This window comes from Schistocerca piceifrons, chromosome 1 (genome assembly GCF_021461385.2).
Source record: "Schistocerca piceifrons isolate TAMUIC-IGC-003096 chromosome 1, iqSchPice1.1, whole genome shotgun sequence".
Taxonomy (NCBI): domain Eukaryota; kingdom Metazoa; phylum Arthropoda; class Insecta; order Orthoptera; family Acrididae; genus Schistocerca; species Schistocerca piceifrons.
The window spans coordinates 1,048,555,369-1,048,699,547 of NC_060138.1; positions in this window are offsets into that span (position 1 = coordinate 1,048,555,369).

The window sequence follows — 144,179 nt, forward strand, 5'->3', positions numbered from 1 at the left end:
GCTGTACCATCTTTGGTGTGACCACTAAATTTCTGTGGTGGAGTTTGTGGCAGTTGGTTGCAGCAAGGAAGTTTCCAGGGCACGAGGTCAGGCCGGCCCCGCTGGCGGCGTGCGGGTGCAATCGGATTTGTGAGGTGCTAGCTGTGAGAGCTACAAAGTTCGTCGCCTACCGAACATGGACACTGAAGTTGAGTGATCAGTTAACCTGTTATGGAACGTCAACTGCTGTGACATCTTTTAGTTCATTACCAGTTGTTGCGTTCTGGGACATTCCTGCAAGCAGCAACATATGGAGGGTTGGAGTCGGCAAAAGGTTGCAGCCATCTTCCTGTATGGTGTTGAACTATTGAATTTGTTGATACTTATTAGTAAAGTGCACCAGCGGTGGCAGTTAACGTTCCAGTTACCTGCGCTGGTCGTTAGCGCAGTTTTATGGCAGTGTGTTTTTCCTCGCCGCGTTGATGCTGTCCAGGACGACGTGTAGTTTGGCAGCCTTTCGTGTTATTCATATTTTTAGTGGTTATTGTGTCTTGATTGTATTTAGACGCCAATTTTCAAGCTGTAGCGCTGCTGGTATCTTCGTCCTCGCTGATTTTCCGTTGTTGTGCAGTTGGTCAGGCGGAAGGGATTTAATTAGGTTGTTGGTCGGTCCTTCAGCTGTCCCTGGGTGTTGTTGTCATCCGATTATTTAGTATTACACTTGGCTGCCTGTCTCATCTAAACGTATGTTAGAGTTACCTCCTCACACCGACCGTAGGAGCGTTTCTGGGCACCACTGTTCTGTTGTTTTAGATTGTGATTTTCTTCTAGTCCCAAGTACTGTGCGTGACCTACAGCCGAACTTTGTTCTTGATTAGGTGGGGAACCGATTTGCGCTCGTTTGCATTCTGGTAGCTCACTTTCACTATTAAGCTTCGAATGTTTTTTTTTTTTTTATTTGGTCATCCTACAAAATTTCAGTCGGTGCTTTCTCTGGTGCAGAGATGTTAGGTGGCCAACGCCCAGGTGTTGCCTCTGAATGGTTGGCTCAGGGGTAGTATATCGGTTGGGAATTTCTCCTGGCCTTTGTCATTAACCTTAGTCAAGAAGCTGCTGGTCGATTTATTTTTGGGCTGCGATTTTCTGGCTGTTGAGGCTGTGCCTAATGAGTTCGATCTCGCCCATCTCTTCCCATTTCAGGCCTCTCAGTTATAGGATTTGCTACAGAGGTTCCCGGAGCTTCTTTTTGATAGGTTGGGCATGGCTAATGTTATTAATTACCTAATTCATTTATCTTACGACATTCCTGTTAGGCAGTCCCCATATCGCCTCTCAGCTCCTAAGGTGAAGATACTGAGAGCTAAAATATCCCAAACGCTTGAGCAAGGGGTTATTAGGCCTTCAACATCTGCTTATGCTTCCCCCATTTTCATTGTCCCTAAGGATCAGGGGCAGGATTCCAGACCTGTTGTTGACTACCGGCACCTGAACGCTAAGGTTGTCCTTGGGTCTGTTCCTCTACCTGACCTTCATAATTCTTTTACTTGGTTTGCCGGTGCTAATTGGTTTACTGTTCTTGAATTGAACCAAGCCTGTTATCAGATTCCATTAGCTGAAGAATGTAAACACGTTACTGCATTTTGTACTGACTGGAATCTGTTTGAGTTTAACAGGCTTCTCTCTGGTTTGGCTACTGGTGCAGCAGTTCTTACTCGTCTGCTGGATAATATTCTTGAGAACTTGAAGTTAGTGTGTTTGTATAATTATTTGGACGACTTAGTTATTTATAGCCGTTCGTTTCAGAACCATTTGGATCATATCCTCCAAGTTGAGATTGCAGGGAGCCGGGTTGACTGTTTAACCTAGTAAACTGACGTTAGCCAGGCAGCAGGTGTCCTTCTTAGGTCACCTAGTGTCATGTCAGAGTATTCTCATCGACCAAGAACGAACTAAGGCCTTACAAGCTCCCCTCCGCCTACTGATAAACATGGAATTGCTTGGTTCATAGGCATGGCGAACTATTTTAGGCGTTTTGCCCCTAATTTTGCTCAGTTGGCGGCGCCCTTAAATGAATTGCCCGGGAAATGAGTGCGTTTTGAATGGGGACCCGCCAAAGAGGCCGCCTTGGAACATATTAATACTGCTACAGCCAACCCCCCCGTTCTCGGAGTACTGGACTTCAATAAAAAGTTTATTGTCCAAACTGACGCATCTAATGCCGGTATTTCGGCTATCCTCCTCCAGGAGTTCGAAGGTCAGAGGCAACCATTAGCGTACGCGTCTCGTCAGTTAACTGGTGCCGAAATTAAATATTCCATCTACGAGTGCGAGGCGTTGGCCGTTTTGTTCGCACTGGATAAGTAACGCTTCTACGTTGAGCATCGGATATTTCAACAATCAGGCATTGAGGTGGGTGTTAGCCAGGCCACGTAAAACTGGCCGTATTGCCAGGTGGGCAGTACGCATTTCTGCAATTAATTTGAAGTTAAACACGTGAAAGGCACTGAAAATGTCCTAGCGGATGTCCTCAGCCGGATGTTCACTGAATCTACACTTAGTGAGGGCCCCCAGGAGACAGATGGAGGCAGTCTTAATTGTATCGTGTTAGGCGAGATTCCTCATGTATTTGATGATGTTGCCCAGCATCAGGATCAGGACCCTACTTGGGCGCCTTTTAAGCAACGCCTTTTGGTTGGGGAACTGTCGGATGAATATGTTGTTAAGAAACGAATTTTGTGTAAAAGGGTGGGGCCTGCTAAGTAATTCTAAATATGTTTACCAGTAGCTTTGGTGCGCCTGGTTTTTGTTACTTTCATGATTCGTTGGTGGGTGGGCACTTAGGAACTTATAAGACCTTGCAAAAACATTAACGAGCATTTGACTTGGCCCTCCATGGACCGTGACGTGAGAGAGATGGTTTCTCGATGTCGGTTGTGTAATGTAGCCAAGCCCAAGAATGCTCTTCAACAGGGTCTGTTGAGTTCTGAGCTTGAATCCTGTCCTATGCACAAACTCTTAATCGATTATGTAGGCCCTTACCTCGTACAAAGAGAGGTCACTGGTACATATCGGTCATTATTGATGTGTTTCGAGAATTACCTGGGTTCTTCCGTGACTGCTACCACAACTATTTCGCATTTAACTAATGTTTCAAATGTATTTTGACCCCCCCAAACTAATTGTTAGTGATAATGAGCCCGCCAGGAGATCAGGTCTATGTCTGTAATTTTCCCGGTAGGCAGGTGAATGTCGGAGATCTTAGAAAATTTGCTTCCCATTTTTTTGGGTCCTTGCTCTGTTGAGCGTATTTTATGCCCAGTGAATCTGCTGGTTAACGATAACCACACCGGTAAGCAGTACCGGGTCCACCTTAGCCAAGTTAAATTTGGTTACGCCTATTGTTAAGTTACCCCCCACCCCTACCCGGGTTGGTGTTTGAGGGGGCGGGTTGAGTCATGTCATGCTCACGTTGAGATGCCCTGTTATTTGGCATTTGTCACAATTGACTGGCGTCTTATTTCTCTCTGAGTTACTGCCATAACGAGTGATTGACGTGCCTCCATCCGTGGCAGCAATAGCGCTTATCGATACTAGTACTGCTGTGCCATATTTAGTGTGACCTCTATATTTCCGTGTGTGGTGTGTGTGGCGTCTGTCGCAGTGAGGAAGTCTCTGCGGCGCGCGGTCAGGCTGGGGGCCATTGGCGGCGTGCACGTGCAGTCGGATGGGTGAGGCACTACCTGCAAAAGCTAAGAAGTTCGTCGCCCACAGAACCTGAATGCTGAAGTTGAGTGATCATTTAACCTGTTGTGAAACGTCAACCGCTGTGACATCTTTTCGTTCATTGCTGGTTGTTGCGTTCTGGGCTGTTCCCGCAAGCAGCAGCATATGGTGTCTTGGAGTAGGCAAAATGTTGCAGCCATCTTCCTGTATGGTGTTTAACAACTGAATTGGTTGATACTTACTAGTAAAGTGCACCAGCGGTATCTTCTGCCTTGTGGCTGTTAACGTTCCAATACCCGCCCTGGTCGTTAGCCTAATTTTCCGGCAGTGTTTCTTTCCTCACCGAATTGATGCTCTCTATCATGGCGTGTAGTTTGACAGAATTTGGTGTTGTTCATATTTTTGAGTGGTTATTGTGCCTCCACTGTATTTAGACGCCAATTTTAAAGACTTAGTGCTGCTGGTACCTTCGTCCTCGCTGATATTTCCATTGTCATGCTGTTGGTCAGTCCTTCTGCCGTCCCTGGGTCGGGTTGCCAACCGATTATTTAATATTGCACTTGGTTGCCTGTCTCACATAAACTTATGTTAGAGTTACCTCCTCAGGCCGAACCCTGGAACAATTTTGAGTGCCACTGTTCTGTTGTTTTAGATTGTGATTTTCATTTAGTCTCAAGTAAGGTGCGAGGCCTTCAGCTGTCTGTTAATTTACTTTGTTTTAATGTTATGATAGAGCCTTCAGCGGTCTTAAATTAAAACTTTGAAGATTCTTGCATAAACTATTTTTTTAAGGAGATTTTTCTCACTGGATTAGTTATTTTATGCAGGCATTAAGCGTTGGGTTGTTTTATGTTCATTATGTGGTCTTTAGCCAAACTTTATGTTAAAAATATTTTAAGATAAGGCCTTCAGCCATCTTAAATTAAAATTTGAAAAGTCACTTGCTTAAAACCTCTTAAAATTTTCTTCTCTATCTGAAATTCTTATTATCCAGGCTTTAAGCACTCAGTTCTTCTATCTCCAATGTGTGGCCTTCAGCCGAGTTTTCATGTAAAATTTTTTATCTAAGGCCTTCAGCCGCGTGTATTCCATAAGGAAATTTTAATAAGTTGTATTTGAGCATTCAACCGTATTGTTTTGAATGCTTTTAAGGGCATGTGTGATAAAGTGTTTTAGGAAAATAAAGTTTATATGTTTTGTGCAACTGACAGTAACTGATTTTGGCACCTTTCCACAACTGTAACCTAATTCACTCTGTCCTGTGAAACGAGTTTTGTCGGACTATCCATTGGACCATTTTACCACTCAATCTGTGTGGGGCGTAGTGGGGAGTTTTCTCCCTTTTGAGTAATTAACTACAGAGAAGAATCTTGCATTGCCTCATGTACAACAAACTTTATTTCTTGACGCACATCAAATGGCCTGTGTATCATACGATACAGCTGCTCAGGGCAACCAGCACTCCGAGTTTCAATGAGCGCTGCGTCAGAGAATCGTATCAGTTTCAAATCGCTTTTGTCCCATTGAACCCTTGCTTCATATATGCGTCTACGTACACCACCAATGTTTGCTCCTTGTGATATTATATTACGAGTCGCATCACGTACCCTATCGCGTATCATACCACCCCAGTGAGAACTGTGGCTAATAGAGACAGTAATACACAAAAACTCCCAGCTAGGTGATTGATGGACTGGTGATTCTATTTTTTTCCGATTTAAATGTACCGTCATTATCTAGTTAAAGTTTCTCTTCGATTTTTCTGCACAGGTTCTGTTGGTTCCAGTCCTCGGATTGTCTTCTAATCGATGAAATAGAATGACTGTGTGGCTTTATCGGGTGAAAGACTTCATTTGGGGTTGTTTGGCATCATGGTTCAAGTCTTTCTGTTTCACGCCATTTTGCCTATTTCATGAGAAGAAATCATTAGGATAACACAAACACCCGATTCTCGAGCAAATAAAATCTTCGACACCACTGGGAACTGAACCCGTGAGCACGCTATGTAGAGGCCGCGATGCTAACAACGATTCTTGGGGAATGTTCTACATGCAGATCAGGCCAATATCATTTCACCTGAGACGCCAGTTTCCTGAGTATCTCCTCCAGTTTCGATAAACAATTTGTTCTGACCTTTCACGCAGATGAAAAAATTTAGGATTATAGCTCAGCTCAACGCAAAGACACTCAGGTGAGTAGTCGCCGAAACCACCGGCCGCTGACTTGATGGTGCGTCCTTGTCATATGGCACTGGTGTTTTCCGTCGCCCAACTTTTTATGCCCTAAGGACATTATTGTTTTAACGATGCAGGCATCCTATATTCTTCGCCACGTTTTAACGTTTAGGTGCAGATGTTTCTCCTCTCCCAGTATTATATTCATTGACTATCACGACAATGGACATTCTGGTTTTACGGTTGGGCTTTTTATATTTTTCAACATGTAGTTCACCATGCTTTAATGATTACGACTATGCGCAGATTTTCCCTCCTCAAACTTTTTATTCATAGACTATTCGACCTAGAGACATTATAATTTAGCTAAGAAGGTTGAATGTTCTATATTCGTCGCCGATGTTGTTTACCATGTTTTAAGGATCATATGCACTTGATGGTGTGGCTAAATGCCACGATACCGGCTCAAATGGCACTAAGCACTATGGGACATAACATCTGAGGTCATCAATTCTTTAGACTTAGAACCAGTAAAACCCAACTAACCTAAGGACATTATACACATCCATGCCCGAGGCAGGATTCGAATCTGCGACCGTAATAGCCGTGCGGCTCAAGACTGAAGCGCTAGAACCGCTCGACCACAGCACGACACCGGTAATGGCTCTATAAAATGGGCTCAAAATACAGCTGTTTCTGGAGATTTTGCTTCGTAATGAACTACCACAGCTGCGGATGGCTCGATCACAAAGTCGCGTGCAAAATATTTCAGTCGTTTCCTCCTCAAAATGTAGGAATACTGATGTTATTCCTGAGATTTCAGTTTCGTCCAAATTCTTCCTATGCAACTATCTTCCATAGAACTATTCTTCTCTATGCCTTCGATTAACGCTCTACCTCCATTTATCAAGATTTCCAAGGCGTATAACACTTATGATTTTATATTTACGATGTAGAGTGCCGAGATATTAAGATTTTGTTATATAAATTCAATATCAATCAAGAAGTTCTTTCCATGTACAGAGTTTTAACATAAGAAGTATGGAGACCAATTTGGGCTACGATTTCGTGAGGTATTTTTATCATGTAACTCGCTTCCATTATGTTGTTGGGGAGACCTGGTAGGTCGCCAGCGAGTTTTAGCAACTACAAATAATTTTTATTTTCACTTGGATTAAAAAAGGGCGTATTATGCACAAAACTGTCCAAAATCGTTGACATTCATTTGCCTTATAATCTCAGAAATTATTCTCAGCTCGAAATTAATGCATTGCCGACGAAAATCATCCTACAGGTCAGCCAGTGTGAATTTCGAAAACATTAGTGATACGAGACTCAGCTGACGCTTTTCTTACATGAAATACTGAAAGAAATGGCTCAAGGAATTCAGATGGATGCAGTATCTGTCGACTTCTAAAAAGAATTTGACTGAGCGCCATAACAATGTCTATTATCGGCAATACGGTCGTATGAGACATCAAACGAAACTTTTGTTTGGACTGGGAATTTCTTTGTTATGGGGGTGCAGCGTATAATCTTTTCTTCAGTTAGTCGTACTGCTCAGTTTCTGTGTTTTTGTAGAGATCTGTATGCTAACCTATTTTGTACAACTTCATCTCCGCTTAAGTCTTTTAGTCTTCATCCACTTGAATTTGCTTTCTGCACTGAAGCCCGGGTCTGTCTCCTTAGTTTTTACCGCCGTCACTTCATACTGAAGATTGCTTGGTACCTGAGGAAGCGCAGTGTCAGCCTAACCAATTTTTTCAACTTTTGCCACAAATTTCTCTTTCGCAACTTGCGATTTAGTTGGGTATAGTAAGTAACCTGATGCGCTTTCGACAGTTTAAATCATGGTTGCAGTGCGCCATCCGCAATGGGTATAATCAATCTTTTTTTAAAAAGTTTTGTAGAGTATCTCTTTGTTAGTTATCGAAGTACCGTCAGATCTGTAGCGTTCTTCAGCAGCAGCAGACTTAACGACTTATATTCTCTTCATGCCTGAAGAGTCCATCGCACTCGTTACACCTTTCCACAAAGACAGTATCTACAACCCAATGCACAGCTTTTGTAAAAGAGGTATATTGTAAGAACACCACATAAAAATGTCGAGTATATTATATTTCAAGGAGAATCATCGACAGAATATAAGTAAAATGAAGGGAACCCGATAGAACTGCACTGAGACCTTTTATATTCATGTTGTATATTAATGATGTGGCACACACTATATGTATAACTTTTACCTGGTGCAAGAATCTGTAATGAAGTAATACCTGCCACTAAATCGCAAAAATATCGAGAGAGATCTTGACAGGTTTTCATATTGAATTATTGGTAACTAACTTTAAACGTACAGAAATATAAAATGCTGCACATCACCAGAAACAGGGAAACAGTGACCTATACAACAACAGCAATGAGTTATATTTGGAGTCTACCAATTTCTGAAAATATCTGAGTCTAAAAATTTATTTAGGATATGAAAGACATTGTCGTGAGTTAAACATGTGGCATACATTGGTCTGGCAGACAGAGAGAAAAAGTGCTTACAGAGCGTTCGTGCCACTCTGAATATTGTTTGATTCAAACAATCATTGGAACAGTCGTATCTATTAAATATCTGTGACTATGAGTGAGGAGCAATTTAAAGTGGAACGACCGCTTGACTACTCGTAGGAAAGGTAAAAGCCAGACGGATTCACTGGATGAATCCTCAGAAAGGGAAGCCTATCGACTGCAGAGATAGATTAAGGAACCCTCGTTCATCCGATACTTGAGTAATGCTTGTCAGTCTGCTATCCTTAGCAGACAGGACTGATAGCGAACATATACAATTTCCAAAGAAGAGCAGTGCATTTAATCACAGTTTTGACTAGTATGCACAAGAGCATCACGGAGATGCCTTCCCAACTCCAGTGGCGATGTGCACACCTCTACTTACTTTCCTGGAAGTGTCAATCAATATTTTGCATCCGCCTACTTACATTTTACGAAAAGACTACGAAGGAAAAATTCGAGATATTCAGGCTTGCATAACGGATAACGGACCATCGTTGTTCCGAGACTGCAACAGAAAAGACAGGAAGTAACAATGACACACATCGTCATAAACCATAAGATGGTTTGCAGAGTACACACGAAGTTGGAGAAGTGTGTAGGGCCCATAGTAAATAGGATTTAAGAGATACTGAGCGTATACACAAAGGGCAGCATGAATTGTCACAGGGAATGCCTCTCGAAATAAATGAAGAACCTTAACTTACAGTCAAGATTATCTGGCGAAAGAGTGCTTAAATGTTTGAAGATCTAGTATTAAGTGTGGAGCCTATGAATTATCGTGAAGAAGACGGAATACCACGGCGCAGACAGAGGTTGAATCAGGCAAGTGGCCGCAAAGACACGCGACAGACGACTAATCTGACTTGTTAAATACCCCGACGTTATGGCAAAGTGTGGCAAGAACCCTTTAACTGCCACTGACACAGAATTACATTAGGCTCCGGTGGATGTCTTCGCCGGCAGACATCAAAACAGTTCAGCGCATGTACACTTAAATGGCAGAGTGAGAAGCACTGTTGAACGACTTAGTACACCAAATCCATATTTCGGGCCAGACAGCCAGCGTCCACGCTGTTTGCAGTTCGAAGTTCGACACTGCCGTGCTGTCGTAGGAGTTCTGTGATCCCGGCTGGTCTTCCCCAAGTCGCAACTACCCTCCTGTCCGTAAGAGCACTGTGCTCGCCGCCATCGCAGAGCATCGTAAGTACGAGGATTGATCAATACATAATGCAATACATTTTTTCTCGATCAATTTCGGTTGAAAATCTGAGGAATTTGTTGTGGGACGTTGCGGAAGATTCCAGCTTCAGCCCCTACAGTTTCAGGAAGTTCCGATAGGTGGCAGCACTGTAGGTAGCCTTCGAAATGGCGTTTGTAACCGAGGTGGATTCCAAGGAGAGAGCAGTCATTACTTCTCTTGTGGCAGGAAACCACAGCGTCGCAGTTATTCATAGTCACTCTCAGACTGTCTACAGGGATCGGACAGTGAACAAAAGCGCGTTGAGTCGTCAAATCAGGCGTCTGTCACAATTGCAACAAGGTCGCGCAAACCTGTCCCATCTCCAGCGCGCCGGCCTGACGTATACAGCTGTGAGTCCTGCAATCCCGCAACTAGTGGCCACTCTCGAGGTGATTGGCGGATCGCAAACACCTCACTGCAAAACTGGACCTCTTTATTGGTAGTGCTGACACACTCGTCCGTCAGTTGAAGTATTCAGAGGTGCGTGTCCGCTGGGTTCCTCACCGCCTAACAGAAGACGATGAAGAATGTACTGTGGGGGCCGTTACTGAATGGGTTTAATATTTTAAAAATTTGATTTTTTATTTTTCACTTGATGTTCGCCAGCGCCTTCTGCCTGTCGGCTAGTTTCAGTGTGTAAGTCACGTTCCATGAAACCGGACAGAACCATTTTGAAAATCACATGTTGAACCATCAGCAGCTAAACTCACGTGTCGCTGACGAGGTTAAGCTACCGACCGGCACGTCTACAATTTTGCTGTCCAATAGGGAGGGTAGGAGGAACTCACGTGGTGGTGGAGCCGCTCTCTTCTGCTTGCAGCCTCCGACCCGGCTAGATGCTCTCGTCTCCTGCTCTCTTGGGCAGCAGCCCATTCAGTTTCGGCGGCTTCTCCAGGCCTGCCTTTTTTTCCTGCATTAAATCACCACGCCCTTACAAAATGTTCAACTTCTTCACCTCAACGAGTGCCTACTGCTTTCCCTTCCTCGCCAGTCCTGACACTTTAACAAGAGCAACGAAAGACCATTTGTGCTGAATTGCTCGCGCGTTACGAGGTTGATCATGAGAATTTTTGTCGAATATCGTGGGTTTATCATTTCGAACCGGAAACAAAACAGCAATCTTTGCTGTGGCGCCACACCACCTGTCCCCCAAAGAACAAACTCAAAGCCGCCGATTGTCTTCCGGGACTCGCTCTCCAAGACAACGCAAGGCCTAACACAAGTTTGCGCCCTCGATAAGAGCTCACAAAGCTTCTTTGGACTGTTCTTCCTTATCCACCCTACAGACTAGATACTGTACCATCCATCTTCAGTCTGTTTGGCCCAATGAAGGAAGCATTCTGCGTTGTTGTTGTTGTGGTCTTCAGTCCTGAGACTGGTTTGATGCAGCTCTCCATGCTACTCTATCCTGTGCAAGCTTCTTCATCTCCCAGTACTTACTGCAACCTACGTCTTTCTGAATCTGCTTAGCGTATTCATCACATAGTCTCCCTCTACGATTTTTACCCTCCACACTGCCCTCCAATGCCAAATTTGCGATCCCTTGATGCCTCAGAACATGTCCTACCAACCGGTCCCTTCTTCTTGTCAAGTTGTGCCAGAAACTCCTGCGGGAAGCAGTGTTTCGATGATTGTGGAGAGCAAGACGCTGGTTCCGACGTCGACCAGTAGAGTGGTACCATACATCTGTACCTGCCCTTGCTGCCTTCATAAAAATATGTTGCATTTCGTATTGAACGGTATGGTATGCCGTCTGCTAGCAACGTGTTTGTTCCTCAGACACACCCGCCTCTGCTACGGCAGGTTCGAATACACCGTCGGGTGACACCAGGTTACACCCACCAGGAATACGTTGAGAATGTGGGTTTCGCGGGAGGCGTGCCAGAGATAAATCCCTGCAGTCGCGCTATCCTCTGTGTCCTTGGTGGCTCAGATGGACACATCGTCGATGCGAGCGGCTGGCGCTGTGTGGTGGGTGCGCGCTTTCTGCGTTAGTCATATGCTTATGCCGACGTTCCCGATGGTAAGGTAGCCATGGATACCAGGAGCACAGAAGCTACAGGCCAGCACACTCACAAGACCAGGAAACTGACAGGCGTGCAGAACCAGACCAGGCTAAGACGGCAGAAGAAGGCATGTGTAAACCACTCGAAGAAGTCGGGCAACACAAAGAGGACACGGTTGCAACGTCGGAGGATAATGACCAGCAGCCTACAACTGTTTCGCCGAAGAAACAGAAGAAACGTCGAATAGCCCGTCAAGGAACAGAAGAAATCGCGCCAATCCTGCGTGATAAGGCGAAACAGATAGGCCAAGAAATGAGGGAGACGACACAGGCACCTCCTCTGGAAGATCGAACAACAAAACAGACGACCCGAAATAAGGACACTGAACTCGACCGTGGAATCCACATTCCAGACGGTACAGCTAGTCCGAAGCAATGACAATAACCTCGGCACAGCGATTATGACTAAAGAGGGGATCCTACTTACAGACGTGGAGAAACTGCCGAACAGTAGAGGTCTCGCTGTCACGATAAACAATACCAGATTTATCAACCTATGTGCCCCGTCAGGAACCGGAAACAAGCGCCGCAGGGCCGAATTTTTCAAGGAGGACATCGCCTCACTTTCCGCGGTGCGATTTGAACAGACAATATTTGCGGGTGACTTTAATTGCGTATTGAGTCCCAAAGATCGGACGCCAAATTTTAACAAATCTCTGGAGCTGGAGAACATCGTCAGAGCCTTCCATCTGCTTGATACTTGGGAACTAAAACACGGTGATAAGCTAGATTACATCTATATCACCAGCCATTCTGCCAGTCGTATCGACAGGATTTACGCGACATCCAACTTAAAGGGACAAGTTTTACAGTCCGAGCTATGGTCCACTATTTTCTCTCATCACATCGCTTACACATGTACGATAAATTTAGAGAAACAAGGAACTTACAGGGCGAGAGGTCAGTGGAAGCTAAACGTCGCTCATCTTTCGGATCCTGGATGTCACGCAGCCTTCCACACCATTTGGGCAGAATGTGAAAGGAAGTTCCACATGTACGGTACGGCACTGAATTGGTGGCTAAACTGCGCGAAGTCCGCAATAATAAAGGAAATGAAAACTTACTCCCGTGAAAAAGTCGCCTGGCGGAAGCGGACATTAGACTTTTACTTCAGCTGTCTGAGAGACTTGTGCGTTCGGGATGCTACAGTCATAACAAATCATGGCCAGATCAACAGAATAAAAGCAAAATTGCTCACCCTACAGAGACAACATCTCGAAGGCTGTAAAATACGAACGCGTTTGCCGAACGGTACACGAGAAGAGACAACATCGATGTACCACATCCTCCAAGAGAATAAAAGGCAAAAACGGAAAATTCTGACGGAACTGAAAACTTCAGAGGGGAGACTCTTGACAGATCAAGCTGCGATACGAGACGAGATCCATCGACACTTTAGTGAATTGCTGGCCAATACACAGACAGATGAAACAGTGCAGCGAGCGCTTACTGCTAGGACGACAGAGTGACTCACTCCAGAAGAAGCTGATGTGCTCGCAGCAAGGATAAGGGATGAAGACGTCGAAGATGCCATCTCGAGGAGCCCTAAGAATAAATCACCTGGACCAGATGGGCTACCCGCTGAATTTTATCAAACTTTTCGCGAACAGATAATTGCTAAACTGACACTCGTCTGCAATGAAATAGTGAATGCCGAAACTGACCTTCCGAAGGACTTCTGTGAAGGTACAGTGGTCTTAGTCCCTAAAACACCAGGAGGTAAAACTGTGGAGAATCTTCGACCCATAACACTTCTCAATAGTGATTATAAAATCTTCGCTCGTATCGTGATGCAAAGGTTCAATTAAGTTATTCGTACTACAGTGACAGGAGCTTACGAGACAAGTGTGGGAAAGGATAGAACGATATATTACACCTTATGCGACTGCAGAGACATTATAGCGATATCAGAAGCCTGCAACATTCGCTGTGCTCTGATGTCGCTTGACTTTAAAAAAGCTTTTGATAAAGTTAATCATTCGTACCTGATCCGGTGTATGACATCCATGCACTTCCCACAGAAAATTATAGCCTCCGTGAAAAACATACTGACGAATAGCACGTCAAGAATCAGTGTCAACGGACAACTCAGTCGCCCGGTCAATATTCAGAGTTCGGTAAGACAATGTTGCCCCATGTCCATGACGGTTTTCGCGATTGCGCTTGAACCTCTCTTAGTATCCCTGACTCGGGAACTCCGTGGACTACATATACACGGACAGAAGATCATATGTCAAGCCTACGCGGACGATGTAGGGGTACTTGTGACTGACGAAAGCGAGGTGCACTTTAACTTGTGGCGACCTACGAACTGGCGTCAGGAGCTAAACTCAACCGCAATAAATCTGGTATTATGAATCTTGGGCGAGGTATAGAGATCAGAGCCGCTGGACCTATCAACACTGCGGAAAAAATAAAATACCTTGGAATAGAATTTATGATTAATATCCGCCGCACGGCCGCTCTCAATTATCGTAAATTACTTGCCACATTACGGGCAAGCATACAACAACACAGCTTGCGTAGTTTAAATGCAATACAAGAAGTGCAACTAGCCAATACATATATAACTTCCAAAGTCAACTATGTTGCTCAAGTGCTGCCTCTGCCACGAACGATAGCACACCAAATGCAAGCAGCGCTTGGTTATTTTGTCAACAGAGCTCAGATATTTAAGGTTTCATATGATACCTTGACGCTACCGACACGCAATGGCGGGCTGCATTTGACAGAAATCTACCTTAAAGCGAAAGCGCTATACGTTATCAAAAATTATAAACAGTGGCAACGATCACAGAGGACCTTAGTGGCTCATCTCTTACGTGAAATCACCCCAGGCAGCAGAGATCCACCAATCGATGTGCATCTCATCTTCCACGAGCTGTACCACTACAAACATTTTCTTGTGGAATACAGCTACGTACGACATAGATTACCGGAGAAGGACATATATCAGGTCAAGGAGGTTTAAAATACCTTGCCGGAAGGAAAACTGCGCAATCGAATAGAAAACGAGTTTCGACATTATAATTCGAAAAACATATGGGAAAACATATCTGACCCCCATCTACCAATGTACGATCGACGTGGTACCTCGCCGTCAATAGAAAAATCCCCACCAACTCCAAATTGCACGTGTTACATCAGGCACGTACACCAAACTGTTCCAGCTGCAATGTCATCTACACTGACGAGCACCGCTTCGTCTGTGACGATGTGAAAGACGTGTGGAATCTCTTCAGGCAAAAACTAGCACATGCTCTCCGCACGTCACCTAACATGATTACACCGACACACATCCTTCTGCCTGATGACGTGCCATATCCTAAAACTAAAAGAAGGTCAGCCAACTGTCTCAAAGGGCTGACAGTCCACTACATATCAACGGCTATTACGAAAAGTAAAGCAGATTATTGGATGTACCTGATGACAGAGCATCAAAAGCTCGAACAACAAAAGAAATACAAAGTAAATTACGCGAATATCTTGAACCGAACATTGTCATAGTGACAGAGCTGAAGAACAATCAAACGATATTTTGTTCAATCTTACGATTCCTTTTTTTTCTTTATTAAATTAGATATTGAGTTTTTCATTCATTTTACGCCAACAAGGTGGCTATTTCGTTTCGTCTTTGCCCTCGTGTAGAAGCACAATTAGGTTGCTGACGCAAACATGAGACGCCAGCAGGCTGAAGTACTCCTGGCTCTCCTTTTAGAATCGCTCCCGCGCAATGACGGAAGAATATGGCAGACCTATTTTCTTTCCACAATCCCAAAAGAAGGGATTTTGTTTACTTGTATAAATTTACTTCGTCAGTCAACTACCACTTACGGAACAAACATAGCCCACAAGCTAGCCGAAAAAGACGCAAATGGCGAGTGGAAGGACGGGCTATAGGGGAGGAAGGAGGCCGGAAAAAAAACAAGATGCATAGAGCGTCTGCCATGCAAGCAGGAGATCCCGGGTTCGAGTCCCGGTCGGGGCACACATTTTCATCTGTCCCCGTTGACGTATGTCAACGCCTGTAAGCAGCTAAGGGTGTTCATTTCATTGTAATTTAATTCTAACGAGCTGCATGGTCACCGATAGTATCTGTTCTTTCGGACATGTCCCAAAGAACAGATACCATCTTAGTATATACAGAGTGTTACAAAAAGGTACGGCCAAACTTTCAGGAGACATTTCTCAAACATAAATAAAGAAAAAATGTTATGTGGACATGTGTACGGAAACGCTTAATTTCCATGTTAGAGATCATTTTAGTTTCGTCAGTATGTACTGTACTTCCTCGATTCACCGCCATGATTTCATACGGGATACTCTGCCTGTGCTGCTAGAACATGTGCCTTTACAAGTACGACACAACATGTGGTTCATGCACGATGGAGCTCCGGGACATTTCAGTCGAAGTGTTCGTACGCTTCTCAACATCAGATTCGGTGACCGATGGATTGGTAGAGGCGGACCAATTTCACAGCCACCACGCTCTCCTGACCTCAACCCTCTTGACTTTCATTTATGGGGGCATTTGAAAGCTCTTGTCTACGCAACCCCGGTACCAAATGTAGAGACTCTTCGTGCTCATATTGTGGACGGCCGTGATTTAATACGCCATTCTCCAGGGCTGCATCAGCGCATCCGGGATTCCATGCGACGGAGGGCGGATGGATGTATCTTCGCTAACGGAGGACATTTTGAACATTTCCCGTAACAAAGTGTTTGAAGTCACGCTGGTACCTTCTGTTGCTGTGTGTTTCCATTCCATGATTAATGTGATTTGAAGAGAAGTAATATAACGAGCTCTAACATGGAAAGTAAGCGTTTCCGGACACATGTCCACACAACATATTTTCTTTCTTTGTGTGTGAGGTATGTTTCCTGAAAGTTTGGCCGTACCTTTTTGTAACATCCTGTATATAGTTAAGGCTGACCGGCCACTTGACCATCTTCTTCATCTTTGCGAATGCACAAACAGAGACGAATTCTAACGGGAATCGGCAACGCGCCGCGAGTAATGAGTATAATGGGCGGTGGCACTACGGATGTAGTGCGGGACAATACGTTGAGAATGTGGATTTCGCGGGAGGCGTGTCAGAGATAAATCCCTGCAGTGACGCTGTCCTCTGTATCCTCGGTGGCTCAGATGGATAGAGCGTCTGCCATGTAAGCAGGAGATAGCGGGTTCGAGTCCCGGTCGGGGCACACATTTTCATCTGTCCCCGTTGACGTATGTCGCCGCCTGTAAGCAGCTAAGGGTGTTCATTTCATTGTAATAATTGGATTTACCGTTACCTTTACCAAAGTAGTTTTTCCTCCAAGGAAAATAAAGTTAATGACTAGCCAGCTATGCTGGTGGCGCAATAGCCCAATCAATTAAGACTAAAAAAGATCGAATATCAGCAGCAGTTCGCGTAGTTCGATATTTTTGTACAGTAGTAGGAAGAAGTGCCACGAACAACATGCTAGACATCATGACTGACGAGGTATGAGTCTTGGGGTGTAGAGGTGCGTTTGAAGGTTACCACCAAAATCGCGGCCTTGAGCGGAAACGTATCTTGGTATAAAATACAACTACATTAAAATTCATTCCCACAAAAGGATCGTGTTCCTATTTCTATAGGGCTAACATTTTACCCATAACAAGTGAGAAAATATGAAAATCTCGCGCGTGTTTTATGAATGCCAGATATAACATTGCAGGTTGCATAAAACGATATCGGTAGGCAGATGAATCACCCTATATATTCGAACAGAAAATACCCTTGGACATTCCCTTCACAGAGGTTTGCTGTTAATGAACGCAGATGCAGTCTGCCGACAGTAATTCTTTTTCTACCTTTTCTCGTGTATGCTGATTACTTTGTACTGCTGGACACTTAAATACTTGCAGATCGCGACGGTAATGGCCAGTGTAGTGCGGCTGACGGCACGGGAGCTTCAGGAGGGCTCATTCAGACGACAGCAGACAGGCAGCGAGCCCAGGCGAATGCCGCGGCACGCCAGGTCCTGCAGATAATGCCCGCCGCCATCGCCCACCGGGGCTCCGAGACAATGCGAGGCGGGAGCTTCCGCCGGCCCTTCATTGGGACGCTGAATTTTCTCCGCCACTGGAGGCACCACTGCTGCGCTGGAACTGACAAACTCACTTTACCGTGAAATCAAGTTAACGGGATGAGGAGCACATGAGAGAGAGACAGAGAATGCCGCGCTCTACAACTGAAGCCGGAATACCTCTTCCCTTTGTCTCCCTCTTCAGAGGGGCCTTTCACTGCAGCTCTCTCCAGTAGTACGGATGCCATTCAGAACATATCGAAGGAGTCAAAGTTATCTTTGCAGCGTCAGACCTATACTGTGAAACGATAACGAAGTTTCCTCGTGACAGAATTTTACGTTGGCTGGCTGAGTTGTATCTCGTTCAGTAATGTTTCAGCGGACTTCCCAAAAGTGGATTGTCAACTCCCTATCTTGTTAATAGTCTACCCAGGTCCATCGTTTTAGTATCCTTGTATATATTACAGTAGATGCGTGGGGGATATCACGTATCATCCATAAATATGAGGGATAGGCAAACGAAAACGCCACTACACTATTTCCAGATAATACAAAGTAATCAGCGCACACGAGAAAAGGTAAAAAGAGAATTACTGTCGGCAGACTGCATCTGCTTTCATTAACAGCAAAATCCTGTGAAGTGAATGTCCGAAGTTATTTTGTGATCTGATACATATGGTGCCTACCGATGTCGTTTTATGCAACCCTCAGTGTAATATCTGGCATTCATGGAACACAAGCGAGGTTTTCATATTTTCTCACTTGTTATAGGCAAACTGTTTGCCCTATAGAAACAGGAACACCATCCGTTGGTGGGAACGAATTTTAATGTACTTCTATTTCGTATCAAGATACGTTTTCTCTGAAGGCAACGATTTTCGGGCGGTGAAAGGAAAAGTACAAAAGTAACCTTCAAAGGCACCTCCACCGCTTAAAACTCATGCCTCATCATTCAGGATGTCTAGCATGTTGGTAACCGACAGAATGACCATCTGCCACTCAACGTGTCGAGCAATCTAGATTCCAGCAGCAGATGACCAAAGATATTTAGGTTCGCAAACTTGTTGACATTATTGCGCAGAAAAAAATTCCACCTAAATATCTGCGAATTTATTAAGTAAATTACTAAGTCATTTCTGCTATGGATGGGATTATAACACAATTTCCATCAACCTGCACGCAGTCATATATGAGGTCCATTGAAAAAATAACAGAACTCGATTTTAATATTCGTGTCCAATTTCCGAACGTTCAGTCCGAGCCTTTGTAATTGTCCATTCCTCTAGTCACATGGCTGTCTTTGTGTTGTTCCCTGTTCGCGACGGAATCCTGGTAACCTCCTTTTGTTACTCGTATATACGTAATTTCAGTGCCTGTGTTGTTCAGAAGTTCGATGCAATGCTCCTTCGAACATGGACATTGCATCGTCATTCTGAACAACAGAGGCACTGGAATATTGTGTTTATCAGCCGACATCGGAGAACCGACTTTCAATTACCTTGTCTGCCCTGCATGGGAACATACACAACGGATATACTAGTGCAGCTTGCACACACACGGTTGACAACATACGGAAGTGAGGGTCTGTCCATAATGTGTGTTCAGATAGCATAATGGTAGGGGGACTGCTCGCGATAAGTGGGAAATCCGAATTCGAGCCCCGGTCCGGCACATTTTTTCATTCTCGCCATTTCATTACAGAGATTATGGATGACCGTATTCGCAACTGCGAACACATTTCATGTATTAGTTTGTTGCGTCCAGTACCAAACCGACGTTCTAATTACATCATAGGTGACGTACTGAGGTCTTTACAACGTTTATTTCAATTTCTCGAAACAACAATTCACTTAGAGTGAGATCTGGTGAGTCTTCTGTCTGAAACGGATATTCATCTTACTGGTGGCACAAAATTAGTGAACTGACACATCTGGGTAGTTAGATACATTGTCATGGAGAAAGAACCACGAATGAGGCCACATCGTACACGGTGGGGCAAATAAAAGTGGACTAGAGAACTGAGTTCAAGGGTACAAAGGAAACATAGCAGAGGAAACGAAATACAGTACTCAATTGACTACAGCAGATACTGAATGTGACCACCGTTCATCTCTTGGCACTTTTGGACCCTGGTCAGCAAGTTGCTAAAGGAAGATCAGAGCTGGACTGCTGGAATTGCTGGAATTTCATCCTAAATGTTCTGTTGCAGTTCTTGAAGACTGTGAGGGTTGTTGCGATACACCTTAGACTTGAGAGCTCCCTATACTAACTAACTACGCACTCAGAGATGGGGTGACCTGGGTGACCAGCTGGGGCCGCGACCAGATAGACCTCTGCTAACAACTCTCTCAGGTGTGAAGATCGTGTAAATATATTCCAAGTCTCGGCCAGTTGTAAGGGGAGTCACTCCATCCTGTTGGAAGTAGCTGTAGGACTTTTCCTCATCTGCTAATGCTGCCACAAATGGTTTCGTCTGGGCCACTTTAATTTGCCCCAATCAGTATTTTTTTTATCAAAATTTGTTCCCACAACCGTATGAAAACTGAAGTCAAGACAAAAACTGGAAATTCGCAATACCTTTTCCATGGGATAATATTATAAGTTTCACTTTGACATCGGCTTCAGACTTCTGCTTTCTTTGCCATCTCATTGTAATGACTACACTTTTGTCCCTTGTATTATCCGTACCTAAACACTTGCATCAACATCTACTGTATCAGATTTTTGTCATCGTTAACTTCCAGTAGTTAGTGAGCTGTCCAGTAATCAAACGAGGAACAAATATTTTCTCTTTTCGAGCTCTCTTCTGCTAAAACATCATGACTTGAACGGACAAACGTTCAAACTGCCTCCATAAATGCTCTGACAGTCGCCATTTGATCGTAGCGTACAGATCCTTGAAAAACTCCCGGAATTTCTTCCACCTTGCTACCTCATTCACCGTGATAACTGACATGTCCTCACCTAGTCAACGTCCGAAACAGACAACTCTCTCTGCAAGTCAATGTATTAATATTATGTGGCATTTATCTACAGTAAGTGCTTTCTCTCGTAGCACGCACTTCCATACATACATGTAGCTTTACTGTCTTCTGGATTGTGTTTCTGTGACAAACATGCTAATTTTTAGCGTTTATTTAACTAATACAGATGTTTCATCTGCAGATAAAACCAGTGGGGCATTTATATTAATTGACAGGTCATTAATTTAGAATTTTAATTTTTAGCGTTTATGTAGAAGGGATAAATGTGTCTTACAACGAAGGCGAACTCTAATATGGCGATGACTCAGCCGAATGTTATTATTGAAAATGAGGGAGTTTCCTGTTTGTAAATGGTCTTCTGAGGTTGGTAAAAATTTACGTAGACGTATTACTGTACTGATTTAGGACACATGCTCATCCTGTGCTTGCTGCTACACTCATATTTCTTCAGACTATCGTCCTCTAGCATCCAAGTAGTTATGCAGTAAAATGTTTGTTGGTAACCGATAAAACAAGACGATGTTCGAATGAAGTCACACCCTTGACACATTTCCCGTATAAAAGATTTTACACGTCGTCCCTCATGAAAAACGCAAATACGTTAAAATCTGTTGAATGAGATGCCGGCCAAGTAGCTATTACTTGGGGAATCTCAGAGATACACGCATAATTATTTCGACCATTGATCATTACTAGCGTGGTGACACTGGCCTCATAAGTGTACATAGCTAAGAGAGTGAAAGCCTAAGATTCAGAGCTACAGCACACAATGGCTGATCACGAAGGAAGTTTCGAAATTAGCGTTAGCTACATGGGTCCCGTACACATGAGCATTCACGATCCATCTCGGTCTCATTTCGGCTCTGCGTTGGTGAATGAACTGACATCAAACGCCTTGGTAGTCTACGGGCACTAATACACAACGGTGACAAAAGTCATAACGATATGTACAGTCGTGCTCAAAATTATCCCAGCGACCTGAATTGCATTTCGCCTGATTCGCATGCAACCCGCATAACGCAGCTGTCTAACAGGTCCTCTAATCGCTCCTTGGTACAGTCGTTTGACTATTGAAAATGGTTCCAACAAGTCACCTTGAGAAACACTGCTCTGTATCGCAATAACTCAAGATGTAAAGTAATACCACGGTACTACAAATATCGGGGAACACCTTATCACAGATAAGACTGTCCTTAAGGCTTGTAAGCTCACATTTATTACAATAAATGACATACCTGAAATGTTACCACGCTCATTATTACGTCAGATAGGTAATGCACGTAGTAAGTTCGTCATATTCATGATATCCTCTTCAAAGTAACATAACGAACTTATTATTTAACACAAAATTACATTAAAAATTTAAGTTGTTCACGAGCAGCTTGTTGAGAATATGTATGAAATTCAAATGACACGACGAACCGTCTCGTTCTGCATATGGATTCAAACCCAGGTCATGCAGACAAAGCAAGGATTTCGTGACTGACAGAAACTAACAGTCATTCCTGATTAGGCATACAGAGAGTGATACACCTCGATTTTAAACAGTGTATCAACTTTAAATTACATTACGAAAACATTTTTAACGGACGCGAATTCCTACCCAGCATCTATTGTCCCTGTTAACGAACTACGAGAGACGTTAAATATTGCTTCTTCACAACTAACTTACTTGAAATGCAGTGAGGTAAAGCTTTGTGTTGGACAGGGATTCGAACCCAGAACCTAATCGGATTGATATAGAAGCACAAGCAACTGTGACATATCGGATTTTCTCGGCAGTAGCTAGATGTTTCAACTGAAATGAAGAGACGAAACATTAAGTTTTTCCTTCCCAGGACTCAAACCCGGCACCTATCGCTGTTATATTCTAGAGAAAACGAACGTTAAATATGGGTTTGTTGCACCAGCAGCGACATGTGAGTATGTTTGAACTAAAAATTATATGACAAAGAGTTCAGTGCTGACTGGTAATAGAGCCCCGCACAAGGAGACCTCAGCTACCGAATTTTTCTCCACCAGCAGTTCGGAATAACATCGTGGACTTCCAGTGATCTCGCAAATAGTTCTGTGTCTCACTGGGAGTCAAAAACGTCACATATCGAAAGTGTTGACAACGAATGAAAATACATTAAAAATCAAAATTATTATCCACCAGCAGATAGGTGTTCACATGCTAGAGCTTAATAATACATAATGAAATGTAAGCGTAGGCTTCCGCGGCCGTTGTCTTCTTCAATAAAATTCTTCAGGGTATCAGACCGCATCGTCATAATTTAAAATGCGCCAACGTTTCGGCCAGCGTTGCAGCTAGCCTTCATCAGGGCCTTACGTTAACTGCTAAATGAACACACTTGATTCCTTAAATAGCTGCACGAGAAAACCGTGTCGTTACTTGATTGGCTGTAAAGGGAGGAGGAGGAGGGGTGAAAGGTATGCTTTATTGGTGTTTCCTTTATTATCTGTCATTGGCTGAAATAGCTGTTTTCTATTGGTCTTTATATTAATCCACTCCATTGGAGGAGACGGACGAATAGCGAACAGGTGATGGCTGTTAAAGCCAGTAAAGCATTGCTACGGGAAAGGATCCGCCACATCCGCATAAGTCTCGATGCTCACAACAGGAATTTGTGTGATCTGCACCTATTTCTGGCCGGAAAACTTCAGATGGAAGACTGGGATAAAGTCGACAGGTTAACCTTTCAGCAAGCATCAAGGACCAGCAATAGTATTACTAACCGACAGATGAGAAAGTACGACAAACTACAACAGAAAGCCACGGACGAAATATTGACGCTGGACAGGCGACGGACAGTGGTCAACCTCTCCAGCCACACCTTGAGCGAAGCAACCACAGCAATTCTGGCCAAGGGGATGAATTTCGCAGTCGCACCTAAGCGAGTTCCAAAAGAAGATATCATAGAATCCGTAGAGGCTTCGGTACGTCATCTGCCACAGGCCGAGGCGGAGAAGATCCGGCAGGAAACGGTCAGAGTTCTGAATAAAGCAAAGCCACCGAAGCAAAACATCAACGCTGAGGAATACCGTGCCATCAAGGAACTCAGGGACAACCCCCACTTAGTAGTGGTGCAGGCAGATAAGGGCAACGCCACTGTAGTCCTGGACACAACTGATTACAACAAACGAATGGAAGATATTCTCGCAGAACCTATCTACAAGAAACTTCAGGGAGATCCGACGGCCAAGGTAATCAAAACGACGCAGGCACTGCTCAAGCACTCTAGAATCAACTTCGACAAGGCCAGAAGATTCATCCCGCAAGTGACACAGGCACCAAGGATATATGGTGTACCGAAGGTACACAAAACCGACTTCCCCTTAAGGCCCATAGTAAACAGTATAAATTCGCCGACCTACTACCTAGCGAAAGAACTGGCACCTAGGCTCCGACACCTAGTGCACCAAACCGAGTCCTACGTTAAGGATTCCACTCACTTCGTGTCTCTCCTAAAGGAAATGCGTGTTACGGACCAAGATCTGATGGTTAGTTTCGACGTCAAATCCCTATTCACGAATGTCCCAGTGTCAGATACTGTGAACATCCTAGAAGAACGCGTGGCACCTGATATATGTGAGCTTGTGCGCCACTGTCTGACGACCACCTATTTCAAGTGGAGAGGTCAATTTTATGAACAAACTGACGGTGTAGCTATGGGCTCACCCCTATCGCCTATCGCAGCAGAAATTTTCATGGAGGCATTTGAGGAAACAGCCCTCCAGTCCGCACCATTACGCCCGAATTGTTGGCTTCGCTATGTCGATGATACTTTCGTCATCTGGCCCCACGGAGAAGAGGAGTTACAGAACTTCCACAAGCACCTTAACCAACAGCATAGGAAAATTCAGTTTACAATGGAAACAGAGAAGAATGGGGTGCTGCCTTTTCTCGACGTGGAAGTTTATCGAAAACCTGATGGTAAACTTGGCCACAAAGTGTACAGGAAACCAACCAATACGGACAGGTACCTTCACGCCTCCTCCCACCATCACCCCACGCAGAAGAAGTCCGCCCTGCACACGCTAACGAAGAGAGCGTACAGGATAAGCGACGAAGAACATCTGAAGACAGAACTTGAACGCCTCAGGTCCATCTTCGGAACTAATGGCTATGGGAAGCAGATGATAGACAGCACCATGTCGACAGGGGAGAAGATTAATAGGGAAGAGGAGAAGGAGGCACAGAGCATTGCTGTGTTACCATATGTACAAGGGGTCACCGAACGTATTGGCAAAATTCTACGAAAAGCCGACATCAAACCAATTTTCCGAAGCAGAAACAAAATATCAGACATGCTCGGTTCTACCAAGGACGCAGTTGACAAACTACACACAGCTGGCGTGTATGAAATTGGTTGTGCGTGTGGATTAGTCTACATAGGTGAGACGGGACGTCCGATTAGCACAAGGCTCTCGGAACATGAAAGATATATCCGCCTGAAACAACACACTAAGTCAGCAGTGGCGGAACACCGAGACAAGTGCGGGAAACCAATATTTTTTCAAGAAGCCCGCGTCCTGGCGAAACAGCCTCTCACTTTCAAAAGAAAGATTAGAGAGGCGATAGAAATAGCCAAAAGACCCGCCAACATGAATAGAGAGGACGGGTACAAGCTTCCGAGGTCTTGGCTGCCTGCAATAGCAGGGCTACGGAGCGGCGGCAGAGCCGTGGCGGCCCATGCAGACACGCGGAGAGCCGCAGTGGTCGCGAGCGCACAGAGCAATGGGACGCCGCAGCCGGCTTCTGGACAGCATGGAAACAGTGTGACGTCACAGCCATCACCTGTTCGCTATTCGTCCGTCTCCTCCAATGGGGTGGATTAATATAAAGACCAATAGAAAACAGCTATTTCAGCCAATGACAGATAATAAAGGAAACACCAATAAAGCATACCTTTCACCCCTCCTCCTCCTCCCTTTACAGCCAATCAAGTAACGACACGGTTTTCTCGTGCAGCTATTTAAGGAATCAAGTGTGTTCATTTAGCAGTTAACGTAAGGCCCTGATGAAGGCTAGCTGCAACGCTGGCCGAAACGTTGGCGCATTTTAAATTATGACGATGCGGTCTGATACCCTGAAGAATTTTATTGAACATAATGAAATCTTTAGTGCCGGTCCAGGATTCGAACCCATTCACGCGCAATATGTGGAGATGTTGAGGAATCTGCAGTTTTGAACAAACAAATTGTAGCCGAGATGTATTGTCACGAAGGGATCAATTTCCGCGTTAAGGACGGGGTGAGTGGCATTCCCAGTTCAGAACCAATTTTATCGACATACAGATGCTCGGATAAAAGATGGATTAAGTGTCCTGTGAGCCTGCATAGCGTTTGTTTCGTAACTAGAAAGAAATAACTAGTATAAGAAAGGTTACTGGTGATAGAGTTTCTACATGTCGCCACTCCAGACTTTATTGCGGTTCAACCTAAGGTCTACGTGGTAGAGAAGGAATATCATTTTTAATGTGAATTTCAGACCGATTCACCATGAGCTAGCTGCCTCGGCTACCCAGTGCATACATTCGACTCAATTTTGTAATCACCGAAATAAAATCACGTAACTGCCACCTACACAGAACTGCCAACAACGTAGGATGCAGAAATTTAAATAGGAAGTGTTCCTTTCCACTTGAGCTACTCTATTGCGCTATCTGTTAGTTGAAAACGTCCAGCAGTACAAAATAAAAGGTATAACTGTTTGTCTCTCGTAAGTATAGATCCGACCATATGCAATAAGTCACAGCGCTGTGGAATGCAGAAGTTCTGGAGGAATTGTTTTTGAGTTCTGGAGCTGTAGTAGCTATGTATCAGCTAGTAGCGTAATGGTAAGTGTCGTGACGTGTAGATTCGTTGCTACATTTTTTAAAAAGCAATTCTGTCTGCCGAAGGTATCTACGTAATGGAACTTCACTTCTCAACCCAAATTAGTTGCATGTGGAAAAAGGCCTAACTTCAGCGACATTTTGTTCTTTTCAGATTTAATAGACAACCAGGCATCAGATGCATATCGAAACTTTCGTGTTATGTATTGGCAGAGCGCATCGTGCCAAAATACGTCGGAAAAGTACTTTCTACATTAGCTGTCATCTGGTAGTGGCTTTTTATTCTTCTTCAAACCTTGTTTGACAACTTTAACTCAGAACAAGTTTTCTACATGCATGTAATCAACAAACTGCATGTGCATTGTCAGACTGTTATAGGTTACATCAGAAAATTCGCAAATATCGTTGATGATTAATTTCTCTCTCATGTTTACTATTGTTTTAACAACACTAAAGGAAACCTTACGAAAATTGTGAGCTGTATTATAAGCAATGAAATAAAACTACCCACGATAACCTTACGGCGAAAGTCTGTTTTAATTAAACTGAGTATCTGTACACAAGCGTGCCTCTATCGTCACGAATTAGTAAAATACTACTCACTTAGATTTTGATTGGGTCTGTGTTTAATTGGTATGCTGTGTCATACTCAAGAAGTATGAAAATGTGGCATTTCATAAATAAAGTTATGTATTCCTAGAAACCCAAAATTTGCTTGTCAGCAGCGGAAAGAGGCGTTACCTGTTGTGCAGCATTGTAAGTTTTTCACCATTGCACTATGAGCCGAAAGTATTTTCTTGCGATTTCCTTATCGATGTTTGACCTGGCTGCTTGTAGCTCTTTCACCTAAGGGATAAAAACGCTACAGCCAGTGAGACTGGAACTGCGAACCATGATAGAGGCTTTTTCACAGGTGAGCACGTTACCAAAGAGCTAGCGAAGATGTATGTGTCTTACCTTCCTCTTACGAGACCAATAGTGGCTAGAACTCGTAAACCGCTATTTCAAGGTCGAGATTAGTTGCGATTCCCACGTGCAACGACTTTCCTGGGCTGAAAACCGTAAATTTACAATCTTTTGTTACACTTCAAGCGATAATAACTCGGATTATTCAATGGAAATGACAGGTAAAATCAAGTGAACTTTGAGGCTTAATTCCGTGCACACCAGGAAGTAACTCGTCTATCACAGAGTTGCCAAACATACATTGCCTTGTTGCCAAATCTCAGTTACAGTACCAGCAGGAAGAAGACGAACCGATGTCATCCTACAGCAGGCTGGGAAGTGACCATAGCTGGTGTCTCCAAGATGCGGCAGCTACGGCCTGCCATATGTAATGCACCTGATTCTCATTTCTATAATATAGCACTTTGCAGTTGTCAGTATGATGTTGCACTGCCCAGGGCCTGTAATGATAAAGGGCCCGTTTAAGTCAGGCATATTGTATACAGAAGTGGAAGAGAGAGCACCACTAAATTCTACAATCCGTATGCATTGCATAACCCACAGAAATAACTGTTCCAGTGTACTGATGGAGCCAAATGAGTGAATTGCGAATATTCCGGTGAGAAAGAGCACTGGCAAACAGCCTTAGCTACATTAGGTTACTTAATCTGATGTCACTCTGAGCTAGAATTTATGGTCAGCGACTAAATGTAAGGTCAATGAGTCGGATGCGAGTTTTGCAAGTGTGAAATACTTTCCTAGATTATAGAAGCGAATATTAAGTTTGAACTAATATTGCGAAAATTTTGTACTTGGATAGCTTTGAATGAAAATCTTTCTGTTTATTGCAAAGGAAAACAATTGATTTTCTAACACATTGTCTGTCATACACAGCTTGAAACAGGTCATGACGACCAAATCATATGGAACAACTGACAGCGACGTATATCGGAAGGCAGTAAGATCTCTTGCCTTTTGGTTTGGCAGTACTCGATATACATTTCTAGGCGCAAGTAAATGAGGAAAGGCAGCACGTTTTTGTTATCAAGTAACGTCTTCATCAATTACTTTAGTTTTAATGCACTCTACGAGTAATTCCTGATGTTTGATATTAACATGAAAAGGATTCCGTAGACAGGGAAAGAACCTGTTCTTGGGAAACTACGTCTATGGTGACCAAAAGGCATCAAATGATCTTCAAGTACAGTGTTCCAGCAACGGTATGAAGAAAATGATGGTAATAATGACAGTAATAATCGAATTAACCGGTAACTTCACACTTCCCAGTGGAATTTCTCGAACTAAGAAATTTGCTGAATTTGCGAAAATTTCAAAATGGCATCACATCGAGCCTATGATGGCTAGAAGAATCCTTACATCCTGCTGACATGAGAATAGCATAATCTCCGCGTCAGAAGCTTGCTTCTACTTAACCATTTAATAGACTCCATCGTGACTAATTTTGTAAGCTAAGCACATCATCCGTTACAGCACACTCCTGGGGCTGGGAAATGTGGCCACAATGGTCTGGTGGAACGAACTATCACAGGTGCAATGCATGGGTTCAGGCATTTGCTTTTAAGAGTCACAAATAGATCTACTTTACCTCTAGTAACCTCAAGAGAAGGACATTATAATCCAGAATCCGCATTAAACATCACTTTCCTTCATTACCAACTGGGCAGCGCCGGTTTACGCTGGGAAATGACATGGCGGAAGTCATGGTCAACAGTAATACATCCGCCAGTGAACTTACTTACACTAGAAAATTTTATTTTACTCAATGAACCGATAGCCATTTAAAGGAACAGGGTTCTTATTTTACTTGTACTGGATTGAACTAGAGACGTTGAAAAATTTGGTGCTGGACTGTGAACCGGATTCGTATCTCCTCTTTCGAGGACCTGAGTCTCTCGGAGCAGTATAGTTCAATCATTTCGTTCCTTTTCCCAAGACTGCAATCTTCTCTAGGTCTTCTCCAAAGGTAAGTATGTGGGTCCGAATCCTGATCCAGTGCAAAAATATTCATAATTTCTTTTCAAGCCCTATCACGTGCACACCGGCCTGCTAGTGAAAATTGACGTGCATTTTCAATGTCTGTTCATGTGTTGCCAACAACCGCAACAGGTGTCGTTATTTCTGGCCAAACACGCGCACATCTTGCTGTTGGTGAGTAAGCAACTGATACTTAACCTATATTCGTGGTTTTACGGTAGGTGTGCAGTTCGATTGTCGCTTAGGCACAAAAGTTTGTATCCTTATTTTAGATTCAAACACCTAGCAGCTGGTAAGAAAAACCGATACTTAACATTTGATTTTCCTTAATTAACAATCCGATTACGTGTTGGGTTCGTATCTCCGTCACAGAACGTCACATCATGCACTTCATCTTAAAATGCATGCACACTTCGTTACTTCAAATGGAGGTATATCAGACATCTTTCGTGGTTAGTTAACCGGGACAAAAAGGTCTTGATAGAAGTCCCGGTTTATTACAAAAACAGTCGTCTTTTATTTTAAGGTTTAATTTTGGTTACTGGTATTGGCAAAAATTTCGGCAATTCATGACTCTTCATAGCTAGTCATCAATATGATATGATTAGAGTAGATTAGACTACATTAGATCACTTCATAGATCATAAATACGATATTATGTAATGATGTGTAACGTGTCATTTTAATAAAACATTTCTTTACACACCATGATTCAATTTCCTTACAACAATTTTTTACTCTCTCTCTCTCTCTCTCTTTCTGTTTTTTATCTCTCTCTCTCTGTTTCTTATCTCTCTCTCTGTCTCTCTCTCTCTCTCTCTCTCTCTCTCTCTCTCTCTCTCTCTCTCTCTCTCTCTCTGTCACACACACACACACACTTTTCTTTTCTTACTTTTATTAGTGTGTTGTGCTCGACTATCGGCGAGGCACGGAAACGTCTGCGAATGAGTTTCTTAGTTTTGAGTACACTTACGAAAGAAATATAAAAACAGCTATGAGACTTGCTGATTTATGATGCTTAGTTTGCAGTCAGTTCTGAGTATTATTAGTAACTACGCTCCAGTCCCTAAACCTAGTTATAGAAATGCGAATCAGGCGCATTACATATTCCAGGCCGTAGCAGCCGCATCTTGGAGACACCAGCTGTGGTCACTTCCCAGCCTGCTGTAGGATCACATCGGTTCGTCTTCTTCCTGCTGGTACTGTAACTGAGATTTGGCAACAAGGCAATGTATGTTTGACAACTCTGTGATAGACGAGTTACTTCCTGGTGTGCACGGAATTAAGCCTCAAAGTTCACTTGATTTTACCTGTCATTTCCATTGAATAATCCGTGTTATTATCGCTTGAAGTGTAACAAAAGATTGTAAATTTACGGTTTTCAGCCCAGGAAGGTCGTTGCACGTGGAAATCGCAACTAATCTCGACCTTGAAATAACGGTTTACGAGTTCTAGTCACTATTGGTCTCGTAAGTGGGAAGTAAGACACATACATCTTCGCTAGCTCTGTGGTAACATGCTCACCTGTGAAAAAGCCTCTATCATGGTTCGCAGTTCCAGTCTCACTGACTGTAGCGTTTTTATCCCTTCGGTGAAAGAGCTACAAGCAGCCAGGTCAAACATCGATAAGGAAATCGCAAGTAAATACTTTCGGCTCATAGTGCAATGGTGAAAAACTTACAATGCTGCACAACAGGTAACGCCTCTTTCCGCTGCTGACAAGCAAATTTTGGGTTTCTAGGAATACATAACTTTATTTATGAAATGCTACATTTGCATACCTCTTGAGTGTGACACAGCTTACCAATTAAACACAGACCCAATCAAAATCTAAGTGAGTAGTATTTTACTAATTCGTGACGATAGAGGCACGCTTGTGTACAGATACTCAGTTTAATTAAAACAGACTTTCGTCGTAAGGTTATCGTGGGTAGTTTTATTTCATTGCTTATAATACAGCTCACAATTTTCGTAAGGTTTCCTTTAGTGTTGTTAAAACAATAGAAAACATGAGAGAGAAATTAATCATCAACGATATATGCGAATTCTCTGATGTAACCTATAACAGTCTGACAATGCACATGCAGTTTGTTGATTACATGCATGTAGAAAACTTGTTCTGAGTTAAAGCTGTCATACAAGGTTTGAAGAAGAATAAAAAGCCACTACCAGACGACAACTAATGTAGAAAGTACTTTTCCGACGTATTTTGGCACGATGCGCTCTCCCAATACATAACACAAAAGTTTCGATATGCACCTGATGCCTGGTTGTCTATTAAATCTGAAAAGAACAAAATGTCGCTGAAGTTAGCCCTTTTTCCACAGGCGACTATTTTGGGTTGAGAAATGAAGGGAGTTATGTTACAAGTTCCATTACGTAGATACCTTCGGCAGACAGAATTGCTTTTTAAAAAATATAGCAATGAATGTACTCGGACTCGCGACATCTTATCTACAGGTCACGACACTTACCATTACGCAACTAGTTGACACATAGCCACTACAGCTCAAGAACTCAAAAACAGTTCCTCCAGAACTTCTGCATTCCACAACGCTGTGACTTATTGCATATGGCCGGATCTATACTTTTCTTTTTTTGGTCATCAGTCTACTGCCTGGTTTGATGCGGCCCGCCACGAATTCCTTACCTGTCATAACCTCTTCGTCTCAGAGTAGCACTTGCCATCTACGTCCTCAATTATTTGCTTGACGTATTCCGATCTCTGTCTTCCTCTACAGTTTTTGCCCTCTACAGCTCCCTCTAGTACCATGGAAGTCATTCCCTCATGTCTTCGCAGATGTCCTATCATCCTGTCCCTTCTCCTTATTACTGTTTTCTACATATTCCTTTCCTCTCCGATTCTGCGTAGAACCTCCTTATTCCTTACCTTATCAGGCCACCAAAATTTTAACATTCGTCTATAGCACCACATCTCAAATGCTTCGATTCTCTTCTGATCCGGTTTTCCCACAGTCCATGTTTCACTACCATACAATGCTGTACTCCAGACGTACATCCTCAGAAATTTCTTCCTCAAATTAAGGCCGGTATTTTATATTAGTAGACTCCTCTTGGCCAGAAATGCCTTTTTTGCCATAGCAAGTCTGCTTTTGATGTCCTCCTTGCTCCGTCCGTCATTGGTTATTTTACTGCCTAGGTAGCAGAATTCCATAACTTCATTGACTTCGTGACCATCAATCCTGATGTTAAGTTTCTCGCTGTTATCATTTCTACTACTTCTCATTACCTTCGTCTTTCTCCGATTTACTCCCAAACCATACTGTGTACTCATTAGATTGATCATTCCGTTCAGCAGATCATTTAATTCTTCTTCCCTTTCACTCAGGATAGCAATGTCATCAGCGAATCGTATCATTGATATCCTTCACCTTGTAATTTAATTCCACTCCTGAACCTTTCTTTTATTTCCGTCATTGCTTCCTCGATGTACAGATTGAAGAGTAGGGGCGAAAGGCTACAGCCTTGTCTTACACCATTCTTAATACGAGCACTTCGTTCTTGATCGTCCACTCTTATTATTCCCTCTTGGTTGTAGTACATATTGTATATGACCCGTCTCTCCCTACAGACTCTCGAACAGCTTGCACCATTTTATATTGTCGAACGCTTTTTCCAGGTCGACAAATCGTATGAAAGTGTCTTGATTTTTCTTTAGCCTTGCTTCCATTATTAGCCGTAATGTCAGCATTCCCTCTCTCGTCCCTTTACTTTTCCTAAAGCCAAACTGATCGTCACCTAGCGCATTCTCAATTTTCTTTTCCATTATTCTGTATATTATTCTTGTAAGCAGCGTCGATGCATGAGCTGTTAAGCTGATTGTGCGATAATCCTCGCACTTGTCAGCTCTTGCCATCTTCGGAATTGTGTGGATGATGCTTTTCCGAAAGTCAGATGTTATATCGCCAGACTCATATATTCTACACACCAACGTGAATAGTCGTTTGTTGCCACTTCTCCCAATGATTTTAGAAATTCTGATGGAATGTTATCTATCCCTTCAGCCTTATTTGACCGTAAGTCCTCCAAAGCTCTTTTAAATTCCGATTCTAATACTGGATCCCCTATCTCTTCTAAATCGACTCCTGTTTCTTCTTCTATCACATCCGCCAAATCTTCACCCTCATAGAGGATTTCAATGTATTCTTTCCACCTATCTGCTCTCTCCTCTGCATTTAAGAGTGGAATTCCCGTAGCACTCTTAATGTTACCACCGTTGCTTTTAATGTTACCAAAGGTTGTTTTGACTTTCCTGTATGCTGAGTTTGTCCTTCCGACAATCATATCTTTTTCGATGTCTTCACATTTTTCCTGCAGCTATTTCGTCTTAGCTTCCCTGTACTTCCTATTTATTTCGTTCCTAAGCGACTTGTATTTCTGTGCTACGGTCGCAGGTTCGAATCCTGCCTCGGGCATGGATGTGTGTGATGTCTTTAGGGTAGTTAGGTTTAAGTAGTTCTAAGTTCTAGGGGACTGATGACCACAGAAGTTAAGTCCCATAGTGCTCAGAGCCATTTGAACCATTTTGTTTTGTATTTTTGTATTCCTGATTTTCCCGGAACATGTTTGTACTTTCTCCTTTCATCAATCAACTGAGGTATTTCTTCTGTTACCCATGGTTTCTTCGCAGCTACCTGCTTTGTACCTATGTTTTCCTTCCCAACTTCTGTGATGGCCCTTTTTAGCGATGTCCATTCCTCTTCAACTGTACTGCCTACTGCGCTATTCCTTATTGCTGTATCTATAGCGTTAGAGAACTTCAAACGTATGTCGTCATTCCTTAGTACTTCCGTATCCCACTTCTTTGCGTATTGATTCTTCCTGACTAAAGTCTTGAACTTTAGACTACTCTTTATCACTACTACATTGTGATCTGAGTCTATATCTGCTCCTGGGTACGCCTTACAATCCAGTATCTGATTTCGGAATCTCTGTCTGACCATGATGTAATCTAATTGAAATCTTCCCGTATCTCCCGGCCTTTTCCAAGTATACCTCCACCTCTTGTGATTCTTGAAGAGGGTATTCGCTATTACTAGCTGAAACTTGTTACAGAACTCAATTAGTCTTTCTCCTCTTTCATTCCTTGTCCCAAGCCCATATTCTCCTTTAACCTTTTCTTCTACTCCTTCCCCTACAACTGCATTCAAGTCGCCAATGACTATTAGATTTTCGTCCCTCTTTACATACCGCATCACCCTTTCAATATCCTCATACACTTTCTCTATCTGTTCATCTTCAGCTTGCGACGTCGGCATGTATACCTGAACTATCGTTGTCGGTGTTGGTCTGCTGTCGATTCTGATTAGAACAACCCGGTCACTGAACTGTTCACAGTAACACACCCTCTGCTCTACCTTCCTATTCATAACGAATCCTACACCTGTTATACGATTTTCTGCTGCTGTTGATATTACCCGATACTCATCTGTCCAGAAATCCTTGTCTTCCTTCCACTTCACTTCACTGACCCCTACTATATCTAGATTGAGCCTTTGCATTTCCCTTTTCAGATTTTCTAGTTTCCCTACCTGTTCAAGCTTCTGACATTCCACGCCCCGACTCGTAGAACGTTATCCTTTCGTTGATTATTCAATCTTTTTCTCATGGTAACCTCCCCCTTGGCAGTCCTCTCCCGGAGATCCGAATGGGGGACTATTCCGGAATCTTTTGCCAATGGAGAGATCATCATGACACTTCTTCAATTACAGGCCACATGTCCTGTGGATACACGTTACGTGTCTTTAATGCAGTGGTTTCCATTGCGTTCTGCATCCTCATGTCGTTGATCATTGCTGATTCTTCCGCCTTTAGGGGCAATTTCCCAACCCTAGGACAAGAGAGTGCCCTGAACCTCTTCCGCTCCTCCGCCCTCTTTGACAAGGCCGTAGGCAGAATGAGGCTGACTTCGTATGGTGCACAGAAGATTATCACTTCATAGTTTGAGGAAAGTTGCTCCGCTGCTCTGCGAGAGAAAGGAAATGTGAAAACGAAAATGGGAAAGAAGAAATGCCTTCTGCATTGGTGAGCATCTGAAGAGTATCGTAAAATTCCGACAAGAACTTAAGTCCCGGAAGCAAATAGGATTCATACATACAGGTCACTGGCAACCTCTGCTATCCGAAATATTGTATTTGAAGCATTTAACCGTTAATTATGATTTTCAGCATATTTCCAAATATCCTCCTGTAGTCACAATGTTGGCTCATTTTAAAGTGTTCAATTTCTATGTAAGAATAATAGTCGAGGAAAGTAGCATGCCTATTCTGCATAATAAACGATGCTGTGTGGCCCATGATCCACGTTGCAGCCTTGTTTCTTGCTCGTGGATATCTCAGTTTTTGTGGCTGAATGATCCCTAAATGGTCTATACCACAGGGCGTCGTATGGTCTATCACCGACAATCGTTGACGAAGAAATGTAGTAATGTCTTCTGCATGTCCGCACGTGAACCTATGAATAAGCGTATCGACTCTTCCGCATGCGTCACAGTTGGGCGTTGGATGAAGGCCTATTTTATGTAGCTTTTCATTCGTTGCTACTTTATCGTTGACTGTTAGATACCAGTCGGCTATGACGCGTGACGGTAACTCGGCGCTGTGCGCATTCCGCCATACTATACTCCAATGTGTATGTGGATGTTCTTCTTCGAGACGATTCCTGTGGTTTGTTGTCATGAGAAGGCCATAAAGCTTCCTGTTCGTCAGGCTTCCGTCATCGACGATGTTGTGTCGAATGTAGCTCATTTCCATGTAGTATAGTCGCACATGTCGGTAAGAAAGTGGAATCCCGGCGATATTAACTGGTGGGTCAAGGCTATGAGGCTTCAACCGCTGAATGAGGTTTTTGATGATACTGGTCCTCCGGGTACGAAACTCCTTCCTGATGCGATTTAGGAGCAGGTTGACATATTTTTTGTATACTTTAATGAGGTTAAGGCCATCTTTGAACGAAGGTAAGGGTAAGGTATCGAATTGAACTTTGAAAATGTGCCCCCTAAAAAGAAACCAACGTAACGCTTGTTGTATACTCTTGGCTAGATGGTCGGAGATTGGAAGAATTTGCGCCAAATAATTCATCTTGCTCGTAATGGCGATCTCGATGGTCTTAACTTTTTGTAGTATGTTCAAGTCACGGTCGGAGTGAAGTATCAAAGCAGCACATAATTTATTAAGCATGTGTGACCAGTTCTTCGTCAGGAATTTGTCTGGTTTGGCCTCAAAGATAACACCAAGGGTTGTGTGATAATCCTTGACCTTGCACCAGGTAAAATGGGATATGTCTCCGATACCGCCACCGATCTGCAAAGCTGTGGTTTTAGTTCTATTTAGTACTGCTCCTGAAAGAAATGTGAATGTTTGTAAAAGAGTTTCCGCTGACAGAAGTTGTTGCGATGATGACACAGTTACGCATATATCGTCAGCATACGCAATGCATGGGATAGTGACAGACTCAACAATAATCCCGATCCCGCTATGCGCTAAGTTGTTCAGTAGCGACTCTACTGCAATGGCGTACAAAATCATTGACAGAGGACATCCTTGGCGGATGGATTGCTCAATGGAAACTTCTTTTGTAAAATGGCCATTAATGAGAATCCGTGAAGAGGCGTTTGTAGTAAGTTTGCGAATTAATTCTATGAGATGAGGTCCAAATCCTTGTTTCAACATGCTTTTAAAGAGGAAGTCATGACGTACACGGTCATAAGCCTTCTCAAAATCTAGAAACATCAGAGCACCCTCTCCTTTAGTTTCAGCATATGAACAGATGATGTCCCTCAAATCGCAGACAGCTGAGGCTGCACTTCGGCCTTGCACTGCACTGTACTGGTAACTGCCTAAAACCTTGTACATAACGGTTTGCATCCTTAGCTTAATCGATCTGGTGATGATTATGAAATCGGCATTCAGGAGTGTGATGGGTCGCGTGTTTTCGACCTTCCTGCTGTTCCCTTTTTTCGGTAAGGGCAGGATGATACCTTCCGTGAATGCCTTGGGTATAATTTCCAGGTGCCAGAGTGCATTCGCTATCTCGAGGAGTGTCGGACCGAGGAGGTTCCAGTAACGCTGGTAAAACTCAGCGCTGAGACCGTCGGGTCCCGGTGACTTCCCTTTCTTTGCACTGTGGACCGCCAGTCGGATTTCGTCCTCTGTGAAAAGAGATTTCAGGTTTGCATTATCCTGTTGTGACAAGCGACAGCTCAGGGTCCTAAGAAAATCGTCGCACGAGTGTTCATCAACGAATTGCTTCTAGTAAAGTTGACTATAATAGTCGTAGACGTGCGAGATGATGTCACGTTGCTTCGTGATGGCATTCTCAGCGTCATCAACGACGGCTTCAATCAACATGGCTTTACACCGTTTCGTCGTTCTCAGGATGTGGTACAGAGAGGCCCGTTCTTCGGCGGCAACGTCCTTGGGGTGGGCTCGCACGATGATGCCTTGCATTCGTTGGCGTTGTATCGCCGTGATTTTCGCTTTATATCGTTTGATCTTTACGTTGATATCGCGAGAAGGATTGTTAGTGCGACTGTACAGTTCTCTCAAACAGCGATAATAAAACTCAATAGTCTTGTTTCTGCCAAAAGCTTTTTTGTCGGGCGTAGCTCATGAGGGTGAGGCGTAATTTAGGCTTAGCACACTGAATTCACCACTGGAGAACGCTATCGTAACGACTTCGTTGCCACTGGAGCTGTTGCCACGTTATGTTCACCTCCTCTTCAAGTTGGGCATCCTGCAGAAGGCTGACATTCAATTTCCAGTAGCCTTTCCCGCGGTATATTTGCTGGCGTTGTAGGTTAAGGTAACACTGATATGCACAATGGTCGGAGATGTTGACAGGAGCTATGTCAGTTCACACTGTGTCGCTGGAGGGCATCGGACACATAGATCCTATCCAGCCGACTGGCAGAATGACTGGTTACGAAGGTGTACGCTACCCGTTCACCGTGCAGTTGTTGCCATGTATCGTGAAGACGCATGCCATGAATTAAATGTTCAAGTTCGATACATCTGTTCGTGTTAGGAGTTTGGTCTCTGTCGTGAAGCACACAATTGAAGCCACCACCGAGGATGAGATGGGCACGATAAGCGCTAAGAAGAATGGGAACCTCGTTTTTATAAAATTTTGAACGATGTCTCTTATGAGTGCTACCTGAGGGGGCGTACACGTTAACAATCTGCACACCATTCACTCGAATAGAAATGCCACGACCACTAGGCAGCCGCTGCACATCCGTAAATGGTATACCGTCACGCAGAAGTATGGCAGTGCCTACAGCATCCTGGAGATTGATGTTTTCAATGAGAACGTAACCGGGCACTTATAAGACTGTGACTACCTCCTGTAGGAGGGCAATGTGAACGCCGGTACCACACAAGAAATCAGTTAGCGAACGGAGTTTCACCGCACTTTGAATTCTATTGACGTTAAGTGTGGTAACGTTGTAGGTTTGGTTATCGCACATGATGGTTCAGAGGACAATGAGCTCTGATTGTTGGATCGTCCTTCTCGACGGCTTTGAACCAAACTCGTTGGGAAAGTCTGGAGTACGAAACGAAATGTCAAAACCAATAACGGGTCAGGGAGTGGAAGTGTCACAGCGCGATGGACATGCGCGAGAGCAGCTACTGCTGCATCTCCTCGTTCTGCTGCCACCACGGCTCATTGCTGTCGGGCTGCTTCGCGGTGCGCGCGCCGCCCTGCCCGCCACCGCCGGCTGAGTCTGTCAACTTGGTCGCTTCCACCTGGCCACCACGCGGGGCTGCGACGGACGTCATCGAGTTCCTGCGGGAGCACTGCTGCAGCTGCTCGCTGCTCTGCTCGCTCTTCCTCTTAGCCGTTACGGTGCTCTGTTCCCTCTCAGCGCTCACTAGCGCCTTCAGGTGTTTGGTTTGTTCACGAATGCGTTCTTGCCTCGCGGTGTCCTCGCAGCGCACGGAGCAAGAAGATTGAGGTTCAGCCTCGCTGCCACTTTCTGACATGTGTACGGGTCTCAAATCATACGACTTTTCCTCTTTGCTACTAGTCCCTTTGCTTCTTCTTCGGCGGCCTTTCTTCGTTTCTGCTGCAGTCTCTACCGATAGGGGTGGTTCAGGCAAACTGATCTGCACCCGATGCTGTACCTCACACGGCTTAGTTTCAGAAATGGCTGGCGCATCGTTGCTATCCAGCGGCAACTGCCCCGGTGAGGATGACGCTGCCGAATCGACGTCCGTCCTACCGCGAATGTCTTTGGCACTGCATTCCACCTGAACTGGCATCTCCGCCTCGCTAACACGTTCCGGCTGACGGGGTGGTGGTACAGTCCTCGCGACTACCTCACTCAATAACGGAGCAAACTTGTCACTACCGTCTACAGGACGTTCCCGTGGAAGTTGAAAAGGACGTCGACGTGTACAGTTCATCCGCAGATGTTCTGTTGAATGGCAGATCGAACAGGTAGTGGGTTGTCCAATGTAAGTTACCTGTGCACAACAGCCGACAATGGCAACATACGAAGGTATATGCTTTATTAAGTCTACACGTACACTTCGCACCCCGCTGTTAACTTGGTAGCGATATGCACTCGACCATTTTTCATTTGTAACTGACAAAACAGCGCCGTACATTGACAGAGAACGTGCAATCAGGTCATCAGGGCACTCAGGTGGCACATTAAATACCCTGACGGTTCTCACTCCGTATCCCGAAGGCACGATTTGGACATTACTACTACTGCCATCAGTATGACGAAATGGTCTCACACCAGCATGCTCCTCAATGAATGTCTCATAAGTTTCACTCGAAATAAATTTGATAAATAACGAGTACTGCACAAAGTCCGCCGACCGCGGTGGCCGTGCGGTTCTAGGCGCTCCAGTCCGGAGCCGCGCTGCTGCTACGGTCGCAGGTTCGAATCCTGCCTCGGGCATGGATGTGTGTGATGTCCTTGGGTTCGTTAGGTTTAAGTAGTTCTAAGTTCTAGGGGACTAATGACCACAGCAGTTGAGTCCCATAGTGCTCAGAGCCATTTTTTGCACAAAGCCCAACTGGAACGTGTCGACTATATCGTCAGGCAACTTCAGATCCTCAATGATCCCCTCATGAATTTCAAAAGCCGTCGGTCGCAAGGCAGCGCGATCGAAAACACACTGAATGCTGTTCGCTCTGTTAATTGTCGACGTCTTACTTACAACAGTTATACAGAAACAAATGTTAACAGCGCTCGCACACGCTGCTCAGCTCTCCACCCCAGCACTGCTCGCGACGTAAACACCGGCCCGCGCTACCACCGGTCACCGCGCGATGTGCACTGGCCGAGTGCCTGAACACCACCCCTAGACCACGGTGTCCCAGATTGCTATACTTATGAGTGATAAACAGTTATACGTTTTCTTTTGTACTGCTGGACGTTTTCAACAAACAGATAGCGCAATAGAGTAGCTCAAGTGGAAAAGGAACTCTTCCTATTTAAATTTCTGCATCCTACGCTGTTGGCAGTACTGTGTAGGTGGCAGTTACGTGATTTTATTTCGGTGATTACAAAACAGAGTCGAAAGTATGCACTGGGTAGCCAAGGCAGCTAGGTCATGGTGATTCGGTCAACCAAGTAAATGAATTTACTGAACATGCTGCTAAGTACTACAGGGAGCCTGTGTGTCAGATTTCTCAACCAGTGTCACGCAACGGCGTTACGATAGAAAAATGAGCAACAGAGACGAGTGTTTGGTGGTCTGTTGCACTGATGATAGTTTCAAATATCTGTGGTCTGGGTTCGATTCCAACTTCTATCAATGATTTTAGGTAGGGAGTGACAGATTCCATTCTCTTATGGCTACACCAAATGAAGAAGATATAACGGCATTATGGTCTGAAATTCACATTAAAAATGATATTCCTTCTGTACCACGTAGACGTTAGGTTTAACCACAATAAAGTCTGGAGTGGCGAACTTAGAACTTCTTAAACCTAACTAACCTTAGGACATCACACACATCCAAGCCCGAGGCAGGATTCGAACCTGCGACCGTAGCGGTCTCGCGGTTCCAGACTGAAGCACCTAGAACCGCTCGTCCACAACGGCCGGCTGAATGCTGCAGAAGTAAACCTAAATGAAGGTGTAATTCGCTCAAGGTATAAAGTGGCTGACGTCATAGAACTGTCTGGCAAACGGTTCTCTTTGGGATCCCTCGTAAAATCTTGCAGAAGCAGAAAGCAAAGGTCCAAGATTATTAACATCTTTTGAACGTGTTTGTTTCTCCCAAATGGTTTTCCGTCGAATTATCGACATGGGAGATAATTTACAGTCACAAATTAAGAATAAAGCCAGGTGTTTCTCAGCATTTTCGCTCGATGAAATTCAGATAGATCCGATAGTGGTCAACTTGCTGTTTCTGTATATGCTGTGGACATGCACCAGCGAGGTACAGAGTTGCTGCTAGATACAGTATCACAGAACTATGCAACAACAAGGCTCGATATTTTTGATGCCGTGTGTGTGTCTGTCGATATTATGCATTCTGTGGCCCCAGGCGGTGCGCCACTAATTATTGAGCGTCAGAAAACTTTTCTCTCGAATAAAAAATAATATTAATGGCTGAGTTTCGAAAACACATCTGCAATATACACTATTTCATTTGTAAGTAGGCTGTTTAGGTTTTCATGTTGGTAACGCCACGTAGCGCTCTATATGAAAATCACTGACTGTGCTGTGTGAAGGCTGTGGTTGGTTTGCATTGTTGGAGTATATGCTATTGTAGTGTTGGGCAGTTGGCTGTTAACAGCACGTAGCGTTGCACAGTTGGAGGTGAGCCGCCAGCAGTGGTGGACGTGGGGAGAGAGATGGCAGAGTTTTGAGAGCGGATGATCTGCACAGAGACAGTAAATTTGTAAGACTGGATGTCATGAACTGATATATATATATATAATGACTTTTGAACACTATTAAGATAAATACCTTGTTTGTTCTCTATCAAAATCTTTCATTTGCTAACTATGCCTATCAGTAATTAGTCCCTTCAGTAGTTAAAATCTTTTATTTAGCTGGCAGTATTGGCGCTCGCTATATTGCAGTAGTTTGAGTAACGAAGATTTTTGTGACGTAAGTGATTCATGAAAGGTATAGGTTATTGTTAGTCAGGGCCACTCTTTAGTAGGGACTATTAAAAGTCAGATTGCGTTGCGGCAAAAATATTGTGTGTCAGTTTAAGCACAGTCATCTATAATTTTTCTAAGGGGACGTTTCATTTGTCGACCCCTTGCCGAGGACACTTCACTGGAATCTTCTGATTTTTTCTTGTAGTTTGTGTAATTAGTGTAGCTTTTGTTTATTGCTAGCGCGTAATTGTAGAGAGAATCTCCTTTGTAGTTGCAGTCTTTCATTGTTGTACACTAAAACAGTTGTGGCGTGCATGTACATTTGCACCAATTATTTCGCAGCAGATCTTGCGATTAACTAGATATTATTTTTAGTGCTATGTTAATGTGTTTTCTTATTTTTTCTCTTGAAATTGTGCTTTTCTGTGTTACCGTGTGAACTATTGTGACAATTATGTCGTGTGAAAAACATAATACTAGGCTCCAAAGTAAACTGAGAAGTGACAGTGAAGGCGAAAGTAGTGTGTTAGCGCCATCGTGTAATGAATTAATTAATGTTCAAACTAGTAATTTGGTAATTTTGCATAGAGAAGTGGAGCGGGCGGCAAACAATGGTGTAGACAGTGAAACAATTAGTGAACAGGGAAGCATTATCGACCGATCGGTCGGCAACAGCTCGCCTCAGGAATCGGGAATGACAGGACACAATCTTGCAAATACTGTAGATTCAGGTTTTGGGTCCTCACCGTTTTCTCAAATACGTCCAGACACATTTTCTGCTTGTCAAAATGTGATTGTTGCCGGTGCAAATTCACTGCTGAAAAGCACTGAGGAACATGTTTCAGACACCAGTGCATTGTTATTACAATTAATGCAACAAATGGGACAAAAGCTTCAATAGACACAATGGAACAAAATCTTCAAAAGTTAGACACGTTGGAACATAATCAGAGACAAACATAGCAAAAGCTTCAAAAGTTAGACACAATGGAACAAAATCTTGGAAAGTTAGACACAATGGAACAAAATCTTCAAAAGTTAGACTCAATGGAACAAACGCTTGAACAAACACGTAAAGATTTAACTGCAGAGTTACTTACAATCGAATATAAATGTCTAAAAATTTGTAATGACGTAAAAACACAAATTTGCGAGCATTTTCAACCTGTTTTTTCGTGTCATGAAAATGCATTACTGAATCACGAAGCAGCCATAAAAGAACTACAAACTATTGTTCATGAAAATCACGACACCTTGTAAGCTAAAATTGACTCAGTTGCATCTACCGATTCGGTTACGCAACTTGCAAAAAGTCAGGAAAACATGAAGGACACAGTAGATACGATTTCAACACAAATGGACACTCTGAAACTTGGTTGAGAAAAACGCACTGAGGATATCAGTTCACTATCGGAGAAAGTACCCGAAATTTCGGATCAGTTCACTACCTTATCTACAAACGTAGATGATGATCTGAATGACACAAGACCCTGAGCCTTCACTGACACAGAAGTGTATGAACAAATTAGAAACTTCAAACAAAATCAAAATCAAATCAATACACAGTATAAAAGAGAAATCCGGGAAGTACAAGATCAGTTGACAAAGGTAATACAAGAACTACATATTTCAGAGGAGACTCGCGCTCCAACACGGGAAGAGGGACTTAGAAACACAGAACAGCCATAAAATAATAACACAGGACACTTCGGAAATTATTAAAGAAATGGCAAGGTACACCGAATTTTGAGATGGAACCGCCGAAAAGAAGTAACAATGACCGATGTGCGAATCGCCGTCATGATGATTTTGACTATAAGCTGTTCATTACTACACGTAAATTCAAAACATTTAAGAATTATGGCAATGACATTCATCCACAAGCATGGCTCCATCAATTCTCTCATTGTTTTTCTCCCAAATGTTCATTGGAACACAGGATAGAATTTATGTGTGGCTACTTAGAGAATGAACCAGCTGTAAGAAGGTGATCGGTCATTCACGATTGTCACAGTGAAGGAGAATTTTATCATGCCTTCCTCTCAGCATATTGGTCTCAAGCTACTCAAGACCGATTAAAACATAGCAGCATAATGATGAAACATTTCGAACAATCTGAATTTTTCAGTCTTGTCAAATATTTCGAAGATTGTTACATAAGAATCAGTATCATTCAAACCCATGGAGCCCCTCAGAACTCATCTACATTTGCTTAATCAAATTGCCTGACATATTATTTTGGCAGGACGTTGCAAAGACGACATTGAAGCTTTTCAGGGACTCTTACAAGAATTGGAAATTGATATTGACAATTGAGGGACGCGAAAACAGGAACACAACAATTACAGGTCAAATCCGTCACAACTCCGCGATGAAAGAAATAATAACTGGACACAACAAGGCTATTCTTACAACGCAAATCGTGACCAAAACAGACACCACCCTTATGACAACCGTTGGCAGAGTAGTAATAATTACAGAGAAAGATCGCATTCGCATAGTAATGAATGTGACAGAGACAACCATAGAAACAGACAATATGGGAACAAAAACAATTGTTATCAAGGGAGACAGAATAACTTCAGACACAACAGTCCTCCTCGGAGTTACGACTCAGGGAGAAGTTCTCCACCACGTGACCGTCAAGAAATTAATTACAGAAATTACCGACATGACGACAGACGATATAATCGTAAAGACAGTCCTGAATTGCATCAGAACTGGCGGGATTCAAACAAAGCAGGACCCTCTCGACAAGGTGAATTTGTAGAAGTTAGGTCGCCTAATTTCAATAACGACGTGCGCCAACAAAGAGACAGACAATAACTCGCACCGCAGGCAGCCACGTGCGCCGGCTGGCTCAGCGAAAAATAACATAGACGCTAAACTTGAGAAAACTTTTAGCATTCCTTACCGATGTATACAACATGATAATTGCTTTGTTGACACTCTGCACACTAGAAAGGTAAAAGATTGCATCACATTTCACATGTAAAACCGTTTATTGAGAGATAATCTGTTTTTTTAACATAGACTTTGCTATATAATTTTTCACTTCACGTTACTAGTACTCTTTGTCACACTTAGAAACTGTTAACTTGCAACTATGTTTTAAAATTAACTATCCAGTCTACAACTTAGGGAACTTATTTAGACAAGTAATTACAAATGCATTTTATAGTAAACAGAGAACACAGTGTTATTGTGTGTGTACATTCTTGTTTGTTAGTTGCATGATTACGTAACGAATATATGGCTTACATACTTAGAACATATACCAGTACTGCTAATCAGATATTACTGCAACATTTTGGTTTACTTGAAAATACATTATGGATTTAAAGTGCTTTCTGTGACATACCAGATGACACAGTGGTTAGTTTATTTGACAGCTACACGACTATATCACGACGCTACTAATATGTGACACAAATTACATTGTTGCTTTTGCGGTGTATCTGTTTCATATCTGCACAGTTTTTTCTGTATTCTTCTGGAAGGGAAAACATGTTTTAGTAGTAACCTTTGTGGTATAGGTACAATGAGACAGCCTTTTCTGTAGCACAACAATATGTTACAGTACAGTGCGTACATCATCATGGCAATAAGCGTAACAACTACGATATCTACACGCATAGCAATTCACTTTGTTTATTACGAGGTAAGTACATTGACTTCCACAGAACTTTGTTTACGGACAACGATAATAACGACACTTGGCACATATTTTACCCTTACGTAATGACAGAGATTGTCTTAGAACAAAAACACACAGTTTAGCGCTACAGTACACGTATTTCAGTGATTGATTTTGTACTTAAACATTTATGTTTGAAGATTTTTGAATTACAATGATACAAAGGTTTTCCGTGATACATTTCATTCCATTGCAGTAATCTCTAACACCTGAGGGTATAATTACATTAATCCTCAGGGGGTACACGCTTACTTTGTGTACCATGTGTCTGGGAAGCACAAGGAGCCCTAGCTAATGTGGTATTTGCTTATAGAACTTTACACATCGGTACCATATTTCTCTAACACATAATTACACAGCTATCTGATCATTTAACTGAGAAAGACAAACATTTAGTTTACTACATCAGTGACATGAACCCATAAACCATGGACCTTGCCGCTGGTGGGGAGGCTTGCGTGCCTCGACGATACAGATGGCCGTACCGTAGGTGCAACCACAATGGATGGGTATCTGTTGAGAGGACAGACAAACGTGTAGTTCCTGAAGAGGGGCAGCAGCCTTTTCAGTAGTTGCAGGGCCAACAGTCTGGATGATTAACGGATCTGGCCCTGAAACACTAACCAAAACGGCCCTGCTGTGCTGCTACTGCGAACGGCTGAAAGCAAAGGGAAACTACAGCCATAATTTTTCCCGAGGGTACACAGCTTTACTGTATGGTTAAATGATGATGGCGTCCTCTTGGGTAAAATATTCTGGATGTAAAATAGTCCCCCATTCGGATCTCCAGGCGGGGACTACTCAAGAGGACGTCGTTATCAGGAGAAAGAAAACTGGCGTTCTACGGATCGGAGCGTGGAATGTCAGAAACCTTAACCGGGCAGGTAGGTTAGAAAATTTAAAAAGGGAAATGAGTAGGATAAAGTTAGATATAGTGGGAATTAGTAAAGTTCGGTGGCAGGAGGAACAAGACTTTTGGTCAGGTGAATACCGGGTTATAAATACAAATTCAAATAGGGGTAATGCAGGAGTAGGATTAATAATGAATAAAAGAATAGGAGTGCGGGTAAGTTACTACAAACAGCATAGTGAACGCATTATTGTGGCCAAGATAGACACGAAGCCCATGCCTACTACAGTAGTACAAGTTTATATGCCAACTAGCTCTGCAGATGATGAAGAAATTGATGAAATGTATGATGAGATAAAACAAATTATTCAGATAGTGAGGGGAGATGAAAATTTAATAGTCATGGGTGACTGGAATTCGAGTGTAGGAAAAGGGAGAGAAGGAAACATAGTAGGTGAATATGGATTGGGGGTAAGAAATGAAAGAGGAAGCCGTCTGGTGGAATTTTGCACAGAGCATATCTTAATCATAGATAACACTTGGTTCAAGTATCATAAAAGAAAGCTGTATACATGGAAGAGTCCCAGAGATACTAAAAGGTATCAGATAGATTATATAATGGTAAGACAGAGATTTAGGAACCAGGTTTTAAATTGTAAGACATTTCCAGGGGCAGATGTGGACTCTGACCACAATCTATTGGTTATGAATTGCAGATTAAAATTGAAGAAACTGCAAAAAGGTGGGAGTTTAAGGAGATGGGACCTGGATAAACTGAAAGAACCAGAGGCTGTACAGAGCTTCCGGGAGAGCATAAGGGAACAAATGACAGGAATGGGGAAAAGAAATACATTAGAAAAAGAATGGGCAGTTTTAAGGGATGAAGTAGTGAAGGCAGCGGAGGATCAAGTATGTAAAAAGATGAGGGCTAATAGAACTCCTTGGGTAACTGAAGAAATATTTAATTTAATTGATGAAAGGAGGAAACATAAAAACGCAGTAAATCAAGCAGGCAAAAAGGAATACAAACGTCTCAAAAACGAGATTGACAGGAAGTGCAAAATGGCTAAGCAGGGATGGCTAGAGGACATCACTAGGCTTATCTCACTAGGGGTAAGATAGATACTGCCTACAGGAATATTAAAGAGACCTTTGGAGAAAAGAGAACCACTTGTATGAATATCACGAGCTCAGATGGAAACGCAGTCCTAAGCAAAGCAGGGAAAGCAGAAAGGTGGAAGGAGTATATAGAGGGTCTATACAAGGGTGAAGTACTTGTGGACAATATTGTAGAAATGGAAGAGAATATAGATGAAGATGAAATGGGAGACACGATACTGCATGAAGAGTTTGACAGAGCACTGAAAGAACTGAGCCGAAACTAGGCCCCAGGAGTAGACAATATTCCATTAGAACTACTTATGGCCTTGGGAGAGCCAGTCCTGACAAGACTCTACCATCTGGTGAGCAAGATGTATGAGACAGGCGAAGTACCCTCAGACTTCTAGAAGAATATAATAATACCAATACCAAAGAAAGCAGGTGTTGACAGATGCGAAAATTACCGAACTATCAGTTTAATAAGTGACAGCTGCAAAATGCTAACGCGAATTCTTTACAGACGAATGGAAAAACTGGTAGAAGCCGACCTCGGGGAAGATCAGTTTGGATTCCGTAGAAATATTGGAACACGTGAGGCAATACTGACCTTACGACTTATCTTAGAAGAAAGATTAAGGAAAGACAAACCTACGTTTCTAGCATTTGTAGACTTAGAGAAAGCTTTTGACAATGTTGACTGGAATACTCTCTTTCAAATTCTAAAGGTGGCAGGGGTAGAATACGGGGAGCGAAAGGCTATTTACAATTTGTACAGAAACCAGATGGCAGTTATAAGAGTCGAGGGGCATGAAAGGCAAGCAGTGGTTGGGAAGGGATTGAGACAGGGTTGTAGCCTGTCCCCGATGTTATTCAATCTGTATATTGAGCGAGCAGTAAAGGAAACAAAAGAAAAATTCGAAGTAGATATTAAAATCCATGGAGAAGAAATAAAAACTTTGAGGTTCGCTGATGACATTGTAATTCTATCAGCGACAGCAAAGGACTTGGAAGAGCAGTTGAACGGAATGGACAGTGTCTTGAAAGGAGGATATAAGATGAACATCAACAAAAGCAAAATGAGAATAATGGAATGTTATCAAATTAAATCGGGTGATGCTGCAGGAATTGGATTAGGAAATCAGACGCTTAAAGTAGTAAAGGAGTTTTGCTATTTGAGGAGCAAAAGAACTGATGATGGTCGAAGTAGAGAAGATATAAAATGTAGACTGGCAATGGCAAGGAAAGCGTTTCTGAAGAAGAGAAATTTGTTAACATCGAGTATAGATTTAAGTGTCAGGAAGTCGTTTCTGAAAGTATTTGTATGGAATGTAGCCATGTATGGAAGTGAAACATGGACGATAAATAGTTTGGACAAGAAGAGAATAGAAGCTTTTGAAATGTGGTGCTACAGAAGAATGCTGAAGATTAGATGGGTAGATCACATAACTAATGAGGAGGTATAGAACAGAATTGGGGAGAAGGGGAGTTTGTGGCACAACTTGATGAGAAGAAGGGACCAGTTGGTAGGACATGTTCTGGGGCATCAAGGGATCACAAATTTGGCATTGGAGGGCAGTGTGGAGGGTAAAAATCATAGAGGGAGACCAAGAGATGAATACACTAAGCAGATTCAGAAGGATGTAGGTTGCAGTAGGTGCTGGGAGATGAAGAAAGTGGCACAGGATAGGGTATCATGGAGAGCTGCATCAAACCAGTCTCCGGACTGAAGACCACAACAACAACAAACAACATCAGTGACAGATGTTCACGCAATTACACAGTTGGATAACTTCACACTTATGAAATTATGTTTTGTCTGTACTTTGTGAACTGTTCATACTTTTTTGGAACCATTGTGATCCTATGAGAGCTTTGAATGATGTATTTTGTATGGGATCATGATATTTAAAGTACGTTAGAGGTAGATGACACCATTGAAATGAGCAGAGAATTCATTTTATGTTTTGAAATTATTGCAGAAAGCTACGACGATTTTGAGATTTGACTGAGGTGTTATGATGTTATTATTACGACGATGATATGTATTATGCTGTTGGGGTATGTTTATGATCAATAAGCTGATGTTATATGAGGAATTTGAGTATGCTACATATTTATTATGATGAAATATTGAAGAAGTGTCGACAAATATGTATATCTGTAATAAGGTAAGGAGTAATGAGTAGTGGTTAGGGACTCTGATTTGTGAAAAAGGATGTTGGAAACCAATAATCGTAGTTTAAGACTTATGCAATGTGTGTAAATGCATGAATGTATCACAATGCCGACGAATATTTTTTGGACACTGTTATATTTATAGGATTTTGTTTCTACACATTTGCAACGCAAATTCTCGACCTGTGAAATTTTTATATGATACTGTCACTGTAGTTCAAACTGGTGTCGTAAATATTTCGGTAAAAAAGCTAAGTGACCTTGACATAATGTGCTGTAGGCGCCAAGCTATGTGACAGTTGCCTGGAAAAAAAAGAGCTGTGCCTTTCTGAGGCACAACAAGAAAAAGGCCATTAACCTCGCTATTGACATGCCTTTCTAGAAAGCATCACAAATACGATACGCTCATTACTTGGAAAGATACTTAAATCTGCACATCTGATTATGACAAGCGTGTTTCTATGAGAGTTGAGAGAATTTCTACTAACTTATGAAATGCCACATGACTATTGAATGATATTTTTATGCTTTACTTTGTACATAGTAGCTTATTTCATTTGATATCTGGTTTCCAGCTGTGTTGCAGCATTGGTTTCATAAAGTAAAATTAAATGCATTTGCTAATGTGAACACTTTCTGTAAACAGATCTATTAAATAATAATTTTATGATCCACATTCTTCGAAAAAGGAGCACTTGGAAAGGAGAGAACAACAACAAAGGACTAATAACAGTAACTGCATACGTAATTTTCTTTTCAAGTACTTTGTAATATTTTTTGTAGAATAAGTTGTGGTGCACCACTTTAATTACATAGACATTAAGATGTGAATAGACATTTCCCTTATCTTCATTGTTGACTTTAGTGTACTATTTTTTTTTTTTTTTTTTTTGGTTGTCAGTTTGTCATGATTAGATATAAATCACTGCATTTGCTGCTGCTGTTTGCCAGGCATTGAATTACTGAATTTCACTTTGTATTACTCTGTTAAGCCAGTTTTACTACTGATTTATTTTTCTTGTTCGCTGCACAGTGCCTTATATTAGTTGTAATATTGCAATTGCTTTGCTAATTTAGATTTACTGCTGCTAGCTGTGCCAATTTGTATTTTTTGTCATTGCTGTTTGTGTTAATTTGTTGTGTGTTGCTGCATTGCCTCGTCCCTCAGTATATATATCTGAGCTCAGTAGATTTAACTTAGCTTAAGAGGGGGTAGACTATATAAGAAACTAACTACGAAGAATAGGGAAAGAATGCATTGAGAAGCTATATGAAAAAGATTTGGACAAAAAATGAGTATTGTAGAACGAGAAATATTTGTTTAGTGGGGTTAGATAGGATATTTTTGCAGGAGCAAATGTTGAAATAAGAGGAAAGATCTATGGAATGAAGTTTTGGGTTGGACTGCAGTACCAAATGTTACACTGAAAACAAACCCGCTCTTTCCTTTTGTATTATTCCGCTAGGTGTTTGTGTACCCGTCTGTATTTGTGTTTTTCCTGTCTTTATGTGTTTAGCTCATAAGATTTATGTTGTAGAATTTTTCTAGTACTAAGCTACATTCACTTTGATGAGGATTACTGTTATCCTCAAATATAATTTGCATTAATAACATGTTATTTACTTTGTAAAGATGTTTAGACATTATTAATTCAGTTCTGTTTCAATGCTCATGTGTGAACTTAATGTTTTGAAAACTATTCTCATTATTTTATATATATTCTTATGTCATAATTCCTGTAACACTGATGTGTATGTTTATTTCTATTCTTTTGTAAAGCCTGTGTTACTACACATGTTATATGTACTGTTATGTTCTTTAATGATGTATTTTGTACCTTTGTAATTGTATTCTTATGTGGTAAATTTATAATTGTATAGACACCAGTTCTTCAAATTAAGTATCATTTCACTGCACATGTTTCTGTTGGTCATAATATATGCACAGTATGTGAGAAGTAGGGACTGTTAGTGCTTGCACATGTGTTAATAATTCAGCAAGGGACTGGTTAACAGCTTACTGGTTCTAAGGACATTTAAAAAAAAAAATTTTTTTAGTGCACAAGTGGTGGTTCATGGACTTACTATATTGTCCGTAAGACTCTTCAATGATGATTGTGCACCTGCACAGTCGCAACAGATGGCTGCTGGCCGTCTCTACAAGGACTGCAGTGGGTCTGCACCTCTGGTGGCCCACCACTACCGTAATCTCTACCAGGACTACAGTGGGTCTGCTCTGTGACGACCTACCTACCAATATTCTTCAAAACTTCGACTGACAGTGCGGTGGGTTTGCTCTGTTGTGGCCCATTACTTGTCTTCTTCAAGACTGCATGGATATCCTCAACTTCTGTGTGCATTTTCTTCTACTGCTCAGACTTTGAGTTAAAAATAACTGCAATTTTACTGTGATGGATGACCATGACTGTCTTTATGGACTGTGAGAAAATGCTAGCTTTTGACCAACATCGTATCAATAAGTGTGTGCATTTGGTATCTTTGTTATTGTAATTATGAAAAATTGTTTCAAATCTGTATTGGCCATGGCCCAAAAGCATTTGTAAAATTTTTTGTGGGGAGCATGGGGGCTATGTAAGTAGGCTGTTTAGGTTTTTATGTTGGTAACGCCACATAGCGCTATATATGAAAATCACTGACTGTGCTGTGTGAAGGCTGTGGTTGGTTTGCATTGTTGGAGTATTTGCTATTGTAGTGTTGGGCAGTTGGCTGTTAACAGCGCGTAGTGTTGCGCAGTTGGAGGTGAGCCGCCAGCAGTGGTGGATGTGTAGAGAGAGATGGCGGAGTTTTGAGAGCGGATGCTCTGGACAGAGACAGTAAATTTGTAAAACTGGATGTCATGAACTGATTTTATATATATATATATATATATATATATATATATATATATATATATATATATATATATATATATATAATGACTTTTGAACACTATTGAGATAAATACATTGTTTGTTCTTTATCAAAATCTTTCATTTGCTAACTATGCCTATCAGTAGTTAGTCCCTTCAGTAGTTAGAATCTTTTATTTAGCTGGCAGTATTGGCGCTCGCTATATTGCAATAGTTTGAGTAACGAAGATTTTTGTGACATAAGTGATTCATGACAGGTATAGGTTATTGTTAGTCAGGGCCATTCTTTAGTAGGGAGTATTAAAAGTCAGATTGCGTTGCGGTAAAAATATTGTGAGTCAGTTTAAGCACAGTCATTTATAATTTTTCTAAGGGGACGTTTCACATTCATCAGAAGACCAGGCAACATCTTCAAGTAATGGACATTGTGGTGAAGTGTGCGAACTTTTTACGGAAGCACGGTGTCAAGCGTCTTATAATCAAGGATTTTCTTCGAGACAGCAAAGCTGAGTATGGAGATATACCTTACCAGATTTAATCGTAAACTTTAATTCTCTGCGCCGTTATAGACACACTGTCAGACTTCATTGGAGTCACCAACCTCGCCTTGCTCCACTTGGCACTATCGCTATACCGCAGATAATTTCTCTGTAGCAAAGCAACTGATTTTGAAAGACTCCCAGATCTGATCATCTGATTCGAAAGTGTTCTCTGCAAAACAATCATAATACGAACTGGTCTCTAGGTCTACACGGAGAATGAAACCTGCAGGGTGAATCACGTGCCCCTAAGAATGAAACCTGCAGGGTGAATCACGTGCCCCTACCGCTGTCGTTTTATGCAATCTGGTTTAAAGCAGCTTTCCATGCTACTCTATTCTGTGCAAGCCTCTTCATCTCCAAATAATAACTGAAATATACATCTTTTTGAATCTTCTTATTGCTTGGCCAGTCTATAAGATTTTTACAACCCACACTTCCCACCAATACAAAATTCGTGATCCTTGACATCTCAGAATTTGTCCTATCAACCGATCCCTTCCTCTAGTCAGGTTATGCCAGAAATTTCTTTTCTCATGAGTTATATCCAGCACTCCTCATTAGTTACGTGATCTGGATCGTATTGCTATTAATATTTCCATACGACTTCTTCTGGCTAAAACAGTTCCTCTATTACAATTTCCATTCTGTAGCTTTGATGTTCAGTGAGAGTGTAATTTCAATAATCAATTAATAACTGGGAAAAGATTTACCGAATCTCTACAGAAATTTCTATACATCGACTTGACCCTAAACTATGTATGTTATTAAAATTGTAGCTTCTTTCTTCAGATTTCAGTTGATGTGAAATTTGTTAAAACTTCATTTGTTGTGGATATTATTGAACTTAATGTCCAAACTGAGGATTAATTACGTCTGTATACTTCTGAACCATCTTAATAATAAACAGTTACAGACTTGGAAAGTTTGTTAGGTAACTGCGCAGAAATATGGCGACATGTTCAGAAAGTAGTCCGGTGCTTGGCTTATCAGCGAAGAAAGATGGAAGAGAGGGGTTAGTTCTGCTCTCTCCCAGTATTAATTCGCACCTACCCATACCGGTTACCCGCATTCGCACTCCGAAGATGGGTTTTCGGTGCGTACGCTCACTGGGTTGCTTAAGCTTATCAGACACTCTGACTACAGTTTTGTACGTTAACGTTTACCGTGTCTTAGGTGAAACAGAATTATTTTTCCTAGTGGCAAGCTGAAGTACAAATTTTTGAATGTTCAATCTTTTCATCACGTGCAAGTGCTGCCAACTGTTGGGCATCACTATGAAAATATTTGCAAGTAACTTAATATCAGGAGTAATGGTCACGAAGTAGATGAAGTTAAGAAATTCTGCTACGTAGGCAGCAAAATAACCAAGGAAGGCATTAGAAGCAGACTGGCACTTGCAAAAATGCAAAAAGAGAATTCCTGGTGAAGAGATGTCTACTAATATCAAACATAGGGCTAATTTGAGGAAGAAATTTCTGAGAATATATGTTTGGAGCATAGCATTGCTTGGTAGTGAAACATGGACTGTGGAAAAACTGAAACATAAAAGAATCCAAGCATTTGAGATGTGATGCTACAGAAGAATGTTGAAAATTAGGTGGACTCATAAGGTAAGGAATGAGGAGGTTCTGCGCAGAATCATAGAGGAAAGGAATATGTGAAAAACACTGGCAAGGAGAAAGGACAGGATAATGGGATATCTGTCACAACATCGGGGACTGACTTCCATATTACTAAGGGAGCTGTAGGCGCCAAAAATTGTAGAGGAAGACAGATAATGGAATTCATCCAACAGCTAATTGAGGAAGTAGGCTGCAAGTGATACTCTGAGATGAAGAGATTGGCACAGGAAAGAAATTCGTGGCGAGCCGCATTAAACTAGTCAGAATACTGTTAATTTTATTTTGCATGGTAATTACTGAATGATGATTTTACTAGTTATTACACTGGAGAGTATTTCGTAATTAGTTACTTTAGTCTGTAATATCTCTTTATATTCTACTAATTATACCTGCACAATTCTATGAGTGAATTACGTTTCCTACTTGACCATCTATATACTCGCAGAATCGATGCGCTGAGTAGTACAGTACTATTACTATTCCATGAGCACATAATTACTCTTTGTAATATTCTCTCTGGTGGATTGAGGGGACTTCTAGGGTCTTCTCCGTGCCGAATAGCCACATTGAATAGTCGTAATTTTGCTATCGAGATTTCTGGAAGAAAGAGATAGAAAAGATGTGGTATGCTACTCAAGAAAATATATACTGAGCATTTACATCAAAGGTGTGTAAGGAATTTCATTATACGATGGCTATCCGCAAAGTACAATACGTTTTGGAATTAAAAATAAATAAAGTACTGGAAATTTTTTTTATTATAGACAGATGAAAGCCACACTTAAATACTACTTTTCTACATAATTGCCATTTAAATTATGGCACTTATCGTAGAGGTGGACGAGCTTTGAAATTCCTTCGTCATAAAATTCGGCCGCCTGCGCCTTCAACAACGTAATGACTGTCTTTGGGGACAGAAAAGGTGTGATTTTTGTGGATTTCCTGGAAAGAGGCACTACAATAAACTCTCAAAGGTATTGCCAAACTCTGCACAACCTCAGAAGAGCAATACAAAACAAGCGCAGGGGAAAGTTGGGCTCAAAGATCTTCCTGATTCACGACAACGCCCGGGCCCACACGGCAAATGCTACTCGTGAAGTTCTCGAATCTTTTAAGTGGTAGTTGTTTCCTCATACGCCGTACAGTCCCGATCTGGCACCGAGCGACTTCCACTTATTCCCAGCAATGAAGAAGTGGTTGGCTATGCAGCGTTTTGATGACGACGCACAACTTCAAGAAGAGGTAACCACGTGGTTGAAGGCGCAGGCGGCCGAATTTTACGACGAAGGAATTTCCAAGCTCGTCCATCGCTACGATAAGTGCCTTAATTTAAATGGCAACTATGTAGAAAAGTAGTATTTAAGTGTGGCTTTCATCTGTATATGCCGGCCGCGGTGGCCGTGCGGTTCTGGCGCTGCAGTCCCGAACAGCGGGACTGCTATGGTCGCAGGTTCGAATCCTGCCTCGGGCATGGGTGTGTGTGATGTCCTTAGGTTAGTTAGGTTTAAGTAGTTCTAAGTTCTAGGGGACTTATGACCTAAGATGTTGAGTCCCATAGTGCTCAGAGCAATTTGAGCCATCTGTATATAATAAAAAAAATTTCCAATACTTTATTTATTTTTAATTCCAAAACGTAATGTTCTTTGTGGATAGCCCTCGTATATGTATTCTCTAATCGGAAATTTGCACGGACGTGTCGTTTCGTTGGTAATCAGAAGGGGATTTCCGATGAATTGGAAACGAACCTGCAATTATTAGATCCAAGAGCTCCATTATTTCATCGGATAATTAAACTCTATCAAAACAAACTTTCCGCTTGATCTGAGGTTTCCCGACTGACTACGCAACGCAAGAAAACCATGATATTTTATTTACTCAGGATTGCAGATCGCTTCGAATCATCGAGACTGCGGACAATGAGAGTCATCGTCCGATTCTGAGTAAACAAGTAAAGCTTAATTATGACTTTCTTGAGAGACTGTGAACACTGTGATATGGCTGCTTATGAATGAGATCATTAATAAAATACTAATAACTGACTTTCTTCCTCACCAGCAACCAGTATAAACACAATATTAATTAAAATTATAAGTCCATAAAATGAAGCCAAGTGAACAAAGTATGTTTCCAAAATGCGTAGAAGTTTTTGTATAAGTCTTGCATTTAAAATTATTAAAAAAATCACCTAAGGGCATTACCACATAAACAATAATGTTCTTTCCTGCATGAAAATTCAGGTCTGAAAAGGATAATGAATCATCAATACGGAAAGACCGTATATAAAGTGTATGATGCGGTTACGATACATTTGCTTCACGTTTTGAGAGGCGTTAATTTTCCATCATTGAATGATTCACTTGCCGTCGTCTAGACGAGACGCCGAATGGCAGTCAGCGGTAAGTGTCGCGCCCAAATGGCTTCGCATTCCTCTACGCCTGTCGCTGTGAAGCTCTTGCTTGGCGGGGTGGGAGTGCTGTTCAGCTAGCTCCAGAGCCTCCACCAGCGTCAAGGGACGCAGCAGCGAGTGCCACTACAAAGGCCGTGCTAATCAAAGCCACAGAGTGCAGAGGCCCGCCGACGCGGGCTAGGAACGTGCCTGCCACAGAGGTGGGCAGAGCGGTGCGGTGCGCCGCCGCCACGCACTACCGTCAGGTAGGACGTCGCGGAAGGCACAGCATCGGGGTCTATCGTTATACAGGGTGTTACTAAAAGGTACGGCCAATCTTTCAGGAAACATTCCTCACACACAAAGAAAGAAAATATGTTTTGTGGACATGTGTCCGGAAACGCTTACTGTACATGTTAGAGCTCATTTTATTACTTCTCTTCAGATCACATTAATCATGGAATGGAAACACACAGCAACAGAACGTACCAGCGTGACTTCAAACACTTTGTTACAGGAAATGTTCAAAATGTCCTCCGTTAACGAGGATACAAGCATCCGCCCTCCGTCGCATGGAATCCCGGATGCGCTGATGGAGCCCTGGAGAATGGCGTATTGAATCACAGCCGTCCACAATACGAGCACGAAGGATCTCTAAATTTTGTTACCGGGGTTGCGTAGATTAGAGCTTTCAAATGCCCCCATAAATGAAAGTCAAGAGGGTTGAGGTCAGGAGAGCGTGGAGGCCATGGAATTGGTCCGCCTCTACCAATCCATCGGTCACCGAATATGTTGTTGAGAGGCGTACGAACACTTCGACTGAAATGTGCAGGAGCTCCGTCGTGCATGAACCACATGTTGTGTCGTACTTGTAAAGGCACATGTTCTAGCAGCACAGGTAGAGTATCCCGTATGAAATCATGATAACGTGCTCCATTGAGCGTTGGTGGAAGAAACTAAAATGAGCTCTAACATGGAAATTAAGCGTTTCCGGACACATGTCCACATAACATCTTTTCTTTATTTGTATGTGAGGAATGTTTCCTGAAAGTTTGGCTGTACGTTTTTGTAACATCCTGTATATAGTTAAGGCTGACCCTGTATAGCCGCTTGTCACGATGCTGCTTTAGGGTCCCTCACCCTCCTGCTGGCAGCAACAGGTTTCGTTCACCTGCTTCGATACACTGCGATCTTCTTCTTCTTCTTCTTCTTCTTTTTGATTTGCGTTTGTCTCGCGTGGTCGGCCGGGTTTTTCCGAGCGGTTCTAGGCGCTACAGTCCGGAACCGCGCAACCACTACGGTCGCAGGTTCGAATCTTGCCTCGGGCATGGATGTGTGTGATGTCCTTCGGTTAGTTAGGTTTCAGTAGTTCTAAGTTCTAGGGGACTGAAGACCTTAGAAGTTAAGTCCCATGCAGCTCACAGCCATTTGATTTTGTCCCGCGTGCTGGCGGGGTCCGCTGTTTTGGCTCGTTGTCGCCACTTCTTGCTATCGTGTGCCTGAACAGGATGAAGGCCTCAGATCTTGGATCTTAATCCAGGGTGTCAAGCCACTGCTGCGCTGGTCGTCCTGCAGCCGTTTCCTATTTACATTTAGGCTGAAAGTAGTCATTGCCACTTTTGTCTCGTCTGCGCTAAGGACACGCCCGTAGCAACGTAGGCGGCTTTCTCTCATTTTGTCTACTATTGGTGCAACACCGTATAGTTTGCGAAACTTCATTATTTGTGACGTAGTTCAAAAATGGTTCAAATGGCTCTGAGCACTATGGGTCTTAACTTCTGAGGTCATCAGTCCCGTAGAACTTAGAACTACTTAAACCTAACTAACCCAAGGACATCACACACATCCATGCCCGAGCCAGGATTCGAACCTGCGACCGCAGCGGTCGCGCGGTTCCAGACTGTGGTGCCTAGAACCGTTCGGCCACATCGGCCGGCTGTGACGTGGTCATGCAATGTTAATCCCGATGTCCACCTAAGCATTTTTGTCTCCATATCATCAAGTCTTTGCTATACTTCCTTTGTTGAAGGCCAGTATTCAGCACCATACAGTGCAACTGGAGGGATTACCGATCGGTATACTTTTGATTTGAGCCAGTTTGGAATTTCCTTGTCGTATAGTACTCCAGTAACGGAACGCCATTTGAGCAATGCGCTGCTGAGGTGGTTGGACATTTCTGCACTGAGTTTGTCATCGGCAGCAATTGTCGAGCCCAGTTACTTAAAAGTCCTTGCTTTTGGGAGGTCAACACCATTGATTCTGACGGTTACAAAGTCATTTGAATCTGTGGAAATATAATATGTTTCCAACACGTTGAGCCGTAGTCCTACTTCTGCAAGGCGCTCATTCCAGGCTTGGACTTGAAGTTGTAGATAATTTTTATCTTCACAGACCAGTAGCACATCATCAGCGTACAGTAACTTCCAGGGTCAGGTTTCCTGCGGTATCCATGACAGTGATAAATAGGAGCGGTGAGAGAGCAGGTCCCTGATGAACTCCCATGGAAATAGGGAAGTCGTCAGACAGTCAGGCAGCTGACTGTATCTGGCTCTTCGGGTTCTGGTAGAGCAGTCTGACCCACATAACGATCTCTTCAGGTACCCCATGCTCTCCCATAGCCAGCCAAATTAACTCGTGTGGCACTCGGTCAAAGGCCTTTTCGAGATCAAGAAAGACAAAGTGTAGATGTTTTGACTTCTCACGGTGCTTTTCGAGAGGCAGGCAAGCTGCGTGGATGGCATCTGCCGTTCCACAGCCCTTCATGAATCCACATTGATTGATGGAGAGATTCATAATTTGTCGGATCCTTATATCGATGATACGCTCGAATATTTTCATGGTGTTTGACAGAAGGTGTATTTGGGGGTAGCTGTTACAGTCACCTGTACTTCCCTTCTGCTTTTCAAAATGGAGCTGTTGTGCTACAAGTCCAGTTAGCTGGAATCTGTCCCCCTCAAAGGTCTTATTAAAGTAATCCGTCAACCATTCAGCTGAATCCCAGAGTTTTGATTTTCACAAGTGTGCAGGAATATCATCTGGCCCCGTTGTCTTTCCGTTATTAATTTTCAGTAATACTTCGACAACCTCATCCTTGTTGACTGGTGCAATGGGTCCCTCTACTAGAGCTAACACTGCAATTGGAGCATGTGGAAACTCCTCATTGCAAACTTCCTCAATGCATATCCTCCATCGCTCTGCTACTTTCTTTCTGTTGGTGATAAGTTTGCCTTCTTCATCATCGATTCCACAGAATTTTTCAGTGTCGGCAGTTTGTTTATAACGCTGCTTCGCTAGTCTATAAATTTCTCGTTCTCAAGTAGGTATTTCTAGTTCACCGCAGACTTGCTGAAGTGAGCCTATTCGGCTGCCGCAACTGCGTTCTTTGCTGCATTCCTACCTTCACGATAATCCTCCCAGGTTTCATCTGTCTTAAAGGCGAGGAACTTTTTGTATAGCTGCTTTTTAAAGTGCACGATCTTGGAGCGTGAAGAGTGATGGATGAAATAATCTTCTTTTCTGCTTCTTTGAATCGCCACCATTTAGTACGCGCTGAGCCATTGCATTCTCTCTTCCTTTGATTTGGAGGTTTGATGCGCAATTTGACAACTGGCGGGCGGTGTTGTGTAGAAACTGTTTCGTATGGAATACCTTTTGTATCCAAAACGAAGTTTATGTCGCTTCGCCGTACAGGAATGAAATCTACCTGGCTTATGTTGTTACCACTGCAGTAAGTCCAAAGGTGGGACATCCTCTTCTTGAAGCAGGTGTTCGTGATGACTAGTTCGTATGTTCCTGCAAAGTCCAATATTCTCTCCCCACCTACATTTATATGTCGTGACAGTGAGATCGGGAAGGTGAAACAGTTTTCTCCGTGTAAGGCTGCTTGGAACCTGGCGGCGAGGTGAATAGTTTGCCTGCAGTTGATAGCTAGTACAGTTTAGGCAGTTTATAGGAACAGGCTGTCAGCGTAACAGCGATACCAGGGAGAGACATTCAGGTGCGTTCCTGGATTGCGAACCATTATTACCTCGTCTGCGGCGGGCTCCAAAACCTTTGGACTTGTGGGCCGCGTACAGAGGGATGGTGGGTGTTGTGTGCTTCAGCGACCGACCGGACCTGGAGATGGACGGCAGGCCGCCGCTGTATTGAAGTTGTGTGTCGGCTCCTGGCTGTCATTACTGGATCACTGTACAGATATGACTGGTGAGCTTCCTATTTTGTTTATCGGATGCGAGTGAGCCGAGCATCGGCAGTGAAAACAGCTATAATTGACATTTCCTGTACCTGTATTGCGACTCCTCTCTGTTAGAGGTTCACGTCCGGTTCCATACCAGACCTCTGGCTACTGATCCCGCTTCTGACTCTAGGCGGGAAAGTTGTGTGTGTACTCCTATGAGACCAACAATTTTGTTTCTTTATTTAATGCTTCAATCTGTGTGATATTTGCTGTAAGTCATCGGATTTGTGGCGGCGCGGAAACATGTATTAAGCGGGTTTATTTCATGTATCATGCCCCACGTGTACTACGCTACTGGCCATTAAAGTTGCAACACCACGAAGATGACGTGCTACAGAAGCGAAATTTAACCGACCGGAATAGGATGCTCTGATATGCAAATGATTAGCTTTTCAGAGCTTTCACGCAAGGTTGGCGCCGGTAGCGACGCCTACAACGTGCTGACATGAGGAAACATTCCAACCCATTTCTCATACACAAACAGCAGTTGACCGGCATTGCCTGGTGAAACGTTGTTGTGATGCCTTGTGTAAGGAGGAAAAATGCGTACCATCACGTTTCCGACTTTGACAGAGGTCAGCTTACAGCCTACCGTGATTGCGGTTTGTCGTATCGCAACACTGCTGCTCGCGTTGGTCGAGATCCAATGACTGTTATCGCAATATGGACTCGGTGGGTTCAGGAGGGTAATACGGAACGACGTGCTGGACCCCAACGGCCTCGTATCACTAGCAGTCGAGATGACAGGCATCTTATCCGCATGGTTGTAACGGTTCGTCCAGCCACGCCTCGATTCCAGAGTCAACAGATGGGGACGTTTGCAAGACAACTACCATCTGCACGAACGTTGGACGACGTTTGCAGCAGCATGGACTATCAGCTCGGAGACCATGTCTTCGGTTACCCTTGACGCTGCATCACAGATAGGAGCGCATGCGATGGTGTACTCAACGATGAACCTGGGTTCACGAATGGCAAAACGTAATTTTTTCGGATCAATCCAGGTTGTGTTTACAGCATCATGATGGTCGCATGCGTATTTGGCGACATCGCGGTGAACGCATATTGGAAGCGTGTATTAGTCATCCCCATACTGGCGTACCACCCGGCATGATGGTATGGGGTGCCATTGGTTACACGTCTCGGTCACCTCTTGTTCCCATTGACGGCACTTTGAACAGTGGACGTTACATTTCAGATGTGTTACGACCCGTGGCTCTACCCTTCATTCGATCCCTGCGAAACCCTACGTTTCAGTAGGATAATGCACGACCGCATGTCACAGGTCCTGTACGGTCCTTTTTGGATACAGAAAATGTTCGACTGCTGCCCTGGCCAACACATTCTCCAGAGCTCTCACCAACTGAAAACGTCTGGTCAATGGTGGCCGAGCAACTGGCTCGTCACAATGCGCCAGTCACTACTCTTGATGAACTGTGGTATCGTGTTGAAGCTGCATGGGCAGCTGTACCTGTACGCGCCATCCAGGCTCTGTTTGACTCAATGCCCAGGCGTATCAAGGCCGTTATTATTTCCAGAGGTGGTTTTTCTGGGTACTGATTTCTCAGGATCAATGCACCTAAATTGCGTGAAAATGTAATCACATGTCAGTTCTAGTATAATATATTTGTTCAATGAATACCCGTTTATCGTCTGAATTTCTTCATGTTGTAGCAATTTTAATGGCCAATAGTGTATTATTGGAACGCACTACCTCATCTGTTGCGTTATTGGGTGTTTATACTACCTAGTCCGACTGTGGGTTTTCTTATTGTTTGTAAGGTTAGGGCCTCTTAAACCTTAATTAGGTCTCCCTCAGTGAGAATATTATTTTGCGTTGGTCATGTTTGCCTTACACGTGGCTATAATGTTATTCAAAAATTACGTTGTATACGCCTTTAGTGGGTGTTTCGTTAGCCAATCGAACGCGTTAGCTTTGGACTTAATACTCCGCTCCTCACGGCGGTTACTTGTTTTCCCCTCGCCCACGCGGATCAGGTTTGGTGCAATATGTGGTTGGCAGCAGAACGTGCTGCTCGGTAATTGTATATAGATTTCGGTTGCCTTATAAGTGGAGCTGATTTGACTAAGTTAACTCCCTGAAAAATTATTTACTTGTATTTCTTGTTGTTGTAATTTTGACTATCGTGAGATACGTTTGGTTAATAGCAGGTGCTTGACACAGTTCCTGTACTAAATTGTGTATTGCTTTCTTAATTAGGCTACCATTTGTGTTTCCTTTGGTGGGACTAGGCTGAAATTTGCCTGGCTGAGAGAGCAGGCGCAGCGTCTGAAAGCGGAACCAAATCAGCGGCCGATCGAAAGGCCAGCCGGATGCAGGTGATCCTGCACCACTTAATCTGTCCGAGCCCGCTACGCATTGCCAAGCCCAGGTTGTACACCACGTTGATATATATATATATTTGTGTCTCATTATCGCGACCCTAATGCAGCTCTCCCTTTAATTTTTTACTTTTAGGTTATGTAAATTTTTGAAGTGTTAATGGGATAATTTGCCACTTGAGTAATTACTTGATTTATTTACTTAAATGTGTTTATGCAAGTACGGCTCGGCCAACTGAATGGTTATTAATCGTACCCATTGTATGCACTGTTGATTTTTGAACTGTCCAAACTCTAATAGACTTCAGATCTGCTAGATTCACGATGGTTGTACAGTTCCGAACGCTATATTTAACATCAATTTTGTCTGGCTATTTCTTGCTCACCCCCGTTATCCAGTGGTATAGTAATTTTCTTATATAGTTCGTGTTCGTGGAGTCTACTGCTATTTTGGATTGTAAATCTTAAACTTTCTTCCAGAAATATTTTTTATTTTTATTTTTTAATGTACTGCTAAATTTTTTGTTATTGTAATTAACCTATTTGCTTTGAATCAATCTGGTACTGTTTTTTGTTTGTAAATTATTTCGTTTCTCAGTGGTCAATACCGTTCGAGGTATTTTGCCAACAGATGTTTAATAAATCTACCTCTGCGTGCTCTGTTGAAATAAAGAGAACACAGCTCAAATGACATTCAGTCTCCCTTTGACCCTGTCCACCACACAAAGACTGGCGTGATTTTGACTTCCACCAAGTTAACAGGTTAATGCAAGCGCGAGATAAGCCATTGCAGTTGTGAAATAGTGGTACGATAATTACAGATGTAGCCGCCAGAATGTTGAATGCAAGCTTGCAGACCTTCATGCATTGTTTTGTGACGGCTCCCAAACCCAAAGTTCTCGGCGGTACTTTTGGGGCAACTACCACAAATTGTATAAAGCGTGGGTATTGACCAGGATGTAGTTATGTCTGTTGGCCGAAAAATAATTAATGAAAAGAATTGCGCCAGCTAGAAAGAAGAGATAACTTATCTTTATTTCTGACGAAACGTGCACCAGCAATACAAGTCCAAGTAATATCCAAGAGTAACCCGTGTACTGAGCCTAGTCGAATATAGTAGCAAATATCACACTGGAATGGCTCCGCTATAAACTCCACGAAAGGGTAGCAATAGACAATCGACAATAGACTGTCCGTCACGGGGTCAGCGCTCCTTCTTATATAGAAAAGGCAGAGGGCGCTGCGGTCCCGAGGTCCGCCATGGCGCGACCTCTTCTGTCGGCGGTAACGCCCCGAGACGCAGGAATTGTGGCCAGCGATGTCACGGTCAGGGAGCGCGTGCGCGAGTTGGTTGGTTGGTTGGGTCCGTGGATACAACACATTGTGTTGTAAAAGTTCGGAACGTCAGATTGTAGGACGGAGTTCCACGCCCGTTGCATTTGTCCAGTATAGCGACGGCTGACGCTGGTTGTAGATGACGTGCGAGTTTTTGTTCCATGATGTCCCATATATGTTGGATTGGAGAAGAATTTGGTGACCGAGCGGGCCAAGGCAGCATGTCGACACTCTGCAAAGCACGTTCGGTTACGACAGCGGGATGTAGGCGGGCCTTATCCTGTTGGAAAACAACCCCCTGAATGCTATTCATGAATGGCAGCACAACAGGTCGAATCACCAGCCTGACGTACAGTTTTGCAGTCAGACTGCAGCACGAGCGTGCTCCGGCTGTCATACGAAATCTCACCCCAAACCATAGCTCCAGGTGCAGGTCCAGTTCGTCTAGCACAGATACAGGTTGTTTGCTGGCCCTCAACTGGCCTCCTCCTAGCCAACTCACGGCCGTCACTGGCACCGAGGCAGAACCACTCTGTCCTCCAACGAGCTCTCACTTGACACCACTGATGCTGCAAATAACGGTGGTTTTGTGTCAGGGCATCGAGCAGTCCTTGAAGTAACTGATTTGTAAGAGTTGGTTGTGTCACTGTGGTGTCAAATGCTGCTCAAACTGCTGCTGCAGATGCAGTACGATGCTCCAGAGAACTATTCCGAAAAGGACCAACTCGGTATTGCCACGTGGCCGTCCGGAGCACAGTCTCCTTGTGACCGTACCTTCTCGTGGCCACCGCTGCCAGCAACAGTGTACTGTGGCTACATTTCTTCCGAGTCTTTACGCAATATCGCACAAGTAACAGTCAGTTTCTCGTAGTCCTATTACACGAGCTTGTTAAAACTCATTGAAGTGTTGAGATTGGCGTCTTTGTCGCCTTATAGGCATTCTTGACTAACATCAACTCACTATGTCCAATCTCAAAGGTAATTAACGCTCACGTCCGTTACAGCGTGTACTTAAAGAAACCCGACTTGCATTTTCATAGTGTCACTACTAGCGCCAATCTTGTGTGAGTGGCGTGAAATCGTAACAGACTTCATCTTCCTGATGCAGAAAACGCCTACCAAATTTCGCTTATGTTGCACAACTCCTTCTTGCTGTTGAGAGTGTTTTCCGTCAGTGTATTTTAGCGTCGTCTCCACCTCCTCCTGTATATAAATTTATGAAACGACTATACAGAATGCGGTAACGTGGCAGCTGTTAGATGGCTGCATGTGTGTGTGTGTGTGTGTGTGTGTGTGTGTGTGTGTATGGGTGGGTGGGTCGGTGGGTGGGTGGGTGTGGCTGTGTGTGTGTTTGTGTGTGTGTGTGTGTGTGGAAACATGACTAGGCGGGTACTCATGAGCAACACATTGAAAAATCGAACGAAAGTAGTGAATCATACGTCAGTAGAATGCATTGTTAGTTCGACAATGAAGCTGAGTCGTCTACACTGATCAGCTCGGCGTACTGAACTTCAAGCCGATATACCTTAAATAACATTTGTGCAGCACCAATAATGTATTCACTTACTTGAAGTCCAGGACGAAAAAACACAATAAATAATTCAAACACTGGATGAAATCTGGTTCTGAAGTACCACCGGAGAAAATTGGAAAACGAGATCTCTGGTCGTATTGAAAGACATTTTCCAGCTTATGTGCCACGTATAAAGAAGTAGGATAAACAGCAAAAATGTCAGAACAGGATCACGTGCAAAACCAAAATAGTGACATTAGACTCTTTGTTGTTCTCTGTACGGAAATCTATCACAAACAGAGATAATTATACCTTTCTTCAAAAAATGGCTCTGAGCACTATGGGACTTAACATTTGAGGTCATAAGTCCCCTATAACTTAGACTACTTAAACCCAATTAACCTAAAGACATCACACAAATCCATGCCCGAGGCAGGATTCGAACCTGCCACCATAGCGGTCGCGCGGTCCCAGACTGAAGCGCCTAGAACCGCTCGGCTATACCTTTATGATCAAGTTTTTTGTATTTACGATTTTCTAAAACATCATTTGAATAAACTACAGAACAGCTATCTTGTAAATAAAATGTTAATGTGGTTATCTTTTACTCGAAATCGATTATGTCAAAACAAAATGATACAAAGATGCCGTTTGGACAGTGGGTTGCTTGGATAGGGCTACTTGAATACATTACATTTCTACATCTACATCTACATTTATACTCCGCAAGCCACCGCCAGAGGTTACTTTAACGTCTGTAGACGTCTCTCCATTGAGAACAACATGATGTGTTCTGTTTGCTAAAAACTCTTCAATCCAGCTACACAGCTGGTCTGATATGCCGTAGGATCTTACTTTGTTTATCAGGCGACAGTGCGGAACTGTATCGAACGCCTTCCGGAAGTCAAGGAAAATGGCATCTACCTGGGAGCCTGTATCTAGTATTTTCTAGGTCTCATGAACAAATAAAGCGAGTTGGGTCTCACACGGTCGCTGTTTCCGGAATCCATGTAGATTCCTACAGAGTAGATTCTGGGTTTCCAGAAATGACATGATACGCGGGCAAAAAACATGTCCTAAAATTCTACAACAGATCGATGTCAGAGATATAGGCCTATAGTTTTGAGCATCTGCTCGAGGACCCTTCTTGAAAACTGGAACTACCTGTGCTCTTTTCCTATCATTTGGAACCTTCTGTTCCTCCAGATACTTGCGGTAAACGGCTGTTAGAAGGAGGGCAAGTTCATTCGCGTACTCTGTGTAGAATAGAACTTGTATCCCGTCAGATCTAGTGGACTTTCTTCTGTTGAGTGATTTTTCATTCCTTGGACACTTATTTTGATGTCAGCCATTCTTTCGTTCGTGCGAGGATTTAGAGAAGGAACTGCAGTTCGGTCTTCCTCTGTGAAACTGCTTTGAAAAAACGTGTTTAGTATTTCAACCTTACGCGTGTCATAATCTGTTTCAATGCCATTATCATCCCAGAGAGTCTGGATATGCTGTTTCGATCCACTTACTGATTTAACATAAGACCAGAACTTCCTAAGATTTTCTGTCAAATCGGTACATAGAATTTTACTTTCGAATTCACTGAACGCTTCACGCATAGCGCTCCTTAAGCTAACTTTGACATCGTTTAGCTTCTGTTTGTGCTATTTTTTATTACAGAGATATGAGGCCTTCTTTTTTTTAATGGAATCCTATGTTAAATTTTAGCGTAACATGATGAGCTTAAAAAGACTGTTTCAAATATGTGTATATCATAATATTGAGGCGAATAGTTTTTGAGACATAGATATGCTCCCGTATCGTATGCGTCCTTCAAACCGGCGTTGTCCAATGAGACTTTTCCTGTTGACCATTGGGCAACTTAACAGGAAAAGCGTTGTTTTCCTGCTTCTTGATAACGCACGAGGTAGCTGGAGAGAAGGGTATAAATGTGCTGCTGGGGTAATGCCACATCGCATTTTAGTCACAGTTTCTTGGAACAGGCATGTACACCAACGAAGAAAAGTTAGATACGCTTATAGTGTTTGGCGAATGCAGAAGAAATGCTGTTAGAGCAATAAAGCGATATGGAGAGCTGTATCCTGATCGTGAGCGTCCTACGCGCCAGCTTCTTGGACATATTTGCAAGAAACTACTTGAATCGGGATCATGGAACGCCTTACAGAGGACAAGGCAGAAAACGGCAACTGTCGAGGTACATGAAGAGGGCATTCTAGCGTTGGCGCATAACGACCTTACTGTTTCGTAGCGACGTATCGCCTCGAAATGTGATGTAAGTCAGAGAAGTATTCTATGCATATTGCACCAACATAGATTTCACCCGCTTCATTACATCAAGCATTCTGCGGTGTGGATTTCGAACGGCGCCAGGAATTTTGCCGGTTTGCTCTGCAGCGCCTACAAGATGATCCAAAGCTTTTTCAATGTGTGCTTTTTACTAAGGATGCGACTTGCACCAACCACGGAAATGTGAATTTGTATAATATGCATTATTGGTCAATAGAGAACCCTCATTGACTTCGGCAGGTATAGCATTAGCAACCGTGGACTGTTAACGTGTGGTTCGGCATCGTCGGAAATGTCATTGTGGGGTCGTTTGTCATTCCGGGTGTACTAAAAAGCAATAGCTATGCACAGTTCCTGCGAAACGTTCTGACCATTTTGCTGTAAGAGGAACCAGTAATTACACGTCAGTGCATGTGGTTCCAACATGACGGCTGTCCTGCTCACTCTTCGCGTGTGGCTACAGAGCTGTTAACCCGGATTGTTGTATAGGATGACGTACTGAAGTGAAGTGGCCAGCCCGTCTCCCGATTTGACCCCTCTTGAATTTTTTCTGTGGGGAAAAATCAAACATTAAATGTGTGCTCAAATACCAACTACGCCAGACTGTATCAAGCAACGTATCATCGAAGCGTGCGCTGATATCTCACGTGACACCCTTGCAGCCGTTCTCAAATCATTCGAACGGCGACTACAAATGTGCATTCCAGCAGAGGGGAAGCATTTTGAGCACATGCTTCAGTAGAGTTTTGTATCTTGTACAGCGTGTATTTTGCGTCTTTGTGTGTATTTGCTTCGTATTGTGATCAATAGTAAATATTTTCAAATAAGAAACAAATAAGTACGAAATAATTCTGACCAATAATGGCCTCCCCATTTACATTTGTATTTCTGATACTTAAAGTGTATTAACATCTTGTAGTATTTTAATATTGTATGTTGTCTACTATTTTGGCATCACTGTTGTCAAATAACTGAATAATATTTGCGCGACATTATCAGTTAATTTTTGCGCAAAATATCGCAATATGTATTACCATTGTCGGGTACATGGGCGTGTTTATGTAAGGACGGATTCGCGACGTTTACCATGTACTCTACACAACAGAAAAGTCGCATTGGACAACGCCGCCTCGAAGGACGAACACAATAAAAGAACATAACTGTGTCTCAAAAACTATTCGCCTAAATATTATGATACACACATATTCGAAACCGTCTTTTTGAGCCCATCATGTCTCGTATAACGGTTGGGGAGATGCGAGGGGTGTTATGACTTAGATGTCTCACCCAGATTCCAAAGCCACATTGCTTAATGCTCAGACGCATGTTTGGGAACCACTATAGTATCCATTCAAAATTATGTCAGGTGATCAGTATTAACTACATTAAGGCTGTTTGGATGTGTTGCCCCGGATACGAATGACTTCATGATACACTCTACCGCTAGCATTTCCAGATTCGAAAAGCGACACATCGACGTCTTAAAGATATGGGATAAAAATGGATAAATAAAAATAGGATGATGATAACCGTAATCATGGAGTCATTCTGGATATGCTAACTCACAATATGAAAAGAATGTGCAAAGGGTATCTTTCGCAATTGTTGTTTTGTAAGTTACACAATTGTTATACAATTAAGAATGAATTTAGTTCTTGTTACAAAAAATTCAACTTTGGATTCAGCGTTGTACCATTGTTTTCATTTTGTCGTAGAAAAAAGACTTATTGAAATGTGTATATTTTACTTCATTCTGAGGTCGTACTGATCTCACTAACTGAATAAAAGGGCTACGCGATGCTGAGGATTGAAATAAAAAAAAACAGGATAGCTGTCGTTATTATCATATCTATTAATTGCCGACGCTTCACATGAAAAACAATCAAATTTTATCGTTGGATTTAATCAAATTTTGATTCATTTCATTTCTAATACTACATTTATACACGCAGAATAAGTACGAAGAGAGTGGTAGAGAGTACATTCTACTTCAAAATTTTATTCAATCCATTCATGGCTGGGGATGGAAGTAAACTTATATGCATATATATACGACCATCTGCTGGCCTGATTTTATCTTGACTATCTATATACACTGAAGAGGCAAAGGAACTGATACACCCGCCGAAACTGCCACACACAGTGCGGCATGGACTCGACTAATGTTTGGAGTAGTGCTGGAGGAAACTGAGACCATGAATCCTGCAGGAAATGGAGATTTGTGGTAAGTTCGTATGGGAACAAACTGTTGAGGCCATCGGTCCCTAGGATGACTCACTACTTAATCTAACTTAAACTAACTTATGCTAAGGACAACACACGCACCCATGCCCGAGGGAGGAATCGAACCTCCGACGGGGGGAGCCGCGCGAACCGTAGCAACACGTCCAAGACCGCGCGCCTACCCAGCTCGGCATGAATCCTGCAGGCTGTCCATAAATCCATAAGAGTACAAATGGGTGGAGATATCTTCTGAACAGCACGTTGCAAGGCATCCCAGATATGCTCAATAATGTTCATGTCTGGGGAGTTTGTTGGAGAGCGGAAGTATCTAAACTCAGAAGAATGTTCCTGGAGCCACTCTGTAGCAATTATGAATATGTGTGGTGTCGCATTGTCCTCCTGGAATTGCCCAAGTCCGTCGGAATGTGCAATGGACATGAATGGATGCAGTGATCAGACAGGATGCTTACATACGTGTCACCTGTCAGAGTCGTATCTAGACGTATCGGAAGGGGGGGGGGGGTAATCCTCCAACTGCATACGTCCTATACCATTACAGAGCCTCCAGCAGCTTAAACAGTCTCCTGCTGACATGCAGCGTCCATGGATTCATGAGGTTATCTCCATGTACGTACACGTTCATCCACTTGATACAATTTGAAACGAGACTCGTCTGACCAGGAAACATCTTTCCACTCATCAACAGTCCAATGTCGGTGTTGACGGGTCCAGACGACGCGTAAAGCTTTATGTCGTGCAGTCTTCGGCTCCGAAAGCTGATATCGATGTTTCAGTGAATCGTTCGTGCACTTTGTTGATGGCCCAGCACTGAAATCTGCAGCAATTTGCGGAAAGGTTGCACTTCAGTCACGTTTAACGATCCTCTTCACTCGTCGTTGGCCCCGTTTATGTAGGATCTATTCCCAGCTGCACCGACGTCGTAGATTTGATATTTTACCGGATTCGTGATGTTCAGGGTAGATTTGTGAAATGGTCGTTCTGGAAAATCCCCACTTCATTGATAGTTCGGAGATGATGTGTCTCATCGCTCGTGCGCCGACTTTAGCACCACGTTGAAACTCACTTAAATCTTGATAACCTGCCATTGTAGTAGCAGTAACCTATCTAAGAACTGCGCCGGGCACTTGTTATCTTATATAGACGTTGGCGACCGCAGCATCGTATTCTGCCAGTTTACATATCTCTGTATTTGAATACACATGCCTGTACCAGTTTCTTTTGCTCTTCAGTGTAGAATCAACAAATAGGAAACTATGTTTTTAGCTACCGCGCTTAATGCTCGGTGATCCACTGTTAGCTGTATTTTATCTTCAGGACCTATATGGAATCGGGAAGTACTACAGTTACCAGTAGTCGTAGTTACCGCTCTGGAATCTAGTTCTGGAATTTTGTTAACTGTTGTTGCGAAATATACATCGTAATTCTTCGGGTATTTGGTTAAAGTCTCTCAACATTTGCTGCACTACATAATCAGTTAATGACGCCTGAGCATTTGCGCGTCCTTAGTTGTATACCATAAATAGATGTGCACCTGTTACGTAGGCAGTGTGTTTTGTGAACAAAATGCAGTTTTTCAGTATCCTACCACTGAATCGAAATCTGCCATTTGCTGCATCTAATAATATGCGCTAATTCATTAATGTCTAACATAAATACTGAGGGAATTATTACACTTAGCAAAGACATGAGTACTCTCCATTTAGAATAATGCTCAGGGGCATGCTAGTCAGAAAGTTTTCGCTTCGCTCACAAACATATTCAGATATCACATACGAACATACGTTGGTTAGGAGTCGACTTAGTAGTGAACAAAAATATTTCCGAAAGTCTTTAAACATCGACTCAATTTATCCGCGACACTGACGATATTAAGTGTGAAGAAATGCGAATGCTGCATGACGGAAGCAATACTTGGCGATCATACGCAGTGGCTCCTCCGAGGTTAATTCCACTTTCCAGCAATAATTTGGATAGGTTTGGAATTTCATTTTTTTCCCCCCTCAATCTAGTCATTTCTGCTTTCGTGTTGCCATCTTATGATTCTGAAAATTATTTCATGGCCTAATTCCCACTATCTTCGTGAATTCTTCTGTTATTGCAAAGTACTATGAAAATTATCGATGAAAACAGAAAATGTTCTCCAGTATTTTATTTTTGAATGAGTTCAGGTGTTTATCATAAGACTATATTTAGTTTTTGTAAGAGAAAGGAACTTAGAATATTGGAGTTTATGTTTCCGTTTTTGATTTACAGACAGCTTCTGGTTGTTAAGGAGCACGTTGGCATCGAGTGTTGCTATTTATGTACAGCGGAGCAGTCTAAGAAATCGTTAATGTAGTTCTGAATATATAATGATGTGTAATTTTTACGCTATTTCTGAAATGAACTGTTACTGCCACAATTCACCCACCTCTCTGTGGCACGTGCAGGCGAATTTTTATGAGTTCTACCCTGTGGAAACGTGCCAGCCAGTCGACTGTGAGGGCCATCGCTGTGACCGTTGTACGCAGGTCGGGCGGGCTTGTTAACCACTCTGGGTGGTTGCTCGCCCGTATATTGTTCTCACTGTCTTCATAAATGGCCTACAGTGTCCGATAAGGGTCCGTATGGCTGACGCGATGTGTATTACCCTCATGATATATAGACCTCTCTAGAGGTCCGTCACATTAATGATACGTCCTTTAGCATTAATAATACGGTCCGTAGCACGCGATATATGGAAGCCCAGTACTCGTATGTATGACCCATACAGCAATTTACGACCCGTCTCTAGTAACAAGTTTTGACGCCTTCACTAATGTGCGCACGTGTCACATTTATATTTCCTCTCTTTCGCCCTGTCTCTCCCTCTCTCTTCTCTCTCTCTCTCTCTCTCTCTCTATCTGTCTATCTATCTCTCCCACACACACACACACACACACACACACACACATACACACACACACACACACACACACATTTCATATTTACTTAACATACTTAACACGTATACCTCATATCTGTAGCGTCTTCGCCTGCAGTTTCATCTTGTTGGACACAAGTGCGTTCAAACTAAAAGTGGACAATTTTTGTAAGCAAAGTTTATTCAAACAATACTTGAAGGATGTTTTTATTAAATAGTCTGTCGCTGACTAGTTATTCTCAATAAAAAATAACAGACAGGACATCTTTATAAAAGTCAATGGACACTCGGTTGCCATCACCGGATCTGTCATAAGGCATGAAGTGTAAACATGAGACATAAAACTGTTTACACCTAGTACAAAAAATATTTTTCGTAAAAAAAGGAAACTGGCGGTGACACAGCCACCGGCTAGGAGGGAAATTAGGCAGCCACCATCTGGTTACGTTCAAAACACCATAACACGGACTCTGTATGAAATATCACAGACAAGTACAAACATGTACAAAATGCGAATTCCATTACAAATATGCTTTCAATTTTTGTTAATGCGTGAAGTAAACATAAAAATAGCAATTCCATATGGATTTATACATGTCCATCGATGCATCTCTCGTTAGATTTTAACGAACTTGACATAACATAGGAATTGTACAACGTAAGATGGCTACTACTTGGAAGCGTTACTGCAGCAGTCGTCGACCCATGTGGCAGGGACCATTTCACTGTCCGGCTCACCTTCCGCTAGACCACACACACTAACCGCGCACCTACTCCTCCAATCTTCCCCAAACACATCCAGCACTGTTCATGTACCAACTGCGATGCCTGCAGGGTATCCATTGCTACCTTACTAGGAAGCCATCCGTTATCCTTCCAACGGCATAACTCACCACCTTCCGAGTAGCCCATCAATCCACACTGTCCCACACTCCCTCTTCGTGCTATCCTATTCCTCCACGAATCCTGTCGCCTATACCGCTCCTTCCTACAGACCCGTGACCGAGACACATTTAGAAGCCACCGACAACTAGAATGTTTCCAGAATGAGATTTTCACTCTGCAGCGGAGTGTGCGCGCTGAGTTGAAACTTCCTGGCAGATTAAAATTGTTTGCCGGACGGTGACTCGAACTCGGGACATTTGCCTTTAGCAGGCAAGTGCTCTACCAACTGAGCTACCCGAGCACGACTCAAGACCCGTCCTCACAGCTTCACTTCCGCCACTCTGTGGCAGAGCCATGTCTCCGCAATATTCTTTCTGCCGGCAGTGCTAGTTCTGAAAGGTTCGCAGGAGAGCTTCTGTGAAGTTTGGAAGGTTGGAGACGAGGTACTGGCAGAAGTGAAGTTGTGCGGACGGGTCGTGAGTCGTGCTTAGGTATCTCGGATGGTGGAGCACTTGCCCGCGAAAGGCAAAGGTCCCGAGTTCGAGTCTCGGTCCGGGACACAGTTTTAATCTGCCAGGAAGTTTCAAGTATAATGCTGTTTTACAGATCTACTGAAAGCAAAGAAATGCCGAACTTGGGGCCAAACTTGCAGGTTCAACGTTACACTGCCCGTAAACTCTCCCAGGTCTTAGAAGGGATTTCACCGCCTCACTGGCAACAATCCTGCTCCCTCCTACCGCCTCCTGCCGACAATCTAACCAACGCACTTTGAATTCTACCTCTCTGACAACTTGAACATCCGTGACGACCCCAACTTCGATTACTTCTTATTCCAGACAGTCCATGAGAAAATCAATACTTCACTCTCGTCCCTCGCTCCTACCTTCCATTACCTCGACAACGTCTGACAAACAGAACTCAATACTCCAGTAACAACACAAGACATTCAACAAATAGTCCATAGCTAACACAACTCTTTTCCCAGTCACGACTGCATAACGTACAGACACCTGAGAGAATGCTTCCCTCTGTTTCCTGTAAACCCTAACCATCTTTTATACGAGGGTAAGTCAATTATTATCAGTAAAGTAGTTATAAAATTTTATTGTAATCAAATGGGAAACTTCCAAGGGCATCATCTTTCGACATAGTATCCTTTCGTATCAACGCAGTTGTACAAGCTTCTTGATGCCCACATAAAAGAAGGTTCTCGGTTGAGCTGCGAGCCAGGAATGCACTTCTTGTTTCACTGCTTCGTCCGAGGCATATCAAAGGACCCTTAATGCCTGTTTGAGTGGACCAAACAAGTGACAGAAAATTGCAACATAGGGACTATATATAGGAAGATCCAATAGTTCACATTTGAGTTTCTGGAACGTTTCAGCAGTGTGGGCAGCAGTATGCGGACGGGCGTTGTCGTGCAACAAGACAACACCTTTTGACAGCAATCGTCGGCGTTTGCTTCGAATTGCAGGCTTTAGCCTGGTAGCAAGCATCTGACTGTAACGTACACTGTTTATTGTTGTGCCCCTTTCCCCATAATGTTCCAATATTGGACCTTGTACGTCCCAAAAAACCGTAAGCATCAGTTAACCTGCGGGGGGTTGGGTCTTGAACTTTTTCTTACACGGCGAGTTTGGATGTTTCCATTCCATAGTCTGCCGTTTACTCTCCGGCTCGTAAAGATGGATCCATGTTTCGTCATCAGTAATGAGGCTGTCTCAGAAGTTGTCCCCTTCGTTACCATACCGATCCAAATGTTTTTGCAGATGTCCAAGCGCGTTTGATTATGCAACTGTGTGAGTTGTTTTGAGACCCATCTTGTACAAACTTTATGAAACCCAAGTCTCTCATGGATGATTTCGTAAGCAGAACCGTGACTAATTTTCAGACGATGTGTCACTTCGTCAGTACTAATCGTCTGTCTAACAGAATCATTTCACGTGAACGCTCAATGGTTTCTTTATTTGTGGCGGTAAAAGGTCGTCCGGCTCCTTCATCGTGCTTAACACTTGTGCGACCATTTCGGAATTTTTCAATCCATTCGTAGACGCTCCGTTGTAGAAAAACACTGTCCCCGTTCTCTACCGAAAGTCTTCGATGATTTTCGGCCCCTGATACATCTTTCCACCACAAAAAACGGGTCACTGAACGTTGCTCTTCTTTCGTGCAAATAGATAGCGGAGCAGTCGTGATTAACAGCACGGCAGCGATAACGAAACTAACCTAGCAGCTTGAAAATTGCAAAGATATAAAACAAATAAACAAAGCATGCGTCATCAACGTAAAACGACAGCACTACCAAAATAAACAAAAAATAACGAAATTGCGGATAATAATTGACTTACCCTCGTAGTATAACCGTGCACAAGGGTTTCTAGCCTGAGCTGCAAGAAACCTTTCGGAACCTCTTCCTCAAACCTAATAAACTTGCCGCTGATCTCTCCTCCTACCCTCCCATCACCCTCCCCACGTCAGGGTTCTCCTCCTTTGGACTCCCCTCCACTCACTTTCTGATTCTTAAACCTGCTTCGACTAGATACGTTAACGGTCTAAGAACTTTTAGCGTTGTACTCGATAATGACATAAAAAAGACTGAAACTAGATAGTACAGAAGATAAATACAGTAATACCCAGTCAAATGGCGTTTTGTTTTGTTTTTTCTTTTTGCTTTTGCAATGGGTGCAGATAATTGAATATGCAAAGAACATATTATTTGTCTTATTATAGATTCGATGATGACAGCTACTAAAATAAGAAGAGTGGTCAAGACAGAAAAATTTTGTGTGTTTGATTCTACATTATTTTATACCATTCGACTCCAGAGACTAGGATAAGTGCAACTGTTCTATTCAGACCTGTGGCATGAGGTTTGAACCAGGAATACGGCGAAAAAATTTGTGGCTGATAGAAGTTCTTGCGACCTGATGACAGAAATAAAAGAACAATTGCGTTTCATGTATTTAAAATATTCCATGTCGACTAAATACGGAAAGAAATACCAGCAGATAGTTTTGAATATTTTTACATGTCAACCCTTTTGATTCCAGCAGCTCACCTATATGTAGTAGAGCTACTTTAAGCAATGTTTTTATATGAATAGCCTCATTTCTGTAACTTCCTGGCAGATTAAAACTGTGTGCCGGATCGAGACTCGAACTCGGGACCTTTGCCTTTCGCCGGCAAGTGCTCTACCAGCTGAGCTACCCAAGCACGACTCACGCCCCGTCCTCAAAGCTTTACTTCTGCCAATACCTCGTCTCCTACCTTCCAAACTTCACAGAAACTCTGCTAAGAAACTTGCAGAACCTTGCAGAAACACAAGTTTTTATGCCAACTAGCTCCGCACATCAAGAGATTGAAGAAACGTATGATAATATGAAAGAAATTCCTCAGATAGTTGATGCAGACGAAAATTTAAGAGTCACGGGGGACTGGAAACCGGTAGTAAGAGAAAGGAGAGAAGGAAAAATAGTACATGAATGTGGAACTTGATAAGGGAATGAAAGAGGAATTCGCCTGGTAGACTTTTGCACTCAGCATAATTTAATCATCGCAAGAGTTGGTTTCAGGGTCATGAGAGAAGGTTGTACACTTGGAAGAGAACTGTAGACGCTGGATGGTCTCAAATTGATTATATAACGGTCATACAGTGATATCCTAATCAGGTTCTAAATTGTAAGATATTTCCAGGGGCAGATGTGGGATCTGAACTCAGTTTATTGGTTATGAATTGTAGATTAAAATTGAAGAAACTACAAAATGGCAGGAATTTAAGGAGATGGGACATTGATAAAATGAAAGAAATAGAAACTATTGAGAGTTTCATAGGGACCCTCAGGGAATGATTGACAAGAACAGGTAAAGGCATACAATAAAAGAAGAAGAAGAATAACAGGTAGCTTTGAGAGAGGAAATAGTGGTGGCAGCAGAGGATCTAGTAGGGAAAAAGACGAGGGCTGGTAGATATCCGTGGGTAACGCAAAATATATTGAATTTAGTTGGTGAAGAGAGGGTATATGACAGTGCAGTAAATGAAGCAGGCGAAAGGGAACACAGACGTCTAAAAAAAGAGGTTGACTGGAAGTGCAAAATGGCTAAGCAGGGATACCTAGAGCATAAATGTGAGAATTTAGAGTCATAAATCACAAGGGAAAGTTAGATACCACCTACAGAAAAATTAAAGAAACCCTTGGAGAAAGAAGAACCACCTGTATGATTATCAAGAGCTCCAATGATAAGCCAGTCCTAAGTGAAGAAGGGAAAGCTGAAAGGTGGAAAGAGTAAGTTGAGGATCTTTACAAGGGAGGGCAACATTATAGAAATTTAAAGAGACGTAGATGAAGATGAGATAGGAGATAAGATACTGAGTGGAGAACTTGACAGAAAATCGAAAAACCTTAGCTGAAACAAAAAGTATGAGAGAAGTGAAATATCACCAGACATAAAGAAGAATACAGTAATTCCAGTGTCAGAGAAAGCAATTGCAGACATGAGTGAAAATTACATAACAATGAGTGTAATAAGTCAGACGAATTCTTTGCAGAAGAATAGAAAAACTGGTAGAAGCCAGCCTCGGGGAAGATCAGTTTGGATTGTAGAGAAATGTAGGTGAGCCGATGCGGATCACATGTTGCGGTCGATTCTTATTTTGATATCTTCAGTGAAGTCCTATCTTGCCTCCTTAGCCAATTTTGGTTTCGAAATCGGCGAGGGATCGTGTGTTGAGTGAGTGTTAGGACACCGGCCGTTAGTGGGTTTGTGGCAGCGAGCATTTACAGAGTGTACAGAGTTGGCAGTCATTGAGTGGCGCACATGGAAGCTTGCTGGCCTTCCGGAATGAGTCGCGCCGGTGTGGCTTTAGTTGGCCGCCTTATGCTCCATGACGGGCAGTTCTGTACAACTCGGCAGGGATTACTAACTCAAACCGAAGTGCTCTTCTGCGGTTATAAGCCATAGCTGTATCTCGGGATATTGACTGTTTCCAGGCAGGACACCTCGCTCGTTTGTACTGCTGTCCGCGACCGTCTTTGGCAGTTCTGACTGTTTCAAATCAATTAGCAATTAACCCCGCTAGTTATCTGTTTTGCTACAGGCTTGTCACTTTAGTGATCCGATACTCGCTCAACCTCTCAACATTAATACTAACTCACTTTTGTAAAGTTTGAGTTTCAAGTTGTTATCGGTTATCAAACTGTGGTATGTATCCTGTCTTGTTTAAGGGAATTTTTTATAATAATAAATTAAAAGCGCCAGTTTTGTAGAACAAAAGCAAACTGGTGCTTTTCATTTATTATTATAATGATGTTCTACCAAGAACCGACAGAAGATTCTGTTAATATGGAATATTTTATATTGTAGGCTATCTTAGTTTTTGTGGCGAGCGTACTGTAAGACCTTCAGTACACACACACCATCAGATTATTTGACTTGTCGCTCTAACGAAGTAGGCGAGTGTCAGCAATATGTCTCGTGGTCTTATCGTGGCGTGTTTATCTTCTGCCGTTAGGTCAGACGATAGAAATGCCACTTCCACGCTTAGAGTAGCAGATTGACGGTGACCAACTTTCAACAGAACTTGATTAATTTTCACATGCATTTATTAAAATAATAACAAGCATAAAAATTACTTAACTTGGTTCCTTTGGTATTGGTACATTAATCTTATTCTCACGTATATCTCTGATGCTTGACAAAAGTGTCTATACATTTATCTTCATGGCTATGTACAGGAATATGGTAATCTTATTAGGCCCAAACTGAAACTTGACTATAGACTGGTACAAACTGGGGCAGACAAATGCAGACTGACTAATCGGAGGTCTGTACACTCGTTATAATACCTCGTGCGTTCATGTATCACTGCGCGAGTGTGATCCGCGAGGAGAAAAGGATCTACGTTAGCAGCAATCGCATTGGCTGCGTTACATATTAATATGTGGATCGGTGGAAGCAGCATTTGGTCCATCTCTATGGCAGCGCCATCTCATAGTGCGGAGACAGACGAGCGCTGCGCCTGCGCTGTTGTGCTTAGTGGGCGCGCTCTAGTGGAAAAGTTGTGTACGCGCTGACTACGCGGAACTTTGTACACAACAGTTTTAGTTGTGCTGTGATCAGAAATTTGTTTTAATCACAGAGCTGTACAGTTGTTTTCCCTCATAAGCTTTAAGTTGTCTCTACTGTCTAAAGCTACTACTGCATATTTAGTTTTATTCTCACTGATAGTTCTAAAATAAGTGTACGTAAGTTATCTTTTATTTATAAGAACAGCAGTTCAAAATAGTTTTATATTTATTTGAGGAGATCCATACATATACATATGTACATATTTGCAGTCTGCCTTTTGCTAGTAAATTCTTGTAGGCTATCATTCATGGATATGCGGTTATGGTGTGTCACTTGGCTATGCGTTCACCTGAGTGGTGAATTATCCTTATTATCGTCGGTGTGTGTATGTTATAGTATTCCGTAATTTGGTTTGTGACTGTTCTCGCATGATGATTGTGTGATGGTTCTAGTTGGGCTATCTGTTCTTCCATGCCGGCAGGTCCTCTGCATGGGACAACGGTGGTTGTATCGTACAGTGCAACACTCGTGTGCACAGCTTGGCTATTGAATACATACTTGTGGACGCACCGCTAAGTGCAGAGTTATTAAGTTATTAACTTTTATTGCTTTCTTATTGTAGTCTTAAGATTTTTCTTAAGTGTTAACTACTGTAGCTACTGTAATTTTGTTGTTTTGAGGTCTGGTGGGTCTCTGATCTTATGTTTTCAATTTAACCTACGGCTCTCTCCTAAATGTGATTGTATGTTCCTTTCAGATTGTATTGACAATAAAGTTTATAATCAAAAACAAAAGGGTAACACATTTCGTGCACCGCCTTGTATCTGATGTTGTCGTATCTTCACGGTCTAGCGTCGTTGGCTGGTCTCGGTTTTGAAATCGGCGAGGGAACCAGTGAGTGGTGAAGGCTTTGCTGGTGGGCAGCGAACGGGTTTGTGGCAGCAACCGTGCAAAGGTCATACCGAGTTGGTAGCTGATGAGTGCCTCACGTGGAAGCTTGCTGGCCTTCTGGACTGGGTGGCGCCTGAATGGCGTTAGTTGGCCGCTTTATGCGCGAGGACCGCCAGTTCTGCACGACTCGGCGAAGATTGCTATCTCAACCCGAACAGGTTCTCTGCTGTTATCAGCCACAGACGTAGAGCTGCAACTCAGAATACTGACTGAGTGTTTGCAACCACATCATCATCATTTAAGACTGATTATGCCTTTCAGCGTTCAGTCCGAGACCAGCCAATGAGGCAAGACCGTGAAGATATGACAACATCAAATACAGACAGCTTTGTAGCCCATCCCTGAATTATCCAATATGTACATTGTGCAAGCAGTAAAGGAAACAAAAGAAAAATTGGGAGTAGGAACTGAAGTCCAAGGGATGAAATAAAAACTTCGAGGTTTGCCAATGGCATTGTAGTTCTGTGAGAGACAGCAAAGTCTTGTGAGAGGAGTTGAATGCTATGAACACTGTCTTGAAAGGAGGATGTAAGATGAACATCAACAAAAATGAAACGAGGATAATGGAATGTAGTCGAATTAAGTTATGTAATGCTGAGCGAACGACATTAGGAAATGAGTTTAGCTATTTGAGAAGAAAAACAAATGATGATGGCCGACTGGAGAGGATATAAAATGTAGACTGGCAATTGAAAAAAGCTTTTCTGAAGAAGAAAAATTTTATACGTTGAATACTGATTTAAGGGTCAGGAAATCGTTTGTGTGAAGTATTTGTATGGGGCGTAGTCATGTATAGAAACAAATCATACATGATAAACAATTTAAAGAGAAACTGAATAGAAGCTTTTGAAATGTAATGTTAGAAGACAGCTAAAGATTAAATGGTTAGATCACATAACTAATGAGGAGACACAGGTTATGCCTCAAATGTCTTTTCTCCACAATTCTTGAGGTAAAACCTGACTACAAGAAGGGGTCAGATGGCAGGACGCATTCTGAGACATCTAGGGATAACCAGTTTAGTACTGGAGGGAAGCATGGGTTCAAAATTCTAGAGGGGGACCACGAGATGAATACAGTAAGAAGATTTAGAAGAATGTAGGCTGCAGTAGTTACTCGGAGACAAGAAGAAAGGACAGGGAAATTGGACATGTGTTAAAGCACCAAGGACTAAATTTCATGCTACGTGACGTAGCTGTTGAGGGTAAAGCTGTGGAGAAAGACAGACATTGTAACACATCTACAAATAATTGAGGACGTAACGCTCAAGTGCTACTCAGAGTTTGGCGCAAGAGATGAATTTATGGCGGGCCGTGACAAACCAGTCAAAACACTAAAATAAGAAAACGAAACAAATAACTACTACTGCCTTATATAAGTGTGTAAAGTATCGTAAACACTGTAGTCATATTCAGCATTTTTGTTGTTATTGTTGTTTATTAGCTCACTTAATTTACAGAGTACTGATATAATGATAACTTTTGGAAGAACAAGATATTTTTAAATTAACTTTGTTCCCCATAAAAAAGGCGAACAATTGTGTAGATATGCAGTAAACTGCACTCTGCAGGTGCAAAAAGAGATGTAGTGTTGGTGATCTAAGCTCTTCAATCTTGGTATGTACACAGTGTGACATATGGAAGTTTGGGTCGGTCAAAGGTGGCTTGCACGGATAGACGAAGCTGTTGAGGCGAGCGTTCGTGATAGCGGGAAATCCGTGTTTAAGTTCCGGGCCGGCTAATAAGCAGTACATCTATATCTAACACACCTGATGCCAAAATATTTGAATCAGAAATTTTAATTCGAATTAATTTAGGACTGATGTTAATCGTCATTAATGTTTGTATATCCACACATTCAAGTCACTGCTTTTCAGGTCTTGTTTGGGACAACACAAGTCTCCGACATTACCACAAGGACGGTATGTACTGATTTCTGTTTCCACATAGTGTTTACTGCCAATGCGATCTTCACGCACTGTTTGGTTTGCAGATTCAGGCGTTGCGTACAGTGATGTCTATCAGGAAGGTTGTTTGCTCGGTTATTTATTAATCGCTGATGTATCAGGTCTGCTACTACTGTTTCAGCCTGAAGGGGACTATTAGACGCTCTTCATGCCTTTTCAAATATTCCGTCTATGGCAACTGTTACATCCATACATAATGTGTGATGTAATCTCGATTAGATCTCCACACTTTCTGCAGCTATGTTCTACTCTTCGATCTTTCAGAATATACTACTTCGTGGGAATGACATGATCTTGTATCGCAGTTTAAAATTACTCGCTTTTTTCACGCAAACCCGCATTCCTCAAGCAGTTGGTCAGTGTCTGTTTACCGATATTATCCTGGAAGGGATCATGTGAAAGTTTCACTTGCAATTCCTTTCTAAGCCATCCTATTTCGTTGTTGTCAGTCATTTCCGTCTTCGACCTTGGAACTGTTTTGGAAGCTTCACTCAGACTGAGTGGTGTGTGATTAATGTCAATGTCCACTACTGCATTAAGGATTGTTCAGCCACTGTAGTAAAAATACCGATTCAGATTCCATCAAAGACTACACGAAACACCATTGTATTTGCGAACACGGTTATCGTAATCTCAACGAGCGTCAGTTTGTATTCGAGAGCAAGGTAACAAACAACTAGCGTAAAACGGTACATTTAACAAGAAGGGAAAAATTATATTGAATTTACTACTGAAAATTAATTGTTCTATGGTAACATCACAATTAAATTTTAAAGTAACAAGGGAGGAAAAGTGGTGTTTGTTCATTTAAAACTAAACTGCCATTCTCTGTCATATTTTGAGTTATTTTAAGTCTTTCCGGTATTGTTTTTGTGTTTTCCTTAACAGTATAAAAAATTTCACAACCTCATCGTATGGGAGGTTTTCTATTAAAACATTTTCTTAAAGGCTGAATCTGTCTTTCCTAATATCCAGTTTCTCTCATATTCCGGTAACTTAATTGACACAGCTGCTCCTGACTGGCCAAAATATACTTTTCCACACCACTTGTGAGTGGTTTTATACACGCCAGTCGGTGTCAAGAATTTCATTTTGTCTTTCAGAATAATAATTTGACTGTCACACACAGGTCTGCAGTTGCGAGACTATTCGCAAAGTATCTGTTAACAAGTGGAAAATTATACCGCTACAGACTGATTTCTGTCACGAAACAACAGAAATGGTGTAATTTTATACATTTTCCTATTCCGTAGAACGTCTTGAATTGCGTCAGAGATACAGCCAATACTGGAGGCAAAAAGTTTGATACTCTGTATTTCGTTTTTAACCTAATATGGTTCCATGCTCCCTTGAATGAAAAGGTGGCTGTTTATGTTTTTTGGATGCTGCAGCGTTGAGGCATTATGAACTCAGTAGCTGTTGTTTTCCTGGTAAAGATAATGTCTCTATTAAGGCCTAAGGAATATATGGCAAAGCCTTCCAGGTACAATATTAACGGCATTTTACGATTCTGTGAGTTCAATAGTAGGGGTATATCGAACTTTCTAGTGCTAGCAGTCCACAGGACTTCATCCATGTAAATGATCCAGTTTTAACTCTTGTAGCTCTGTACGTCTTTCACTAAAAAATCTTACTCGAAATATCACATCGAAACTTCAGATTGTGTAGGATTAAGGGGGTAATGAAAAGGTCACCATGCTGTGCAAAAAGTGTTCCCCATTTGAAATTATTTCTGTTTTACACACGATTGACTAGAAAATATTATTTGAGGTATTATAAACGACTTACTTAGTTTAATGCAAAAGATCTTATAATTTGTTTGTTAGCCATATGTGGAAATATTTACAAAGAAGCTAGTGAAGTCAAACGATTTAATTTCTAACTGGGTGGTACCTGTATAAATTTACTTTTCTCAACAAGTACCACGGAATTTCTTACACCAAATTTAGGTTCACATTATATTTTTGATGAGGTGGTCAAGTTCTCTCCCTAATAACTAAAAAGAAGCAGCGAATTATGTCACGAATGGGTATATTATAGCGCTTTCTGTATGTAATTTACGGTAAAGATACAATCTAGGAGCCATAAAATACATATAAAAAGCATGGTTAGTGGTTTCAGGTGCCACACTTTTACATATCTCGTAAAAATGTAAGCTTGACAACTGGAATCTGTAATCGGAGATTTTTGTAGATGTTAAAACTCAGAAGTCCAGGAATTTCTTAACTTCGTTAAGAAACGCTAAAAAAAAATTTTACTGTTTGAAATGTCGGATTTCTTATCAATAACATAGTGCTATAATGTTACATGTTACCTACTCTTAAGAAAATCAGGAAGAAGACACTATTGGAGATGCTTTAAATAAATAAATATATGACATACGTTGCTAGCTTAATTTCAAAAGACTCAAGTTGTTTTCTTTTTCTTCCCTTAACGAAATTAAGTTTCGCTTACGCAAACATTAGAGTGTTTTAGGATCGAAAGATAAATTCGATTTTATTTTTCTTCTTTTGTTAAATGCAGACGATTTCCATTTAAAACATTATTTGCCTTCTTTTATGTATATCTCGTATCGGTAAAACCTGTGTACGTCGCACGTCAGTTTACCTGGAGTTTTCACTTTACCTTGTCTGTGAACAAATGCCTAAGAAGTCAAAATCCAGTTCATGATCAAATAATATCTTGTGGAACATCAGGATAATTTTTGTTATTTAATATTATAACAGTATTTTGTGGAACAGGAATATTTTCAAAATTATTACGTGGATAAAAAAAATCATTGTTAGTGCTATTCCTTCCTGCGTAATAACCAAATCATTACGCATATTAACTGAATTATAGTTTTACACAAAATTTATGTCCTTACAAATATATTAATTGCTTATAGAATGAATTACGAATCTGATATCAGGGTTATGTTTTTAACTACAGCTGCTGTTGTCATAGTAAAAAAAGTGTATTACAACGAATGAAATTAAGACGTAAGTTCTGTTTGAGTTTTACAGCCGATATCAGTGTGCAGCTCTACGGGGTGTCAGTTACGGATTATGGAAATGAATGTTTTTCGTGTCACTTCGTCCTTGAATAATTTTACATATATTTGAAACCTAATTATTTTTATTAATTGTCCCATCTTCAGATGCAAACCTTAACTTGGACAGAAGAATATGTAGTACTGGGACCATCTACAGTGTATCGTGCAATGCAATAACTAAATAATGTGCGAAGGACATTCCCATGTGTCAGCCAGAGTTACTCATGAATTATGTTCGCAATAAGTGGTGTCTAAGGGAAGAGCACAGCCTTAAAGGTAAAGATACACCGCAGCCTTAGATCACATGCACAAATGTTACGATATTGTACAACACAACTCGAATACGAGCATAAGATATACAGACAAAACCCAGGGGAGTAGTTTACATATAATATTACTGCAAAACTGTATAAAATTGATCTTCTGTTCAAATGCGTTCCACTCATTGCTTTCTCTTTGTACTACAGTCCGTAATAATGCCAAGCACCAACTACGGTACTTAGGGCTACTATGAAGAGAAACAGTAATTGTTGTTGCGCCAACAGCATGTTCTCTCACGACACTAGTATTTTCTTCAAAAATGTCTTCTGAAATAACGTAATGTAAGATATTTCTGTGGTATCTTACCTCCTTCTCACATGACTGGTCTCCAGATATTGGATGCTCAGTTCCATATGAAGGAACCTGAAAAAATAAGAATATATTTAAAACTTCATCATGGAACTTAAGGTAGAAATATCCATTATGGATATTTTAGAACGAGTGAGTGTTAACTGGACGTAAATAAGATACATAAAAGATCAACCAGTCAGTTTTTGAATAACTATGTTGTATTCCATAAACCGGTATTCGGACCTTTTAGGTTCATCTTCATGTGGTTTCCGGAGGTTACATATTTATTTCTAGCATAATTCTGGGTGCTGACTCTGTGACAAGAAGGTGGAACACGCGTTAACGGCACGCCATGACTATTGTTTATCTGTCGATACGGATGTAAATTTAGTTTTTTACTTACTTTTTCAGTGTGGGCGGCTTTTCTCCGTTAGTGTCTTTCTGTCTGCATCGATTTTGATGGCCATTTGGTATGTCACTTCGAAGAATGTGAAATTCAAAGAAGGGGAGATCGTTTTGTACTATCGTAATACTTTACTTGTAACCGAGAAACCAAATACCATTTTTCAGTTATTTAGCTTTAAAAATATTACATTATTTCATTAATAGTGATTTATTTCCAGAAAAATTGTCATTCACTGTTCTATCCCTACTGTGTCTATATTCCATGAAGTGATTAAACATGTGTTTCTTTGTTTCTGACCCAGAAACCAAACACCAATTTCAGGTCTAGCTTCAAAAGTGCCTTAATAGAGATAATTTTTTTAAAAAATCCTTCATCCCCTATTTCACTTCCTTATAAATGTAATATCGAAAAGTCGATTCTTAAACGACGACTACAGTATAAGATCAACATCCTCTCGAGATTTCATGTTCGTGATGTTAGTGTTTTGGGCTTGGAGATGATGAAGGAGTGAGTCAATCTGTTGGGGCACTGACTTTGATATATAGGGATTATTATTATAATGGCCAACGGCCTTGTCAAGTTGGTAACATCGATTCCCGCCCAATAACAGAAGTTAAGCACCGTCGCGTCTGGTTTTTACTTGGCTGTGTGGTCGTGTGATGAGAACCGGCAGCCGTTGGCTGAGAGACAGGTAAGTCCTCCAAATGGCGTCCAGTTAAAAGACTTGAAGCACACCGTGTGCAGAAGACATTCCTTTTATAATGATTGTCGGTAAGTAAATAACCATGTGTGGTTCAGGGCTTGTTGCAAATATTCTCATGTGGCATGATATCAATGAGTGGCCTGTCAATTTAAACTGATGTTGTCACTAGTCGATTCAGGATCCACCATGCGATATCTCTTTCGTATCACACACAAATTGTTGCTATCATTTTTCAGTTGCATACGCAGAAATTTTTAACATGTTTATCAATCTTCAGGTATTTTAAGGAAAATTTCATAAAATATAACTACTTATTGTCGTCCTTTGTTCAAATGTAACAAAGAACTTACATATCTCCACTGTGTTTAACACACTAGTGTAAAATTATTAGATTTTTTTGTATTTCTGTGCTGCTTTTTCGAGTGGAAATAGAAATAATTTGTAAATTACGGATTTAAAAATTTATGTTGTTGTACTAGAAAATAACACAAATTACATATTGTTATTCTTTCCACTCATTTGAATAGGCAGCAGATTTTATTGAAACTATAACTACGCAATAGGTTCAGTTCTTTGTTATATTAAGATCTTAGTAATTATCTTAAACTGTAGTGAATCGTTCCTTCTTTCAATATTTAGCATTGGAATAAGTTTCAGAAATTTATTTTAATTACACAGGAGCATCTAGGTAGAAATTATTTCCACATTCATTATATTACATCTTTCAAAAATGACTAACAATATTTTTCAGTGTGTACAAGCTTTTGTGGATTAATCATATCTGAAGGTGGCTCTGTTTCCCAAAATCGGTTCAAAATGGTTCAAATGGCTCTGAGCACTATGGGACTCAACTGCTGAGGTCATTAGTCCCCTAGAACTTAGAACTAGTTAAACCTAACTAACCTAAGGACATCACAAACATCCATGCCCGAGGCAGGATTGGAACCTGCCACCGTAGTGGTCCTGCGGTTCCAGACTGCAGCGCCTTTAACCGCACGGCCACTTCGGCCGGCCCCAAAATCGGCAACGAGAATAATTTTTGTATATCCAAGCGACCGTTGACGCAATAAACTTTTATAACTTAGTTTAGTTCCCGAAAAGATAAATGATTCTTTAGCTTAATACTGAATGGAAAAATGACCATGCGGGCAGCAAATGTCTTTGAGTTAACATGCTTCACTAACTATCGGGAATGGGCTTCTCAATGAAATTTATGACACATTCTTAGTACCAAAGAATACTATCCACATCTTAAATGTTACAGACAGTGGATAACTAGCGTAAATGTGTAGTCTTAGTGCTGCGATACTAGTAAAAAAAATATTGCTTAACCTAAATGGAAACTGATTCCTGAGTAATATTGACAAAGTTCTGGAAGAAATGTCATAGGAAGGCAGAAATCTGTTGATCTCACAAGATACAGTTTTGCCAAGTCCGCGACTGAAATATAAAAATTAGGACATTTAATGGTAGTATTACAAGTTTGGACTTTCCAGTGTGTAACACCGTCAAGGTGTTAGAGAAATAGCACGCAGACTAGAGGAAGAAAAAAAACCACTACTTAAACAGAGTGTTGGTAAACGATATGTTGTGCGCTAATTCCAGAGGCGGGGAGGAGATGAAAAGATAGCAGATACTGCGGCTTGGCTCGCCCGTGGCGACGTTTCGCACGCCCGGCGCTCCATTATCTTCAGCAGGCCCCCTCCCGCTGTGTGTAATCCGAGACGTTAGCCGCGGGCGAAGAACCGCGCCCCAACTTGCCAGGGTCAGGCTCGCCATAAACTGTCGGATCCGCCTCCGTTTGCTGCGGACTTTCGGGAGCCGAGGCGACCGACGAAGTTTTCACGGAGGCTCAAAGATAAACAGAACGCCGCGAGCGAAGGAAAGGTCTCGGTGCGTGAGGTCGTCCGCCGACGCGACCAGCTCTAAGCCGATATCGCCACAAGGAAGGTTCTGTTAAAGGGCGAAGAGCGGTGACATTTCAAGATAAGGCAAACATTGCCGCTCAGTCACTGACAAAAGCACATAAAAATGCGACATAAGTTTACTTTTCGGCATATCATTGAACGATTAGAATGAAACCACAATATCACTTTCGATAAACACTGATGAAGACAAAATGGAAACTTTCATTGCCATTAATCTCGTGACTTCCCTAGTGTAGATACTGACATATATCTCCCATAGCTGTTACCAGAATGACGAATTTACCTTGCCAACGCCACGTAAGGAAAAGAATAGGACAAGAATTGTTTGTCATCAGCTTGTGACCGATTTCCCACGGTCCGCCATGACTTCCTCTTGTTTTGCAACCTACTCGCGTCAGTGTAGCACATTCAACGTCCTCAGTTATATCCAGGCGAGTCTCCAAAAACTTGCACCGCATATATTGTGGAAATAGAGATTGCTGTTGATGTGCAGTTTTCATATAGTTTAATGGTAGTCTCGGATTCGTATTATTAGGAAAAGATTGCAATACTACTTAGAAAGTGTACTTTTTGCGCAGACATACATTTTTAATGGAACATCGCCTGTTGACACTAACAGTAGGATACATTAGAATGACAGTGGTGTTTGTTGCAGGATTCTACTGCGTGTTGTTTACGAGATATCGTACCTTGAAAAGTTTCCACACCGACATTTGTTCGTGCCTTTCAATCAGAGTGGTTGCTAGGTACGATGTTGCTATCTTTGCTTATAGTGTTCTTGTGTGTTCCTTGACTGCATTGTAACTTGCTAGTCAGTTACTGTGGGACCGTCCAAGCACTAGGTCGTGAGTGAACGATGGCAATTATCAATGTAGAAAGGGCTAGTGGTGTATGAAAACTGTAGAAAGAATGCAGTTCGTTCTTGTACCATGTATACGGCAAGATAAGTCAAAAGACGTCAACCATCTCGGCAATCATTTATCAACATCTTCATCCAGATACGTGAAAGTGATAGACTAGCACCTAGATAGGGTAACAAAGTAAAAGAAGCTAACTATGGGAAACATGCCGACTGCATGTAGGTACTAGCACGGTCTGTTATTATTAGTGACTGTTTTTACTGATGTGACAATCCGCTGATTCTTGGGCCTTAATTTTTACATACGGACATACAGACAATTACCGATAAATATTCTGTGGAAATAGCATCTACTGAGTGAATTCCTAATATGAAGTTGTCTTTTCTTCTGAAGAAAACGAGTTTAGACCCAACAAAACCGTGGTCAAGGTTATTTGAGACCTACCATTTTTGCAATATAAAAACTGTTTTTGACTGGTTTACGAAAAAGCAAAGTCTCGATAGTATTAATATCTGTAACCCACTGATATTATACCAATCTCTGTTCTCCGATAATTGCAAATCGTCTGTCTGTGAAAAATACTATACGAGATTGTTCTGGCATCGGCATGATAAGGATGTAAGTGTACTTAGTGTATCATTTTGCCCATAATAACTGAACTATTATATTTCAAGCTTGTTTTCATTCTAGAAAACTGCAAACCCCTCAGTTCTACATTATATAACACAATCAGTTGCAGGCCGATTATATTACGCTGGAAGCAAATTCCTTGGTGACACAACTATCGAGTGTCATAAGCACTGTAGCGTTAGTTTTTCATTAGTAAAAAGTCGAACTGCAACTCAGTTCGAAGTCCGATTACCGTCTTACGAACGTTAACTATATACCGGGCTATTCATCATCATGCGTGCCATTAATCAACAATGGCTATCGGTCTGAAGCTCACTTTGATTTATTCTGTCAAAGTCAATGAATATAATTTCAGTTAAAGTAAAAATAATAAGCATTTACAACGCTTCCAATTCCGAATGAAAATATCTGCTCTTCCCTTTTTTTATAGCTTTTGGAGTGGATTTTTTGTCTGAGACTCTACGAAATTCTAAACCAGAAAATTTATACAAAAGGACTCACATCAGGAGGAATCTTGGGCGGACTGTATTCTTGTGTTCCAGGAGAGCTAATCCTGCAAATTTCACACATAACTTCTGTGAAATTCAAATAACTTGCGGGAATACAGCCGGATGACGTCATTGAAAACCGCCGATATTTGGACAAGGGCACATCCTGCTATTTTTAAGGCATAACAGCAGCAAGTAAGCGCTGTGCAACGGTGTTTAAAACGTCTGTTCTCATAGCAACTCTCGAAAGATAACCTTCCCCCCTCCCCCCTCCGACCACAGAAACACACACACTGCAAACACTAGCGTCATCACAATCAAAGATGATCGACGTCTGAAGTTATCGATAGTGAAATTAATAATCAACGAGTGTGGCAGCATTAACTCTTTCCCTCTGTTTTATGACAAGGGAGAGAGCTGAGTTCCTTGTAGAATTGAAACATAAACCACCATCTCGATTGACAATGCTAATTTAATTTCAACAGCTTCCGTAACACAATCCCAATTGGTGGAAGTTCATGCCGGAATCTCCAGGATGGTATATTCCTTAGGACGACCAGTGCCAAGATAATTTTCAACAATGACGGGTTTGCTCGGCTGTTGTAAGCGTGTGTGACGCTTATGCTCAGTACACCTGTCCTCCTCAGTCCTGATGAAACGCCACAACTGCAAGGAATGTGGTAGACATCCGCCCTTACGCACACCGAGATGATCATTTACAGAGCCTAAAAGTTTGTTAGACGATGGTCAAAAACCACACTTCACGTCATATTTCTGCAAAATACGGCAAATCCTGTTCCAAAAGCTCCATGCGTAATGCAAGAAGGACATAGGATTTTGGTGTCACCTCGGTGCTACCATCACTCACCGTGAGCACAGTTGGTCGATAGCCTAACACACTTCTGATCGCCTTTCCGATGAAAGGTGACTTCGAGATGGGCTAACTCAGCCGACAAACTCTCAGAGTCCAAGATTACATGATCCTTGTGAACCAAGCTACGAAGTACACCTTGACGTTGAGCCGGATGATGACAACTATCAGCCTGTAGATTCAAGTCAGTGTGAGTTGGCTTCCTATAAACGGCAAGTCATAACCTGCCATCAGCTGCCTCCTGACTAACACGTACATGGAGGGAAGACAGCCATCCATCTCCATAGTGAAACAAACCTACGGGTCTTCTAAAAATTCTTTCAAATTCTCATTTCCATAAGGCCAAACATCAAAATATCTTCTCTATATCTGGAAAACAAGCAGGCTTCAAAGTTGCCGAGTCCGAGGCACGTTCGTCGAAGTCTTCCCTAGACAAACCGGCAATAATAGATGACAAGGGGCTTCCAATAGCAGTTTCATCTGCCGGATCGTAGTACTGGTCGTTCAATGAAAATGAGTTGAAGTCATCTTTGCTTCCTTGATAGCGCTAGTGTTTATAATGCGTGTTAGTGTGGTTGTGTGGTTTGGGGAACTTACGGGCGCCCAACGGCGAGGTAATCAGCGCCTTGACATCGATGAAAACAAACAAATGTCGATAAGAGCGACAACTGTCGTACACGCATGCGCACGAAACGACCGCACAATAACTATCGCACAGGCACTCTCACATGCATGAAAACCAATGAGTAGGCAAGATAGCTAATCAAGAAAGTAAAAGAGGGAAAACAAAACCACAAAAGAGCCAAAAGAACAGCACAATGAAATGAGACTGGCTGACCACTTACGAAAACATTTGGGTGAGCCAGACACCCCGTTGACACATAAAAAATATCTCCCCAAAACCTTGTTAAAAATGTGGGACAACTCACAGAACTTTAAAACCCGAACCACATTCGTCTGAGCATTGCATAAAATAGACTGCAGATCCGCCGGCAAATCCGTTGCAGTCCGCTGGTCAGCCAACAAAATGCAGAGCAATAAAATGTGGTGCACCGTGATCTGCACGCCACAAGCACCACACATCGGAGTGTCCTCTCGCCGGAGTAAAAATCCATGTGTCATAGGGCTGTGGCCGATGCGAAGATTACGTGGCTGGAAGGAAGTACGCCACGGCCGAGTTGTGGGCATGATCACACGGAGCTTGTTGTCTGTCACTTCTAGCCACTCATGTTCCTTACGACTTTATACCTCAACAGCGAGGTGAGGGCATGCGGTGGGAGAGCACACTGGAAGACCTGACGGTAATTGCATTGGAAATGGCGGAGCGTGTTCCTGTCGAAATGTCGGTGGTTGTCAGTGATGTCACCCAGCTGTATTCCCGTCTGTTATCTGTTTTATACGCACGGACAAGTCATGTTTCACAACTTCTGTGAAGTTTGGACGATAGGAGATGAGACACTGTCGGAAATAAAGCTGTGAGGGTAAGTCGTGACTCGTGCTTGAGTAGCTCATTTGGTACATCAGTTCCCCATGAATGAGTCCAGAAACGAGATATAATCTGCCAGGAAGTTTCATACCAGCGCACACTACGCTGCAGACTAAAAAATTCAGTCATTAATGGAGGTTCTAAGAGATTTCTGGATTGTAGTCGGTCGTCGTAAACTTCACTCCACTATATTTCCACTGGACACTTGCCAGTCATCTTCAGATGAGCCATCGAGACTGACAAAGTTGTTATCCGTTCCGCAAAATATAAAATGGTTCAAATGGCACTATGGGACGTAACTTCTGAGGTCATCAGTCCCCTAGAACTTAGAACTATTTAAACCTAACCAAGGACATCACACACATCTATGCCCGAGGCAGGATTCGAACCTGCGACCTTAGCGGTCGCGAGGTTCCAGACTGTAGCGCCTAGAACCACTCGGCCACTCCTGGCTGGCCTAATATAGTATGCTCAGAGGATTTCCGCGCATGTGTCAAGAATCACGGTGACGGAAGGACCACACTGCCCAGCGGCAGCGTCTTCCCTGGTGGAACTGCAAAGATCAGCGTCTTCGACGTTGCTGCTCACCGCAGTCGTCGGAGTATTCTGTCTTCTTCGTCTGAGGCAAATCTGGGAGATGGTACGATCCGACGCATTATCCAACTGGTAGCCGCTGGCATTCTTTCATGATGGAGTCCTAAAAAGATGTAGCTGCGGCCAAAATTAACGTTTTGTCACAGTCCATCGACTGTCCTTTGGAGATACAATTTTCCACAATTACAGACTTGCTGCGTTGCAGAAGGCGAGTGCAACGTTTGTGTTCTGCGCAGCGTTCTTCCACTGTGCGTGTTGTTTGTGCTATATAGACCGTACCACACTGGCAAGGTTTTTTGTAAATTCCCGCCTTCCGCAATAATAAATTATTCTTTACTGATCCCAGCAAGTCCGAAATCTCAGATGTTGGAAGGAAAATCGCATTCACCCGACACCCTGACGTATGATTTAGCAGAAATTAATGCTTTCTTGGCGAGACCATTGCAAATGTCCATATGACATACGGAACTCAGCCGATTTTATCAACAGACTTGGGGTGTTCCACCTTAGTAGTTCGGATCTTTTAGTGAGTTTCGATGTAGTATCTCTTTTTACAAAGATACCTCTTGCTGATTCGTTGGCACTAACTTGTAAACAGTTTCAGGGGTGCTTTGTTTCAGCACGCGCGTTTCTCAATCTATTTTACGTTTAATCAAGAATGATTTAAACAGACTGACGTAGTCGCCATAGGCAGTCTCTTGTCTCCCTAGGTGGTTACGTTTTCTATGGAGAAATTTTACGAAAGAACACTTGAATCGACAGTTCTTAAACCAACTGTTTTTTTTGAGGTACGTGGATGATACTTTCATAGCGTGCCCCACGGAGAAAATACGTTAATGAATCTTTTACATAATGTTAATTCCATTCATAGCATACATTTTACTATGGAATTAGAGAAAGATGATTGTCTCCCATTCCTGGATCTTTTGATTAGACAGAAGAGTGGTGGCTCTCTGGGGAATTCTACCTATCACAAACCCACACAAACAGATTTGCACATACACTCTTAAAATTGCTTTCACCCATTACAAACCACGAGTGTGCTCAAAACCCTTGTACACAGGATCCATACAGTGTCGGAAGCAGATAGTTTGCCTAAAGAAATTGCAGTTTTAAAGACAGAGACAAATGGATAGTCGACCTGGCAATTTAAAGGGGCATTCTCAGCTAAAACTACAGTACTAGCCAATAAAATTGCTACACCACGAAGATGACGTGCTAAAGAGGCGAAATTTAACCAACAGGAAGATGATGCTGTGATATGCAAATGATTAGCTTTTCAGACCATTCGCACAAGGTTGGCACCGGTGGTGGCACTTACAACGCGATGACATGAGGGAAGTTTCCAAACGATTTCTCATACACAAACAGCAGTTGACCGGCGTTGCCTGGTGAAACGTTGTTGTGATGCCTCTTGTAAGGAGGAGAAACGCGCACGATCACGTTTCCGACTTGGATAAAGGTCGGATTGTAGCCTATCGGCCTATCGTAATTGCGGTTTATCGTATCGCGACATTGCTGCCCGCGTTGGTCGAGATCCAATGACTGTTAGCAGAAAATGGAATCGGTGGGTTCAAGAGGGTAACACGGAACGCCGAGCTGGACCCCAACGGCCTCGTATCACTAGCAGTCGAGATGACAGGAATCTTATCCGTATGGCTGTAACGGATCGTGCAGCCACGTCGCGATCCCTGAGTCAACAGATGGGGACGTTTGCAAGACAACAGCCATCTGCACCAACAGTTCGACGACGTTTGCAGCAGCATGGACTATCAGCTCGGAGACCATGGCTGCGGTTACCCTTGACGCTGCATCACAGACAGGAGCGCCTGCGATGGTGTACTCAGCGACGAACCTGGGTGCACGAATGGCAAAACGTCAATTTTTCGGATGAATCCAGGTTCTGTTTACAGCATCATGATGGTCGCATCCGTGTTTTGCGACATCACGGTGAGCGCACATTGGAAGCGTGTAGTCGTCATCGCCATACTGGCTATCACCCGGCGTGATGGTTTGGGGTGCCATTGGTTACACGTCTCGATCACCTCTTGTTCGCATTGACGGCACTTCGAACAGTGGACGTTACATTTCAGATGGGTTTACGACCCGTGCCTCTACCCTTCATTCGATCCCTGCGAAACCGTACATTTCACCAGTATAATGCACGACCGCATATTGCAGGTCCTGTACGGGCCTTTCTGGATACAGAAAATGTTCGACTGCTGCCCTGGCCAGCACATTCTTCAGATCACACAGCAAATGGAAACGTCTGGTCAATGGTGGCCGAGCAACTGGTTCGTCACAATAAGCCAGTCACTACTCTTGACGAACTGTGGTATCGTGTTGAAGTTGCATGAGCAGCTGTACCTGTACACGCCATCCAAGCTCTGTTTGATTCAATGCCCAGGCCTGTCAAGGCCGTTATTACGGCCAGAGGTGGTTGTTATGGATACTGGTTTCTCAGGATCTATGCACCCAAATTGCGTGAAAATGTAATCACATGTCAGTTCTAGTATAATATATTTGTCCAATGAATACCCGTTTATCATCCGCATTTCTTCATGGTGTAAAAATTTCAATGGCCAGTAGTGTAGGAACCGGGAAGTGTATGAAGAAGAGAATGCGCCAGTCAAGTCCCTAGCTTTTATTCCCTTAGTTTGGAAATATTTCCTTCAATATAGCAAGAACGTCTAATATTCAGGTGAAAGTGACCCTTGACGCATGCGCAGCCACACTCTCAGCGCGCTATGTGAGGCAAAGCGGAGAACGTCTTCGTTAATCTTCGATGGTTCACCTGAAGATGACTGGTAGGTGTCTAGTCGAAACACCACAGAGTGAAGTTTACGACGACAGGCTGCAATCCCGAAATCTCTTCGAACAATCTAATTCGCCGGAAAAATTTTAAATATCACATTAATGATTGTTTAAAATATGACGACCACCCTTTCATTGTTTTTTCCCTTCCAAATAATTTGCGCGACCAGTGGAAGATGTTCCTGGTGACTGGCTGGTGCGGGTGTGCGCCGGCCCATTCGCATGTCTGCGTGGTCGCTGCTGACCGTGCTGCAGGGCCACGAACTATCCCTTACGACTCTGGAAGACCGCTGTAACTTGGTTAACCGTGTTGGAGGCATGCGGCAGGGGCCACAGCGCTTCGTGGTGCCGCAGATGATATTGAGCGCCCAGCTCCGCGCCACGGCGTTCCTAATTAGTATTGCTGGAGCTGTCGGCCAATGTAATTACAGTCGCTGATCCGTCACGGTGATACTTTCTCCTGAAATATGCCGTCGCGGGCGGCGCCATTAACCAAGTTCTTAATTCCATTTTCCGCAGTCTTTCACGGTGGAGCCCGTTCTTTATTCTCTTAATTGCACCGTCATTTCCGTGCTTCTTTGTAACGCAGATGAAAGTAACTTGAAGCAAGGGGCTGGAAGCTGTGGGAGATGTGTTTCGCTTTTGAGAAATGAGCTCTGCAGACGGCCATCAGGGGTAATTTTATGGTGTCTCACAATTGTGGACCTAAGTGGCCAGCCCGTCCTCAGTACAACATCGTTTTACTGGGTAAACCTCGACTCCAGCAACAAAGTTTCTGATGTTGTTTAAGGATAAAATGTCGGTATAACGTGCCAGTGAATTCTCGTGGCTCGTTGTAAATTACATGGCATTTTCCCATTCATCTTTGTACCTATATTGCTCTTACAATACATGCACCACAGTGGAAATGTCTACGATACGCTCTGTGTTTCTTTTTTTGACAACATTATTGTCCACTGTATTCTTCGTCCTTAAGTGGTGCTTCGGTCAGTTCTTCCACAAAGGTTTGTTGCTGGGGAACACGCTACAGTGATTGATACATGAGCACTTTCGCACTGTTACTGGAATCTTATGAATGTGCTAAAATAAAACTATTTCATGGTGAAAGTATACATTAACAATAAAAAACACAAAATTAACTAAAAGGTTAGTAGATTTTAATTTTCTTCTTTTATTTTTAAAAAGTATTTTGTGTGGCCATATTGTCTGAAGTTGCTCCACAATTCCTGAGGCTATTCTCGTACCGTCGCTACAAATACAAGAAAATGCATGGTTTTTCCCACCATACGCGTTTCGCTTTATTGAGGTAAAGCATCATCAGTGGTCCGTAATTAAAGGTATTTACAATTTCACATACTTTCAAGATCGAACAACAGTTCGTTAACAATTTGCCGGGTTTTACTTCGGTGATATCTGCTTGGTCTTTTACCTACATTAGGAAATGCTGTCTGCTAGTTCGTCTTGGGCTGTCTTTCCTCAGTAAACAATTATAGTTACTAAGAATTAGTTATTTGCACGTTCCCGAGTTGGTTTCTGAATAAAAAATTGACGATCTGACTCAAGAAACTTAACAGATCGAGCCACACACCCACAGTTCGTATCTCATGTCAGAGCGACTGTATTAATAATATACCTATCTCCATATATTATTTAAATCATAATCCATGTGTTGCTGACTCATTACTTATGAGTGGCATGTAATGCCTGTAATCTCAAAAACCAGTACCTTTGAACACCATAAAAACCATGTGCAGGAGATCCTGCTCACTCCATTGCCCACATCACGCGTATTTTCATCGAATGCGATGGAGCGTACCACTAGAAAACACTCTGAGAAAACAATCTGAGGCGGCGGATGCTACCACGTCCGCCTCGGTAGCTGCGCGGTCAGCGCGGCAAATTACCAGCCCAAGGGGCCCAGGTTCGATTTCCAGTCGGGTCGAAGATTTTCTCCGCTCGGGGCTGGCTGTTGATTTGTGCTTGCGTTCGTATCGTCATAATTAATATTGCGCTGCTGAGAAGGCTTAATGAGCAATTCTCTAAAACTAATAAATTAAACATAGGAAGGAATACCACCGCCACGAAGCTAGTTAGAACGCAAATTTCTTCATAGTCAGGCACATGAAGTGGTTGCAAGTCCCTACCAGTTTATGAAGAAAGAAGCTGTGCTACGTGCTCGATTGAAACTGGAATCCACGCTGAAACGAGTAGCTGAAGCAACTGGCGCATCATTTACTTCCGTTCGGCGTGTTAAGAGAAAAATCTAGTCGGGGACGGTGAATTCAGCTGACTTCAATTCAGTTTATTGCCACGAATTTCAGATCTCAGATTTCAGAATCTCTGGACAGGTAGCACATATTCAATGATTATGGTGACATAAGATGCTTTATAATATAACCTGTTTCGAAAGGAATCAATATTATAATAGGCCGAGTTCTTGTCACGATATTCGTTTTGCGAAACACTCACCAGAAGAAGGCTGAACGGTTGTCAGACGAAATATAATGACAAGGAGTCGACGCTGTCCGGCTGGAGTCCCGACACTTCATGGAATACTCTTTACGTAGGTAAAATTTCGTGAAACATGACATGGGTATCGTCACGAATGGGGAAGGGAAGTGTGTTAGGAGCATACTTGCTCTCAACATACATAAATGATCTACTGGACTGCGTGCGCAGTAATTGGTGACTTTTTGCTGGTGACACGGGATATCGCCGTTGACAGCCTGTAGAAAGATACAAGATTGCTTAGGAAAATTTCAGTTTGCTATGATGAATGACTGGCTGCTCTAAATTAAAGAAAAAGTAAGTTAATGCAGATGAGTAGCAATAATAACCCTATAATGTTCAAATAAAGTGTTAGTGGTGTGCTGCTTGACACAGTCAAGTCGAATAAATATCCATCTGTAAGCTGCAAAACGATATGAAATGTAACGAGCACATAAGGATTATAGTAAGGATGGTCAACTTCAATTTATTGTAGCTCATCTGTAAAGGAGGCCACATATGGAACACTAATGCGACCGATTCTTAAGTACTGCACCAGGGTCTGAGATCCCCATTAGATCGTATTAAAGAAAGACTTAGCACCATCAAAACACGATAAAAGAAATTAGTGCTCGTACAGTGTAATACAGACAATGTTTTTCTCTCGATCAATTTGCTAGTTAAACAGGAAACCAAATGACTAGTTGTGCTACAATGTATCCTCTGCCATACCTCATACGGTGTCTTGCGGCGTATGTATGTAGATGTAGATGTGACATATCGCTAGTACATCGTATTGGTACGAGAAATCGAGCCCAATCCAGCAGCGCAGGTCGTCAACGAAAGCGTAGGCAGCGCGTGTATTGTAAGCGTGAAGACTGAATTCGGCACTAGCTTGTTCTTCTCACAATTCAGACGCATACTAAGCAATGTTCTTCGGGCCTGTTGAGTGTAAACTGGGGTGCCATGCCACCATGACAAGGCGAAAGATGCCGTGAGTGTTGTGCTCAGTGCCTGCTGCGATCATGTGACGCCACCTATTGTGGCAGTGGCTAAATAGTCGAAGTTGCTGGCAGCAACAACTTTGCCATTAAGAGGATGAAGTTACAGCGAACGTCTAACAACAAGTAAATGCTAGGAAAAGTTTCTGAACTAGTACTACGTTTCTACGAAAATTGTTTAAGTATCTTTGTTTATTTCTTTAATGTCTTTGTATGCAAATGACCTAATAACTTACGATATAGACTTCTCACTTGTGGCTTCAAGGCAGTTGATAGGCAGAGAGACGGCAGCGCGGGCAGACATGGAATACTTTGTTTCTGTGTTTCTGGTAGCATACAAACGCGGCGCCCCCTGTGAGCAGGCCACCCGGCGCGCACAGCGGGCCGGCGCGCTATTGGCTGCTTATTTGCGCCCTTAACGGCTCGGCAGTTATTCCGGCCGTGTTTCGCCGGTGCCGCCCTGCCACTCCACGCGCCTCGAATGACAAAGTGGCAGCCGGCGTTATTGCCGCGCACCGCCCGTAGCGCACCACTCTCTTTCTCTGCCCGGCAGCAGCTCGTGTAGATGGAAAAGATGGGGCGGGAAGAGGGGGTGGTTGGCAGAAAGATAAGAAATTCACTCCCTTTCACTTCAGTCAACGTTAACAAGTCAGGCAACACTTTGAGCTCACGCGAACACCCTGCTGTTCTTCCTTGTTAAAATCTACTCCGATTTTCGGTACGTCAAGTTCTTCACGAGTTTTCGGCAGGAATCTCTGAGTCATGGTCAAGATGTGTCGTTCTTACGACTGAGTTTTGTAATCAGTCTTCTGTCTGATTTGTTGTGGCCGTCGTGACTTCATCTCCTGGACCATACTTTCTATCTCAGAATAGCCCGTTCACCCGACGTCCTTCATTATTTATTAGATGAATTCCAATCCCATTTTTACCCTGTACGTCTTGGAAGTCAACCTGTGATAGCTTAAGGCACATCTTATCATCTGGTAACCTAACGTTCTTTAATAGCTTTGTTATAGACTCCACTATTGGGGTTTAGAATCCAGTGCCTAATACTGACCTAACAACGACAAGTAGTCAGGCTGCACTGAAAAGGGAATGGGAGATATGTTCGAGAATTCCCGAACTGCCACCAAACCAGGACTGTAATACCAGTAAAAGGCAACGATTTAAATGCATATAAAGCTTTTGGAGACTTGGCAAGAAGCTCATTTCTGAAGGATTTTAGCCAGAAACAACATGACGGGCTTAGCTGTTCGCAGCCAATCTTGACTCTGAAGGACACATTGTCGATGCTCCACGAGTCCCACCTGGATTCCAACTACCAGGAGGTTGTCGATCACCCTAAATCACATACTCACCAAGCACGGACTTGACTCACTAGTGGCGAATCGCTGAAGGTGCAAAGTGTGACTGCAGACAACAGCGCCAAACAATGCGCCACATAGTCACAGAATGTCTTCTACAGAAATATCCTGGAAATCTCTCCAGCATACATGATGTCTTTGAGGATGGAAACTCGAGTTGTCCACCTATAGCGAAAATAGTTAAAGAACTTCCCTATCTACAAACGGGTCCAGAAAAATGTAGACACTCTTTGACAGTTGATATCTTTGGAGCAAAAAGACCAATTGTTGCAATTTTCCGCTTTAGCGTATTCCATTGTTTACTCAACGTATCTTCGCAATTGTTTTCCAGAAAATGACTAGGCGGCAGTATGTGAAGCAAGTTTATCGTTTGAGCAATGCAAGGCCGTATTGAAATGGTTCTGGAAGTACTGGAAATACGAAAACATGATGCATGTATAACAGCACTAATGTAACGTGTGCGGAAATCAACACGTACAACAATTTATCGTATTCGGTATAAGTCTTAAGCCGACAGTACTGTTCAGAATGTCCATAAGAAAAGGTGTGGCCAACCTAAAACATCAACAACTCCGGCTTCCAACGCTGCTGCCTCAAAAATCTGTGAAGGCTGCGAAGTGGAAGGTGTACAGTCCAAGACCGTTGCACGCTGTGACTCACGATGACCCAGATCCAGGAATGATCGAGTACTAGGAGTGGTTGGAAAGCTTGCTTTCCGAAGATAAACGTTTTGCAAGGATTGTTGTCTGGTCTGACGAGGCGCGATTCAAACTGAAGGGTACCGTAAGCAGCCGCAACTGCGTGTACGGATCTCCTGAATATCCTCACGTTCACGTGGATAAAGATATTAATTTTACTGGGTGTTAATGTGTCGTGTGGTTTATAGTCAGGTCAACAGCGCAGAGCCACTGATATTGTTTGGCTGATAATGGGGGTCTCTTTGAATATATAATATATGAGTATATAAAATAACCTCTCTCTCCCCCTCCCCCTCCCCTCTCCCCGGTGCAAGAACTGTTGCGGTATGTCAGTTTGTTCCAGTTATACCGTCTACATTTTTAGCCCCCTCTATATTCTATTTACAAAATAAATTTCTTTCCTATATTTGTAATTCATCCAAGTGTTGTTTGCATTTATTCTATTCACGTGGTCGATACTGTCTTATCGACTTAATCTTAGACTTACCTAATCAACAATGAATCTGATTTATTTTATCCGTAGTCTATGTATATTTTATTAGGGTTAACGCCACTGCAATTCAATCAAAGTTGTTGCCACATATTTCTTCCCTTACGAAGACTCTCATTTCTTATCAGTCTACTTCATTTTTAACATCCTATAACGCAACATCTGAAATACTCCGAGTCCCTTCTGATATGATTTGATGAATCCCTTCCTGAAAAGCCTGTGCTACAGATATACGTTTTCATTTTCTTTTTCCATGAGTCTTCTGAATGGTTTGATGCTTTCCACCACGAACGCCTCCGCTGTGCTAACCTCTTCATCTCATCTCACAGTAGAACCTGCAACTTATGCCCTTATTTGTGTGTGTTTATTCCAGTCTCGGTCTTCCTCCACAGTTTTCACTCACTACAGCTCCCTCTTGTACATTGGAAATTATTTTGTCTTAACAACCGTGCGGTTCTAGGCGCTGCAGTCTGGAACCGCGAGACCGCTACGGTCGCAGGTTCGAATCCTGCCTCGGGCATGGATGTGTGTGATGTCCTTAGGTTAGTTAGGTTTAACTAGTTCTAAGTTCTAGGAGCCTAATGACCTCAGAAGTTGAGTCCCATAGTGCTCAGAGCCATGTGAACCATGTGTCTTAACAAATACGCCATCGTCGAGTTTTTTCTTGTCGACTTACACTCATTCCTTTCTTCGGCGATTCTGGGGAGAAACTCATCCTTTTGAGGCAATCTAAGTTAGTTTCCTTCTTTAGCATTACTTCTGAAACCCTTCGATCCGCTTCCTCTGCGACTTTCTATGATTCATCTCCAGGCAATCCAGTGCTCCAGACGCACATTCCCAGAAATTTTTTCGTCAAGTTAACCGTTGATTGGTAACATGTAAGAAATGTGCGCTAATGGTATCATACGACTGGAACACTAAGATTACCAATTTTGCAAATTATGTCCACTTTAGTGAATATCTAAAATAAATAATAGTTTAAAAGCATGATGAAATATTAACACTAATATTTTAACGTGTTTAAATCATAATTTTCTTTACAACATGCAAAAATGACGTATCGTATCTTCAAGAAATAGTTTATTCTTGATTATTCTTTTGCAAAATTAAAAAAAAAACTAAATATTAGTGTTTCCAGTTAAATAGTTTGTAAAGTTGACGTATTTCCTCATATTGATGTACATGGAAGTAAAGGAACAAATTAGACCAGTAAATTATAACATCGTTTTATAGACATGATTGCACGGAAAATAGGACATTCGGTAAAGCCATTTGCAAAACGTGCTGCCAATTTTTTACGTCCAGCCTGGAAAATGGAACATAGAACCATGCAACCAACCAACGCCTCAGTTTCAGTTTTGTATCTTTATAACTTGCTATTTTGAGATGGGATGTACTACAGTCTCATCCTAATTCTCTATGTTTTGTAGTAGTGGATGTCTTTTAGATAAGAATGCCGTCTTTGCCTCTCCTAGACCGCTGTTTATTCAATGTGCTTCATTCATGGTGTGCCATTTGGCTTCCAAGATAGTGGAATTGCTTGACTTCGTCATTTACTTGTTACGTTGATCGGTAAACTTAATTCTAATACTTCTGATTTCTGTTGAATTTCTTTGGTTTACTTTCATCCAGTATTTTTGTTGATTCGACTATTCCCTTTAACAAGTCCTTCAACACTTCCTTTCGATCAGGATAGCAATGTCATCAGCGAATCTTTTCAGTAATATCCGTGTCTTACACACTGTTTAATGAGAGTTCTTAGTTCTTGATTTCTCATTCTTATTGTCTCCTCTACTTTCTCCTACTTTGCATGTATTACCCGTCTTCTGTTATTGTTTATACCTATTTTAACATCTTGTTCTGTTAGCAGATATCTAGCTAGACAACTCTTATGGGGGTGCCTTGAATTTTCTTAAGCCTGCTTCCGTTATCAAGAGCTTCAGAACTATTTCTCTCGTTCCTTTTCCATTCCTAAAGCCTTATTGATCGTCACCTAAAGGGTCTTCAGTTTTCTTTCCCATTCTTTTGTATATTATTTGTCGTTATTATATTTTAACTATTTGTGTACCATATTTTCTGAGGCTGACCGGTAAGTCAGATTCTTCTTTATTTTACTATCGCTGTATGTATATATTCTTATCCAGTCTCGGAGACTATGAAATGACTAATAACACTTTTACAATATCTCTGTCTAAATTTACGCTGCCATCATGTAAGTTGCTCATTGCTTTACTCAACATTACACTTAATTTTGTATCGAAGTGAAAATTTCTTTAAATATTTTTCCTTCTCTTGAGGATAGCTAAGTGTTGATAACCCATTTTTCCTCCAATGAAAACCTGAGGTTTACCGAAAAGCATTACAGCTCTTTGAGCACAAAAACATGTCAGAAAATGCAGTTGTTGAGTATTTCAAGTCTAAGTTTATACGAGACCTGTGACTCATCTCTGTGTTTCCTAATGCATTCTAGTTACTTGTTGCTTTCGAGTTTTATTTTCGTCATCTTCTCTCTTTCTTTACTGGTTTCTCGTTGCGGTGGTTTCAGGACTGGCTTTAGCCACTATCATATGGTCAGCAGCGACTAATTATTTCTCCATGTTATAAGCAAGTGGTATTTATGACAAGTATAAGACTGTGCATGTGCTTAGTGCTCCATCAATAATATGTACTAATTGGAACAACAACACAGTTTTAGTGGGACTTCCCCTATCAACTGAATAAGACAAACATTCCCATTTTGCTTTCTCTTCTATGCTTAGATAAGAATATCCCTTTGATGTCTGCATGAAACTTTCACTGAGATCTGCTCGATCTGTGCTGTTTGCAGTGCTACTGTGAAGCCCAAATATTTGACCTTCCGTCTTGTGCTACTTGGCAGAGATGTCTGATGAACTCTGCGTGTTTACAGTGTCTCCATTGTCTGGTGAGATAAACCTTTTGACATGAAAGGCCTTCCACCACTAAAACTCTTTCTGGAGGCAGTAAGAACTTTTAGCAGCAACAAGACAGAGAAATCTGCTCCCAAGAGATAGTTGGTGCACGAAACAACACACAGAGTTGTGTGTTGTGAAAGACAAACAATTTTACGCAAGGTGTGTGTGTCTTCACAAACTCTGTTTCACCATATTATGTATAAATATATCAGAACATTTTAGTAACTACATGCAATGACATCTTCAAATGGTTCAAATGCCTCTGAGCACTATGAGACTTAACTTCTAAGGTCATCAGTCCCCTGACATCTTCAGATTATCCATTTCCAAATTCATAGCGTAGTTTTAGCTAAAATTCTGTTCTTAAGACAAAAATTGATTTTAATGTAATTCTCGCGCCCTTAATGTTGAGAAATGCTTTAGAAGTTGTTCAGACCGACAACAAATACAGAGACAGATTTTGTACTTGACAGTCGCTGCGAAGAATATACTCCCTTTCAAATGCTTTGGCGTCAGTTATCGTATAAATATATTTTAGGCTGAAAGGAATCGATAATGTCTGCTATTAACAAAAGAACGACACAAATACGGGATGAATCAGGAGGAAAGGTACATGCTTTGAGGGGTGATAGTACTAGCGATTCTGAACAATAAACTTCATATGGACGTATGCCTTATTCCGAATGGTTTCCGAGATAGAACACATATAATATCAGTTTTGTACGTTTTTCTTGAATAACTCGAAAACCACACCCTCCAGTGAAAAAGCGTCCCAGTGTAAAATAAAACTGAATTAAATTTCGTAAAACAAGGTCTCAATTTTTTCTCTGGAACTAATGGTTTGTGCGAAGAGAGCGCGAGAATGTTGAAAAACTCGCTCGTCGCACATGTGCTGTAGCTCACGTAGATTTTTAGGCCAATTTGAGGTAGTTTCCCGATTTGATAGGCCACAAGTGTCCCGTATGAAACAGTTTGTTTCAACTTGCTACCTCAATATGCTACCTCAAATTGGAGTACAGAAACTATGTAAGCTACAGCACATGCGCGTCGAGCGAGTTTTTCAGCATCTAGCGCTCTCTTCGCACGAACCATTAGTTCTAGAGAAAAAACTGAATATGACTTTTTTATAGGAAATTAAATAAGTTTAATTTTGTACTGTGACACGTTTTCGCTGGAGGGTGCGGTTTTCGTGTTATTCAGGAAAAACGTTCAAAAGTGATATTAAATGTGTTCTACCGCGGAAACCATTCGGAATAGGGTATACGTCCATATGAAGTTTTTTGTCCAGAAACACTATCACCCTTCAAAGCATGTACCATTTCATCTGACTCACCCTGTATATGCTATAATCCGTTAACTGAGTTACTGTATCATAATTCTGGCCAATTCCTTGCAGTGAATGAGCCACACAGCGTATCGGTTATCTGAAAACAGCAGATATTGTTCAGAACTGGGATTATAGAAAGACCAAGCGAAGACAAAGTTGATAGCGTATAAAAGAATGAAAAGGACCTGCGTGTTCTATATCATAATTGCTACAGAAACGTCTCTTTGGAAAATAGGAGAATTCCAGCATCCAAAAAGTAATATCGCACAGAACTGCCAAAGGTAGAAATCAGAATCAGATTGGCACACACGGAGAACACGTTCTTTTTCTTGAAATGTAGGAAGGTACTACCTGTACATGAATAGTTAACCTATGCGATATTCTACGCACTAAGATGATCTCTGACTGAATATCTTCAAACAGCAACCAGTTTCAGCGGAGAATTACCATCAGTGCGTACTACCAGTTTGGTACACTGGTAAGCCAGTTGGGAGGCCAGTATTTATGATTAGAGAAAGTTCTGTCAGAACTATATATTGAACCAACTCGTTAATTACAACTACCACAAGGTGTTCCCAAACTTAGGTACTCGAACAGTTGTATAAAATTTGTGAAACTCAAACTTGTTCGTATAATCGATAACGATATATGAAGACTGAACATTGAGAAAATGGAAGAACGAACGGAGTATGGTTTGGTATTGTAGATTCATCGAATTAATGAAATATATGAAGTAATACTTATTAAACATGTGTGCAACAGTCAAAAGAAAACGGCACACAACGTAATGAAAACATGAAAAAGCGTCAAAAGTACACTGACGCACAAATATTTTACAACACGTACTGCTGGAGGAAGTAAACAGGTGACGCATTATTTTCTGAAACTGTGTATGCGCCACATTACTGTATGGTAGTTAAATGTAGGACGTGGACGTCTTCAGTCCAAACAAGGACCAACAAGAGAGATAGTAAGAACAGAGTAAAGGAGCACTTATAGTCTACATCTAAATTTACATGACTACTCTACAAATCACTTTAAATGTCGGGATGAGGGTTGCTCCAACCCTTCTTCAGAACGTTTCCCAACCATTCCATTCTCTAACAGCGCGCGGAAAAAATGAACACTGAAATCTCTCCATATGTGCTATGCTTGCTCTTATCTTATTAAGATGATCGTTAGTTATAACAAAATATTTTCATATGCAGAGGAGATAGTAGATGATGGTAATTTGGTGCGATGTCGTCGCAAGGGAACTCACCTTTGTTTTAACGATTGCCAACCGAACAATCTTCTCATATCTGGAGAACTCTCTCCCATGTTACTTGAAGAAAATTAAATAATTAAAGTATTTTATTTAAAAATTCTGTTAGTCAGATATTCTTGAGAATGAGATTTTCACTCTGCAGCGGAGTGTGCGCTGATATGAAACTTCCTGGCAGGTTAAAACTGTGTGCCTGACGGAGACTCAAACTCGGGACCTTTGGCTTTCGCAATAACTAAGTCAAATGGTCGGCTTTAAATCTACTACATCGGTCATTCGATTACTGCAATGATTCTTTGTTTCCGTGTACGATGTAAATACGTAGTATTTAGGTAAAGTAATATTTTTAACTGTACGATTATCGGAAAAGGGTCACTCCATGCCTTGTACATTAACTATAGTCAAAACTAATGGCTAAGGAAATCATTGTTATCCCCACTGAATTTTCCGTACTTCATGTCTTCATATGCACCAAAATACTCTGCAGAGATAACACCATTACGTAACACAAAGCATTTGAATTTTTCTTTTGTTTCCAGTTACTGTTAAATATTAGGACCTTAAACGTAATGTTTTAGCTGACTGGTTCTTTGCGAACTTAGAAAAGACTGATCAAATCACAGGTTTCATATATCACAATGAAGCATAGGCCTATAAAATAAGGAGCAATGTTACCAATGACGGACGTAACAGTCGACCTAGGCTGCACATGACAACTCAGAACCACATTGTCACCTTCCGATCTTTGCTCTACCTAATCCTACGCTACAAATCTATCAGCCGCCACAACTCCAAATACCATATTACCACTACTATCGACTATAAACGGTTTATTGATGGACATACCATTTCGCGCTATTAGTAACAGTCTGATTTACATTGAAAACAGCTCTTTTATTCGGCAGTCATACCCCATGGAATGAACACAATAAATAGTTTCATTTAGAAATGTTTTATTCTCCGAATGCACATAATGGGGAACAAGGCCCATACCACTGAATTTTACAATGTGTGCAGTTTGCAAGCCACCCTCGAATAGCATACAGTCCATAATCTGTAGTTAGAATGCACCTACTAAAGTGTTAACTCCTTCTAATTCGAAATTAACAATCGCCTTCCTTTTCAATGGAAAAGAGTTCACTTTTAAAGATCATAAATTCTTCAAATGTCCACCAGATTATGCTTTACACACATGATATGCAGAAACGTAACGTGGATATTACTTAAAAATTTCGTAATCATAACGAAGTATTCAATATTAAAGACATTAAAACTTGTTAACAAAATATATAGATAGAATTATGGAAGACTTTCTTTCCGATCATCACAACGCTTACGGAACTCGATCTTTGAGATAACTTTTAGCTGTCTCAGCGCTCCATGTTTAATCTTATCTACGGTTGTGAAAGGACGAACATACAGGGTTTTCTTCATATCTACGGGCGGAAACAGTCACGTGGGACCATATCTGTAGAATACGGTAAGTGTCATTACAGTGTAGTTTTCGGCATAAATTCACATATAACCAATGAAGTGTGAGCAGGTGCATTATCGCGGTGCGAAAGCCATTAATTGCTTCGCCACAAATCCGTGCGGTTTTTTCGCACTGATTTAGTGCAAACGGCGTTGAACCTATTGATGGTTTGATCTTGTAACAAGAACTCATGATGCATAAACTCCTCATCTGCACATCTGAGGGCTACTGCGGATTATTCGTCTGCCTCGGTGATACAGAATGCTTCTCCTGGGACGACTGAACTTTATTTTCAACCTCTTATTCGTAAGCCCATGTTTCATCACGTTTTGTGATAAGAAGACATCGGCTGTAAGCAATGGTAAGGCACTGACGAAGAGAAACAGAATTATTGTGTCTAAATCATGGTACTTGATGAGCCATACACATATTAGTTGACAGTTCCTTGATAAACAGAGAAATGTCAGCTCTGTCTCTAAGTCCAGATTCTCACTAATGGCAGCTTTATTAGGATGCGTGCGTGTAAACAGTGGAAGTGCAAGAAATATGGCTGCCAGTGTTAGTAAAGTGTGCGGTGTTCATGCCAGGAAAATGCTATTCTGAGATGATTTTTACAAATGCGACGATGATGTGGATAACTACTACTCAGGAAATGATCACGAATATGTTCCTCAACGTAAATGTGGCTCTGACCCTTAACCTACCATGGCCTACGTGAATTTACGTGACAGTGTGATGGAATAAATGTTAAAGGCTGTACGAAGGCTACAATAAAATTAATTTTGTATTATGCTGAGGCACAGATTAATTTTCAGAGTTGTTATACCTTATTATTACAAACATTGGTAATTCATATCTTAGTATCATCAGCAGAAACAATTCGGACACTTATAATTTATATTTTTGAGAGGCTTTACAATGATGTTTCGTAAACTCTCCCACCAATTGAACTTTGGTATGTCAACGCTAAGCCGTGTTAAGTGCACTAAACAATGTTAAATACCCTTTGACGCATGTTTAAGAATAAAGTTCACGACAGAATATACAATTTTAAAAAGACATCCTTTAACCATTTATATTTGAAAACAGTGTCTTACCTGAATAAATAAATCACAGTGAATGTAGTTACAGTATCTTATTTATGAGATTTTATTGAATTTTATCGCACAGTTTCTCAAAACAACCAACTTATCCCTTACATTGTTTACAGCCGAGACCTTTCAGTAGTTCTGCAACATCATTTACGTTATTTACCTCATCTAGCGACTTCTAAGGAACTTGCACTCGTCGCTGCTCTTGTTCGAAATTTAACTTTGTGACAAATTTTTCTGTCACACGTTTCGTACCTAAAACATAGAAAAGATTTGATGACATGAGTCAGTTGGTATGGCAATATCATCAGAGACTTTTCTAATTGTGATTCGGCGATCTTTTATAATAAATTCTTCCGTTTTTTTCCGTGATTTCATCGGTTGAGGAAGTGTTAGGGCGTCTGGGACGGACATCTTCAACTCCTATGGCCATCTCCAAAATATTTATACCAAAGTCAGATCTTCTGTTTACTCATAAAGGATTCATCAAGAATAGTGTTTAACATTTCTTAAATTCTGTTGCACTTTATTTCGTTCTTACGCTAAATTTTAATTCAAATTCTCTGATACATTTTATACAAAATAAATAACCACCGTTACTACCAAAACACGTGTAACCTTCTCGACAGGTCGGAACAGACTAAATATCTGATATAGTATACATTATACAGATACTTTACAGACGTCTTTACCAACACAACAATGAGAATATCAGGAGAATCAGGCTAGTGCAGCACACGAAATGACCAAATTCGTTTTACTGTTTGAACGCAACTCGTAGATAAGGCCTCCAATCATGAAACTAGGTTCCAAATATGGTGTGTCAGAGACGTGAATGTTTCGCATCTTGCGTGACATCCTGATACGATAGTTAACAGACATACACACGCTGCAGAAATTATGTCTGAATTTAGTAGATTGCCACCTCTGACGTTCTTTAAAGTTTAATCTGATGAGAAATTGGGTACAATACGAGGAATGTAACTACAACATCACGGCTGAACAATGGACGAAATCCGAGAATTTCGCTTATGTTACGGGCGGTTGTTAGAGTAGGTACTTCGCATTACTACTGAGACTTGTATCAGAGTGGTTACTAAATATTTTAACCCCGTCCACAAAAGAAAAGAAATCAGTACAGCTCAGCTCTTTCTGTCGTCAGCATTATGACCGCTTGTGATGAATCAAGTCGCTTTCGTATTTGTCAAGCCCGCTCTGGGATGTAACACTGTTTAAAACAGATTGTGGTCTGGGAGTCTGGCAGTAAAACAATTAATCAGTCTATTCACTGACTCTATAGCGCATGAAAACAAAACGACAAAGAAGAAATATCTGAGATAATTTGTCAGGATTCTAGGTAGTGATAAATGTGGAACATAAATTTATCCGGCGAAATGCAAGCCTTCCGCACTTTGTCATACAGTCAGCTAGCAGTATCTAGTTTACCCTCCAATGCCGCGGAAGTGGATACAGTCTGGTTCCTCATATCTAAACACATTTAATTTTCATAGTTTTTTGTGACGAGAGAAACGTTCTTTCGAAATCAGGGTCACTAGATATAACAAATTCATTTGGACGAAAATGGTGTGTTTAATAGCAGTCACAGAGTAATTCAGTTAAACTGGTATAGAAACACGATGGCCATACCATGGTTCGAAATTGGCTCAGTGGCATATACAGTATGTTTATTTGATTAAGCAATACTTTGTCCTGTACAACAGCCGTCTGCCTTTGAACAGCTGCCTGGAACGCAACGTGACATGTTAAACAATACAATTTCAAGAAAAAGAAAGAATTAGACGACAGTAGTGGAAAACTAAAGTACTCTAATTTTCAGTATTCCAGACAAAGTTCTCACTTTTGATATACGACGAAACTATTAAACAATAAAAACACATTGTCAGCGTTGGTGACATGTTCGGTTTAACCCTTGCGTTTTTAGCTCCTACTGTACTGTTACATTCAAACGGGCGGACATTTTAAACTCCAGAACACTTAGTTACAGTGAAGTATGGTATCTTATTTAGCTAATGAGTTGTTAATAAGATCTCAAACACTTTAAACAATTGGGTACTCGCTCCCGATAAGAAAAGAGAAAGGAAACAAATGTTATTCGTTACGTTTGATTTAAAAGTAGGATGATGTTGTAAACTTAAGTGGTTCAGAGGAAAAGAAATAAACAAATTAGAGCTTAAATAAGAGCCGAATAACATATTGCTCTCGTCGCCACAATCCCTCCACAGACAAAACCTTACCTTTATGTAACGCCAGAGATATTTGAAGAGAATTTTTTCAGTGAAATATTTTCAGTCAACTACAATAAATCACAGGTCGACGTAGAAGCCGTGTATCAGACGATGCGAATACATAGCAGACGGCTGTCCTACTGCTCCCGTTGAATAAATAAAACTTACGTGGAGAAGACATACGAGTTCTGTGATATATGGTTGCCACAGATCTCTCCCCGCGCCTCTAGGCAGAAACCCGCCGAATGTGCCTCTGGTATAGACATATTCGCACTCTTGATACAGGAGTTGTATATATATATGGTCTCTTTGTGACAGCCTGCTTCTCTCGTTACCTTGGAGTCAATAATAAACGTAACTGGAATTACATTTAGGTGCTGCGTGCTCTTCTATGATAGGGCTTATTGTGAGTGAACAGGACTTTCTTGCCTTAATTTTCTTTATATAGGCAGTGACAAGAATTATAGAAATGTATTGGGCATTTTCAATGGGACAGGTTGTAGCTCACATGTCTAGACAATTTTTAATATAAAGAGCTTAGATCTTTGTCTATCGACAGATGTTGCGCTGAGGAAGTGAAGTGCAAAGAAAGTTGTTTCAATGGTGTGAAAAGCAGATAACTAGTTTTCTTCGAATTTACATCTCCAAAGTTTCCATCTAAGCTCACAGACCATTTGCGTAACATTTTTATTCGACACGAAGGGTTTGGTAAGAAATCGTGCAGTGTGAATTGCTTCGATGCTCTTCAACAAGAAGTGAAGGGACTTCCTGGTTGATTAAAACTGTGTGCCGGACCGAGACTCGAACTCGGGACCATTGCCTTTTCAGCTCGCAGGAGAGCTTCTGTCAAGCTTGGAAAGCAGGAGAAGGGGTACTGGAAGAAATAAGGCTGTGAGGACGGGGTGTGAGTCGTGACTGGGTAGCTCAGCTAGTAGAGCACTTGCCCGCGAAAGGCAAAGCTCCCGAGTTCGAATCTCGGTCCTGCACACAGTTTTATTCTGCCAGGAAGTTTTATATCAGCGCAGACTCCGCTGCAGAGTGAAAATCTCATTCTGGAAAAATTGAAGTGTCTCCCAAAAACTCGAACATATTCAAAAACTGATCACATAAGCGCTCAATATCCATCATTTTTTCGTCCTATGACATAGGCGACAACCTGAATAACTTTGCAGCTGTAAAACACTAAATTACGTAAAACCACTTTAAGATGAAGAAGTTCTGTTACTTTCCAGAACATTATCAGTCTTCTTCCTTGCTGTAAGGTATAGTGAATTTTATCATCCTGTGGAGGATCAGGATAATTTTTTGGTCTTTTACGAAAGTAACGTTGTTGGGAGGGCAACAATGGAACTTATTTAGTATTCTGAGGACCACCAGCAATGTACGTAAAGTAGAAGTGACGATGAGTTATAAAATCTGACAGTTGAGATAGGGATTCTTAACAAGTTCTGTAATATCTCGACTCAGACGAGAGATAAGCTGAGCCGTGTGTCGTAAGACAAACTCTTAACACAGCTATAGCCACAGGGAAATTAAATATAACAGCGGTTTGCAAACGAGGAGATAGGGCTTCTTGTTACTCGTTACAAAGACATACGGTACATAAAAATGCAGGAAGCGGTACATTTAGTAATGCTACACGCAGCAGAACCCTTTCTTATAATTCAACAAACAAAATCCCACCTTGCTGTCTGACTACGAATTTGCGTTGATCGCTATGTTCAGTAGCTATGTTCGATAGTCATAAACACCCAGGTGGTAGCTGTAGCTACAAGTGGCAAGTTCTCATCATTAAAACTAGAAAATTTTTCCTTCGCTGATAGAGATATAAAATTAATGACCCGTTCCGTTGTTGTTTTTGTTGTTGTTGTTGTTGCCTTCAGTGCAGAGACTGGTGTGATGCAGCTCTCCATGCTACTCTATCCCACGCAAGCTGCTTCATCTCCAAGTAACTACTGCAACATACATCATTACGAATCTGCTTAGTGTATTCATCTCTTGGTCTCTCTCTCCGGTTTTTACCCTCCACGCTGCCCTCCAATGCTAAAATAGTGATCCCTTGATGCTTCAGAACATGTTCTACCAACCGATCCCTTCTTCTAGTCAAGTTATCCCACAAATTCCTCTTCTCCCCAATTCGATACAGTACCTCCTCATTAGTTACGTGATCTACCCGTCTAATCTTCAGCATTCTTCTGTAGCACCGCATTTCGAAGGCTTCTGTTCTCTTCTTGTCTAAAATATTTATTACCCATGTTTCACTTCCATACATGGCTACACTCCACAAAAATATTTTCAGAAAAGCCTTCATGACCAATCTAAGCTCGATCTCAGCATATGTCTCTTCTTCAGAAACGCTTTCCTTGCCATCGCCAGTTTATATTTTACATCCTCTCTACTTTGACCATCATCAATTATTTTGCTCCCCTAATGGCAAAACTCCTTTACTGTGTTTAGTGTCTCATTTCCTAATCTAATTCTCTCGGTATCACCGGATTTAATTCGACTACATTCCATTATCCTCGTTTTGTTTTTGTTTATGTTCGACTTATATCCTCATTACAAGACACTGTCCATCTGTTAACTGCTCTTCCAGGTCCTTTACTATTTCTTACAGAATTACAACGTCATCGGCAAATCACAAGATTTTATTTCTTCTCCATGGATTTTAATTCCTACCCCAAATTTATCTATTGTTTCCTTTATTGCTTGCTCAATATAGAGACTAAATAACATCGGGGATATGCTACAAACCTGTCTCACTTTTCTCAACGAAAGCTTCCCGTTCATACCCTCCGACTCTTATAACTGCCATCTGGTTTCTGCACAAATTAAAATAGCCTTTCACTCCCTGTATTTGACACCTGCCACCTTCAGAAGAGGGAGACCAAGAGATGAATACACTAAGCATATTCAGAAGGATGTAGGTTGCAGTAGGTACTGGGAGATGAAAAAGCTTGCACAGGATAGAGTAGCATGGAGAGCTGCATCAAACCAGTCTCAGGACCGAAGACCACAACAACAACAACCTTCAGAATTTGAAAGAGAGTATTCCAGTCAACATTGTCAAAAGGTTTCTCTAAGACTACAAATGCTAGAAACGTAGGTTTGCCTTTCCTTCCAAGATAATTCGTAGGGTCAGTATTTTCTCACGTGTTCCAACATTTCTACGGAATCCAAACTGATCTTCCCCGAGGTCGGATTCTACCTGTTTTTCCATTCGTATGTAAAGAATTCTTGTTAGTATTTTACAGCCATGACTTATTAAACTGATATTTCGGTAATTTTCACTCCTGTCAACACCTGCTTTCTTTGGGATTGGAATTACTATGTTCTTCTTGAAGTCTGAGGGTATTTCCCCTGTCTCATACATCTTGCTCACCAGATAGTAGAGTTTTGTCAGGGCTGGCTCTGCCAAGGCTATCAGTAGTACTAATGGAATGTTTACTGCTCCCGGGGCCTTGTTTCCACTTATGTCTTTCAGTGCTCTGTCAAATTCTTCACGCAGTATCGTATCTTTCATTCCATCTTCATCTATGTCCTCTTGCATTTCCATAATATTGCCTCAACAAACAACGACAACAACAGAAAGAGGACCAATCAGAATATGAGACAAATTCCATGGCCATCAGCGGGTTAGACAATATTTGATTATCAAACGCTCTAATTTAGGAACTTTTGTGCGTCAGGGAACCAATGACAGGCGTTGCGATTAATTGGAGGAATTCATCTGTGACTGCCCTGGAGACAAGCATCTAAGTCTGCTCATAACTTCTTTTTTTAAATTTAATTTCATTTTAAGAGTTCGTAATATGCATCTTGGCGTTGGTGAGATATACGTTATGCTGTCTTTTAAAATTCTGGAATACCTTGCTTTTGTCTACATTAGTACGGACAATTAAAACCACTGGATGTTAAAAGTTACATATGGTACCAAGAAAGAATAAGAAAAAGGAAACGAACAAATACATAATGACGAATAATACACAGAAGCGTTAAACAGATGGAGAACCATCAACTGATACGTTTCGGAAGTGCCACAGAGAAAAGATTAAAGACTATTACCGACTTATCATGATTAGTCTTGAATTTCATTTTAGACTTGGTAATGAGCACTGTGGAAGACTCTTCTTGCCACAAGACACGACTCGACGAAATGACTGCGATTTACAGCAGATGGCCAGTTATTAGATGACCCGAGCGATAATCCTGTCTAGTAGCTGGGACTCATCTCGAAAGTAAGACAGTGTTTAGTTACCGTTTGGATTACTAAGAGATAGCGTGTATTTGAAATAAAACAATAGTTTTCAGGTGAGGCATGAAATAAATCTATGATGTCAGTATATTAGGTGATACCCAGGAACTTGAAGTGAAATAAGGAATATACCTTTCCTATTATCCAGTGAGCCATGAATGAGATAATGATGTTGTCTATTTGTGCAGGATAATGACGTTGGGACGTATGAGACTGCGATTCACTTCGTGAAGATCTCAGTGGATGACTCCTCTATATTAACTGTTGAAGCACAATATTTGGTTGTAACAGATTACGGGTGAGCGATATCTGATACTAAACCTTGTTTCTAAAGTGCCAGCGTTGATGAAAAAGGTTGCTGATGGAGAAGACGAAAATACTTATCTGACGCTGTGTTATTTGGCAGCACATGCGAAGAGTACGCAGTCGGCATTCTTGAGACACTGATTTGATGATGATGATGATGATGACGATGACGACGATGATGATGGTGCTGTGATGATATTTGGTTTGTGGGGCACTCAACTGCTTGGTTATCAGGGACCATAAAAGTTCCCGATCCTTTCACTGTCCAGTCTAGTAACTTTCTCGAATGATGACGGTATGATGAGGATAGCACAAGCACCCAGTCCCCGGGAGCAGAAAATTCCCGACCCTGCCGAGAATCGAATCCGTAACCCCTGGATCTGGAGGTAGCGACGCTAGCCACTAGACCACGAGCTGCCGACCAGTGATTTTAGCCGTGGCTTCTGGAGTGGAAGGGTTCATCAAAATGCGCTGCGTATCTTGTACCGAGTTCGACAAACGCCTCTCTTTGTACACAGATTTACGGCATGACATAGCCACTCCTGATTAGAAATACATACGAATATCAATATCAAAATGCTTCAAATGCTTTGTATGATACCATTGTATCACAACATCATCATCCTGTAACCATACGTTTAAAATGGTTCAGATGGCTCTGAGCACTGTGGGACTTAACCTCTGAGGTCATCAATCCCCTAGAAGTTAGAACTAGTTAAACCTAAGGACATCACATACATCCATGCTCGAGGCAGGATTCGAACCTGCGACCGCAGCGGTCGCGCGGTTCCAGACTGTAGCGCCTAGAACTGCTCGGCCACCCCGGGCGGCCCATACGTTTAGCTTGGAACTGGAAACACCATACGGCTTGACATGTTTCACCAACATTGTAAATTCGTTACCAAACAAATGGGATCAAAGATGTAAATGATGGGTAGCTGACCGAAACACTTACAAATAGTCCGAGAAGATTAGGAAGGAAGCCGAATTTCGCTATCTCCACGTTTACCATTACCTTCATTTCAATTAACATAGTAAATAAAAACTGGTGATTTCTGTACATTTCCTCTCTAGCATTAGAAGCTGCTGATACAGAATTCTCTGTTGTACATAAATACGCTATAAAAGCAATTACCACATAAGTCTTTGTCCATCTGTATTACATCATCGTGTTATTTAACTCCCCGTGTTAACGGAGGGCTAAAGTACGAACTAAAAAATCTGATGACCTAAGATCGATTCCTAGCTACTATTCCGTACTTTATGGAAGCGCTGTAGTCTCATCAAGTGATAGCCGCGCAGAAGTCGCCAACATAGAAGGGCAGCATTCGATCAGAAGTATCCGGACGCGTCTACGTAATGATTAACAGACCACTAGATGTCACAAGAGGCCGACCCCCCCAATTTAAAAAGGTGATGAAGAGTACTGTGTTGTCAGTAGACAAGCAGTTACAGCAGAACGGCTCGGTCAGGAAAGCTCAATGATTCCGAATGTGAGTAGTCATCGGATGTCATCTGAGTTACGAATCTTCGACTATTGGGTAATGTCAGTGTGAAGTGGAAACATGAGGGATCAAGGATAGCTGAACCATGACCAGAGAGACCTCATTTACTGCCGGAGATGAATCGTGGCACCCTGCATCAAATCAGCAGAGTTGCAGTACTACCAGCAATCTAGATAGCACAATGGCTGTGTGTACAGAGTTAAAAAGAATGGTGAAGCAGCTTCTAATAAGCCACTCACATTTCTGTAGCCGATGTTCGGTCGTGGCATGAAGAACGACGCCGCTGGATGACTGGAAACGTGTCATATGGAGTGATGAATCACGCGGTATCACGTGGTGATCCACTGGGAGGGTTTGAATTTGACGAGTGCCTGGAAAACGTTGCCTGCCATCATGTGTAGTGCCAACAGTGAAGTATAGAGGAGATATACACACACCAAAAAAAAGTTTTGCATCATCCCGGTTCCCAGAACTTCTGAAGATAGACATTGACTGTTGAGACTGTGCCACAGACACTGTACCTTTGACTATTCAGACATGTCACTAAATCTGCCCAAAGACGTAAACAACGATGCATGAGCAGCGCCTATTTGACGGACGGGCTCCGACAGCCGATCAATTCCAGTTAATCCACCAGGAAGGTGGCACACGGCTCGTGTTGTCTGTTGTTCAACCATGACTACACGGTCAGTACCGCGGTTCGATCGCGTCCGCATTGTTACTTTGTGCCAGGAAGGGTTCTCAGCAAGGAAAGTGTCCAGGCGTCCCGGAGTGAAACAAAACCATGTTGTTCGGACATGGAGGAGATACAGAGAGACAGGAATTGTCGATGACATACGCCACTCAGGCCCCCCAAGGACTACTACTGCAGTGGATGACCACTACCTGCGGATTATGGCTCGGAGGAACACTGACAGCAACGCCGCCATGTTGAATAATGCTTTTCGTGCAGCCACAGGACGCCGTGTTATGACTCAAACTGTGCGCAAAAGGCTTCTCTCTCGACGTCCATGGCGAGGTCCATCTTTGTAGTCACAACATGCAGTGCGGTACAGATCGGCCCAACAACATGCCGAATGGACTGCTCATGATTGGCGTCACGTTCTCTTTACCGGTGAGTGTCGCATATGATTTCAACCCGACAACCGTCGGAGACGCGTTTGGAGGCAACTCGGTCAGGCTGAACGCTTTAGGCACACTGTCCAGCGAGTGCAGCAAGGTGGAGGTTCCCTGCTGTTTTGAGGTGGTATTATGTGGGGCCGATGTACGCCATTGGTGGTCATGGAAGGCGCCGTAACGGCAGTAAGATACGTCAATGACATCCTCAGATTGATAGTCCAACCATATCGGCAGCATATTGGCGAGGCATTCCTCTTCATGGACGACAATTTGCGCCCCCATCGTGCACATCTTGTGAATGATTTCTTTCAGGATAACTACATCGCTCGACTAGAGTGGCCAGCATGGTCTCCAGCCATGAATCCTATCGAACATGACTGGGATAATTGAAAAGGGCTGTTTATGGACGACGTGACCCACCAACCACTCTGAGGGATCCACGCCGAATGGCCTTTTGGGAGTGGGACAATCTGAACCAACAGTGCCTTACTGAACATGTGGATAGTATTCCACGACGAATACAGGTATGCATCAATGCAAGAGGATGTGCTACTGGGTATTAGAGGTACCGGTGTGTACAACAATCTGGACCAACACTTCTGAAGGTCTTGCTGTATGGTGGCACAGTATGCAATCTGTGGTTTTCAAGAGCATTAAAAAGGGCGATTATGATGTTTATGTTGATCTCTATTCCAATTTTCTGTACAGGTTCTGGAACTCTCGGAACCGAGGTGATGCAAAACTGTTTTTGATGTGTGTGTGGTCGGTCCACTTATTGTGTTTAATGAAATTCTAATTGCGGAAGGGTTTGTACATATTTTACTGCGTTGTGTACTGGGCACGATAGATTAACAGTTCGGACGCTGTGACAATATCAGCAGGACAATGCATCCTGTCATATGACAGCTTATACGAGGTAATGGCTTTTGTACAATAACATCTCCGAATTGGACTGGCCTGTCCTGAGGTCCGACATGAAATGAATGGAACACTTTTGGGGTGAATTATAACGTGAATTTCGTTCTAGTGCCGAGCGTCCAACTTCACTGTCTTCCCTAGTCCCGGCTCTTAAGCAGGAATGGGCTACCATTCTACCACAGACATTCAGACCTATCATTGAATGTGTTTCCACCAGAATTCAAGTCGTCAGAAACACGAAGGGTGGGCACAACCACCATTAATGTCCTGTAATATACGTACAAAAACGTTTGATTAGATAGCGTATATAAAAAAAATTTGCATTCTATGATACAGTGGGGTGGACAAAAATATGGAAACACCATAAAGACAACACATTACGTTGCTTAATACGGTGTACGAAAATCGCTGGTATTCTAAACAATTTCGTCTCGGATTGGATAAACACAGTTCCTGTATTGTTTCCACCGAAATCTTTCTCTATTTTTCCTGCAAAGTATTGGCAAATTCAGATGCAGGAGGTGGCTGGCGACCACGCAATCTTCCCTCCAGGGAACCTCAATAATGTTGAAATCTGATGACTGTGGCGGCCAGAGGAGACTCGACAGCTTATCCTCGCCCTCCCACGACTATTCATGAACTGAGCGAGCTGTGACAACAACACAGTGTCGTCTTCGAATCCAGCATTGCCGTTGGGGAACAAACATTGCACAATCTGATGGGCCTGATCAGCGACAATGGTCACACAATCCTTGTCAGAAAAACGACCTGGCATAGTTTTCATCCGGCCCATTGAATACCACATTATGACTGCGCATATCATCACCGAACCCCCGTCATGTGTCGCTCTTGGGACGTAAATTCGGCTAGCAGTTGGAAACAGTGTGAAACAAGACTCGGCTGATTAGATGACATTCTTCCATTCCCCCCACCCTCTGTTCCACTCGTGGATCGCACGAGGGAAAAACGAGTGTCTGAATGCCTCAATACGAGCTTTAATTTCCCTTGTCTTTGAATGGTGATCATTGCGCGATATCAATGTTGTGGTAATAACGTATGCTCTAGATCCTCGGCGAAGATCGGATGTTCGCCTCTTCCGTTTAGTGCGACGTCTGGCTGCAAGTGTGTCCCACTTAAAACTTTCTATGAGATTTGTAACGCTCTCGCTATGGCTAAATGTACCAGTCACGAATCTTGACCCTCTTCTTTGGATATTCTCAATCTCTTGAATCAGACGCAACTGGTAAGGATTCCATACAGATGAACAACATTCTAAGAGTGGACGAACTAAAGTATTGTAAGCAGTTTCCTTTGTTGAAGGACTGCATCGCTTCAGGATTCTACCAATAAACCGCAATCTAGAGTTCATCTTACCCGTTACTTGTGTAATCTGATCGTTCCATTTGAGATCATTTCTAGTAGTCACACCCAGATACTTGACGGATGTTACCGCTTTCAAAGACTGGGCATTTATTTTGTACTCGTACATTAATGGAGACGTTCGCTTTGTTGTACGCAGTGGGTCACACTTACTAATATTGAGAGATAACTGCCAGTCATTATAACACGCATTTATTTTCTGCAAATCCTCATGGATTTGTTCACAACTTCCGTGTGATACTGCTTTCCTGTAGATTACAGCTTCATCGGCAAACAGTCTAATGCCGCTGTCAATAGCATTAACCAGATCGTTTACGTAAATCGTAAAAAGCTGCGGACCTATTACGCTGTCCAGGGGCACAACTGATGTTACGCTTGTTTCTGTTGAAGTCTCCCCAATCAGGACGACATACTACTCTCTTTCTGTTAGAAAACCTTTCTATCCAACCGCACCTGTCATCGGATAGACTGTACGCACGCTCATTTTGGAGCAAGTGACAGTGCGGAACTGAGTCGAACGCGTTTTGAAAGTCGAGGAATATGACATCAACCTGGGAGCCGGTATCTAGATCCTGTTGTATATCATGCACAAAGAAGGCCAGCTGTGTCTCACATGACCGCTGTTTCCTAAAACCGTACTGGTTTCTGCAAATGAGCTTCTCAAAGTGTAGAAAGGTCATTATGTCATGAACACAACGTATGTTCGATGATTCTACAAGTAGATGTCAGTGAAATTGGCCGGTAATTATGTGCATCCAATTCTCTACCCTTTTTATAGATTGCTATGACCTGGGCCTTCTTCCAGTCCCGTGGAACTTTCCGCTGTTCCAATGATCTCTGATAGTTGATGGATAAGAATGGTGCTATATTTGTACCATAGTCAACATAAAATCTTACGGGGATACCGTCTAGTCCATATGCCTTCCTGGCGTCTAAGGATCTTAACTGTGTTACACTCCCAGATACACTAAACCCTTTATCAGCCATCCTTGCGTTTGTTCGATGATTGAAAGGGAGAACAGTGCTGCAGTCCTCTACCGCGAACGAGTTTTTGAAAGCTAGGTTTAGAATTTCGGTCTTCTGTTTATCATCATCCCTTACATTACTCGTACTGTCAGCAAGAGAAGGTATTGAATTATTTGTAGCGTTCGTAGATTTTACGTACGACAAAAATTTTTTGGGGTTATTTTTTTAAATCTGCAGATAAAATGTTGCTTTCGAATTCGTTAAAAGAATCTCTCATTGACCTTTTGACAACTACTTTCATTTCGCATAATTTCTTTTTGTCAGCGGGGCGTTGACTACCTTTAAAACGACTGTGCAAAATTCTCCGCAACTTCCTAATATGTTTGTTGAACCAAGGTGGATCCTTTACCTCCCTTATATTTTTTCTAGGCACATATTTCTCTAGCACGTGGTGTACAATGCCTTTAAAATCCGACCAGATGCTTAATATCTTTGTGTCCCGCGGCGAATGCTTGGAGCTGACTATGAAGATATTCATTAATGACCCTTTTATTTGTTTCCAAAACTAGAAAACCCTACCCTGTTTCTCTGTTGTTTCTTTTTTTTTTTTTTTTTTTTTTTTTTTTTTTTTTTTTTTTTTTTTTTTTTGCCAGATCACTGACATAGAAGCCACAACGACATTATGGTCGCTAATACCTTTTTCTAGATTAACTTTCTCAAAAAGATGAGATCTGTTCGTCGCCAAGATATTTAATATGTTCCCTTCTCGAGTTGGTTTTCTAACCGATTGCTCAACGTTGTATGTTGAGAGCGCTCCTAGAATAACTTCACACGAGTATTCGCTTCTGACGCGAAATTGACACCAGTTGATAAACAGGAGAAATTCCCATCAAAGAAAGTGCTGGACTCCTTACTTTTTATGCACCATTCGGTTGCTGCCGCATACCTCAACATGCACGTCTCCCGCAAGCCCCGTAACGAGTAGGATAGAGTGTTGCACCAAGAGGACGGTGTTATAATATTTATTGGCTGGGGCTTCAGTGACTGACTTTAGTATCATACGAAGGAATGCGCTTTAGAGGCCTCCGTTGTTTTCTACAGTTTCAGTTGGTGCTGGGGAAGAGGTTGTATTTTTTGTGCAGCGTTTGTAAATATTTTCTGTTCTGCACTTTAAGGTGAGTAATATATAATAAGTATAAGGAATATACCGTTGATTCTTCAGTTGCAGGATTTTACGACAAGTAGAATTTTACATGTTATTGAAACTAGTTATATGATGGGTGGACGATAAGATCATACCTCGTTGATCATACACCATCTGGTATCTTGAAACAGAATGAGGTCTTTCGACAGGGAAAGTAGGATATTTCCAAAGTAATTGAGTGAGTTTTCGCCTAACCAAGAACACCTTATTATTCCGACGGCACTTTGTCGCTACATTAGGTGTTCTTCTGGATCTGGATCAGCGCTAAGCACGGTCAGTTTCTACTATAAGGATCCATTAGATTCTCGGTGGGCCGAACTGATCCAGTTAACGAAGGTCATTATCGAATTTTGTATAAACATTACTGTTCAACTAACCGTATGCTTTGCTGTGCGAATTCTAGTCAGCATTCCTTCCGGTTATTGGTGAGTTACATTTTCATTCTTACGCTATAGATACTGGCCACTACAATTGCGGTTCGTGTGACTCATTATTTTAATTGTTTTAATAAATGTGACTCCCGGTTCTTGACTGACTCCATTCTTTCGTATAGGAACTTCCACATCCACGTTTTCTCATCTTGCAGATTTTTTTAGGAAGCCCAACCATCGCTGTTTAACAACCATTAATGTTTCTGACAACCGTTGAGGGATCTCTCGCTTTCGTTTACAGGTTTACCTTGGAACATTGTAATTCTCATCAGGCATGAAGTCATTACTCCTAAATAATGGATATGAAAACGATGATCAGCAGCACCATATAATGCGGCATTGTAACAACAGTTCTCAAAAGTGTATTCAACACAATGGCGTTTAGCAATAACTGTACAGAATAGTATTTCTGGTGACAGTAATTTAAGGTTTTTTTAAGTTTCTTTCATTTCTTCTATGATTTTTTGTATACAAAGGCCGTAATTCATTTGTGCAGAAATGCTCCTGAGGACGTATCTTTAATGTAGGAAATCGGTCGTGGCTCTTCGAAAGGAATACAATAAATAGGTAATACGGTCATATGGACTTTAATTCTATTTTGCAGTTACACACGGTGTAATGTACGCTATGAAAGTTCCAATCCCATCAGTCATGTAACTGACTTTCTTTAATGTCTGTCAATTTTGCCAGTCTGAAAAATGTGTTGTACTTGTTTCCAATAGCTTTAAATTAAAATGAATTTTAACTAGTAACTGTTTTTTATATAATATTTCTCAATAATTTTATTTCACTTACTCATTGTAAGTCTGTAGTAAAGTAATAATTTAACAGATGGACGGCTATCTCGGCGTAAATTATGAATAGTGAGCATCCGATTTGGAGTCCAGGCTGTGAGTACACATAATAGCAAAACTCGCAGCATCGAAAGAAGACGGCGGCATCTATCGTAGAAATATTGTGCAGAAATTGGAAACAACAATTCGGGTGAGCTCTCGGAAACTCGCTATTAAGAGAGACGAATACATAGGTCTACAATTTTGACAAAATTTTCTCGACTGCAACGCTTTTAATTTTCAGTGGAAAATTTGTTACTAGGTACATTACCATGTCGTACCTTGGAACATGTTCTTACATTTGGAGAAACCTTAATTTTACGGCGTAATTATTCTGATTTCAGAAAGAAACAGCAGATAAAAACGGAATGCCATAACGTATAAATGAAATAAGAAAACACACGGCCGGGAAACTCATAACGCCAAAAAGTAATTAATGTAGAGTAATTAAATTTCGAGAATAATATGTCTAGGTAACGAATTTAAGTGATTAACATTGCAAGATCACTGGTTAACGTGAGCACCAGATAAGAAATTGCAAATGTAAAATGCCGATAGAATAAAAACCGGTCTAGCCACCAGCATGCTGAACGTAAGCAAGCAAACGTGCGTGCATTGTGTCGTATAGGTGGTGGATGTCAGTTAATGGGATGGAGTTCCAAGCCTGTAGCACTTGGTCGGTCACTGCTGTTTCTGGAGGACTCCAGAGTTGTCGTCCAATGACGTCCCGTATATGCTCGATTAGGGACAGATCTGGCGACCGAGCAGACCAAGGGAACTTTCCGACATTCTGTAGAGCATCTTTGGTAGCAACAGCGATATGTAGGCGAGCGTTTCCTACGGAAAAACTCTCCATAAAATGGTGTTCATGAACGACAGCACAACAGGTCGAATCACCAGATTAACGTACTAATTTTTAGTCAGGCTGCGTAGCACAACCACGAGAGTATTCTTAGTAACATACGAAACCGTACCCAGACCATAACGCCGGATGTAAGTCCAGTGTGTGTACCACGCAGACAGGGTGGTTGCGGGCTCTCTGAACTGGCCTCTTTCCAGCCCACAAAATGCCATCACTGGCACCAGTCAGAGCCAGCTTTCATCAGAAAACATAAAAGACTTCGTCTCTGCGCTGAAATGAGCTCACACTTGACACCATTGAAGTCGCAAATGGCGGTGCTCCCCGGTAAGGGAATATACGCTGTAGGGCATTTGGGTCGGAGTTGTCTTTGAAGTAACCGATTTGTAACAGATTGCTATGTCAACCTGGTGGCTACCAGTGCTCAGATTGCTGCTACAGATTCAGTGCGAGGCTCTAGATCCATAGGCCGAATCTTATGCTATTCCCTCGAAAGTGTCACGTGACCGTCCGGAACTCGGCCTTCTTGGGACCGTGCATCCCCATGAGAACCGCTGCCAGCAGTCATATACAGTGGGTACATTCCTGCCAAGTTTTTCAGCAGAATCGCTGATCGAACATCCAGCTTCTCGTAACGCTGTTGCACGACCTCGTCCAAACTCATTAACGTCGTGAGAATGGTGGCTTTGTCGCCTTACAGCCATTCTTGACTAACACAGACCTTCCGAATTCAGTCTGAAACGCTCACGATCGTTACAGAGTCTATTTAAAGCAAACCTGATTTGTATCCTCCTACTGGCGCTGCTAGCGCCAGTCTTATGCGACTGGGGCGAAATTTGAATAGACATCATCTTTCAGATGTAGAAACACGCTTACCTACTTTCGTTTACGTCGCGCTACTTCTTCTTAGCGCTGAGACTTTTTTTCGTCACTGTATATGAAACTTCTACTACAGAATCTGAAATGCGTCCCAAAGTTTAAGACTTACCTCTAATTGTCTGTGTCACTAACTTTGCATGAGAGCAGCAGACATGTTTGGTGAACAGTTGAATGCAACACAAAACACTGATCGCGTGAAGAAAGCAAGTGTTTATTTTCGAGCGATATAAGAAACAAAATTCGTGGTAAACTTGCGTGTAACTTTTTGTGAATGAATTTAATGTTGGAACTGTTCCGGTACAGCCTACAGCAAGGTCTAAAATCCAAAACCTACTGGTGAAATAGCGCGAAACAGGGTCTGTACAGAATAAAAACCGTGACTGTCGGGAAAGCGATCGAACACCGGAAAACAACGCGCGAGTGAAGGAAAACTTGTTACTAAGGCCTCAGAAATCTCAACATAGTTTATCTGTGCATGTGGGAAGTAACGGATCGTCATTTTCAAACTTTATCAAAAAGGATCTGCATCTGTACCCTTACAAATTTACCGTTGTGCGTGAGTCAAAGCGTATATACGAAGTTTCGCGTTTGCTGTTTTACCGGTGGTTTTTGACTGATATAGGATCATGACTTTTGGATATCCTTTGAATAATATGAGGCGTATTTCAGCCTGTCGGGGTCTTTAACCTCAAAAAAAGTGCGCCACTTTGCATCAGAAAATCTCAGCAGTACTTTGAAGACCGTTGCTTCATCTTAGGATTGATATTTGGTGAGCAACGTCTAGTGTCCGTATCGTAACACGATTCCTTCGCCAAACCGTTAATTCTAACCGGCATGTGGAGAAACTGTTTAGTCCATATGTAGAGAAACTCAAAAAAAGAGCAACTGCATGAATATTTCAGGAATACAGAACAATAATACACATCATCTTGACAATACTGTGACGTGCACAGGAAGTCTTTGGTGACGAAATGCAGAGCAGTCTCGGTCACCTGAACACTCTGCATGCGATTTTTATCTCTGGAGCAAATTGATGCGCAAAGTGTACTCATACAGCCCTCAAGCAGTGAAAGAGCTAGAAGAAACTGAAACCGCTATCCCCCTTTCATATCTGCTCTCCATGCTACTCTATCCTGTGCAAGCTTCTTCACCTCCCAGTACCTACTGCAACCTACATCCTTTTGAATCTGCTTAGTGTATTCATCTCTCGGTCTCCCTCTACAATTTTTACCCTCCACGCTGCCCTCCAATACTAAATTGGTGATCCCTTGACGCCTCATAACATGTCCTACCATCCGATCCCTTCTTCTGGACAAGTTGTGCCACAAACTTCTCTTCTCCCCAATCCTATTCAATACTTCCTCATTAGTTATGTGATCTACCCATCTAATCTTCATCATTCTTCTGTAGCGCCACATTTCCAAAGCTTCTATTCTCTTCTTGTCCAAACTATTTATCGTCCATGTTTCACTTCCATACATGGCTACACTCCATACAAATACTTTCAGAAATGACTTCCTGACACTTATATCTATACACGATGTTAACAAATTTCTCTTCTTCAGAAACGCTTTCCTTGCCATTGCCAGTCTACATTTTGTATCCTCTCTACTTCGACCATTATCAGTTATTTTGCTCCCCAAATAGCAAAATTCCGTTACTACTTTAAGTGTCTCATTTCCTAATCTTATTCCCTCAGCATCACCCGACTTAATTCGACTACATTCCATTATCCTCGTTTCGCTTTTGTTGATGTTCATGTTATATCCTCCTTTCAAGACACTGTCCATTCCATTCAACTGTTCTTCCAAGTCCTTTGCTGTCTCTGACAGAATTACAATGTCATCGGCGAACCTCAAAGTTTTTATTTCTTCTCCATGGATTTTAATACCTACTCCGAATTTTTCTTTTGTTTCCTTTACTGCTTGCTCAATATACAGATTGAACAACATCGGGGAGAGGCTACAACCCTGTCTTACTCCGTTCCCAACCACTGCTTCCCTTTCATGTCCGTCGACTCTTATAACTGCCATCTGGTTTCTGTACAAATTGTAAATAGCCTTTCGCTCCCTGTATTTTACCCCTGCTACCTTTAGAATTTGAAAGAGAGTATTCCAGTCAACATTGTCAAAAGCTTTCTCTAAGTCTACAAATGCTAGAAACGTAGGTTTGCCTTTCCTTAATCTTTCTTCTAAGATAAGTCGTAAGGTCAGTATTGCCTCACGTGTTCCAGCGTTTCTACGGAATCCAAACCGTTCTTCCCCGAGGTTGGCTTCTACTACCTTTTCCATTCGTCTGTAAAGAATTCATGTTAGTATTTTGCAGCTGTGACTTATTAAACTGATAGTTCGGTAATTTTCACATCTATGAACACCTGCTTTCTTTGGGATTGGAATTATTATATTCTTCTTGAAGTCTGAGGGTATTTCACCTGTTTCATACATCTTGCTCACCAGATGGTAGAGTTTTGTCAGGACTGGCTCTCCCAGGGCCGTCAGTAGTTCCAATGGAATGTTGTCTACTCCGGGGGCCTTGTTTCGACTCAGGTCTTTCAGTGCTCTGTCAAACTCTTCACGCAGTATCGTATCTCCCATTTCATCTTCATGTACATCCTCTTCCATTTCCATAATATTGTCCTCAAGTACATCGCCCTTGTATAGACCCTCTATATACTCCTTCCACCTTTCCGCTTTCCCTTCTTTGCTTAGAACTGGGTTTCCATCTGAGCTCTTGATATTCATACGAGTCGTTCTCTTATCTCCAAAGGTCCCTTTAATTTTCCTGTAGGCAGTATCTATCTTACCCCTAGTGAGGTAAGCCTTTATATCCTTACATTTGTCCTCTAGCCATCCCTGCTTAGCCATTTTGCACTTCCTGTCGATCTCATTTTTGAGACGTTTGTATTCCTTTTTGCCTGCTTCATTTACTGCATTTTTATATTTTCTTCTTTCATCAATTGAATTCAATATTTCTTCTGTTACCCAAGGATTTCTACTAGCCCTCGTCTTTTTACCTACTTGATCCTCTGCTGCCTTCACTACTTCATCCCTCCAAGCTACCCATTCTTCTTCTACTGTATTTCTTTCCCCCATTCCTGTCAATTGTTCCCTTATGCTCTCCCTCAAACTCTGTACAACCTCTGGTTCTTTCAGTTTATCCAGGTCCCATCTCCTTAAATTCCCACCTTTTTGCAGTATCTTCAGTTTTAATCTACAGGTCATAACCAATAGATTGTGGTCAGAGTCCACATCTGCCCCTGGAAATGTCTTACACTTCAAAACCTGGTTCCTAAATCTCTGTCTTACCATTATATAATCTATCTGATACCTTTTAGTATCTCCAGGGTTCTTCCATGTGTACAACCATCTTTCATGATCCTGAAACCAAGTGTTAGCTATGATTATGTTGTGCGCTGTGCAAAATTCTACCAGGCGGCTTCCTCTTTCATTTCTTAGCCCCAATCCATATTCACCTACTACGTTTCCTTCTCTCCCTTTTCCTACACTCGAATTCCAGTCACCCATGACTATTAAATTTTCGTCTCCCTTCACTATCTGAATAATTTCTTTTATTTCATCATACATTTCTTCAATTTCTTCGTCATCTGCAGAGCTAGTTGGCATATAAACTTGTACTACTGTAGTAGGTGTGGGTTTCATATCTATCTTGGCCACAATAATGCGTTCACTATGCTGCTTGTTGTAGCTTACCCGCATACCTATTTTCCTATACATTATTAAACCTACTCCGGCTTTACCCCTATTTGATTTTGTGTTTATAACCCTGTAGTCACCTGACCAGAAGTCTTGTTCCTCCTGCCACCGAACTTCACTTCACTAATTCCCACTATATCTAACTTTAACGTATCCATTTACCTTTTTAAATTTTCTAACCTGCCTGCCCGATTAAGGGATCTGACATTCCACGCTCCAATCCGTAGAACGCCAGTTTTCTTTCTTCTGATAACGACATCCTCTTGAGTTGTCCCCGCCCGGAGATCCGAATGGGGGACTATTTTCCCTCCGGAATATTTTACCCAAGAGGACGCCATTATCATTTAATCACACAATAAAGCCGCATGCCCTCGGGAAAAATTACGGCTGTAGTTTCCCCTTGCTTTCAGCCGTTCGCAGTACCAGCACAGCAAGGCCGTTTTGGTTATTGCTAGAAGGCCAAATCAGTCAATCATCCAGACTGTTGCCCTTGCAACTACTGAAAAGGCTGCTGCCCCTCTTCAGGAACCACACGTTTGTCTGGCCTCTCAACAGGTACCCCTCCGTTGTGGTTGCACCTACGGTACGGCTATCTGTATCGCTGAGGCACGCAAGCCTCCCCACCAACTCAAGGTCCATGGTTCATGGGGGGGGGGAAACGGTGACTATTTCCCGCATTATATGTGATTTTCATTAATAAGGGACAATCTCGCATCAGTTTTGTTGTAGATATATTCCAGACCAGATTAATTTTGCCCAACGAGTAGATACTCAACTGAACGTTAGAATACTCTCTGTGAATAATTGATGTACGTCACCGTACGCTGGTGTAATAACACAGTTACTCAGTATTCGAGATTTAGCTCGACGCATTGTAAGCTGCGCTTGTAACTTTCTTATTTTTGTAAGTTATCGTTATGCATGTTAGAGAGAGAATAAGTTACGTTACTGTTAAACTATCGTTGGTCTTCTCATGGCATAGTCTTTGCCAGTCTGATGCATTCTTAGTTGTAGTGTGGTAGGTGATGGACACATTTAGATGGTATCTCTGAGACGAGTGCAACTAATTTGTAGAAATGATTATTTGCAGCTATTTAACTTAGTTCACTTGCTCAGAGCTGAGAGAAACACCACCCCACTTCCCTGCATCATGCATTAATTCATCAACTGATTGAGTTACTTCATTTCTTATAGAAAATCTCTGTCAACATTGCACTCTTTACAGATCATTGTTCGCTTTGTTAAGCATATTATTGTTTAGACCAATGTTATGCGTGAAGATCACGTGAAGTTTTGCTCTGTCTGCTTGAATACATACTCCATTCTAAAACCGTTGTTTTGGAATATCATTTCATAGGAATAGTTACTCTCTCCATCCCACTGTTTAAAGGTTTACCATTAGGCATTACCACACTGCAACAGTATGAATATTTACTTAGAAATAGAAAACCAGATTAGCCGCTGTCTGCTTGCTGTTGGCTGTTGTGCTTTCGAGAAATCTGCAACGTTGTTGTCAATATGCTAGGTAACTGGAAATTTTGATTTGAGCCAGATGGTTTTACATCAGTTGCGCATCTAATATAAAGAGAAGTTGAATTCAGATCACTTACAGTTCAGTTCAAGTTAGCCATTGGTTAGCATACGCGTTTAAGTTGGATAACAGTTTGTGGGGACACAGATTTGGTAATAAATGACTTTTTACACAGTGGGAGGTACATGTGGGCTAAATTTCATACAGAAACCATATAGTCGGAAGGTTAAAAATTATGTGCTAATTGCCAGCCCCAGTACTGGCAGAGTACTTATTTAATGGTTTATGTGATGGTGACAGGGGAATTAATTACTTTGAGATCTCCGAGCAATTCACCCAATATTGGCTGCTGTGACAGATTAACCAATAACAGAATGCGGTAAGCTCGTTTATAAAGCGGACGTGTTGCATATATTCATTGCAAATGACGACCTGAATTACCTCCTCTTTCCTTTTGCGGTGGATGTAATGAATTGCCATTAAAAGGAGACCTGAACAAGACTCTTACAGAACAAACTGTTTGAGAATTTACGGTGTAAAATAGCTAAATCAATGGAACCATAATATATACGTCAGTAAGGAAATAGTTTTCCTATATAGAGAAAAAAATCTAGATTTCAGAAGGGGTCTGAAGTTCAAGATGACTCGCGATTCACTTACCAAAATATATATCTAACAACATGTTAGAGGAGGTACAATGCAACAGTGTCATGCTGCAAAGTTCGTTTACAAAACGGTTTTCTTTATATGTGTCTGTCACTCTCAGGGGTATTTAACGTATATCTTGAATTTCTAGAGTATTTCTCAAAACGTTTGAGTCAAATTTAAACAGCAGATATGGAACCAATAGTTGGAAATGCGTTTTTATTGTGTTATGGACATACACAGTGCACACTGCATAACAGCAGCGTATCTCTTACGAATTGTTCAAAATGATGACCACCAGTCTCAAGGCATGCATGGCAACGGCGCATGCAGTTCCGTCGTACTTTTCCAAAGATCCCCGGTGTCTTTTGTATCAGGAGACAAGCATCTAGGAGCCTAATGCTCAGATCTTCATCAGTTTCTATCGGGTTATCGTACACCAACGTCTTGACGTAACCCCGTAGGAAGAAGTCTAGGGGTATGAGATGCAGACATTTCACTGACCATGGGACAAGAGCTCCCCTTCCAACCCTAAGATGAGGGTATGTGTTATTCAGGGGCTCAAGGATATTAACATCAAAGTGGGTAGGTGTACAATCATGTTGAAACTACATCCTCTCGTGACACAGCAACAGGTACACACTGCAAGAACTGTGGCAGCACATCCTGCAGGAATACCTTGTAACATGGACCAGTCAAACGGGGAGGCAGCAAATAACATCCTATTAAATGATCTTGGACAAGCCCATCCGTACATCGAAAGGGAATGCGGTGGCCGCTGATGTGGGCGGCAAAGGGATTGTACACACTCCAGACACGGCTGGTAAACTCCATCATAGGTGAATGATGCCTCATCTGTTGGTAGCAGTGCTTCCACATGTTCTTTGTGTTAGGCATGCAACACCCCTTCTATCACAACTCTCCACATTGCGTCCATCTAAGTGTGCATTTCATGGACAAGTTAATGGGTGCTTATTAGGGTGATTGGCCACACGATTCAACACCTTTTCCTCAAAATCTTGTGTTCAGACCTGTCCGTGGCGGGAACATTGGCCGTCTCTCTGTAATGTGAACGGCCCTGTCTCTGCTGCCCAGAATGAAATAAACATTGATGGTATCCTGATGCCACGCTTACTTGAAGGTAATAACCAACCTAAAAACATAGTACTTATATTAGCTTTGAACCAAATATGTTTAGTATGCTGTTCTCAGTCATCAGTAGCAATGTCTGCTCTCATATCCCGAACACGCTGTATATAAGTTTGGATGGAACGTTGGTTCATTGACTTACTTAGCGCGTTTGAATCAACGACGTCTGCACAATGTTCTACTTGAAGACAAGACAACTAAAGGGGCTAATACTGGGCTACATTTTGCAACAGAAAAGAATCGGATGGAAAGATAGCTGTTTTCGCAAAACCTGTTTGCTTGAATAGGTAGCTATACACTTGACTGAAACCGTCTTCTTCACCAAAATATGTTAGCATATGGTTACAATTACAAAACTGAACCCTTTATATGTTTAAGAAAAATAGTGCAAAGACGAAATGTGACATCGCTGGCTGGATTTATCACACTGAACGCTCCAGTGGTGTGTTAGTGTTTTTCGTAATTAAAAATGTGCAATTTCTTGCATTTATTTCAGTATTTGTTTACATTCTACGTTACACCTTCGGCTGATTCTTGGAATGTGTAAGTTCGAAGTTGTTCACGTAATAACACAGGACTGTTACTGCCTACGACTTACAACGGTGCGCAGTAGATTTTGGTAAACGACTGGCGATTATGGACAGCACAACAATTACTTGTTTCCTTAATTTATAGTTCGCTTGAATTCCATTTTTCAACGACAGAACCTTTGTTCCGAAAGAGTACTAGACGTACAGTTGTAAAGTTAGGTAGTATGAAGCATAGAAGTCTTTGAACTATTCTGTGCACGAGAGGTGGAAAATACCGCTACAGTTGTAAGGTATTTTATTTAACACACGACCGATTTCATGCTCTTGTGCGCCTATCTGCAGGTGTCGTAGCGTGCTGCTGTGACCACGAGCGCCACGGTGTGCTGCCAACGAGCGCAGAGCATGAAGTCTGCACTCGTTGTTAGCACACCGGATCTTGTAGTCGTCCACCGCGGCGGTCGGGGTCACAGCACCATGCTACGATACCCAAGGATGGTCGTATAAGAGCCCGAAATCTGTCGTGTGTTAAATAAATGAACCTTACAACTGTAGCGGTATTTTCAAACTCTGGTATAATGCTCAGTTGCGTATGTTGGTCCGACAGGATTGTTTGTTGTTATTCTTTACACAAAAAACGACAGCAACTAGGAGCACATTCGGTCCGAGAGATAGATATACGAGAGGTAGGGGGGGGGGGGGAGTGGTGGGGAGGCGAAGAGGGTGAGTGGAGTGTATCGTGTAACCCATCGTTCTTGTACTAGCCGTTAAATTTCTAGCGGCTGTCTTTTCATTAAAACCGCCAATTAGCGGCCACTACGGCTCTGTTATTCATTCCGTATGGTCGTTTAACTACACTACTGGCCAATAAAATTGCTACTCCAAGAAGAAATGCAGATGATAAACGGGTATTCATTGGATAAATATATTATACTAGAACTGACATTTGATTACATTTTCACGCAGTTTGGGTGCATAGATCCTATGATATCAATACCCAGGACAACCACTTCTGGCCGTAATAACGGCCTTGATACGCCTGGGCATTGAGTTAAACACAGCTTGGATGGCGTGTACAGGTACAGCTGCCCATGCAGCTTCAACACGATACCACAGTTCATCAAGAGTACTGACTGGCGTATTGTGACGAGCCAGTTGCTCGGCCACCATTGACCAGACGTTTTCAGTTGGTGAGAGATCCGGAGAATGTGCTGGCCATGGCAGCAGTCGAACATTTTCTGTATCCAGAAAAGCCCGTACAGGACCTGCAATATGCGGTCGTGCATTATCCTGCTGACATGTAGTGTTTCGCATGGATCGAATGAAGGGTAGAGCCACGGGTCGTAACACATCTGAAATGTAACATCCACTGTTGAAAGTGCCGTCAATGCGAACAAGAGGTGACCGAGACGTGTAACCAATGGTACCCCATACCATCACGCTGGGTGATACGCCAGTATGGCGACGACGAAAACACGCTTCCAATGTGCGTTCACCGCGATGTCGCCAAATACGCATGCGACCATCATGATGCTGTAAACACAACCTGGATTGATCCGAAAAAATTACGTTTTGCTATTCGTGAACCCAGGTTCATCGTTGAGTACACCATCGCATGCGCTCCTATCTGTAATGCAGCGTCAAGGGTAACCGAAGACATGGTCTCCGAGCTGATAGTCCATGCTGCTGCAAACGTCGTCCACCTGTTCGTCCAGATGGTAGTTGTCTTGCAAACGTCCCCATCTGTTGACGCTGGAATCGAGACGTGGCTGGACGAACCGTTACAACCATGCGGATAAGATGCCTGTCATCTCGACTGCTAGTGATACGGAGCCGTTGGGGTCCAGCACGTCGTTCCGTGTTACCCTCCTGAACCCACTGATTCCATATTCTGCTAACAGTCATTGTATCTCGAAAAACGCTAGCAGCAACGTCGCGATACGATAAACCGCAATCGCGATAGGCTACAATCCGACCTTTATCAAATTCGGAAACGTGATGGTACGCATTTCTCCTCCTTACACGAGGCATCACAACAACGTTTCACCAGGCAACGCCGGTCAACTGCTGTTTGTGTATGAGAAGTCGGTTGGAAACTTTCCTCATGTCAGCACGTTGTAGGTGTCGCCACCGGCGCCAACCTTGTGTGAATGCTCTGAAAAGCTAATCATTTGCATAACACAGCATCTTCTTCCTGTCGGTTAAATTTCGCCTCTATAGCACGTCATCTTCGTGGTGTAGCAATTTTAATGGCCAGTAGTGTATTTCGGCCAAACTCTGGCTATGTAACGATGAAAATATTATACAGACATGTGCATCTTGCTGTGTCATGTTATTGCAACTAAGGAATGGCCCGACTTGTTGCCAAATGCTTTTCGTCTTAATTACACGTGCTAGAGCGTTTAAACCCCGTCTTTGCCAGTTCAAATACTGCACAGGCTCCTTACCATGAAAAATCGAAGCAACTTTTATTTTTAAATAAACTTTTTTTTTATTTCCGTGTCGTAAAATGACTAAGACTTCTTACGACTGACCAGTACATTTGGGCTTTGCAGGATACATATGGGAGACATGTATTACAGTGTCTCACACCCGCATTCCCAGCCACTTTGAATATTTAGTGACTGTCAACAGCGTGTTCATTTTTAATTCGCCAACTACTAACACTGTGTTCCCAGGATTGAATCTTACTTTTATCCAGGTAAGTGAATCACGGTACGCTGGTCTTACACGAATTGTCGCGAGAAGATCAATCTCTAGTGTTATGTCCGTTTCCGTAGTGCAGCGGTAGCGTTACCGCCTACCACGCAAGGGGGCCTGGCTTCGAGTCCCGGCAGGGGATTTGGTGTATACGTCTCATTCATAATCATTGTCATCATCATTGACACGCAAGTCCCCGTAGTGGCGTCGACTATAAAGACTTGCAAAACGGCGGCCGAACCCCGAAAGGGGATATCCCGGCCAATAAATGCCATACGATCACTTCACTTCCAGTGTTATTCCGTTGCTATAACTTTGAGAGCTTCAAAATAACAAAATAAAAAAGAGTGAGCAGTACATATAGACCTACAGATTAAAGATTGAAGAAAAGTTCATTACATCTATTTGTCAACGTGGGCTATATTTATTTGTCTTTGTATAAATTACGTAGAGTTCATCTCACTCAATTTAATTTCCAGTTAACATATACTTCAAATAAATTTAGTGCAATACGTTCTCCGGAATTTGCTGTCAATATACTTGTAGTGGAACAGTAGATCAAAGATGAACAAATTTACTTGTCAAAATTACGCTAACTGGTTTAATAAAATTGTTCTAAAAGAATATTAATCAAGATAAGCTGTAAGACTAATTTTTATTCAACTGGTGTGCGTTTCATTCTCTACTCTAAGGTGGTGTTTTTTTTTTTTTTTAGGGGGGGGGGGGGTGCTAGGCTGATAATTGAGAGTATTTGAGATTGGACTTCCCCTTTCAGCATTCACTTCATAATCTGTCCTTGATCGTCATCGAGGATTGGACATAATTTATTTGTGAGGACAAAATTGTCAGTTGTCCCACACAAGCGCTATAATATGCTGCATGAACACTTGTGTAGGATTAAGTCTAACTTATTTCTGAGGACAACGATACATCTCTCTACTTGACGGGAATTGGATCTAATTTATTCGTGTACGACAACGTTCTCAACTGACCCACACGAAAGTAACAGTGTAGAGCATTTACACTTATAACAATGTGGCCGTGTAGATAGATTACGTACGTACGTGTCAGAGCTGGGATGCTGTGTTTATAGCTGTTGTGAAATAAGTCACCCACATAATCACAACTGCGAGAAGTATTGCAACATTAAGTGATATAGTGACAGAATATGTTCATAAGCACAATTTTTCTTTATGGTTTTGTGTAGTAATTGTGGTTGGTATTTATGTCAAGCCGTAACTAAACGTTTGGCTAATTAATGAATTCGCTTTTGTACTTCTGTGTGTGTGTTTGGTGTTTTTCACATATGGTTGCTGTGGCCGGTCCCTTTATACGGTGACACGATCAACGAACTTTCTTCTCTTAAAATAAATACGTACCGTATTAAAATGGCGGCACGTTATGATGTATTAGATGGCACGGAAGATGAAGAAATGTTGTATCTTGACCACGTAAATCGTCGCCCCAACCGTACTGGTGTACTTGTGGAAAGGGGAAATCCTTCCGGAAACTACGGGGACAGGAAATTTGAGGAGAGATTTTGTCTTCCAAAACAAACAGTTTGGTGGTTATTAGGTCAAAATGAGGAAAGGTTGGAACTTACTACTTATCGTAATAATATTGTCTCTTTCATGAACAGACTTCCATGACATCTGGGCATATGCGACTGGGAAATTTAATATAATTATTGGTGACAGTGATTATGTACGTAACAGAACAGCGCAAAGAAATATCAGTGATGTTATGGGGGTCACAGCAGCAGAATCTCCTTACGGTTTCCTTCTCGAGCAGAAATACACTCCGTTATGGATGGTTTCAACGTACTGATTGCATTTCCTGGGGTCATTGGTATAGTGAATTGTACTCATGTAAGGATTGAATCTCCTGGGAATGTAAACCGGAACTTACCCGCAGCAGAAAATCATATTTTTCATTTAACTGTCAAACAGTCGGTGAGCACAATTTAGTAATAAGTGTTATCTTTGCTCTGTGGCCTGGCTCCGTGCAATCGTGAAAAGATTGTCATTACTATATGAACATTTAATAATCTACCTGTTACATTATTACACCACGACGTACCAGATTCAGTACAGTAAGTGAAATCAGTTTATGTAGAAGTTGTGGGAATGATTCATTCTACTTCAAAGACCTACGTGGTTTATAAGAAATTAACACTTTATTTGTATTAAATGCACTGTGCAGAAAATGGATCTCTTTTACCATACGGCAAAGCATGGACCATCCGTTTATTACGTTCTAAAATTTTCGCAATATAGCTGATACTTCTCAGATGATATCAATTTCAAATTCTGAGAAATTGGGCGTCATTTTCGTCGTCTCCATAGCACAGTAACAATGCCCACGCTACGATAACAAACTGAAAGGCGCTCGTATGTATTATAGACAGTGATTATTATTATCTTTGCATTTATAACTGGCGCTTTCCTTTGTAACAGACGGAGTTAAGCAAGGTCAAATTCCCGATTAGTTGAACGTGCTTTGATAACCGGCGTCTAACACTGGTACAGCGCAGAAACAACGTAATCGTGATTAAGCATTAACCATGATGACGGGACAATCGGTCATCTCACTTTTTAATTGATGTTGTTGCAATCCGCTCTCACTTTCATTACACTATAACGAACCTTCATAAAAAGCCACATGACATCAGTGTGGCGCTTAACAAACATCTTCTTTCTTTTCTCACACGTAGGGAGCTTACTTTGCAAGGACCCTACTAAATTTATCAAATACACTGCATGCAATCCTTACCTATCAACAGGTCATTTTCATGTAACGATCTACTTACATAAGTTTCCTTCATTCCTCACTGAAATATTAATTTCAGTTGTAAAGCTAGGAACGTGTTAATTTCGAACTGTTTCTGAGTGGTGGTAGGAGGGCGAAATGAGAAAAAATTTCATTTATTAATAGTTTTAAAAAAACCTGTTACCATCAGAGTCATCACCAAGCTTAACGTTTCGTGGAAAGCAGTACTCAAGAGACTTACGAGAATGTACTGAATTCGCTGGAGTATCATCTAAGACGGATGACATCCACAACCCACGTTTTCCCAGAAAAAAGAAGGACAGTTTTAAACTTTTACTAGTCAGTTACTACTCTATATTGATTCCAGTCCGACCAATACGTACTTGTTCCAGAGAAACTGTGGTTGCAATTGATTGCCTTTGAAGGACTGTTAGGAAGCTATTATTACACAAGATTATATAATTCGGTGTCAATTCAGCAACCTGTTGCGTTCTTTAGAAAACTAACTTACGTGAAACTGAAATTAATTTAGTTTGAATCAATTTTCAGAGTGTAGAGTTCTTTCAGAATTGCTGTACGAAGCTGAGACAGCTATTTTCTCTGTGTCATTTACCACTCTTTGATGGTTATCAACTCCTGTAGCTGCGGAACATTATTGTAGGCACTCAAACGCATGTCATGTTAAGATTCTCATATTGGCAATTTAACTTTCGCAGAGGATGTTTATTTAGGCCTTTTATAGCGGTCACAGCTGTACTTCGACTGATGTATGTCCTACCTTCCAAACATCGCAGATGTGTCCTGTATACGTTGCGGGTTCAACGTTCCTCCTGCATAGGAAAACTGCTTTCCCCAGGCCGTGGCTAGGCAATGTCTGCACAATATCCTTCGTTCCAGCAAGGTACACAGAGAACATAGGTGAAGCTAGGAGTGTAGATGTACTGCGGCAGATAGAGAGTCGCGCTAGGTTTGCTTAGTCGGCACAGCAGTTGTACCACAGAAGCAAATGTCTCACATTCGAATCGCTCTCCGACACACTTTCGTAATCTGCAA